At 40.9% G+C, this 121896-nt stretch overlaps 1 protein-coding gene across 1 annotated transcript; it reads left to right on the forward strand.

Annotated features, from left to right (window-relative positions):
• Nucleotides 1–19893: 19893 nt before the first annotated feature.
• On the forward strand, nucleotides 19894–121128 carry RASEF (RAS and EF-hand domain containing). The gene is made up of 17 exons (XM_049896888.1): nucleotides 19894–20409; nucleotides 64202–64348; nucleotides 68676–68766; nucleotides 72974–73069; nucleotides 77267–77344; nucleotides 84120–84235; nucleotides 86943–87011; nucleotides 88981–89065; nucleotides 90292–90380; nucleotides 93066–93300; nucleotides 93963–94085; nucleotides 94197–94341; nucleotides 95783–95864; nucleotides 97232–97346; nucleotides 102920–103039; nucleotides 104700–104776; nucleotides 118777–121128. Exons 1-17 carry the CDS (start codon nucleotides 19979–19981, stop codon nucleotides 118880–118882), a joined length of 2205 nt encoding a protein of 734 aa, XP_049752845.1. The 5' UTR covers nucleotides 19894–19978; the 3' UTR covers nucleotides 118883–121128.
• The last annotated feature ends 768 nt before the right edge of the window (nucleotides 121129–121896 follow it).

Here is a 121896-nt window from a genome sequence, read left to right on the forward strand (position 1 = left end):
TGCTCATTATGGAAGCACTCGATACAAAACTGTTCACACACTGTGGAGGAATTGTGAGGTTTTTATGTTATCATCTAAGTTCAAGCTAGAAGTAAACAGGAACAGTTATTTAAAAAAAAAAAAAGCGAAGTTCTGTCTTCTCATTTACTGTTAGGCTATCAGAAATGAAGGAGACCCTGGGTGGTGCAAACCACTAAATGCTCAATTACTCAGTTGTCTGAACCCACTCAGAGGCACCTGGCAATCTGCTTTCAAAAGGTCACAGTCCTGAAAACCCTTTGGACCACAGTTTTACTCTGACACACATGAGGTTGCCATGAGTCAGAATCAGCTTGATGGCAACTGGTTTGGTTTTGAGTTTATCAGGAATGAGAGGCAGATAACCTTTTTTGTGAAGCAGTAAGGTTTCTAATTAAAACCTTCAGGAAAAGATTCATTCCATTCTTGCACAAGCAGTCTGAAAGAATCATTTTCCCTTCTTTAATTTGAGAAGCAAATTTATTTGTTGTTCAGGCTCAAGCCCAATTACCTGGTCCAAACACCAGCTCTTTTATTAGCTGTGTGACCTTGAGTAAGTCACTTAAAGTTCTCTGTGCCTCAGTTTTCTCATCAGTAACATGGAGGAAAAAAAAAAAAACAACAGTGCCATGGAATTTATTCTAACTCATGGCGACCCCCTGCATGTTAGAGTACAACGTGTTCCGTAGGGTTTTTAATGGCTGATTTTTCAGAAAATTTTTTTTTTTTTTTTAGGTCACCAGGCCTTTCTTCTGAAGTGCCTCTGAGTGGCCTTGAATCACCACCCAGGGACTCTTTGGTAATATGAGGATGAGAATAATTGCACCTGTCTCACAGGATCATAGTGGGAATTAAACAAGTTAAGATAGGAAAGGATATAGAGGTCTGGGACATAGAAAACCCTCTATAAATATTGGGCATTATAATTTGTTAATAGTATTTAATTTTTCTTTATTCCAAAGAATATGTATTATTCATTGTACATAAACTCATGCTACCAATTTAAGGAAAGGTGGTTATTTCTTCTTTCAATAAGCATGTTTCAAATAAGAAAGCAAAAACTATCACTCAGTTTGTAGAATTTTGAATTTTTCTGATGATAACAGGGACGATTTATTATGGTCCCAGTGGAATGACCCCAATGAGCTATGAGAACTTTGGTATTTACGAGCACCACGAAATGTAAAGTACCTCTAATTGTTCTGCATTATTAACTAGAAAATGGAGAAAATGTACATTTTAAAGGTTGAAACAGAAATGAGAGTTTTGTGTATGCACAGTGTTTCTTAGAAGTATAATTTGTTTAAGTTAGTAGAATCTTTCAGTATGATTCTCTGGTATCCATTGTTTTTTGTTTTGTTTTTTATTTTTTATCCTGATGTCTTGGGACAATCTGATATGCCGCCCAGTTTAGAAACCATTGTTTGAAGTCAACGATTCTCAAGTTTCACACAACAGAATCTCTGGGAGGGTTTGTTAAAACACAGAGGGGCGAACACCAGAGTTTGATTCCGCAGGTCAAAGGTGAAGTACTTAAATTGTTAACATTTACCAGGTGATGCTGATGCTGCTGGTCCCCCAACCATTCTTTGAGAAGTAGTAAAGAAATCATTTACATTGGAAGGGGCCTTTTGCTCTTGAGATCTAGGTAAATATTTGCTTACGATTAACAAAATTCTAGGCCCAAGACTTTGACAAATTCTGGGGAGGGACTTATGTGCCCATGTCCCTTCTGTCCTCTCTTGCCTCCTGGGCTTCAGCTCTCTCCCACACAATGGCTGCTAATTTAGATGCTTCTGATTCATTTGTGAGAAACATAGCCTTCAGTAAAAATGTTTCGAAGTGCCTTGGGAAGGGCTTACATCACACCAAAGAAAACCTTTGCCTAAGTCCTTCACCTGTCTTTTTACCACCTGTCTGTCACTTTGTCATCCTGTGGTGGCTTGTGTGTTGCTATGATACTGGAAACTATGCCACTGGTGTTTGAAATGCCAGCAGGATCACCCATGATGAATAGGTTTCAGTGGAGCTTCCAGACTGAGACAGATAGGAAGAAAGGATGCATGATCTACTTCTGAAAATTAGCCAATGAAAACTATGGATCATAACAGGATATTGTCCAATATCGTGCTAAAAAAGGAGCCCACTAGGTTGAAAGACACTCAAAATACATGGTTGCTGCAACAATGGTCTTAAACATACCAATGATTGTGAAGATGGTTCAGGACTAGGCAATGTTTCCTCTGTTGTATGTTGGGTCAGCATGAGTCAGAAAACATGGGATAACAGCTCACAATGACAATCACGTGTTTCAGCAATAGCCATTCACCTCAATGGCCCCAGCCTCTCTCCGTTTCTCAGTCTTCTCTCTCCCGCCTCTCCTCTGTCTTCTTCACTCACTCACAGGAGGAAGAAAAAATTCATCACAGTCCATGAAAGTTGTCCATGAAAAGTGGCATAACTCTCCCATGCTGCTCCACAGATTCTTTTCTTCTATAAGAAGAACTATCAAGCTATTAACCCAAGCAAAGACACTTCCCTCCCAGGAGTAATTCTCGTGCCAGATGTTAAGGTCATAATTACTTTCACCTCATTACTATTAGATGTACATGAAGATAATAATAATAATTACCATTTTTCTCAGAATCTCCAAATACAACTCTAACATCCTTAGATCTTTGCCTCTGACATTGTTACTTTTTTGCTTGATTTTTATGGTCTGGAAATTTATTAGGTGTGTTCACCACTTGTATTTCTTTTAGGAAGTTCCAATGGCATTCTCAGACCTATGAGGAGGGGACAAGTCAGCAAGTGAAGAGGGATGGGATTAGTGGATATGCTAGGGGCCAAGATAAATTTGAGGGTCGAATAATGTTTGTTGTGCTACCATCACCATTATCCATTTCTGACTTTTTCTGAAGGGTTGAATAATTTGTGAGGACCATTTGTAAAAAGCACAATTAATTCCCTATTCTAATAGCATTTTCTTCCTTTTTCTCCTTTCCAGAGCTTGTTCATTGGCTAATTATTGTCACATTAGTTTGGAATGTGTGAAACTCAGTTTCAGCAAAAATGTCACCCTGGATGTGACTCAGAAACTTTGCAAAAACTGTAGGCAGGAAGAGAACTTTGATTTTGCCCCCTTGTGTCTTGTTCGGTCTTAAACGGCATCAAAAAATGAAGAGGAAACCTCATGTCAGCTTGCATTGGTTCGTGTTTTTTTATAAGCGCTTTCTGTTGTTTCCATTTTATTGACACAGAGTTCTAGCAGTCACTGAGTATTTCCCAGAAAATATCTTCTGGTAATTTCATTAAGGCTAAACTAAGTTTTCATGACCTTTCAAAAGCAGAAAATACATGAATTTCTTTGTACTTTATAAAAAAAAATTCAAAGAAAGAATATTCGGAAAAACTTAAAATGAAATATCTCCTACCCAGGTTGAGATATTTCATTTTGTCTTTGGAATACCATTCACTAGAATTATACAACAAGCTGGGAAGAAAAATCATTTCAGGAGTTACCACAACTGAAGTTACCATTTCAAGTGCCCTGTATTTCAAATCGGAATCGGCTCGATGGCAACGGGTTTGGTTTTTTTGTTTTATATTTCGATAATTATTTGATTAGTCTTAGTGCACTCTGTAAAAACTGGGCTTTTTTTTTTTTTTTTTTCCCATATTGCAGAAAGATTTATTGAAGAACTCCTTTCAATAGCAAGAGTATTTAGCTCATTTAACAACTGACTTGGCCTTTTAAAAGAATTTTTAATTACAGAAGTAATATATGAATACATTTTTTCCTTTTTTTTTAATTGTACTTTAGATGAAGTTTACAGAACTAGTTTCTCATTAAACAGTTAGTACACATACTGTTTTATGACATTGGTTAACAACCCCACAACATGTCAACACTCTCCCTTCTCAACCTTGGGTTCTCTATTACCAACTTTCTTGTTCCCTCCTGCCTTCTAGTCCTTGCTCTTGGGCTGGTGCGCTCCTTTAGTCTCATTTTGTTTTATGGGTCTGTCCAATCTTTGGCTGAAGAATGAACCTCAGGAGTGACTTCATTGCTGAGCTGAAAGGGTGTCTGGGGGCCATACTCTCAGGGTTTCTCCAGTCTCTGTCAGCCCAGAAAGTCTGGTCTTACTTTTTGAGTTAGAATTTTTTTCTACATTATTCTCCAACTCTGCCCAGGATCCTCTACTGTGATCCCTGTCAAAGCAGTCAGTGGTGGTAGCCAGGCACTATCTAGTTTTACCAGACTCAGCCTGATGGAGGCCATGGTAGATGTGGTCCATTAGTCCTTTGAACTAATCTTTCCCTTGTATCTTTAGTTTTCTTCATTCTTTGTTGCTCCCGAAGGGGTGACACCAGTGGAGTATCCTAGATGGCCACTCACAGGCTTTTAAGACTCCAAAACAGGGCTTTTTGAATGAAAGCTGAGATTTTTTTGTATTGAATTCTCTCATGAATTGGAGGCTCCATAGAATTAATAGCTCTATATTAAAAGCTCTGGACTTTTTATGATTTAAAACAAAATAATGGAAGATTTTGAGAAAATTTGGTTTGTCAGTTGTAAATATCTTTGAAAAAGTAAAAGCAGTTGCCAGAGGCCAGGAGTAGGGGAGAATGGGACTTTAAAAAAAAAAAAAACAGCAAAATATCAAACATTTGTTAAAATATGTACGCTTATGGACAGTACTGAAAACAGCATTCAAAAGGGGAAACTTATGCTGATCTTAGACTTCTGGAGCATGGGTGATGTTGTATAGATATTTTTGAATGTTTTGTACAGTTATTTTTCCTATAAAAGGATATATAATGTACAGCTAGTGCCACATTTCGTTGGGAGTAAAAAAAGGTAATTAAGAGTTTGTTTATTACTGGTAAATACGAATTGAGAATTTGAAAGGAAATGAAATCTATATTGTTCTAAAAACATTATCTCTAAAGGCATGGCATTCTCAGTAAATGGTTTAGTGGGCAAAGAGTTGTTTTCTTCCACCATCTCTTTGTATAGTGTTAATGTGATCTCTGTTTTCTTTTCTTTTTTTTTGAAGCTAGATTTCCATTCTATTCACCTATTTTGTATAACATTAACCAACCAGTTGCTGTTGAGCTGACTCCAACTCATGGCGACCCCATGTGTGTCAGATTAGAACTGTGCTCCATAACGATTTCAATGGCTGGTTTTTTGGAAGTAGATCGCCAGACCTTTTTTCCAAGGTGCCTCTGGGTGTACTCAAACCTCCAACCTTTTGGTAATAGCCGAGAGCATTAACTGTTTGCACTACCCTGCGACTTCTGTATAACACTAATGTTGTTCGATGCCATCGAGTCGGTTCTGACTCATAGCAACCCCATGTACAACAGAACAAAACAGTGCCAAGTCCTAAGCCATCCTGAGAATCGTTGCTATGTTTGAGCCCATTGTTGCAGCCACTGTGTCAATCCATCTTGTTGAGGGTCTTCCTCTTTTTCGATGACCCTGTACTTTACCAAGCATGATGTCCTTCTCCAGAGACTGGTCCTTCCTAATAACATGTCCAAAGTATGTGAGACAAAGTCTCACCATCCTTGCTTCTAAGAAGCATTTTGGCTGTATTTTTTCCGAGATAGATTTATTTGTTCTTCTGACAGTCCATGGTATATTCATTATTCTTCACCAACACCATAATTCAAAGGCATCAATTCCATCAATTGTCCAGCTTTTGCATACATATGAGGTGATTGAAAATGTCATGGTGTGGGTCAGGCGCACCTTAGTCCTCAAAGGGACATCTTTACTTTTTAACACTTTAAAGAGGTCTTTTGCAGTCAACTTGCGCATTGCAATATATGTCATTTGATCTCCTAACTGCAGCTTCCGTGGACATTGACTGTGGATCAAAGTAAAATGAAATCCTTGACAATTTCAATATTGAAAGACTTCAACATTTAAAGACATGCAAATTAGGACATACATGTAATGTCGTTTGAAATCCTGCTTCTGTATTCCCAAATACTACATTGGGTTATAAAATTTAGTGACCTAGTTCATTGCAAAACCACCACTCTAGAGTATTGATGAAAAGAGCCTTATGTTAATATCTGATCCTTTGAATGAATATGATGCTTTCTGGAGGAATAGGAATGGCTGTAGAATTGTAGGGATCTCTTTCTGACTGATCTGGTTCATCTCATTTTGCTCCCCTGGGAACTGGCGCTTTAATTATTTTTTAGTCTTCCAAACATAGATTAATATTTTAACAACTCCTTATATTGTAGAATCAGGAACAACGTTCATGACACATAGAAATGTACATTTCTGCATTAATTTGGACGAGTATAACCGTATCTCTGATCTGACAATGTACAGATTGCATTCCCTGGAACTAGAAGTAATTTTTGAGTGTTTGAGATCCAGTTCATAGGTTTCCCTGGAAAGAAATCCATTTATTATCACAGACCATGGTTTGTCTGCTTGTAGAATACAAGCTTGGGGAAAAAGTTGAGAAGGTCCTAAGCGGCTCTAAAATAATTAGTAAAATAATAACTAGGCAATATTGACCTAATTATCATTCAGATGTTACTAAACTATTAAAATGAACATAATTACATAACAATTGTTTATATTTGTTTATAATTTATCTCCTGCCTGCCTTCAAAAAGACTTGGGGAATTTTAAAATTTTTAAAACACACATGTAGACACATACAGAAAAGCAATTCAAAATTATACAAAAAAAAAAAATTTCTTTTTATCAGAATCATGTAGAGAAAAGAGTGAAAATGGAATCTAGGCAAGCTGAGGACTGCAGCGTAACACTAAATTCAGGCTGTGATTTCCTACCCAGGAAGACAACATGGGAAACACAATTGACTTCATGGTCCTTTTTGGCTCCTGAAAGGAGGCATGCCAATTCTTTGCAAAAGGCAAAATCCATGTTTTCTAAGAATTTATACTAGACTCTTTCTATAATACTGAGAAACCATGTAACTTAACAGCCAGACTGCACATGATTCTACATTTGCCGGCTGGTCAGAGCTTTCTTATTTGTAAGAATGTTAAACACGCTAGCATTAATAGAATTTCTACAGTCTTCCTTTGTTCTGCTACCATTTCCTTGTAACAGTTCATTTATTTCCTTGAAAGTTCAATTACTATGCTTTTTTTTTTTTTTTAATTAAGGTTTGAAGACTTTTTAGAGGCACTGAAGGTAGAGGACTGGTTTGAAAATGTGGTTTCTTGCCAATGTAGATGAGCCCTGGTGACACAGTGGCTAAGCCCTTAGCTACTAGCTGAAAACTCAGCAGTTCTGCTCCACCAGCTGCTCTACAGGAGAAAGATACGGCAGTATTCCTCCGTAAAGATTTACAGCCTTGAAAACCCTATGGGGCAGTTTTATTCTGTCCAATAGGGTCACTATAAGTCAGAATCAACTCACTGGCAATAGGTTTGTTTTGTTGGTTTTTTTGCCAATGCACAAAGGTAACTCGTGCTATGAGAGTAAGTGAAACATTCCCTTTCTTCACTCCGTTCTGTAGACCAGAGGTCGGCAAATTTTTTCTCTAAAGAGCCAGAAAGTCAGTATTTTCATCTTTACCAGACACATGGTTTCTGTTGAGACTACTCCACTCTGCCGAAAGCCAAAGGGCATGACTGTGTTCCAATAAAAATTTGTTTATGGACACTGAAATTTGAATTTCATATAATTTTCACATGCTGTCATTGATGGAATTGTGTCCCCCAAAAATATGTGTCAACTTGGTTAGGCCATGATTCCCAGTATTCTGTGGTTGTCCTCCATTTTGTGATTGTAATTTTATGTTCAAGAGGATTAGGGTGGAATTGTAATACCACCCTTACTCAGATCCAATGTAAAGGCAGTTTCCCTGGGGTATGGCCTGCATCACCTTTTATCTTTCAAGAGATAAAAGGAAAGGGAAGCAAGCAGAGAGTTAGGGACCTGATACCACCAAGAAAGCAGCACCAGGAGCAGAGCCCGTCCTTTGGACACGGGGTCCCTGCGCCTGAGAAGCTCCTCAATTAGGGGAAGATTGAAGACACGGACCTTCCTCCAGAGCCGACAGAGAGAGTAAAAGCTTTCCCCTGAAGCTGACACCCTGAATTTGGACTTGTAAACTACTAGACTGTAAGAAAATAAATTTCTCTTTGTTAAAGCCATCCACTTGTGGTATTTCTATTATGGCAGCACTAGATAACTAAGACACATACCCCAAAATGCCATCCTGCTTTTGATTTTTTTCCAATCATTTATAAATATATAAATCATTTTAGCTCATGAGCCTTAAAAAAAAAGGCAGTTGGCTGGATTTGCTGACCTCTGCTTTAGAGTATCTCTCTCAAGAAAAAAACAAGGATATCTCTTCTTACCACTCCAATTCTACCTTGTACTAGAAGTCCAAACCAGTGCAATAAGGCAAGAAAAAGAAATAAAAGGCATTTGCACTGGAAATTAGTAAGTAAAATTATCTTTTTTTTTTTCCCACAGATGATATGATTGTGTATGGAAAAAATCCTCAGAATTCTATTAAACACTCACAAAAATGAGTCAGAATCGACTCGACAGCAGTGGTTTGGAAACTCTGGTGGCGTAGTGGTTAAGTGCTATGGCTGCTAACCAAGAAGTTGGCAGTTCAAATCCGCCAGGCACTCGTTGGAAACTCTATTGGGCAGTTCTACTCTGTCCTATAGGGTCGCTGTGAGTCGGAATTGACTCGATGGCAGTGGGCCTTTGGTTTTTTAGAAATAATAAGTGAGTTTAACAAAGTCTCAGGATATAAGGTAATCATTATACAAAATGATTTACTAGTCCCATTATACAAAAATTAACTAAATCTTAATATTCTATCAATAAACAATTGAAAATTGAACTTAAAAGTACAATGCCTTTTACAAAGCTTTAGAAAACTAGGGTATGCTTAGAGATACATTTAACAAAATATGTGGAAAACCTGTGAACTGTAACCTATATAATATTGTTGAAAGAAATTTAAGAACACTTAAGTAAACAGAGAAACATATATTCACTGATTGTCAGACTCAATATTGTTAGGATATTAATTCTCCAGAAATTGATCTATGAGTTCAACACAATCCCAATGTCAGCAGGATATATTTTTCAATAAATTGAGAAGCTGATCCTAATATTTATATGGAAATACGTAGGGCCCAAAATATCCAAAACAATTTTAAAAAAGAAAAGCAAAGTTGAGGATTTACACTACTTGATTTTAAGACTTATTATTATGCTATGTAATCAAGACTTTATGATATTGATGAAAAGATATATGCAAATCAGTGCAATAGACTAGAAAGTCCAAAAATAGACCCAAGCAAATATGGTCATTTGATTTTTGACAAAGATGATTCAGTGGTGTTGTGGATTGAATTGTGTCCCCCCAAAATGTGTTTCAACTTGGCTAGGCCATGATTCCCAGTATTGCATGGTTTCCCACAGTCCTAAGATCTGATGGGATTATCCTATGTGCTGTAAATCCTAATCTCTGCTTGTGCTTACTGAGGCAAGATCAGGTTATGTTAAAGACCATTAGAGTGCGGTGCAACACCCTTACTTAGGTCATAGCCATGATCCAGTGTAAGGGGAGTTTCACTGAGGTGTGGTCTGCATCACATTTTATCTTATAAGAAATAAAAGGAGAAAGAAGCAAGCAGAGAGTGGGCCTTCATACCACCAAGAAAGAAGTCCTGGGAGCAAAGTGTGTCCTTTGGAACTGGAGTAACTGCTCTGAGAAGCTCCTAGACCAGGGAAGATTGATGACTAGGACCTTTCCCCAGAACTGACACAGAGAGAAAGACTTCCCCCAGGAGATAGCACCCTGAATTCAGACTTCTAGCCTCCTAGACTGGGAGAGAATCGATTTATCATTATTAAAGCCGTCCACTTGTGGTATTTCCACTACAGCAGCACTAGATAGAGACTACAGCCTTCAATATGAATTACACCTCAACATAAAGAAAACAAAAATCCTCCCAACTGGATCAATAAGCAATGTCATGATAAATGGAGAAAAGATGGCCATTGTCAAGGATTTTATTTTTCTTGGATCCACAATCAATGCCCACGGAAGCAGCAGTCAGGAAATCAAATGATGTATTAATCTGCTGCAAAATACCTCTTCAAAATGTTGAAAAGCAACGATGTCACATTGGGGATCCCACAGGTCATGGTCTCCAGACCTTCTGTTAGCCCAAGACAGGAACCGATCCCAAAGCCAACTCTTCAGACAGGGATTGGACTGGACTATGGGATAGAAACTGATACTGGTGAAGACTGAGCTTCTTGGATCAAGTAGACAAATGAGACTATGTGGGCAGCTGCTGTCTGGAGGAGAGAAGAGAGGGCAGAGGCGGTCAGAAGCTGGCCGAATGGACACAAAAATAGACAGTGGAGGGAAGGAGTGTGCTGTCTCATTAGGAGGAGAGCAACTAGGAGTAAATAGCAAGGTGTATATAAATTTTTGTATGAGACTGACTGGATTTGTACACTTTCACTTAAAGCACAATAAAAATTAAAAAAAAAAAAAGATGTCACATTGAGGACTAAAGTGTGCCTGACCCAAGACATGATATTTTCAGTCACCTCATATGCATATGAAAACTGGATAATGAATAAAGAATACTGAAGAAGAATGGATGCCTTTGAATTACGGTGTTCGTGAAGAATATTAAATATACCATGGACTACTGGAAGAACGAACAAATCTGTCTTGGAAGAAATGCAGCCAGAGTGCTCCTTGGAATTGAGGATAGTGAGACTTTGTCTCACATGCTTTGGAGATGTTATGAGGAGGGACCAGTCCCTGGAAAAGGATATCAACTAAAAAGAGGAAGACCCTCAATGAGGTGGACTGACACAGTGGCAGCAACAATGGGCTCAAGCATAACAATGATTGTGAGGATGGCTCAGGACCAGGTAGTGTTTCATTCCTTTACACATAGGGTCGCTGTGAGTTGGAACTGACTCTACAGCACCTAACAACTACAGATAACTAAGACAAACAGAGAGAGGATAGTTTTTTTAAAAAAGATAATGCTGGAACAAGTGAATATCTATATTAAAAAAAATAATTTTAACTCACCCAATACACAAAAATTAACGCTAAATGACCACAGACACAATATTACATTAAATCTGTAATATTTCTAGAAGAAAACTTGTAGATCGATTTGTGTCCCTCCAAAATATCTGTCAATTTAGCTGGGCTGTGATTCTCAGTATCGTGTGATTGTCCACCATTTTATGTGATTTTCCTATATGCTGTAAATCCTATCATTATGACATAATAAGGTGGATTAGCAGGATTTATATTGATGAGGTCTACAAGATTAGGTAGTGTCTTAAGCCAATATCTTTTGAGATATAAAAGAGAGAAGTGAGCAAAGAGACATAGGAACCTCATACCACTAAGAAAGCTGTGCCAGGAGCAGACCGAGTCCTTTGGGCCTGAGGTTCCTGTGCTGAGATGCTCCGAGACCAAGGGAAAATTCATGACACAGACCTTCCTCCAGAGCCGACAGAGAAAGCCTTCCCCTGGAGCTGATGCCCTGAATTTGGACTCACAGCCTACTAGACTGTGAGAGAATAAGTTTCTCTTTGTTAAAGCCATCCACTTGAGGTATTTCTGTTAGAGCAGCAGTAGGTGACTAAGACAGATATCTTTGAAAGCCTGGATAAATGAAGGCTTCTTAATGAGACACAAAATACAAACCATAAAAGAATATATTAATAAACTGGATTTCACCAAATTTAGAACTATCTACTCTTTAAAAAACCTTTAAGAAAATGAAAAGCAAAGTGTAGAATGGGAGTTTTTAAAATTTTTTTTTTAATTGTGCTTTAGGTGAAAGTATACAGCTCATGTTAGTTTCTTATTCAAAAATTTATACACAATTGTTTTGTGACATTGATTGCAATCCCTACGTGACAGAACTCTCCCCGTTTCCACGCTGGGTTCCCTGCATTCATTTGTCCAGTTTTCCTGTCCATTCCTGCCTTCTTGTCTTGCTTTCAGGCAAGCGTTGCCTATTTGGTCTTGTATATTTGATTGAACTAAAAAGCACATTCCACACACCCGTTATTGTTTGTTTAATAGGGCTGTCTAATCTTTGAAAAGTAGACTTCGGGAGTGATTTCAGTTCTGAGTTATCGGAGTGTCTGAGAACCATAGTCTTGGGGGTTCCTCTAGTCCAGAGCAAAGAAGAATGAAGAAAACCAAAGACACAAGGAAAATATTAACCCAAAGGACTAAAGGACCACATGAACCAGAGCCTCCACCAGCCTGAGCCCCAAAAAACTAGATGGTGTACACTTACTACTACTGATTGCTCTGACAGGGATCACAAAACAGTGTCCTGGACAGAGTGGAAGGGAAATGTAGAACAAAATTCAAATTCAGGAAAAAAGACCAGACTTACTGGTCTGACAGAATGGGACCTTTTTAAGTGTGTGTGTGTGTGTGTGTGTGTGTGTATAAATATACATATATATATATTTGATTTCTTGACTCCTGCTTCCATGGGTGTTGATTGTGGATCCAAGTAAAATGAAATCCTTGACAACTTGAATCTTTTCTCTGTTTATCATGATGTTCCTTATTCGCCCAGTTGTGAGGATTTTTGTTTCTTTATGTTGACGTGTAATCCATACTGAAGGCTGTGGTCTTTGATCTTCATCAATAAGTGTCTCAAATCGTCTTCACTTTCACTAAGCAAGGTTGTGTCATCTGCATAACTCAGGTTGTTAGTGAGTCTTCCTCCAATCCTGATACCCCATTCTTCTTTATACAGTCCAGCTTCTCAGATTATTTGCTTAGCATACCCACCCTTGATAACCACTAAAAATCTATGGTTTCTATGTATTTGTTTATTTCATATAAGTGAAATTGAACAGCATATGTCCTTTTGCAGCTGACTTGTTTTACTCAATATAATGTTTTCAGGGTTCATCCATGTTGTGGCATGCATCAGGACTTCATTTCTCTCTGTGGTTGAGTTATGATGGAATCTTATATGTCATAATTTAATCACAGGAGTGACTATTCTATGACTATCCTGACACAAGTCTCACTCACTCTCAAGAGGAGAGGATTATACAGAGTGTACATACCAACAGACTTTAATTTGGGGTCATTTTAGAAGTCTGCTCACCAGAGTTTGCTTATTTTTTTTTTACTGTCCAAAAGTTGAACTGAGATGAATATATTTCCACTGGGTTCCATTTCTCTCTTTCTCTCTACTCCTGAATATAGAACATAGAATGCAAACTTTTGTCTCAGCTGACAGGAACAAGATGTGTGAGACATACAGTTTGCTGAGGACACATAAGCTTTGTCTGGTTACTATATAATGGGATCAGAAGTTTGAAACTTAACTCTTCTTATCGAGTTCTAGTACTGAATGCCTCCTCTGATCTGGCTAGAAATATGAAATGGGATTTGATATTGTTTGGAGCATTATTTAAAAAAAACAGTTGCCATTGAATAGATTCCAACTCTGAAAGTTAATTTATTATAAAGAAAGATGGACCAAAATCTCTCCTGACCCTCCCTCCCCTTCTCCCACAACAAAGTTATAGATTGGTTATAGAAATGATATGAAATCAAAGGAGAAGTTCAATCAAGCCTATAATGCTTTAGTTTTAAAAAATGATAAAATGTTTCCATTTCCTAATTCTGGGTGGGGGTATATGGGTGTTATATATAGAAAGATTTTTTTATTTTTCATCTTTTACACAAAGGTTAAGTAGATCAATATGATGTAAGTTTGCTGACACATTCCTCTTTTTTTTTAAGCCTTCAAATTGTTTCCTTTCACATCCTTAGGAATAATAAGTCATGAGTAGATATTCAGGAGAAAACTAAGTCTCAAGCCCTTGCAGGGTTACTTATGTTTGAGAGCATTCCTGAACCTACTAATTGCTCCCTCATTGGTATGCCATTATGCGGATATCTAGTTCTATCTTAACTGGTCTATAGGATCTCTCTGGGGCACAGAGTGTGAAGTCATTCTCAGAGGAAGGCTCTTGTATCTGAAGGAAATCCTACACGTTAGATTACAATAGACTCCCATTGAAAGCCTCTTCCACTTACTGGTGGAAAGGTAGAAGGGGTGGTGCCCGTTCCACCTTATAAGAAGTTGAGCCAATTTATGATGTAGTGGCAACGGGTAGATTCTCACGACTCACCACCCTTGTCATGGTCTAAAAGTTTCCCAGAGTATGTGCTCAAGAGCACTAACTCTGGAAAAGCTCATATTAACTGAAATAAAAAAAAAAATAAAAACAACGTAACAAAACCCCAGAGCTTCCGTAGTCATATACATTTAGGAAATACTAGGTTAAATAAATATGAACAGCTCTTTTCCAAATTTATTTGAGTTTTACAAATGTATTTGATCACAAAAGTCTTTCTTTCCAAGAATTTCTTTTCACTGCTTTGAGAAACATGCTCTAACAAGATTATCTCTGATTTTTAAAATCCTTGAGCAGTCACAGAGCAAGCTGATCTTTCTAAAAGTCCTGCTGATAACTATAGGCAGGCTCTCCTTACCCGCCGATTCATTGGCTCTCAAAGGCTGCTCTGTTAACTCAAATTCCTGGCTAGCTGCTTCTAGATGCTAAAATAGAAAAGAAGTGCCTCCTATTTCTTTCTTTTCCTTTCTTTCCTGGAAAAAAAAAAAAAAATAGAGCCTTCCCTTGAGCATACTGCTGGGGCTATTCAAAAGCATCCCTGAAGCCTGATAGTTGAGCTGGCTCAATGTATGCCAAGTAATGCCCTGTAAGTGTTGGTCACAACAAAACTGTAGACACTTCGGTAGAATATTGGCCTCCAACTCTCCCACCAAGGCTAGGAAATGGTTTGATTAGGCAGAAGAGAGAGAAGGCTAAAGTATCTGTTTGATATTTACATTTTTCCAAGGCAATAAGGAGCTATTAAATCAACCATGTAATGAAGTATGGCATGTCTGGAGGGGAGCACGAACTAAAGGGATATATAAGGTGGGACCAGATTTCAGAGGGCTCTCAGTGCTCAAATGAAGAGTTTGCTCCTGGTTTTTATCATGGATTGAACTGTGTCCCTAAAAAAACACTTGTCAACTTGGTTAGCCATGATTCCCAGTATTGTGTGTTTGTCCTCCATTTCACGGTAGTAATTTTATGTTAAAGAGGATTAGGGTGGGATTCTATCACCCTTATCCAGATCACATCCCTGATTCAATGCAAAGGGAGTTTCCCTGAGGTGTGGCCTGCACCACCTTTTTTCTCTCGAAATATAAAAAGGAAAGGGGAGCTAGCAGAGAAGGTAGACCTCATACCATCAAGAAAGCAGTGCTGGGAGCAAAGTGAGTCCTTTGGACCTGGGGTCCCTGTGTGTAGAATCTCCTAGACCAGGGCAAGACTAATGAGAAGGCCAACAGAGAGAGAAAGCTTTCCCATGGAGCTTACACTCTGAATTTGGACTTTTAGCCTACTTTACTGTGAAGAAATAAATTTCTCTTGTAAAGCAATCTACTTGTGGTATTTCTGTTATGGCAGCACTAGATGCCTAAGCCAGTTCTCTTTTCATTGGGGGACCACTAGGGCTTTCTGAGCTAGAATGCAGGCTTTCTATGTCTTGGCACTATTAAAATTTTGGGACAGATCATTTTTTGTTGTTGGGGACTGTCCTGTGCATTGTAGGATATTTAGCAGCATCCCTGACCTCTACCCACTAGATGCCAGTAGCATCTCCACCTTTCCAAGTTGTGACAACCAAACATGTCTTCAGATATTGCCAAATGCTCCCTGGGGGACAAAATTACCACTGGTTGAGAGCCATTGAGCAAGAGAATGACCAAATAATTGATGTTTAGCTGTGGCTGTGTAGAATGAACAGGAAGAAGGAAGGACAGGAGACCTGGGAGAATGTATTAGAGGCTGTGTGCTAGGTGTGGCATATTGTTAGAGTAAGGGCGCCTAGTGAAGTACACCTCCCTTTATCCCTCCCACGTTGACTTAGGGCTTCCATGTGACTTGCTTTGGTCAATGGAACATCTGCAAATGTGACACAAGCTGAAGCTTGAAAAGCACTTGTGCAGTGGGGTTTTCCCTCTTGGAACACTGCCATCGTGTGACAAAGCCTTGGCTGCCTCCTGGAGACAACATGACTCAGCCAAGAGCACCAAGTAACAAATATTTGAGGCCATCTAAGACCACCCAGCCTCAATCAAGCAGCCATGACTATAGTCATCTGAGAGATCCCAGGCAAACAAGCAGAAGAACTACCTAGCTGAGCCCTGTCAAATTGAAGACCACGGAATTATGAAGAAATAAAGTAGTTGCTGTTTTAAATCAGTAAGTGTTGGGTTGGTGTGTTGTACAGTCAGAAATTGTCTAAATTCATGAAGGATAAGAATCAGGATCAGCATGAAGCTGGTTCCTATGAGGCAAAAAACCAAACCCACTGCCGTCGAGTCAATTCCAACTCATAGAGACCCTTTAGGACTGAGTAGAATTGCCCCATAGAGTTTTCAAGGAGCACCTGGTGGATTCGAATTGCTGACCTTTTGGTTAGCAGCCAGTAGCACTTAACCACTACACCACCAGGGTTTCCCCATGAGGCACAGATCTGTTATATATCCGCCTCCCCAGTTCTCCACAATTTCTGACACCAACCATTCCTACCACAACATTCTGTACTTCTCTGCAGGGTTTGATAATTCGCTGCAACAGCCACACAGGACTCACAGACCATACTCACACTTACCTGGTTTATTACGGAAATAACAAGCTACGACTCAGGATTAGGATCAACTTGGGAGTAACAGAAAAAACTGGAAATCAGGAACAGGAAGCACATAGGGAAGGTCTGGAAGGCTCCTCCAAAGTGGAGAGCACGTCCCTCCCCTTTTCAGCGCAAGACAGCTTCCAACCAGGACAGCTCTCTCAGCTGCTCTCTGCCATCAGTCTTCTCTGCCATTGGCCCCTCTGCTGCTAATTGGCCTAGCTCATAGCCATTGTACAGCCCTCTCTCAGCAGGGCAGGACTTCTCTTAGCTGTGCTGGCTCTGCCAGTGGACCCCTTCCAGGACTCTTGCCATCTTCAGTCTTACAGCCCTTGACCCATATTATAGTTCTTTTAAGATATTCACAAAGGAGCCCCTGGTTCAAACTGCTTTGCTCCAGGCTCTTATTCGTCTTGAGGTTTCTTCATCTTTCTCTCTAAACATCTGTGGGATTGGCGCCTTATATAATCAAACTTCTTGTCAATTTCAAGCTTGGCCTTCCCAGCAGGACCACAAACTGACCAATCTCCTTGGTGGATTGCAAGTTGCTAAATCCTACTGGGCGTTTTAAGCCCCACCTTTCTGACTAGTAAGCCCACCAACCCCTGCAAGGTGAGTAAAATAGGCCAATCACCAGGCAGACTGTGGCGCAACCAGTCATTTTTTGTCAGAATTACAAACCCAGGGTGAGAAAGGCCTTATATAAGAGAAATCCATTGTACTGCAGTTGAGTTGCTATACAAGATAAAAAAAAAAATAGATAACTAATATTATAGGTCTGGAATAGATTAGTGTCAGTGGGAATGGAAAGATGAATGCTCAAGACATTTTGAAGAATACATTTTTTTAAAATCACTCTTCAACGAAGGGGCTCAGGGACAGGGAGAAGGAGGTCAAAGAATATAAAAATTGAGAAATAACGACCACAAAGGTCAGAGTGGACTCAGTAATGAAATTGCATGAATAGTCTTCAAGAAAGCAAGTCTAAGCCATTCAGAAATATTACTAACACATCTATTTTGAAAACCACAAATAATTATTATTGTCAATGGTGTAGTGAAAATAATATTTCAAAGTTTCAATAAGTATATTTGTAATAACGTAAAGGTATTACCAACCTAGTCGTTTTTTACTTTATGTGGGAAAAAAAAGTCTTTAGAATAAGCTGGAAAGCACAAAAACTCAAAATCAACTCAAAAACACTTTATATTGCACTCAGGATATAATTCATTTCAATTGTGTGGAACGATATTCACTTCCAGTCAGAAAGCTGAAAAGGTTAGGTTGCTAAGACCAGTACTTCTACTGGAACGCCTCTCATAATTCGCCAGTTAAATTTAAGGTTGGGGAGTATCAGTAGTATTTACAGTCAAGGAAACCCAGGTGGCGTAGTGGTTAAGTGCTACAGCCGGTAACCAAAACGTTTGGCAGTTGGGATACACCACGCATTCCTTGGAAACTCTATGGGGCAGTTCTACTCTGTCCTAAAGAGTAGTTATGAGTCAGAATCAACTTGATGGCAATGGGTATTTACAGTCAATGGATGCTGTGGGTTTTGATCAGGCTTAGGGTACTACTGAAGAAGAAATAGTTCCTCAGATGTGTAGCACTTGACTTTATGTTTAAGAACACTGCCCGGAGAAGATGTGTCAGTTAAATCCCCCACTTAATTTTTATCATTAAAAAAAAAAAATCAAAGTAACAATAAGGAGACTTGGGATGAGATAAAGAGAAATATCAAGTCATAACAAAACGAAATGGTGGTAAATGAAAAAGTCTAAAAAGTAGAGGGGATGGATAATGTGAATAAAGTAAAAACACAGACGCATTTTCACAGGCTACGCGAATCACCTAAGGGAACAAACATAAGCCTCTCCTAGTAATGGGAAAACAAGATTGTTAAAAAATATTAAGCAGATGCCTGGTGGCGCACCAGTTAAGCGATTAGCTGGGATTGGCTGCTAACCAAAGGTGGACAGCTGGAACCCACCAGTCGCCCTTTGGAAACCCAATGGAGGAATTCTACTCTGTCCTATAGGGTCACTATGGGCTGGAATCTACTAGATGGCAACGGGTTTGGTCTGCTTTTTGGTACCCATTAAGCAGCCAATGTTAACGAACCATTAGCACTTTTCTGAGTCAGTGTTTTAAATCTCAAAGGGATCTCATTCGGATAGAGAATTTCACTAAGGTTTATTTAAAGAAAAAACAACGAATTACCCCAGACTTTGATTCAAGAAAGCTGCCTGCCAAGCCATTTTGGTTATTCATTTTCTCTCAGGTTGGGGGTGGGGGGGACTAAGAAAAGTTTGGTTTGGGGAATCTGGAGAACTATGGGACTTCTAATGTGTATTATTAACTAGTTCGACATTAACATGGGACGACAATGGGTTAATTATCCAGCAACATCAGAGAATGGGCTCTTGTAGTAAACCCTACACAGTACTTCAGTTTGTGAGAAAACTTGTATATACAGAAGTTTACCAATTTTCCGGAATTAAATACACAAAACATTAGGCAATTCGTAATCCTAACCCTACTCTTCCTTCCTGTCCAGTTAACTTCCCACACGCATGCCAGCACCACACCTGGAAGGAGCCCAGCGCTTGGCTCCAACGGAGCCAACTCTAACTGTGGAAGGGCCTGGCAAGGCTACCGCTGCAGCCCTAGCTCCTGCCGGGCTCCCAACTCCACCAGCCCCAAACTCAGGTTCTGGCCAGAACCCAGCACGGAAAGCACAGCCCGGCTCCTGGAGGCGTGGGAACCACGGCTAGGCGCCTCTCCTCTTTCTGGGCGGAGCCGTCCCCCTTCCTCCCCGACCCCCGCCCCCAGGAAAGTGGCGAGTGCTGCCGAACTGGGCGCTCAGCCGTTAGGTGCCCCTGCTGAGAGGTGTTCCGAGTCCGGGGCGCAAACGCAGTGCTCCGGGGCTTGCAGAGGACCGAGGGATCCGGGCGCTGGACGAACGTCGGAGCGCGCCGCCAGGCCTCCTCTGACCCGCCCAGACGTCTCGGCCCCGCCCGGACATTCCCGCAAGTGGCCAAACCAGCCGGACGAGCCGAATCCGCCGCAGCGCCCGGCAGCAGCAGCAGGTGGCCCCGGACTTCCCTCTGTTGCTGCAGCCCGGACGGGCAGGCGCTCCACGCGCTCCGCAGCTCTCTCGATCGCCGGGCGGCATGGAGGCAGATGGGGACCAAGAGGAGCTGGCCCGGCTGCGCTCAGTCTTCGCAGCCTGCGACGCGAACCGCTCGGGGCGCCTAGAGCGCGAGGAGTTCAGCGCACTGTGCGCGGAGCTGCGCGTGCGGCCGGCAGAGGCCGAGGCGGTGTTCCAGCGGCTGGACTCCAACCGCGACGGCGCCATCACCTTCCAGGAGTTCGCGCGCGGCTTCCGCGGGGCCCGCCGCGGGGAGCGGCGCCGGCCTTGGGGGCCGCGGGAGCCAGTGTCCGCCGCGGCGGAGGCGGGACCCGGCCTCGGAGACAGAAAGGAGGACGCAGACGACCAGGACGCAGCGGCCGCTCTGGCTGCCCCGTGGGACCCCGCAGGCCCGGGAAGAGCTTGGCAGGACTTCCAGGCGCGACTCGGGGACGAAGCCAAGTTCATCCCCAGGTGTGTTTGTATGTGTGCGCGTGTGTGTGCGCGCGCTCGCGCGCGCGTGTGGGAAGACGGGGGATGATGGTGACATTTCTTGTCTTTCCTGATGCCCTGCCATCTGTTCCTCAAACCTGCGCTGCTCTTGTCTGTGATTTGCTTTTTCAGTATTCACCCATCCGCTTTAACTTTCCCAGGCAGGAGTTAAAGGTAAAGGGATGCGTTCAGTGAGTCAGGGTTTTGGGAGAAAGTTTCGCTTGCTGAATTGTGCGCTCTGCAAAGGGCAAGTTGTTTATTTCCTCCGGGACAGAGGAAAATTCGCAGTGTGCAGAGATTCTTTCTCCGCTCCGGTTTAGGCGAGTTCCCAGGTCTCACGGCGAACCGGTCACATCATCATCTCCCCAAGCCTCCAGGCTGCGCCCTGAGGCTGGAGATCGGGCTGTTTGCTACCTCCGGTAGTTTTTGTATTTGTCGTTTTCCTAAGACTGCGTAGAAAAGCAAACGTTGGTGGGCATTTATACTGCTGGGCATAAATTTGCATTTTGCTGATTTCACTCCTTCAATGCTCAGAACAAACCTGGAGGTAAGCTTTATTAACAACTCTCATTAGTGCGGAAACTTAGACTCTGAAATTTAGACCTACAGATATTAAAGGACTTGCCCAGTTAATGAAGGAGGAGGGGTTTGATCCCAGATGTGAACTGCGAAACTCTTGATTTTTCTACAACAGAATAAAATGATAAATCATACACTATATTCCTTGCTCCTAAGGCTCAGAGATAGCCTAATACCAGGTTAGTAACTTAATACTGAAGGAGAAAGGGATGCTGGCAGGAGGGGCTTCAGGGCATGGAGAAGAGAGGCTCCGATTTTATTCTTTGAGATTCCTTTGCATCTGTCTATGCATGACGTCATGGCGTGTTGCTAGCTGCCGTTTGCAGTCCTTCCTCAGGGAATACAAATCTTTCAATGCTAGAAAATGCTTTTCTGGTTTCTGTTTGGATTTTAGCTGAAATGACAGTAAGCCTGGCCACAATTTTTATGAAGGTTTGAAAGACATTCATTTTGGTTGGCAGTTGGCATTATCTGAGATCTAAGACTTAGAAAAGGAAGTCATTTTGGAAGGCTTCTGTGGCCTGGCTCACCTGTTCAGTTTAGACCTGCAGGGCCAAAAGTCATTACTTCCTCCTCCGCCCAACTTCTCCCTCTAGTTTGGAAAGTAAAGGAGAACCTTGGGCAGGGACAGTGACTCACCACAGTATAGGAGGGATTATGTGGAGAAAGTGGGTGTGACAACGATCTTTTTTCTCTTATTTGCAAATGAGTTAATAAAATGCAGTGTCTCCACTGGGCAAGTAGAAAAATTTAAACATTGCTATAAACTCTACTCTTCCTTTCAGTCATCTTTCATCCCTAACTTGGTTTGGGTCCAGCTAATTTTAAAACGTAACACTTTTAGAAATGAGCAGGGTGCGCTCCCATTATATTAGAGGTTATCTGCATGTATGCACGTGACCTACTTTTCACAGCTATCAAGTCTCAGCAGCAAATATTTGACGCTTAACCTTTAAAAGATTAAAATAACCTTTTTAGGATCCGCGTACAAACCAGGACTTAATATTATTGGTGATATTATTGTTGTCATCATGCCTTTCCAAACACTTCAAAGATTATTAAATTTAGTTGGTCCCAGTGTTAGTTGGTGGACTTGTGTCCTAAGCCCCACCCCCTTCTGATATGCGATTAACAAGGACAATATTTGCCTTCCTGTCCTTGTTCAAGTGGAAAAGAGCTAAACTGAGGTACTGCATTTGATTGTTACCATGGCAACCATTAGCTGTTTGGGTAAATTGAGTTGCTTCTACTCCGCTTCCCCATATACCTGTTCGCCTTCCCTTCTGCCCATCTAAATTTGATTAAAAAACTTTTGTTACTGATAATGCCGTTGACATTACTTCAGGCAGATTTATGCCCCAAGCATTACTGGAATGACTTCTGTGTGCCAGATGCTGTCCTACGTACTGTCTGAGGTTCCAGGGACAAAGAGAAGGGTGAGATGTGGTCCTGGCTTCAAGAAGTACATAGCCTGGGAGAAAAAAAAAAAAAAAAAAAAAGAGCTCTCAAAATTTCATCAAAGAACACTTAAAGGCAAGAACGTTGTTGGTAGGAGGCTCCATGTGCTGTGGACATCGCCCAGGAGGAACTTAACGCTGCAAACAGGAACTTTCTTTGAAGTCTTGTTTTTTTGTTTTTATCTTTAATAAAAAAAAAATTCATGTATTCGTTCATTTTACGCCACAATATATTGGCGCCTGCTTCAATATAACATATTTCCTTCTAAGGGGGAAGATTGTCTCTGTAGGAAGGTGTGCCGTTTCATCTTGTGACTGTGTTTCCCATCTGGTGCCTCGTCTCGTCCTCTGTGCCATCCCCTGACCCATGCCCATCCTGGGGGCTTGTATGTCTAGCTTGAGAAGAACAGGTACTAGATATAAGAATTTTTGGTTCTGGCAGAAGCAAAACATGTTAGTGCTGACAAGATTTCTGTTTCAAATATCACTCAGGCTTTCTGGTGAAAATTTTAAGTCATTTTGGGTTAAACCCTCCAGCTATCAATAGTTGTGATGTTACTGTTTGTTGATATTGAATCAGCTCTGACTCATGTATGATGGAATGAAACATTGACTGGTTCTGTGCTATCTTCATGATTTTTGGTAATTGGACAATATTCTATTGTGACTCGTAGGGTTTCCACTGGCTAGTTTCCAGAAGTAGATTGCCAGGCCTTTCTTCCTAGTCTGTCTTAGTCTGAGAACTGTCTACCACAGGTGACCCTGCTGGTATTTGAAATACTGATGGCATAGCTATTAGCATCATAGCAACACACAAGCCACCAGAGCCTAACAAACTGACCATGGTGGGATAGTTGTGATGTTAGAAAGAAAATGATACTGCATTGTAAAAGGATGAACATGGCCTCTGAGATGTGTGTCAATACATTCTTAAGTTTGCATTCGCTTAGACAATTGAAGGACCCTGTTACAGTCTGGGAGGGGCGTGTCCTGAGGACTTGATGACCTATTAACGTGAGCACAGCTCTTATGAGTGGTCTGTAAAGTCAGGATGGACAGCACCACTTCCTGGTAAGCTGGAATTGGGTCAGCCAGTAAATGAAACCAGAATGGGCAAGGCGATGTGGTTATGTAAGGGAATTCAAGGAAGAAGATGGTAGTAGGCCAGGAAGAGTCTAGTAAGTGGGGAGAGAGTGTGGAGGATGGGGAGAGAAAGAGAGCAGCCTAGCCAGTTTGTATGGGGGCAGTGGTGGTTCAGTGGCAGAATTCTCACCTCCAGGAGAACTGGATTTGACTCCCAGCCAGTGCACCTCAGGTGCAGCCACAGTGGAAGCTTGCATGTTGCTGAGCAGGCTTTTGCAGAGCTTCCAGACAAAAATGAACGAGGAAGAAAGGCCTGGTGATCTCCTTATGAAAATCAGCCCGTGAAAACCCTATGGATCACAATGGCCCAATCGGCGACCAGAGGATGGCAGCATTACTTTCCCGTTGCGCATGGGGTTGCCATGAGTCAGGGGCCGACTTGATTGCTGCTAATAACAGGCCAATTTGTGGTTTCAGGGTTATTATCTTGGTGAAAGAAGTTTCATACCCAGTTTGTTCTCAGTAAATGTTTGCAGAATGAATCAAATAAACCCGTTTCATCAATTCCTTGGTTCATGTGTCTGCACTACAAGAGCGCAGTTAGTCCATGCTGTTTGCATTCTCTTCCTTTCTTTTTGCAAATTCCTTCACTATTGTTTCAAGTTGCAAAAGTTCACCTGTCCCAAATGCACCAAAGAAGAACAAAGGTGACATTTTGGTGTGAGCTGGTTGTGGTGTAGAGAGATTGCCGGAGAGAGAGGGATATAGGGGACGTGTATGCGTTCAGCATTGTTAGGGATGGGAGGGCTTGGAGGCTCACCTTTCTCCTCTAGACAAAGCTGAAAGTTTCCAGAGTAGCTTCATTTGTAGTGATTTGGGGTGTTAGGGTTAGGGAATTTATTCCCACCAATAAACTAACTTGGTACCCCACATTCTCACAGACAGAACCATGAGGGTCCAGCTGACACTGGTGCCATAAGGGATTTGTGAACTGGTCCAGGTACCACAACAATGGTCACATCAGGGACAGACCCAGGCCCTGTAACAGGTGTCAGTCTGCCTGGTGACCTGCAAGTCAAAGCTAGGGCGGGATTTGTTCAGACACCGAAATCTGTCCCACGTAGTCAGCTGTTTCATGTGGTCACTGATGTGTCTTTCCCACACAGCGTTGAAGGGGAGTCTTTGACTTAACGATCTAGAAACAAGACATTTAATTGGAAGAACCAAAACTATCCTTCTATGAACTGTATACTGAGCGACAAAACCGTTTCCCAGTTGCCCAGACAACAATGATGATAAAAATTGAGGGAGGAGAATCCGCAGTTGAACACTAAGCCCACTGCACTAGGACGTTTTAAAAACAGGTAGCTACAAGTAGCCAGAGGCAAAGTTTCCTGGTCAAAGGTTTCTTTACATTTCCCCTTCTGGGGTTCCACCTTAGCCCTTTTCTGTTTAATTATCTTCTTTGTTACAGTGTAGTTGTATCACATTCTCTCTTAACTTTTACATGATGTAGTGCTTGGTTCTTCCAAGATGGGAAAAGGAGAAATGGAGGCAAAGAAAGAGAGAAACACAGAGAGTGCGACAGAACATGAGAGAGTGCAAGGGTGAGAGGGAGAGGGAGAGGGAGAGGGGCCAACAGACAGATGGAGAGGAAGGGAGAGAGGCTGACTGATTGATTAGACGTTACGTCATTTTTCCCGGTCTTCCCACTCTATGAGCTGGTGGTTTTGAGACACTTTGAGGTGGGAGAGGTGACTCAGCTCTTCCCTCTTTAAGTATCCTCAAAATGTGTGTGAGTATTTTGGTACTTTGGAGTGTGATTGTAGTGTATAAATAGTATATACAGATACATGTACACATACATGCATACATGTACATATATAGATATCTACATAGATAGATATAATCATTGCACATGACCAGTAACAAACCATTTACTTTATCAGGTGCTTATCCAAGCAGATAGAGATTTGTTCCAACCTTGAAGCATGATGGTGGGTTGGACCCCAATCCTAGAAGGTTCAAGGGTGTTTTGATTCTGTGTGATGCTTACCTTTGGCCCTGGCAATGGGACCCATTGGAGCATTAGCCACAGGATTTCTGGAGATTTCTCTGCTTTTTTAAAATTCAGAATATATATTTTATATATATATATATACACAAACATATATATATACACACACAGGCACATACACGGTTGGCCCTCCATATCTGCGAGTTCTGCATCCGCGGATTCAACCAACCATGGATCGAAAATATTTGGGAAAAGAAAAAGTAACTTCCCAAAAGCAAAACTTGAATTTGCCTCCTGCCGAGCAATAAGCTGAATCCATGCAAATGAAGTGCTGTGTGGGCACACCCTGACGTAGCCCCCCACCATTTCACAGATCCTCAGTCTCTCCAGCACTCCTTGTTCTGAGCATTGGTCACCTCACCTCTTGTCATTCTTTCCTGAACAATACAGGATAACAACTATTTACGTAGCATTTACATTGCATTAGGTGTTACAAGTAATGTAAAGATGATTTAAAGTATACAGGAGGGTGTGCATAGGTTACATGCAAATACAACACCATTTTGTGTAAGGAACTTGAGCATCCAGGGTTTAGGTATCCACAGGAGGGTGGTGGAACCAGTCTGTCCAGGATTCTGAGGGACAACTATGTATATAAACCATTGCTTTCTAGTCTGTTCTGAATCATGGCAACCCTATGTGTTACAGGGTAGAATTGCTTCGTAGGATTTTCTTGGCTATAATCTTTATGGAAGCAGATTGCCAGGCCTTTCTTCCCTGGTGCTGCTCGGTGGGTTCAAACTGCCAACCTTTACATTAGCACCCATGCACTTAACAGTTGCTCCACTAGGGCTCCATACCCAGGGGGATATATATATATTATATATATCTTTATTTTCTAAATATTGCTGGGTTGTTGCTTTTTTAAAAATTTTTTTTTTATTTTGTATTGTGCTTTAGGTGAAAGTTTACAGTTCAAGTTAGTTTCTCATACAAAAATTTGGTTGCAATCCCTGTAACGGGACAGCACATTCCCCCTTCCCACCCCGGGGTTCCTGTGTCCATTCACCCAGCTCCTATCCCTTTCTGCCTTCTCATCCCACCTCTGGACAGGAGCTGCCCATTTAGTCTCCTGTATGGTGGCTTTTTTTTTTTTTTTTTATGGTGGCAGTCCAGCACCATCTAGCTCTTCCGGTCTCAGGCTGATGGAGTCTCTGGTTTATGTGGCCCTTTCTGTCTCTTGGGCTCATATTTTCCTTGTGTCTTTAGTGTTCTTCATTCTCCTTTGCTCCAGGTATGCTGAGACCAACTGATACATCTTAGATGGCCGCACACTAGCTTTAAAGACCCCAGGCGCCACTCACCAAAGTGGGATGCAAAACATTTTCTTAATAAACTTTGTTATGCCAGTTGACCTAGTTGTCCCCCAACACCATGGTTCCCAGGCCTCCACCCCTGTTACTCTGTCCCTCGAAGTGTTTGGTTGTGTTCAGGAAACTTCTTAGCTTTTGGTTTAGTCCAGTTGTGCTGACTTCCCCTGTATTGTGTGTTGTCCTTCCCTTCACCTAAGATAATTCTTGTCTACTATCTAGTTAGTGAATACCCCCTCTCTCTCTGCCCACCCTTGTAACCATCAAAGAATGTTTTCTTCTGTGTTTAAACATTTTCTTGAGTTCTTGTATTAGTGGTCTCATACTATATTTGTCTTTTTGTGACTAATTTCATTCAGCATAATATCTGCCAGATTCATTCATGTTGTGAGGTGTTTTGTGGATCCATCATTGTTCTTTATCGTTGCATAGTATTCCATTGTGTGAATATACCATAATTTCTTTACCCATTCGTCCGTTGATGAGCACCTGAGTTGTTTCCATCTTTTTGCTATTGTAAACACTACTGCAGTAAACATGGGTGTGCGTATATCTATTTGTATGAAGGGTCTTATTTCTCTCAGGTGTGTACCAAGGAGTGGTATTGCTGGCTCATATGATACTTCTATTTCTAGCTTTTTAAGGAAGCCCTATATTGATTTCAAAGTGGTTGTTATACCATTTTACATTCCCACCAGCAGTGTCTAAGTGTTCCAGTCTCTCCACAACCTTTCCAGCGTTTATTATTTTGTGTTTTTTGGATTAATGCTAGCCTTGTTGGGGTGAGATGGTATCTGATTGTAGTTTTGATTTGCATTTCTCTAATGGCCGCTGATTCTGAGCATTTTCTCATGTATCTGTTAGCCACCTGAATGTCTTCTTTGGTGTAGTGCCTGTTCATATCCTTTGCCCATTTTTTAATGGGGTTATTTGTCTATTTCGTGGGTGAAGTTTTGCAGTATCTTGTAGATTTTAGAGATTAGACCCTTATCAGATATGTCCTAGCCAAAATTTTTTTCCCTGTCCGTAGGTTGTCTTTTTACTCTTTTGGTGAAGTGTTTTGATGAGCCGAAGTGTTTGATTTTTAGGAGTTCCCAGCTACCTACCTAGTTCCTCTTCTGGTGTTGTGCATTGTTAGTTATGTTTTGTGTTCTGTTTATGCCATGTATTAGGGCTCCTAGCATTGTCCCTATTTTTTCTTCCATGATCTTTATTATTTTAGATTTTATATTTAGGTCTTTGATCCATTTTGAGTTAGTTTTTGTGCATGGTGTGAGGTATGGGTCTTGTTTCCTTTTTTTGCAGATAGATATCTAGTTATGCCAGCATCATTTGTTAAAGAGACTGTCTTTTTTCCCATTTAACGCACTTTGGGCCTTTGTCAAATATCAGCTGCTTATAGGTGCAGGATTCGATGACTGGATTCTCAATTCTGTTCCGTTGGTGTGTGTATCTGTTGTTGTACCAGTACCAGGCTGTTTTGACTACCGTGATGACATAGTAGGTTCTAAAATCAGGTAATATGAAGCCTCCCACTTTGTTCTTCTTCAGTAATGCTTTACTTATCTGGGGCTTCTTCCTTTTCCATATGAAGTTGAGTTTTTGCTTTTTGTTTTTGTTTTTCTCTCTTCAATGTATCCTCTATCACAATTGGAATCTATGGGTGCAGCTAACGTTTAATGAGCTTAGCTGCTAACCGGAAAGTTGGAGGTTCAAGTCCATATAGAGGTGCTTCAGAAGAAAAGCCTTGTGATCTACTTCTAAAAAACCAGCATTGAAAACCCCGTGGCATGCAATTCTACCCTGATACGCATGGGCTTGCCATGAGTTGGAACTGACTGGGCAACAACTGTTTATTTCTATCACAATTGTGTATCATTAGTCTGCTGAGTGGAAGAAGCCTGTCTGGCTGAATTTTTATGCACTGTCCTTGTGTATGGTGGTCATTCTGGCTCTGATACTTGACTATAATCTCAAGGGTGTAATTTCTGTTTTGCCCTTCTGGTCTGTGCTGTGGCATATGGAATCACCTAAATTCCTGAGGGATAAGAGTCAAGATCAGCACAAAACTGGTTCCTATGTTCTGGATATCAGGCATACCTCTACTCTCCAACTTCTTCACCATTTCTGACACCAGCCATTCCCCCCATGGCACTCTGTACTACTCTGTCGGGTTTATTAATCCATTGCAGTGGCCATACAGAACTCACAGACCATACTCAAAGTAATGTGGCTTACTAGGAAAGTAACAGGAGCAACTCAGGATCAGGAAGCTCATAGGCAAGATTTGCAAGGCTCCCCTGAAGTGGAGAGCCCATCCTTCCCTTGCTCAGTTCAGGACAGCTTCCAACCAGGAGAACTCTCAGCTGCTCTCTGCTGTGCTAGCAGACCCCTCCTAGCCCTGCACACCCCCTGTTAGCTGTGTAGGCCTCTCTGTTGCTAGCTGGCCCAGCTCACAGCCAGAGTACCAGTCTAGGAGCTTGCTCAGCTCTCTTAGCTGCTTTCCTAGCAGCAGCTTTCTGTTGTCATCCCAGGCTGTGCTGCTGGGCCCCTGCTGGGCTCCTAGCCGTCTTCAGTGTTGTAGTCCTTGATCCATATTTCAGTTCTTCTAGGAGGTTCCCCTTACAGGAACCCTGGGTCCAAACTGCTCCACTCCAGGCTCTTTTTGGTCCTGAGTTTCCCTCCCTCCCTCCCTCTTTGAAAACTGTGCTTTGGCCACTTATGTAAATAAACTGTCAGTTTCCGCAAACCAGCTAATCCCCTCAGTGGACCACAAGTCACTCAGTCTTATTGGCTGGATTTTCAAGCCACTGCTTAAATAGTAAATGAACCAATCCCTCACAAGATTGTGGCCCTGATAATCAGTTTGGGAGAGGCATGAGTACATGACATGTCAGTCAATTCAGGTCTTGTACAAAAATAACATTTTCTGGTGGCAGAAACTGGCTTCTTCCCTGGGCAAAAATAATCACCCTCCAAAGTAGAAAGCAACTTGGGAAGTCCCCCAAGTAGTTTTTCCAAAGAATTAGGGCAAAGGTAGCAACTCCTCAGACCTTGTTGGTTGTTCAGAGTTTTGCTTCCAGAAGTTGGCATGAGAATATCTATTCTGCCCTTATGGTTTGAGCAAAAGAAAAGGCTTAAGATGAAGTGTCATGTGGAAGACTGTACCCCAAGAACCAAAGACTACTACTCTCTAGCTTGTCTTTTAACCTGAAAGTTTCTTGTCGTCTTATCCCAGATTACTGTTCAAATTTGTGGTCATACAACTCCTGTCACTTTTTATTTTAAAAATCTTTTTTTTTGTTTCTTGATTTCTGTCTGGGTTATATAGTCTTTTTTCACTTGTGAAATGGAACCCATTTATCTTGCAATCTTCCTTGAATGGAAGTTTTTTGGAGGCTGACAAAAGAATACTTTCAGTTGGTGGGAACAGTTGCAATGTCATGGTGACTTAATATGTGGGTTGTTGTCATTGTTCCTCCTAAGAGGGTGTATACGTTCTTCCTTTGTGTAGACCTTGTTACAGTTTAGGTAGCACTTGAGGTAGTAGCTGTAAGGAATAAATGGGAAGAGATTATCTTGGGTGTTCAGGCTGCTTCTCTTTGACTATATCAGTCTCCTATCAGGTTGTAAACTGGGAAGTAAACACGGTTGTAATGGTGGAATTTATCTATGACCCATATTATTTTCTTGGAATTATTTCCTGAAACAAGTTCATTGTCCAACTTGTAAATATTTGGGGTCTTCTAAATTATAATTGCTTTTTTCAGAGTAGTTAAAAGAAGAGATAAGTGAATTTTAACCCTTAAGACTTCCATCTATAAAAAAAAATGTTTCATAAAAACAAAGGACACAGATGCACTAAAAACAAATCAGTTGCCGTCAAGTTAAATCCAACACACACAGCAGCCTCATGAGCTTCAAAGTAGACCCCTGCTCCGTTGGGTTTCCAGTGGCTGATTTTTTGAAAGTAGATCACCAGGCTTTTCTTCTGAAGAGTCTTTGGATGAATTTGAACTGCCAGCCTCTTGGTTCGTAGCTGAGCACTTAACCATTTGCGCCACCCAGGGACACCCACACAGAGGTACTAGGCTTAAATATATTTCTTTAATTCTTTGTTGAATTCATTCAATATTGATGTGCCTGCCAGAGTAGTAGGCACTGTGAGACTTACGGACCCAATCCGCACTTTCAAGGAGCTTATTGTTTTACTTTCTTGAAGATCCAGGAGTTTCTGACATCTCTAGGATCTGGAATGCAGTATAACGAATGGAAAAATCACTCCTGGTAGGCCAGAAAACCCACATCCCAGATGATGGATATTCCATATCAAGAAATGTTTTCCAAGTTGGGAACCACGGACCCTTCGTGTTTTTACATGCACATTTGGCAGTCTTGGGAGACTAAATATTTTTGTTTTCATTTTGAAGGTAAGATGGAAAAAAAAACATTTGAGTACATTCAGAATCATTTAGATAACTCCTAAATTACACATTTGTCTCTATAATTTTAAAACCTTTGTGTTTGTGTTTAAGAGTGTGTTGGTATCCTGTAGCACTATGTGGACTGGTGTGGTTAACGAGGAAGGTGGAGCCCCTGAGTGGCACAGATGGCTAAGGCCCTGGGCTACTAACTGAAAGGTTGGAGGATGGAGTCCTTGGAAAAAAGGCTTGGTGATCTAAATCTGGTCTTTCTGTTTGTGTGTGTGTGTGTGTGTGTTCGAATTTTGTTCTATATTTTTTTCCAGCTCTCTCCGGGAAGTTCCATTTTGATCCCTATGAGAGCAATCAGTGGTGGTAGCCCTGCGACATCTAGTTGTGCTGGACTAAGCCTAGTGGAAGCTGTGGTAGTTGTGGTCCCTTAGTCCTTTGGACTAATCTTTCCCTCATGTCTTTGTTTTTCGTTCATTCTCCCTTACTCCAGACGGGGTGAGGCCATTGGAGTATCTTCGACGGCTGCTCACAGGCTTTTAAGACCCCAGACACTACTCATCAAAGTAGAATATAGAACATTTCTTTATAAACTATGTTATGCCAGTTGAGCTAGATGTTTCTTGGGACCATGGACCCCAGAGCCCTCAGCCCAGTAGTTCGGTCCCTTCGGTGTCTATAGAGTTTCCATGACCTTGCCTTACGCTTATGGTCAACTTATGCTCGCTTCCCCAGTATCGTGTACTGCCTTACCCTTCACCAAAGTTTCCCTTTACTTATCTGTGGTCCAGTTAGTGTTTTTCTCCTCCCACTCTTCCCCCCCTCGTAACTATCAAAGATTGTTTCTTTCTGTGTGTAAACCTTTTAATGAGATTTTACAGTAGTACTCTCATACAATATTTGTCATTTTGTGACTGACTTATTTTATTCAGCATAATGCCCTCCAGATTCATCCATGTTGTGAGATGCATCCAGATTCATCATTTTTGTTTATCATTGCATATATACCCTAGTTTGTCCATTCATCTGTTGATGGGCACCTAAGTTGTTCCCATCTTTTTCCTGTTGTGAACAATGCTGCAGTGAACATGGGTGTGCATATGTCTATTCGTGTGACGGCTCTTATTTCTCTGGGATATATTCCTAGGGGTGGGGTTGCTGGATCATATGGTATTTCTATTTCTAGCTTTTTAAGGAAGCACCGTATTGTTTTCCAACATTGCTGTACCATTTTACATTCCCACTAACACTGCATAAAAGTTCCAGTCTCCCTACAGCTCCTCTAACATTTTTTTTTTCTGTTTTTTTTTTTTATTAGCACCAGTAATATCGGGGTGAGATGATATCTTATTGTGGTTTTGATTTGCATTTCAATAATGGCTAGAGATCACAAGCATTTCGTTGGGTATCTGTTAGCCACTGGAATGTCTTCTTTGGTGAAGTGTCTGTTCATATCCTTTGCCCATTTATTAGTTGGGTTATTTTGTTGTAGAGGTGTTGAATTTTCCTGTAGATTTTAAGAGATTAAACCTTTTTCGGATTTGTCATAGCCAGAACTTTTCTGTCTGTAGGTTCTCTTTTTACTGTTTTGGTGAAGTCTTTTGATGAACATAACTTTAATTTTTAGAAGATCGCAGTTATTTAGATTATCTTCTGGTGTTTGTGTATTGTTAGTCATGGTTTGTATCCTGTTAATGCCGTGTATTAGCACTTCTAGGGTTGACCCTAATTTTTCTTCTACGATTGATGTTTATAGTTTTTGGTTTTATATTTAGGTCTTTAATCCATGTTGAATTAGTTTTTGTGTATGGTGTGAAGTATGAGTCCTGTTTAATTTTTTTGCAGATGAACATCCAGTTTTGCCAGCACCATTTGTTAAAAAGACTGTCTTTTCCCCATTTGATGGAATTTGGACTTTGTCGAAGATCAGGTGACCTTAGGTGGGATGGATTTACATCAGAATTCTCAATTCTGTTCCATTGGTCAATGTGTGTGTCGTTGTACCGGTACCAGGCTCTTTTGACTACCTTAGCTGTATAGTAGGTTCTGATGTCATGTGGTGGGAGTCTTCGTACTTTATTATTCTTCAGTAGTGCTTTACTTATCCAGCGCCTCTTACTTTTCCATTTAAAGTTGATTAGTTTTTCTATCTTGTCAAAGAATGCTGTTGGTATTTGGATCAGGATTGCATCGTATTTGTAGATTGCTTTGGATAGAATTGACATTTTCACAACGTTAAGGCTACCTATCCATGAGCATGGTATGTTTTTCCATTTATGTAGATCTCTTTTGGTTTCTTGCAGTAGTGTTTTATAGTCTGTTTTGTATAGGCCTTTTACATCCCTGGTTAGATTTATTCCAAGTATTTTTTTTTTTTTTAGGGGCTATTATAAATAGTATTGTTTTCCTGATTCCTTTTCATCATTCTCTTTATTGGGGTATAGGAATCCAACTGATTTTTGTATGTTTATCCTGCTACTCAGCTGAATCTATTAGTTCCAGTAGTTTTCTTGTGGAGTCCTTTGAGTTCTCTTTGTATAGTATCGTATCATCTGCAAATAGGGACAGTTTTACATCTTCCTTACCAATTTGGATGCCCTTTGTTTCTTTTTCTTGCCTTATTGCTCTAGCTAAGACTTGTAGCACAATATTAAATAGGAGTGGTGATAAATGGCATCCTTGTCTTGTTCCTGTTCTCAAGGGGAATGTTTTCAGCCTATCTCCATTAAGAATGATGTTGGCTGTTCATTTTGTATAAAATACGGATGCCCTTTATTACGTTGAGGGATTTCCTTTCTATACCTATTTTATTGAGAGTTTTGATCAGGAATGGGGGTTGGACTTTGTCTTGTTATGGGTCTGTTCAGGTTTTCAACTTCAGTTTGTGTTAGTTTCGGTAGATAGTTATGTTTCTAGAAATTTGTCCATTTCCTCTAGGTTTTCAAATTTATAGTTTTTCATAATACTCTGTTATGATCCTTTTTATTTCATTTGGGTCTGTTGTAATGCCCCCAATTTCATTTGGGTTTTTTGTGTCCTCTCGTATTTTTCTTTTGTTAATTTGGCCAGTGTTTTGTTGATTTTGTTGATCCTCTTGTAGAACCAACTTTTGGTTTCGTCGATTCTTTCTGTTGTTTTTGTGTTCTTTATTTCATTTATTTCTTCTCAGATCATTATTATTTCCTTTCTACTGGTGGCTGTAGGCTTCTTTTGCTCTTCTCTCTTTGTTCAAGTTGTGTAGCTAATGTTTTGATTGTGTCCCATTCTTTTTTGATGTGCGCATCTATCGTCATAAATTGACCCCTGAGCATGACCTTTGCTGTGTCCCAAAGATTTTGGTATGATGTGTTTTCATTTGCATTTGATACTAGGAATTTTTTTATTCCATCTTCTATTACTTCTCTTACCCAGTGGTTTTTAAGTGGGGTATTATTCATTCCATATATTATGCAATTCTTTTTTACTTGCACTTCCTGTTATTAATTTCCATTTTGATGGTATTTTGATCTGTGAATATACTTTGTATTATCTCAGTGTTTTGGATTTTGTTGAAGGTTGCTTTGGGGCCTAAGATGTGGTTTCTTCTGGAGAATGTTCCATGAACGTTGGAAAAGAATGTGTATTTTGCTGCTCTTGGGAGGAGTGTTCTGTATATGTCTGTGAGGTCCAGTTGGTTGATTGTGACCTTTAGATCTTCTGTATCTTGAGTTTTTTGCTAGATGTTTTGTCCTTTACTGAGTGTGGTGTGTTGACGTCTCCTACTATTAATTGTGGAACTGTCAATTTCTCTTTTCAGTACTGTTAGAGTTTGTTTTCGGTGTTTCAGAGCCCTGTTATTGGGTGTGTAGATATTTATTATGGTTATGTCCTCATGGCAGATTGTCCTTTTCATCATTATATAATGCCCTTCTTTGTCTTTTATGGTGGATTTTGTTTTTAAAGTCTATTTTATCTGAGATTAGTATTGCCACTCCTGTTCTTTTTTGGTAGCTGTTTGCTTGGTATATTATTTCCGTCCTTTGATTTTTAATAAATTTATGTCTTTGTTTCTAAGGTGTGTTTCTTGTAGATACCATATTTGATGGATCCTGTTTTTTATCCATTGTGTCACACTCTTGTCTCTTTATGGGTGCATTTAAGCCATTTGCCTTCAGTGTGATTATTGATAGGTGTGAGTTTATTGCTGTAATTTTTGTACTGCCTTTTTTTTATGGTGCTGACATTTTCTCTGTTCCTCTTACTCTCCTGTGCTGAATTCCTTCTGTTTGTCGATTTTTCATTTCTTTCATTTTTGTAGACTTTGTGTTTACTGAGACTTTATGCTTTTCTTCTTTATTTTGATGAATAGGTTTGTTAACTTTCTTTGTGGTTACCTTGAAATTTACCCCGATCTTCCTAAGTTTAAATCAGTATTTTATTACTTGGTAATGCCTTGACTTCCTCTCTATTTGAAAGTTCTACACCTACACTGTTTATTCCCTCTTTTATTGTTCTCATTTACAGATTGACTTCTCTGGTTCCCTGCTGGAAATTTTTTAATTTTGGTTTATCCTTGAGAGTTCATTAGGTAGGTTGGAATCTGGCTGATGCTGTCTTATGTGCTAGATTCAGGTTGTTGTTTGATGTTGTTTCTCTGACTGAAAGACTCCTTTTAATAATTCTTGTAAGCTTAATTTGGTTTTTACAAATTCCCTTAATTTTTGTTTGTCTGGAAATTTCCTAATTTAACCATCATTATTGAGTGAGATTTTGTACGATATATTATCCTTGGTTGGCAGGTTTTTTTCTTTTAAGATTTTATATATGTCATCCCAGTGCCTTCTTGCCTGCACGGTTTCTACCAAATAATCAGGGCTTAGTCTTATTGTTTCCTGTCTGTATGTGATTTGTTTTTCTCAAGCCGCTCTTAGGAGTCTTTCTTTGCCTTTGGTTTTAGCAAGTGTGATTATGATATGTCTTGGTGTTTTTCTTTAGGGGTCTCTCTTATCTGGGGTTCTTTGAGCTCCTTGGATAGTTGGCTTTTCATCTTTCCTGATATTAGGGAAGTTTTCCGTCAGCAAATCTTCTTTGATCATCTCTGTGTTTTCTGTTTTCTCCCCCTGTTTTGGATTTCCAATTACATGCAAATTTTTGCTTTCTATTGTATCCCACATCCTTCTCAGTGTTTCTTCATTTTACTTTGTTCTTTTCTCTGATTTTTCCTCGAACGAAATGGTATCCAAGGGTTTTTCAGTTATACCAGTTCTGCCTTCCATTGTTCCAAATTTGTTTCTAAAACCTTTTATTGCACTATTTCTGAAATCTTATGTTGTTTATTGTTTGCATTTCTTATCACTGTATTTGTATTTCTAGTTGTTTGTTTATTTTGACATTTTGCCCCTATATTATTTTCTTGATTTCTTCCATTGTTTTATCTGTCTTTTCCATGATTTTGTCTGTATTCTTACCATGATATTTTTCCTTATTTTTGTCTGCGTTTTCTTCCTCTCTTGGAGAACCCTGAATATTAGAGTTCTGAAGTCCCTATCAGGTCAGGGTCCAGGGGACCACGTCAGTACCACTCAGGGCATGGCACCCGGCGCACAGTGTAGATAAGCAGGAGGGAAAGGGGAGGATGTGATGTGCAGAGCTAAGTGTGTGCATGGAAGAAGAGAAAGGAGAGAGAAACAAAGACAAAAAAAAAAGTTTTAAAAAATGAAGTTAAAAAAATTTTTTTAATTAAATAAAATGGAAGTGCAGTAGGTTTGGGCAAGTTTGGGTGGGGCAAACCTGTTGAGGCCATGTGCTGGTGGCTCTCCAGCCAAGCAGTGTTGCTCAGCCTGTCGAGAACTGGCATGGGTAGTGCATGGGGCTGGGTGGGTGGGAGAAAGGAAAGAGGGAAAGAGAGAGAGAAGAAACCAACAACCAAACAAGTCAATAATAAGAAGCAGCAGCAACAACAACAAAAAATATGGTGGAGGGGGCTCTGGCCATTGGAGGCAGGGCAGAATTGGGGTGGCGGCGAGCTGGTGTCTCTCTCGCTGGGTGGCATGGCATGGCCTGTCAGGAAGGGGCAGAGGCAGCAGAGGGTCTGTGTGGGAGAAGGGAAAGTTAAATAAAAATAAAAATACACCACTGAGGAAGCTGGCCTGTGGGACGACACAGACCCAGGAAGACTATGTTCCAGAGGCTCTCCAGCTGAGAGTTCAGTACACTCCACCAAGAAGTTGAGAGTGGTGCACGGGGCTGGGTGGATGGGAGAAAGGAAAAAAGGAAGGGAGAGAGAGGGGAAAGAAATAATAGCAAAAAGAAAAGACAAACAATAAATAAACAAAATAGTTCTGAGGGAGCTGGTCAGTGACAGTGGCGCAGACCTGGGGAGGCCGCCTGCAGTGACTTTCCAACCAAAATGTGCAGTATGGGCCCTCCAGAAGGCGTGGTGGTGGTGCCCAGGGCTGCTTGGGTGGGAGAAACTAAAGGAGAAAGAGAGAGAAGAAAGAGATAAAAAGAAGAAAAGAAAAGAAAAAGAACAAAGTAAACAAAACAAAAAAAATACAGCCTGTCAAAAAGGGGAGGGAATGGCACATGGGGCTAGCTGGGCAGGAAAAAGAAAAGGAAGGAAGGGAGGGAGAGAGAGAAAAGCAAAAGAAAAGCCAAAAATGCAATATCGATAAACAAACAACTAACAAAAAAAGAACAAAGCAAACAAACCAAAAAATCACAGACGATCAACAAGGGGAGGGGATGGCACATGGGGCTAGCTGGGCAGGAGAATTAAAAGGAAGGAAGGGAGAGAGAGAATAGCAACAAAAAGCAAAAAAAAAAAAAAAAAAACCAGAAAACAAACAGAAAAATGGCACTGAAGGAATTGGCTGGTGTCAGTGGGACAGTCCTTGGCGGCAGTGCGCTGGTGTCTTTCTGGCCTACCAACTGTGGCCCATTACCAAGCAGGGGAGGCAGCATAGAGGGAAGAAGAATGGCGGGGTGGCAGGGGGGAAGCATGTATCCCTAGTTACTGGGTGCCCTGTGTCCTGTTGGGAGCTCCATGGAGTTGCCTTCCCATATACCCTGTCAGCAATCCTTGATGGCTGCAGTCCAAGATGGCAAATCTGGGCAGCAGTGAGCTAGTATCTTTCCGGCCAAGTGACCCTAGCCTGTTGGCAAGTGGAGGAGGCCTCATACAGGGAAGAAGGGTGTGGGGTGAGAAAGCATGTATCCCTGGTTACTGGGTGCTCTATCTCTTGGTGGCAGCTCTATGAAGTTGTCTTCCCATACTCCCTGTGTGAGTTCTTTGGTGGCTACAGCCCAAGATGGCAAATCCAGTCACATTAGCTGGCATGGGACCTCCACGCCATAGCTCTCCCCGTTCTCTGATCTCTGTCAGTTTCTTATTACCATTCGGTGTTTGATTGAGTTCTTTATTCCTTCATTTGGTACTTAGGGTTCCAGAATTGATGTTTGTATCTGTTTTACTTACTTTTTGGGTCTTTGCAAATCCTTGGCTGTCACAGTTTTCAACACATGTGAAAAAAAAAATCATTTGGGATTTTAAAATACAGGAATTACTGAGAGGTCATATTTTCTGGTACTGCTGTGGTATTTTCTTTCATTGTTGAATTACTTTGTTCTCAGTCCAAAAAAAATTACAAGGATAAGAAATTAGAACAAATACAAAAAATATGTGTCTTGTTTTTGGGAGAGTAATCCCAAATATGTGTTCTGTCAAGCTTTGTTCCTTAACTACACTCAACATTTGTCAGGCCTTGTTTTCCATTTTTAGGGGACTTAGCAGAAATACGATACTGACATATTCTGAGAGGGTCCACTTTCCCTAAGTACAACCATGCTCCTCAGTTTTTTAAAATTTAGTTTGGGGATATTTTATGAGAATGCTTGTCCACAAGACCCCTTCGTGATCATTTAAACTATCAAATTATGAATCGTGTTCAAGTGGCCATTTGGTTGTAATGCCATCTTTGACCAAGAATGTTTTTAATATGTGTGGGTATAAGGTAAAAGAGTGCAAAATGAGTTATTAATTCTAAAATCCAAAAGATGTGGTGAAAATATCACATACTGTTGGCTGTCTTCAGTTACCTGGTCCAAAGGTAGATGTGTTTGTGGGAAGTTGTAGGCAGCATTGACTGATTTGTCACCCATCTGCTTAGACATGACAGATTGTACCATTTCTTCCCATGATGTGACCAGTCACCTTGTCATTTTTGCTTCTATAGACCGGCGTTACAATCTGCTCTGGGCTGAGGTGGAAGACTTCCTGAGAAGAGCAAAACAATGTTTGCTTAGAAAATCCATTTCTTAGGCTGTTCATATATCCTGTTCTTAGGGATGTGCCATGAAGTAGTGTTAGTGTTTGTGCTGTGAAATACTTTTTCTCTTCCTCTTTGGGCATCTGTTGGCATAGCACATCCTTCAGTCTGGTAGGTGTGGTTAGCTTGGGGTGTTAAGGAATGAGCTGTAGTACAGGCATGTCTGTTCCACCACAGTTTCTGCGTTCCTGAAAAACAATGTTCTGCAAACACACACAGGAGATATGAAAACAAAAAAGTTGGGTTGGACAGACCGCTCATTGTCTTTGCAGCTTCGCAACCAAGATATTCCCTCAGACTAGTAACAATCCTAATAAAATACGAGCACACACACAAAAAGACATATTAGATTCTTAATAGTCATAGCAGTATAACAATCTGGAACACTGAATTGTTGTTAGCTGCCATCAAGTTGGCTCCGACTCCTCACAACTCCATGTGCAGCAGAACAAAATGTTGTCCAGTCCTTCACCATCTTTACAGTCATTATTGTGCTTGAGTCCATTGTTGTAGCCACAGTGTATTTCGAGTGCCTTCCAACCTAGGGGGCTCATATTCCAGCAGTATTTCGAACAGCATTCATTTGTGATCCATGGGGTTTTCGTTGGCTGATTTTTGGAAGTAGATCACCAGGTCTTTCTTCCTAGTCTCTCCTAGTTTGAAAGCTCTGCTGAAACCTGTTCAGCATCACGGCAACACACAAGCCTCCACTGACGTGCAGGGTGGTGGCTGTGCAGGAGGTGCCTTGACCTGGATTGAATTGAACCTGGGTCTCCAGCATGAAAGGTGAGAATTCTACCACTGAACCACCACTGGACATGCGCTAGCTCTGCTTAATAGAGTTGACAGCTGCTGAATAAGAGCCTTAATTTCAAATATCATCCAACAAAATAGGTCACTTTTCAAGGCCCCAAATGCACTGTTAGACCGTAATATTTTAATTCTAGTCAGGGGTCATTATACCTGGAACAACTGGACAAGTAGATTTGTGGACTTTCTGGATAGTTTTTTTTTTTCCCATAACCTGAAGTCAGTTTAATCACTGTTACTCTATTAGGAAAGAGATGATGCACTGTCCTTTCAAGCCAGCTGTCACCAAGTCATTTTGGACTCATGGCAACCCCATGTGGTCAGAGTAGACCTGTGCTCCAGAGGGTTTTCAGTGGCTGGTTTTTCAGAAGTAGATCTCCACCATCTACTGGGCAGCACTACAGTCCAATCTGTAGCCCATCACGGGGATGGTGCAGGACCAGGACCGGCAGTGTTTCGTTCCATTGTGCATGGGGTTGCCATGAACTGGGGACTACAGGATGCCAGCTACCAACAATAAGTATATGTCTGCTGAGAAGATGGACATATACCTTTCTTTTTTTTTTTAATGTGGAATTAGCCCCAATAAAGGTGCAATTATTTAAGCACTAAGAAACTTTCCCAGATATTTTCAGAGAGTTTTAGAGATTCCCTAAGTTGTGGAAAGTCCCTGGATGGTGCAAGTGGTTAACGCTAACTGAAAGGTTGGAGGTTCGTATCCACACAAAGGTGCCTCACAAGAAAAGCCTGGCAACCTACTTCTGAAAAATCAGCCATTGAAAACCCTGTGCAACACAGTTCTACTCTGACACACGTGGGGTCTGCATGAGTCAGAGTTGACACAACTTTTCTTTTTTTAATGTGTGGGAATCAGGTTTAAAAATCAGAGAGCACTTTCGAATCCTTCCAGCTTATAAAATATCTGAAAAATGTCAAATATTTATTTAAATCAGAAAAAAATTCCTCAATTCCTACCATATATTTTATTCTTTCTGACCTCCGTCCAAATGCCGAAACCCCCCAAAACAACATACTAAAATTTTGAGAGACTTTAAAGTTATCAAAAATTTTTCTATCTGCCAAGAAAATGTTTGCTGTGTATCTATTTATGGCTCTGAAATACCCGCCCCCCCCCACCCCAGCCCTGCCCCTAGGATAAGAGGGCTTATTCCTTACCCTGGTCTCCACTCCTTCATCCTTACCCCACAAGCTCTCACTCTTATTAGAATCCCCACAACCTCAGATTGGATGCTTCTAAGAGTGGACGCCTTGGATTTCAGCAGCCTTAGCCACCAGGCAAAGCCTACCAACATTTTAACTTGCTGGACTTTCCCAGGCAGACTAACTGCTTCTTTGTTTATTCCTTCCCACCCTCCTCCCTCACTTCCTCTCTGCCTTTTTCAAGCATCAGGCGCACACGTGCTATGTGAGAGGCATTGTGCCAACAAGTCCAAAGGCCGAGTGTTTTAATGAGAAACAGTAAGAAATCCCGTAGAGTAGAAATGGGCTTTTAATCTGCTGTCCTCAACTGTGAGTTTTTATTCCTACACTGAGTTAAAAAAAAAAAAAAAAAAAACTTGCCATTGAGTCAACTCCAACTCATGGAGACCCTGTGTGTGTCAGAGTAGAACTGTTTATAGGGTTTGTCAATGGCTGATTTTTTGGAAGCAGATTGTCAGCCTCTCCTCTGAGGCAACTGTGAGTGGACTTGAACCTCAAACCTTTCACTTAGCAGTCAGGCACGTCAACCATTTGAACCACCCAGGGACTCCAAGTTGATAGTTGTGAACAACTACTGCTGCCCTCTATTTCTAAGTTAGCTTTGTAGAAACGAGACCATTTACAGAGAGAAGCATAAAACCGTGAGTTATATTGCATGAATACATGTAAGAGGGAGGCATCTAGCCCAGAAGGGTGTGGGCTTCCACTGAGGTGAGCCCATGAGAGTACGGCAAGATAGGTGTTTGCACCTGTGTCTTGGGCCCGAGGTTGGCCACTGAAGTTATTTAAAATTTTTTTTTCTCTTTTTTTGAGCCTTGGGGAAATGCTATAAACTCTGTACATGGACGTAAACAAATACTACTGTTTGGTGGATTCTTCTGGTTCACTCAAGCAAGATTATTGTACTAACATTATTACAGCTCCCTCTTTCGTACTTGGGTTTAAAGTAACAATTAAGCATTTATTTCCATGTAGCTTTGGGGCCAATTGTACTACCCAAAGGAGTCCCTGGGTGGTACAGAAAGTTAATGCGCTTGGTTGATAACAGAAAATTTGGAGGTTTGAGTCTACTCAGAGGGGACCTCAGAAGAAAGGCCACGTGAAGTACTCCTGAGAAATCAGCCACTAACAACCCTGTGGAGCACAGTTCTACTCTGACACACATGGGGTCGCCATGAGTCAGAGCCGCCCCTACAGCAGGTGGTTACTGGCATTGCCTGGTGAGGATATGAACCAAGCAGGTGAGGGAGGAGTCCAGCTCACAGCGCACAGAACTGGAAACCAAAGGGATGTTAAAATTTAGGATGTAAAATATCAACTGAGAACATAGCTCAGTGAAAGTGCTTTTTCCTTATCTGATGATCCTGTGAGTGGAGATGACGACTCAATTAAGCAAAGACTAGTATTTCTTTTCTTGGCTCTCCTGAGGGGTTGAGGTTAGATTCCCTCAGGAGATAGTGTTTACAGATCTGAGGGTTGTTGGCTCTTGTAGCGAGCTGTGGTGCTGGCAGCTCTCAAGAGGACTAGTTTTCAGGACAACTGATCCTTCAATATTGTGAAAAGGGCAGATTTTAATAGGATTTTTGGTTACCTTCTTTTTTCATTACATTCCAGAAAATCACCCTCTGGTTTTTCAGGAAATCAAATGAAAGGTAATTAAACTTTCCAGCAGGATGCTGGGAAAGCAGTGAAGCTTTGGAGTCTTTCTCAGCAGCTACCTTGCAGAAAATACGCCCCAGGCACCATTGAAGGAGGCCAAAGGCCTCTCGAAGGGTCTTAACTGTTGAAAGGCCAAATTAAAGATGTCAACACCATTTTATTTCAAAGGGGGAGTGTGCTCAAGAACATTGTAAGGCAAATCTCTACAACTAATTTTGCTTTAGTGTGATATTTTTGGTCCATCTCTTTGTCTAAAACAGCAACTGGAAAACAGTTATTGATTTCTCTTTGATGGTTACATAGCAAGGTAGATAAAAATCAAGGACATTTAAAATTTAAAGTAGACATTAAAAAATTCTTTCTATGTAAAAAAAAATGTGTACAGTAATTAAACAAACTACCATGTATTCAAGAAGTTTTAATTTAGGATAATTCAAAGGTGTGATCATAGAATAGATATTTTCTTTTAATTACATCATCTTTCACAGGGAACTGATCTATTCTTTGAGACAGTTTTTTTTAAAAGACCAGAACAGGTTGTATACAATCTGGCAAATTTTCGTGCCAGTATCTATTCTCAAGAGTAAGGACGGTATTTAACTGATGAAGAAAATATGGCTGTAGCTTAGGTATCAAACAGTTATCCCTCCATAATACCAATAATAATTTAGAGCTAAATGTCAACCATTCAATAATTAGAAGTAGGTGTTCACTACATGTTATTGTTATTAGGTGCTGTCGAGTTGGTCCCAACTCATAGCGACCCTGTGTACAACAGAAGGAAACACTGGCCGGTCTTACTCCATTCTCAAAATTGTTGCTATGTTTGAGTCCATTGTTGCAGCCACTGTCAGTCCATCTCGTTGAGGGTCTTCCTTTTTTTCGATGACGCTCTACTTTACCAAGCATCATGCCCTTCACCAGGGACTGGCCCTCCTGATAACATGTATATGAGACAAAATCTTGCCATCCTTGCTTCTGAGGAACATTCTGACTGTACTTCTTCCAAGACAGATTTGTTCATTCTTCTGGCAGTCTGTGGTATCTTCAGTATTCTTTGCCAACACCATAATTGAAAAGCATCAAGTTTTCTTCAGCCTTCCTTGTTCATTGTTGAGCTTTTGCATGCATTTGAGGTGATTAAAAATACCATGGCCTGGATCAGGCACACTTCAGTCCTCAAAGTGACATCTTTGCTTTTAAATACTTTAAAGAGTTCTTTTGCAGATTTGCCCAGTACAAGATGGAATTAAACTTCTTCACTGTTGCTTCCATGGGTGTTGATTGTCTATCCAAGTAAAGTGAAGTCCTTGACAACTTCAGTATTTTTCTTGTTTATCGTGATGTTGCTTATTGGTTCAGTTGTGAGGATTTTTTTTTAATATTAAGCTATAATCCATACTGGAGGCTATAGTCTTTGATCAGCAAGTGTTTCAAGTCCTCTTCACTTTCAGGAAGAAAAGTTGTATCATCTGCGTGTCGCAAGTTGTTCTCAAGTCTTCCTCCAGCCCTGATGCTGCGTTCTTCTTTGTATAGTCTAGCTTCTTGGATTATTTGCTCAGCGTACAGATTGAATAAGTATGGTGAAAGGATACAACCCTGACGCACACCTTTCATGACTTTAAAGCATGCAGTATCCCCTTGTTCTGTTCCAATGACTGCCTCTTGGTCTGTGTACAGGTTCTCCATGGCAAAATCAATCGTTCTGGAATTCCCATTCTTGGCAATGTTATCCATAATTTCTCATGATCCACACAGTAGAATACCTTTGCATAGTCAATAAAACACAGGTAGACATCTTTCTGATATTCTTTGCTTTCTGCAAATATCCTTCTGAAATCAGTAGTGATATCCCTGGTTCCACTTCCTCTTCTGGATCCGGCTTGAATTTCCGACAGTTCCCACTGGATGTACTATTGCAACCACTTTTGAATTATCTTCAGCAATATTTTATTTGCATGTGATATTAATGATACTGTTCAATAATTTCTGCATTCTGTTGGATCACCTTCTTTGGAGTGGGCACAAATATGGATCTCTTCCAGTCGGTAGCTGTCTTCCAAATTTCTTGGCATAGAGAGTGCGCTTCCAGTGTTGTATCCATTTGTTGAAACATCTCAATTGGTATTCCCTCAATTCCTGAAGTCCTTTTTTCCACCAGTGCTTTCAGTGCAGCTTGGAATTTTTTATTCAGTGTCATTGGTTCTTGATCACATGCTAGGTCTGAAATGGTTCAAAGTCAACCGATTCTTTTTTGTTACAGTAACTCTATATTCCTTCCATCTTAGTTTGATGTTTCCTTAGTCATCAATTATATATATGTTCAATACATGATATATACTAGTTCAGGATATATGTTTGCTGTTGAGTAAAAAAAGTAGAATACATTTATAGCCTAGAGTATAGCTATTTTTAGCATAGAAAATGTACTGTCTACTGGTACTCATTTCTTAATATCACTTGGAGGTTCTAGAAAGACAAAGAAGCAAATCCTTCCCCTTTCTAGGAGCTGGTTGTGGGTTGTCTGTGTAATCCAATATTTTAAGTTTGTGTTGATTCATATGCAATCATTTAATTTGTGTTTTTGCAACTTGTGTAAACTATAATATTATAAACTTAAATATTCTCAAAAGAGGGTACAAGTTCATCCATGTTTATTGCTAAGGAAATACATTCAGGATTTAAAATTTTGACTTAGCCATTCAGCTAGTGTTCCGATTTCAGCAACCTCAACCCATAATGTGCTTATACGTATGATATGATTTAATACCAGAGATAAAACAAAACAAAAAACCCATTGCCGTCGAGTCAATTCTGACTCATAGCGACCCTATAGGACAGGGTAAAACTGCCGCATAGAGCTTCCAAGGAGCACCTGGTAGATTCAAACTGCCAACCTTTTGGTTAGTAGCCATAGCACTTAACCACTATGCCACCAGGGTTTCCAATATCAGAGATACTTGCTACATATTTTTGCAGAAAAATGGGTTTTTGAGTTGAAAGTTCTTGACTCTTTTCAGCTTTCTGAATGTAGGTTACGTGGTAAATATTAGGCACCTCCTTCATTGGAAATGATGTGGAAGGAGAAAAAGGAAACATAAATCAAGGAGAATGCAGCCAGCAGGTTGATGAATAGTGTATGCTCTCATGTGTAGAGTTCAGATGTGATCTAGTATGCACAGGAAAGCTCTCTAGCATCTCCTTTCTTGCTGTGTTCACAAGGGGGTTGACTGTCTTTAGCTGGCGACCCACCAGTTGCCATCCAGTTGATTCTGACTCATATCAACTCCACGTGTGTCGGAGTAGAACTACACTCCCTAGGGTTTTTCAGTGACTGATTTTTCACAAGTAGATCACCAGGCCTTTCTTCCAAGGTGCCTCTGGGTGGATCCAAACCTCCAGGCTTTTGTCTGAGTGTATGAACCATTTGCGCCATCCAGGGCTTCTGCTTGGCAGTCAGATTTCCCTTAGTTTGTCTCTGCCCTGACCCTGTGTTTCAGCAAGGATCGTCTGCTTATTCCTTCTCACCAGTCCTCTCTTAGCTGCTGCAGACCAGCTCAGAACTACCCCTTCTTCCCTTAAGTTCACACTTGAGTTCCTTCCCAGGCTCCTGCGTCATTCATTCACTAATGCAGGAAACCAGACCAATGGGTGCTGGGTCCTGCGAGAGATATGGAGGCTGACAGGGTACTGGGAAAGTGCAGTGGGGATGTACACAGCTTCAGAGGAAGCGCAGCAGGGGGTCGGAGCAGTTGGGAGAACAGGACAGGCTTTACGGCGGAGGCAACTTTCAGGGGAGCCTTGACAGATGCGAAGGGTTTGATTTTCCATAAATGAAAGATAAAAGGCTTTGAATTTGATTAGACACTAATATTATACTGTGACTGTGGAGGGATAAAGCTGTTTCCCAATCTTTTTTGCCTCAAAAATTGAAACAGTAGTTCAATAGTTCAGTTGATGTGAAATTGACCAAGATAACATGTTTGAGCCAAGCATAGTCTCTTTTTTTGGAAATTTATGTACTGTGTGTCAAGCACGGCAAGATAATTGAGGATGTTGAGCACTGACAGGCATCTAGAAGGTGGAAGAAGGGTGAAGGCAATGAGGTAAGAAAGTAGGGTGGCCACAGAATTGATTCTCCAAGCCAGAACTTTTTTGAGAATAAAAGAGGGGACTAATATACTTTTTTTTAATATGCTTAAAATTTTATAATTTTATTGAAATATTTAATTGTCTAGCACATTTATTTTGTTGTATAGGTGGTTTTTTAGAAATATTCCTATCAAAAATTTTTAAATAACTATTTCTAAAAATATTTAAAATTATGTACATTAAAGCAACTATAACCCAAACCCAGTATGAACATTAAAAAGCAGAATAGTTGGGCTTGGCACATATTCACGTATTTTAATCAGTTAATTACCCGTATCTGTCTCTAATGACATAGTCACTGGTACTTTTCTGAAGAATTTTTTTTCTCAGTGGTCTTGCTGTTTTTTATTTCATATAATTGCCTGTAATCGTTAGAGATATTTTATGATTATTACATTGAAAATTGTTGACACCAGCAACTGAATCTTCTCTGTAGATTATAATGTTTTTAATGAAGAAAATACTCTCTCTCCAAGTACTGAGAGTTCTGTGCAAATTCTGGTAAGTGGAGGATTTTCTCGATTCTTTTTTTTTTGGTATTGACACGTGTAAATGTGGACATATTTCAGCCCATTATTTTCACAGGTACTGTGTTTTTGCCTCCCTTCAAAGTACTCATTTTGACAAGTTTCTTTCATTTTGATAAGACATGTCAAGTCAGTTATTTCCACTTGTGGTTCTTTTGAATGCTTTGCCATATTTAGATGCTTCAAAATTGTAGGCCTTTTCAATTTTAGTCCATTCTGGCACAGACTATAAGCAATCAATTAAGCACGAGGTGCTTCAAAAGATTTTTCCTATAAATTCCGCATTAGAAATCATAATTATGGAATTTGGGATTAAATTCGTGCATTCAGGCGCTCATCACCCTTTAATTCCTCAGCATCTTCTTTTTTCTCAAGCTTAGTTTTCAGTGAATTTCACTCTGCTAGAAGCAGATTTATAGATCCAATTGTTGAATAAGCTGATTAAGATTTTTCAACTGAAATGTTCAAAATGTAGTGAACAATTAGTGGACTAATTTACAAAGAAACATAGGCTATTTGGGATGATTGACTAAGGAATTCTTCAAAGGTTCAAATATTGCTATGACCTGAATGATGATAAACAGCAAAGAAAGTGTCCGTCACAGAAATGTTTAGCTTAGATACTCTGTGTGCATAAACATATTTGAAATTTTAATATCCACAGCTTCTATTTCATTTGGCAGAATATCACAGCTTATTCGGTTACAATTATGTACATCACCACTATCAGTTCCAGGTGCATTTATACTCTCTTAGTTAAAATATAATTTTGCTAGAATGCTCTACTCTCTTATTTTTAATTAAATGTGTAATACCCATTGTGGTAGAGTTGATTCCGACTCGTAGCGATCCCATAGGACAGAGTAGAACTGCCCCATAAGGTTTCCAAGGAGCGGTTGGTGGATTCGAACTGCTGCTCTCTTGGTTAGCAGCCATAACTCTTAATCACTATGCCACCAGGGTTTCCAAAGTTATAATAGCATTCATAATAAGATCAGATGTTTTGCCATCAACAGAATGAACTTCCAAAAGCTTGGGTTCTATGATTCAGATAAAATAATTAAACCATTATTAGAATTCACTGATTTTTTTGAAGCATCTGATATCACTGATATGAAACTAGCTCCATGTTCCTTTGTGAAGTTCTTTTTCTGCCAGTGGAGACAGCGTAAACAGCAATTGCTTCACTCTTTGCATTTACCCAAGAAAATTGGGGATAAAAAACACACAGAATTAATTTAGAAGAACAGTCATTTGATCCAAGTGAACAGTCATGCATCACAGTATGATGTGTAAATGAACCTTCTGCAGCTGTAGCCTTTGAGCAGTTTTCTTAAAAGAAATAAACTGATTCTTCTTCAAGATATATGTGTCATCTGGTTTTCACGTGGTTGGTTAACCGTATCTAGCTCATGGGAGTTGGTAAATATTGAGAAAAAGTTTTTTAAAATAAATTCTGTTTTTAGAGTGGCATTAAATTTACAGAAAAATTTCAAAGACAATGGAGAGTTTAGATATAACCTGTACCCAGTTTTCCTATTATTAACGTCGTATGTTAATATGGTGCATTTGTTATAATTAATGACCTGATATTATTAGCTAAAGTACATACTTAATTTATCCTTAGTTTTTTTTTTTTTTAATTGTACTTCAGATGAAGGTTTACAGAACAAATTAGCTTCTCATTAAATAGTACACATATTGTTTTATAACATTGGTTAACAACCGCACAACATGTCAACACTCTCCCTTCTCAACCTTGGGTCCCCTATTACCAGCTTTCCTGTCCCCTCCTGCCTTATAGTCCTTGCCCCGGGCTGGTGTGCCCCCTTAGTCTGGTTTTGTTTTATGGGCCTGTCTAATCTTTGGATGAAGGGTAAACCTCAGGAGTAACTTCATTACTGAGCTAAAAGGGTGTCCGGGAGCCGTACTCTCTAGGTTTCTCCAGTCTCTGTCAGGCCAGGAAGTCTGGTAGCTTTCCTTAGTTTTTACATAGTATCTTTGTTTTTCGTTCCAGGATCCCATCAAGAACACCACATTACATGTAGCCATCATGCTTCCTTAGGCTGCTCTTGGCTATGAAAGTTAAAAAACATTTTGAGCAAGTTACATGTTTATCATTAGCTTTCTCAAGGAAAGGAAATTTAGTACTCAGTTTTTTATTAAACATGCACTTCTTTTGGTTTGGATTTGTTTAGGTCATTGTTGTCAAAAGGTTTTGTTGCAAACTATAAAAGCATTATCATTCAATAAAATAAGTTATACATTTAAACCATACTAAAAATGGTTAAATTACTATAGCAAAAAACATTCCAGTTACTATCATTCTGTGGGAGGACTGGTCAACTTCTGTTTTCTTTACCTAGTCTATGTACATTGTTCCTATAATTTTCCAGCTCCCCACTGATTTCACCAGATGAGCACCTGGTGACATTGCACATCTTGCAGGTAGAGGCACACCTGAATGGTTCTCCAGGTGGCTGCAGAGACAACCTCTTCCAGTCTTTCTGTACCACCATCTGAGACCTGAAGCAGTTATCTGTCTCTGGTGTCTCTTGTCTAGGCTTAATTTGTTTTATCAGGGAGTGTTCTGTTTCCTACTAGTGAAAGGAAAGTTTTAGTTATATTGTATCTGGAAAGGGTCAGGAAAGGAGAGACGGGTTTATCATTGATTGCCTATATGATTTAGCCAGATATTAATGAGAAGTCTTTTCACTGTGCTGATATCGCCCACACCACTAGATGAAATCATGGAAGATGCTGGAAGTAAAAAGGGGAGTTTTCTGAATGCATTCTGGCTTAATTTAATGCAGCTGTTAATAATAATATTGGATAAAAAGTGAAAATCCTGCACAAATGCTAACAGGGACAGGGTATAGGACAACAAGCATAACTTGGGATTGTCCCAGGCAAACCTGTGAAGGGGACAGAGCTCATCTATAGGGAAATTTTGCATAAAAGCTGATATAATGCTGTTTATTTTTCCCCTTGGCCCCTATCTGTCTTGCCAAAATAGAAAAGAACTATGTTTGGCCAATTGTTTGATGCTAATATTGTAAGATTATACCTGCATTTAATTTAAGGTACATTGATATGAGAGAAATAATGCAAGTAAGTGTGCATGTAAGATAAGTACTCGTAGGTAAAGAGGTCCACACTCATGCACGAACACATACATATAGGCTGTTAACAATGTGATTTCCACCTATGAACAAAAAATAATATGGACCTAGGGGCAGGGTGTGAGCTCAGACCTCTTTTCCTGGGTAGAACGGTTACGATCGTTATCCCTATCTCAGGGCCTTATGGTAATAGGGCATATTGGGAGTCGCCAGAATAAAGCCCATTTGGCTCTCCACCCGTTTGTGTAAATACAGTTTTAGTGGAGCACAGGAAGGCTCATTCATTTATAAAATATCTAGGGAGACCCTGGGTGGTGGAAATGGCTCAGCTGCTAACCAGATGGTTGGCCATTTGAGTCTACCCAGAGGTTCCTTGGAAGAAAGGCCTGACACTCTACTTCCAAAATATCAGCCATCGAAATCCCTGTGGAGCAGAGTTTCACTCTGACACACATGGGGACACCGTGAGTCAGAGTCAGCTCGATGGCCACTGTTTATGGCTGCTTTCACGCAGCAATGGCTGAGCTAAGTATTTGCAACAGAGATTGTATGGCCTCCAAAGCCAAAAATATTTTTTATCTGGTGCTTTACGGAAAAAGTTTACCAGCCTTTAAATATAAGCTTTATAGAATGACCTCAATCATGACCCAGCTGTCACTTGTCAGTGCCCCCAGGACTGGCACAGGTGAGATGACATTTCTGTCTATGGGGTTTCTATACGACACCACTTTCTTTCCCTTAGCCCTTTCCCAAAACACAACACAGAGACATGGAGAGTAGCCAACTATCTACTGTCTAACTCAGCTGGGGAGAAGAGTCAAGTGTAATAACAAATCATAACAATAAATTTAAGTGTTTCTTGATTACCGACAATGAGCTGGGTACTGTTGTGTGTGCTTTATAGAAGTTAATCCTCAGAACAACACTATGTGCTAGGTGCTGTTATTACACACACTTTAGATAGAAGTTGACACTCGAGACGTTATATATTTTGTCCTGGGTCACAAAGCTAGGATGTGGTGAACTACTTGAACTCAGCCTGGACACCATTCATGACCTCAGCAGAACCTCAGCTGTTCTGAGCCTGTGTCTTCTCTAATCCTTCCACACAATGCCTCCTGCTGTTTCCACCTCTGTCTCTCCACTGGCAAACTCCCAGTAAGTAAATGTCAGTGATTTCAAATAGGAAGCGATTTGCAGTCTGAATTGTTTCTAGACTTTGAATGAATCTGCTTAACGCTCTTATCTGTCAGGAACTTTACATTTTCACCTCTTTTGGGACTGTTACCCAAATAAGGACCCATGTAAGGAAAAGTATTTTCCAGGGCAACAAGGATCTGGGAAAAATTTTACCTGTGGGAGATATGTTTGGGCCGGAGCCCTGGATGAGGCCTTGGTGGTTTCACACCTGGATGAGATCAGCCTCTGACCAAGTGGCACCGAAACAGAGGCCAGGAGATTTCAGGCTGCCAGATTGGTGGTCTTTCCAAGTGTGCCACCTGGTGAGACCATGCTGATCAGACTATTTATTGTTTTTCTCTAGAAGGGACGGCCATTCTGACCGAGTTAATGAACAAGCGAGCCCTATTGTGTGAACACAGTCATCAGCAGCCACCGAAAGGCTGTTTATCAGTGGGCAGAGCTGCATCCTGTCTAGAAAGAAAGACTTGAACTTCAGAAGGAGAACCAAGTTGTCCCGTTCTGGCAGCATGCTGGGTTTGGTGCCGGAATTTATGGTCTAGTTAATTGGGATTTATTCTGAAAATATGTATATGGTCAGCATTTTGAAATCAGTAATTTTTTACTTAATTCCTATGAGGAATAATTAATATTTCAGACATTCAGGACAAGCTTTTCCATTTCTAAACTAAATGGCAATATGGTTTGTTCCAGACATCTAAAAAGAGCAACTGGGTATCATATGTAGTGGGGATATACTTATTCTGGCTTTAAAAGGGAAATACTCTACAGTCATTTTAACTGTTTATAATTCTGTAGATTCCAAAGTAAAGGAAAGGAGAAGCCAGTGAAAACCCCTAAAATCCTGTATTTCTGGATTAAGTTACAACGGCCTTAGATTTACCCTCATCTCTGCAAAACTTGTCCCTTCTTCCTTTGCTTAATTCTTTAGTTCACCCAAAGTGTTGTGAGAATGTGGATAGTGAAGATGGAAAGTTGGTCATGCCAGCTCTTCCTTTACACCTACCAGTGGCTTCGCGTCCACTCAGAGCAAATCCCAGGATCTTTAATATGCTTTCGGGTGGTGCCAACTTCTCCAGCCTTACCTGCTGCCACTGCTCCCTCCCCCAGTCTCCACTCTCCAGCGTCACCAGCCCTTACCCTGCCTCCCCACCTCCCACCTCTGCCTTGAGGCTTTGCACAGGCCATCAAGGTTACTGACACCTGAGAAGCCCTCCTCTACTTCTTGCCTAGTTGGCCTGCACTCCTCCTTCAGGTCCTACTGGTAATCCTCCCACACCAGAATATGTCCACCTATTCTATGTTCTCAGGGCATCTTGTACTTAATCTTCACAGGGCTTTTCAGTCATGTGTGACAATTCTTGGGCTCCCTAACTAAGCCTAAGAGGGAAAGACTGAGTCTGCTTCTTAGCATTTTGTTTCCTGGATCTAACATCGTACTCCTTGGAAGGAGTGGATGTTTTAATTTTCCACCCTCAGATGTTAATGATCATAATGTCCATTTTCTTGTGGCAGCTTCTAGCTTAGAATAATGTAGTCATTGGAATTTAATACATGTTTGATTTTGTTTACAAAACCTGCTTTGGAGGTTAGATCTACGGAACATATCATTTAAATAAGTAGGTTAGCTAACTAGTTTAATGCTTGGAATACTAAGACTTGTAATCTAAGGGCTAATTTCCCCAACAACTCTACTGGGTGACTGTGTTCTTTAACTTGGACTGATCTTGTTTGCACTTGGCCATTTCCCAGGGTGTACTGAGACCAGAAGTGGCCAAGTATTCTGACTGCTAGATCTACTACTTACAAAAACAAAAACCATTAAGTCGATTTCAACTTGTAGCAACCCCATAGGACAGAGTAGAACTGCCCCATAGGGTTTCCAAGGAGCGGCTAGTGGATTTGCGCTGCCAACCTTTTGGTTGGCAGCCAAGCTCTTAACCACTGAACATAGACCTATGTGTGTTCTTCAAAATCAAACCCTTAACCTTATTAAAATGTATGACCTGTAAGCATTTTTACACATACTTCGTATACCCTGGTGGCGCAGTGGTTAAGAGATATGGTTGCTAACCAAAAGGTCGGCAGTTCGAATCCAGTAGCTGCTCCTTGGAAAACCTGCGGGGCAGGTCTCCTCTGTTCTATAGGGTCGCTATGATTCAGAATCAACTCAACAGCAGCAGGTTTAGTATACCTGTTTTTTCTTCTAAGTATATAATCTTCCCCTTAGATTCAGAGAGAATATTTGCAATTTAAAATGCCTGTTTCCAAGGGATCATGTAAAAATGTTAAACTGTGAGTTTTGCAGCAGTAACTAGCCATCACCACTCCCTTTTATACAAATCACCTAATAATTTATCAAACAAGAAAATGAATAAGCTCAGATTTTAAACATCTAAACCGGGATGGTCATTCAGGGTGCATTTTTCTCTGAGTTTCATTTGATCGCTTTTCTTCAGCTTTTTTAAGTGTTAATTGCTCACCTGGAACACAATTTTTTTTTTTTTTTTTTTTGTCTTGACTGACTCATGCATTTCACTTGACACTTAATCATTACCTAGTATTTGTCAAGTACACTTGTGAACAGGTCGATATTGTTGGTGAACCTAAGTGTAATTGCCCTAGATGAGGCCCTGGGACTAAATGAATTAAAAGTGCTTTTGAGCCCTGTCACCACTGGGCACCCTTCTCAGCACTCATATGCACCACGGCTGGTTCCGGCTCAGAAGAAAACAGCCCTGTGTGTGCAGCCATTGTGTAGTCTCTGCTTGTTCAACCTTTGACGTCAGGAGCAGGGACGCCAGAAGGGGTCAGTGGAGTGGAACAAAAAATTGTCTTGGCTCCAAGGAATGGCACAAAGTCTGCTGAGTTAAAGAATCCACGTATGTTTATCTGCCTGTGCAAAACGCAGCATTTAAATCTTACATAGAGGGACCAGGTATTAGCTCTTGCTATGATAAAATGTTGTTTTTTTTTTTTCCATCAGGAGTGAAAATTGCCAAATGCATTATGTTGAAGTCCTTCTGCATAATCTAGATGGTTCTCCAGTTTCATAAATGCAGATCAAATGAAGCATAAAAGCAGAAAGATTTGGGAGAGGGTAGAAGGTGGGGAGCGTGCCTTACTATGTATAATAGTGCTTTCTCCAAATAGCTTTAAGGAAACCGAATTTCCTAAGGTTATCTTATTTTAATCTCAGTCTGCCTTCATTCTTTTAAAGGGTCCTTTTGCAGTATAGATAATCCTTTTAACGATAATAAAACCAGTTGCCCTTGAGTTAATTCTGACTTAGGGCAACCCCATGTTTGTCAGAGTAGAACTGTCTGCTCCATAGGGTTTTCAGTGTTTGGTTTTTCAGAAGTAGATCACCAGGATTGCCTTCCAGAACACCTCTGGGTGGACTCGAACCCACCAGCCTTTTGGTTAACAACTGGTTCATTTCACCACTCAGGGACTACCTTTAGCGGTAATACATACCCCTCTTTAACATCTTGGTACATCGGATTTCCTTAAATTGAGGCATGTACTTGGGACCCCTGAAAGCCAATTCAGCACTTACTTTTGGCTTGAAAAGTTAGTTCCTCCCAGGAGAACTGGACTCTGGAGCCAGATGGACTGAGTTGGAATCCTAATACTGCTGCAGTTCTCTCCTGTAATGGATTGAATTATGTCCCCCACAAAAATTTGTCATCTTGGTTAGGCCATGTGTGCTTGCCCTCCATTTTGTGATTTTCCTGTGTTATCATAATCTCTGCCTGTGGCTTAAGAGGATTAGGGTGAGATGTAACACCTTTGCTCAGGTCACATCCCTGATCCAATATAAAGGGAGTGTCCCTGGGGCGTGGCCTGCATCACCTTTTATCTTACAAGAGATAAAACGAAAGGGAAGCAGACAGAGAGCTGGAGACCTCATACCACCAAGAAAACAGTGCCAGGAGCACAGCACGTCCTTTGGACCTGGGGTTCCTGCACAGAGAAGTTCCTAGTCCAGGGGAAGATTGACAACAAGGACCTTTCTCCAGAGCCAACAGAGAGAGAAAGCTTTCCTTGGAGCTGACACCCTAAATTTGGACTTCTAGCCTACTAGACTGTGAGAGAATAAATTTCTCTTTGTTAAAGCCATCCACTTGTATTTCTGTTATACCAAAAACCAAAACCAAACCCAGTGCCGTCAAGTCGATTCTGACTCATAGCAACCCTATAGGACAGAGCAGAACTGCCCCATTGAGTTTCCAAGGAACGGCTGAGAGATTCGAACTGCCGACCCTTGGGTTAGCAGCCGTAGCACTTAACCACTACACCACCAGGGTTTCCATTTCTGTTATAGCTGCATTATATAGTAGGAGAATAACTTCATTCTTAAGAGAATAACTTCATTCTAAGGTAGTTGTGAGGCTTAAGTGAGGTAACACTGGTCAGTGCTTAAATCAGTGCCCAGGCAACACATCTAGGGCGCTCAGTAAGTGTTGCTTTAGTATGCTAACCAGTACCAGTTACCGTTGAGCGGGCCCTGACTCGGGGTGACCCCATGTGTGTCCATGGGGGTTTCAGTGGCTGATTTTTCGGAAGTAGATCTCTAGGTTAACCATTTGCACCACCCAGGGATTCCTAAGTATGCTAATACTTCAGAACAGTCTTTTGTTCCTTTCTGAAGAGAGTAGGTGGTGGGGGTAAAGACTTAACCCTGATGCAGAAGTCTCGCTACCTAGTTAATATGAAACTGTCAAGTAAGGATGTGAAGAACTATTTTAATCTGGAAGAGGATGACAAAAAACCAACTGGAAACTGTAATGTCAACTTTCTAGGCACAAGCTGACTTTAACAAAGAACTTATGAACTTCAGTGGCTTTACAGAACACAAATTTGTTTCTCCCTCCTGCCACAGCTGGCTGTGGTCAGGCAGCTCTCTTAAGTAGTTCCCCTCCATGTAGTAATTCAGGGATCCAAGCACATTTTATCACGTGGCTTTGCCAGATGGGAGTTCTTCACTTAAGCTAGGAGGGTGAAAGAGAGAGAGAGAGAGGGAGGGAAAGGGAGGCGGGAGGAAGGGAGGGAAGAAGAGAGAGAAACAGAGAAATATGAATGAGCTGAGGATCTTGTGAAGGATTGATTTTAGGGGCCAGGCTTAGAACTAACCAAAAAACCAAACCCATTTCCATCAAGTTGATTCTGACTCATAGCGACCCTAAAGGACAGACTAGAACTGCCCCATAGGGTTTCGAAAGAGCAGCTGGTGGTTTTGAACCGCTGACCTTGTGGTTAGCAGCTGAGCTCTTAACCACTGCATCACCAAGGCTCCAAACACAATTTGTGCTCCCATTCCATTGGCCAGAACTAGTCACATGGCTTCAGTCTACCTGCTGAGGGTTCTGGGAAATCAAGTCTCCCTGTGCGCCCTGCAAGAGGAAACATGATAGGCGAGCATTCAGGCAGTCTCTGGCGCAGCAACTAACCATATATTTTCTGCTAGGGGCAGTCGTTTTAATAGTTACATAGTCTATTTGTGCTCTTCACTGCAGAGTATTCCTGAAATTTTTTGTAATGCCAGGGCCAGCAGAGGACCCAACAGAATTTCTGAACCATTATGTTTCTTTCTGGAGACCCTGGTGGTATAGTGGTTAAGTGCTATGGCTGCTAACCAAAAGGTCGACAGTTTGAATCTACCAGGCGCTCCTTGGAAACTCTGTGGGGCAGTTCTACTCTGTCCTATGGGGTCGCTATGAGTCGGAATCGACTCAATGGCAACGCGTTTGGTTGGGGTTGTTATGTGTCGTTCTTACCTTAGAAATTTGCTGAAAGTCATGGAATCCATCCAGACATCCACGTCTGTGCACGTAGTGCGCTTAGCCAATAAATAAGGACTGGAGGTGACAGCATCTTAAAGGCCACCTCTGACTGGCAGGTTCCTTTGAAGGAGCAAGTTTTTAATGCTTTGCCAGTCAGTAAATGGCAAAAGGCAGAAATGTTAATGATTCTGTGCACTGAAATTAAGTAGGACAACCTAGAATATAGATTTTTTTTTTAATTGCTCTCTAATAAACATGGCTCAAAATTGCAATTGGTATTTCCACTCCGCCCTTATGGGTGGGATGATGGTCTTATATCACCAAGTGAAGCGATTTACTCCAGCAGAGTTTATTAATAGTCTTTCACTTGCGCAGATTTTTTGAATCAGAGTTGTCCCCTATACAAGTCAATATATACCTCATGTTTTGAAATATTTCATGGTTACTCTGGATTGATTTTCAGTGCCCCTCTTTTTCAGCCAGAGTTCAGATGTTTAACATGATTTGGAAGCAATATAATGTTGTGGTTGATTATCTGGTCCCCAGCATCAGACTGGGTTTGAATCCCAACTCTGTCAATTAATGACTGTTTTTTTTTTTATGGATTGAATAGCGTCCTCCAAAAATGCATATCAGTTTGGCTAGGCCATGATTCCCAGTATTGTGTGACTGCCCACCATTGTCATCTGATGTGATTTTCCTGTGTGTTATAAATTCTACCTCTGTGATGTTAATGAGGCAGGATTAGAGGCAGTTATGTTAAAGAGCAGGACTCAGGCTACAAGATTATGTTGTGTCTTAAGTCAATCTCTTTTGAAATATAAAAGAGAGAAGCAAGCAGAGAAACATGGGGGACCTCATACCACCAAGAAACAAGAGTCAGGAGAATAACGCGTTCTACGGACCTGGGGTCCCTGCTCGAGAAGCTCCTCAACCAGGGAAGATTGATGACAAGGACCTTCCCCCAGAGAAAACGTGCCCTTGGAGTTGGCACCCTGAATTCAGACTTCTGCCCTCCTAGACTGAGAGAATAAACTTCTCTTTGTTAAAGCCATCCACTTGTGATATTTCTGTTATAGCAGCACTAGATAATGAAGACGATCACCACGTGACTTGGGGCTCTTAACCCTGCCTGATCTGCAAAATGGGTTTGGGAAAGTACTTACTCATAAGAGTGTTGTAAACATTCAAAGACAGGATGCACACATACTGCTTAGCACAAAACCTGGTACATGGTAGTGAATCTAACCTAACCAGTTGCCGTCAAGTTGACTGTGACTCATGGCAACCCCATGTGTGTTGGAATAGAACAGTGCTCCATAGGATTTTAAATGGCTGATTTTTTTTTTGGAAGTAGATCACGAGGCCCTTCTTCTGAGGGGCTTCTAAACCAAAAAAAAACCCCATTGCCATCAAGCCAATTACGACTCCTAGTGATCCTGTAGGAAAGAGTAGAACTGCCCCATATGGTTTCCAAGGAGTGCCTGGTGGATTCGAACTGCTAACCTTTTAGTTAGCAGCTGTAGCTCTTAACCATTACACCAACAGGCGGCCTCAAACCTCCTTTCAGTTAACAGCCAAGCACTTAACTGCACCACCCAGGGTTGTCAGTGCATAGTCAGCACTCACTAAGTAGAACTATTGTTATTACAATCGTAAATCTTACCGTATTTAATTGCATCATCTAGCCCAGTTGGGGGTTGACTATATGCACAGCCTTTTAATTAATGAAGTCTGAGGTTATCTTTATCTGTCTTATGCCCCATAGCATAATTACCTGACCTCAACAGAGTAAGAGGCCCATAGAATGTTGATCGAGCGGATGGGTGTGGATTTTGTACAAATGATTTTCCAGTGCTTGTCTGTAGCTATGGCGTCATTAGGTATCATAGATGGCAGTGGAGTGCCTCAGGCATCCTGGTTCCTGCAGTGACCTGCACAAAAGCTTTGCCAGAGCTGGATTAGCACCCAGAGAGGAGGAATCTGTCCATGTTAGGGGCAGAGGACAGAAGGACTTCACAGTGTCAGGGGTGTTGTTGTTAGGTGCCATTCAGTTGGTTCCAGCTCACAGTGACCCTGTGCACAACAGAGCAATCACTGCCTGGTTCTGCACCATCCTCACAATTGTTGCTGCGTTTGAGCCCATTGTTGCTGCCACTGTCTCAATCCATCTCATTGAAGGTCTTCCTCTTTTTCGATGACCCTCTACTTTACCAAGCGTGATGTCCTTCTCTAGGGACTGCTCCCTACTAATAACATGCCCAAAGTATGTAAGACGCAGTTTTGCCATCCTTGCTTCTAAGGAGCATACTGGTTGTACTTCTTCTGAGACAGATTTGTCCGTTCTTTTAGCAGTCCACAATATAGTCAATATTTTTTACCAACACCGCAATTCAAAGGCATCAAGCCTTCTTCGGTCTTCCTTATTCGTTGTCCAGCTTTCACATGCATATGAGGCCATTGAAAATACCATGGCTTGGGTCAGGTGCATCTTAGTCCTCAAGGTGACATCTTTGCTGTTCAACATTTTAAAGAGGTCTTTTGCAGCCGATTTGCCCAATGCAATGCGTCTTTTGATTTCTTGACTGCTGCTTCCATGGGTGTTGATTGTGGATCCAAGTAACATGAAATCCTTGAAACCTCAATCTTTTCTCTATTTATCATGATGTTGCTTATTGGTCCAGTTTTGAGGATTTTTGTTTTCTTTATGTTGAGGTGCAATCCATACTGAAGGCTGTGGTCTTTGATCTTCATTAGTAAGTGCTTCAAGTCCTCTTCACTTTCAGCAGGCAAGGTTGTGTCATCTGCATAACGCAGGTTATTAATGAGCCTTCCTCCAATTCTGGTGCCCTGTTCTTCATATAGTTCAGCTTCTCTGTTTATTTGTTCAGCGTACAGATTGAATAGGTATGTTGAAAGGATACAACCCTGACGCACGTCTTTCCTGACTTTAAACCATGCAGTATCCCTTTGTTCTATTCAAATGACTGCCTCCTGATACATGTACAGATTCCTCATGAGCACAATTAAGTGTTCCTGAATTCCCATTCTCCTCAATGTTATCCATAATTTGTTATCCACAGTCAAATGCTTTTGCGTAGCCAATAAAACAGAGGTAAACATCCTTCTGGTATTCTCTGCTTTCAGCCAGGATCCATTTGACATCAGCAATGATATCTCTCGTTCCACATCCTCTTCTGAATCTGGCCTGAATTTCTGGCTGTTCCCTGTCAATGTACCGCTGCAGCCGCTTTTGAATGATCTTCAGCAACGTTTTGCTTGCCTGTGATATAAATGATGCTGTTCTATAATTTCCACATTCAGTTGGATCACCTTTCCTGGAAATAGGCATAAATATGGATCTCTTCCAGTCAGTTGGCCAGGTAGCTTTGTTCCAAATTTCTTAGCATAGAGAAGTGAGCACCTCAACCGCTGCATCTGTTTGTTGGAACATCTCAATGGGTATTCCATCAATTCCCTGAGCCTTGTTTTTCACCAATGCCTTCAGTGCAGCTTAGACCTCTTCCTTCAGTACCATTGGTTCCTGATCGTATGTTACCTTCTGAAATGGTTGAACATCCATTCTTTTTGGTATAGTGGCTCTGTGTATTCCTTTCACCTTTTTTTTTTTTCTTTAATCCTTTATTCATTTTTATTGTGTTTTATGTGAAAGTTTACAAGTCAAGTCAGTTTCTCATATAAAAACTTGCACACACATTGTTCTGTGACCCTAGTTGCTCTCCCTACAATGTGACAGCACACTCCTCTCCACCCTGTGTTTCCCATGTCCATTCAACCAGCTCCTGTCCCTCTCTGCCTTCTCATCTTACCCCCAGAAAGGAGCTGCCTACTTAGTCTCATGTGTCTACTTGAGCCAAGAAGCACACTCCTCACCAGTATCATTTTATGTCTTATAGTCCAGTCTAATCTTTGTCTGAAGAGTTGGCTTTGGGAATGGTTTTAGTTTTGGGCTAACAGAGTTTGGGGCCCATTTCCTCTGGGGTCGCACCAGTCTCAGTCAGACCATTACGTCTGATGTTTTTACTGGAATTTGAGGTCTGCACCCCACTTTTCTCCTGCTCCATCAGGGACTCTCTGTTGTGTTCCCTGTCAGGGCAGTCATTGGTGGTAGCCGGGCACCATCTAGTTTTTCTGGTCTTAGGCTGATGGAGTTTATGGTTTATATGACCCTTTTCAGTATCTTGGGCTCATGTTTTCTTTCTGTCTTCGTTTTCTTTTGCTCCAGGTGGGTTGGGACCAATTGATGCATCTTAAATGGCCGCTTGCTAGCTTTTAAGACCCCAGATGCTACTCACCAAAGTGGGATGCAGAACATTTTCTTAATAAACTTGTTATGCCATTTGACCTAGAAGTCCCCTGAAACCATGGTTCCCAGACCCATGCCCCTGCTGCTGTGTCCGTCAAAGTGTTTGGTTATATTCAGGGAACTTCTTAGAGTGCAGTTGTGCTGACTTCCCCTGTATTGTGTGCTGTCCTTCCCTTCACCTAAGATAATAATCCTTGTCTACTATCTAGTTAGTGAATACCTCACTCACTCCCTCCCCACCCTCGTAACCATCAAAGAATGTTTTCTTCTGTGTTTAAACCTTTTCTTGAGTTCTTATAATAGTGGTCTCATACAATATTTGTCCTTTTGTGACTAATTTCCCTTCCATCTTCTTTTATGCTTCCTGCATCGTTTAATATTTTCCCTGTAGAATCCTTCAGTATTGCAACTCGAGGCTTGAATTTTTTCTTCAGTTCTTTCAGCTTGAGAAATGGTTAGCGTGTTCTTCCCTGTTGTCAGGGGAGTAGCTGTAAAATCATAGCAGTCGATCACTGAACATAAAGGAGTAGCCAAGCCACTGGAGATGCTTTTTAAATAATGCAGTGTTAGCTTTACTGTAATTATTGGCTATCTCAAAGATTTCTAAACTTTGTGGGAATTGGTAAAGTTTTATGATGCTGGTGTTAAGGTAAGTTGTCATGGTAGGCCCAAAAAATTGCAAACAAACAAACAAAAAAAAAACAAACCTTTTGCCATCAAGTTGATTCTGACTCATAGCGACCCGATAGGACAGAGTGGAACTGCACCACAGGGTTTCCAAGGCTGTAATCTCTACAGAAGCAGACTATGACATCTTGGCTGGTGGGTTTGAACTGCCAACCTTTCAGTTAGCAGCCGAGCGCTTAGCCACTGTGCCACTAGGGCTCTTTCAAAGAATTGCATATCGCCTAAATTCCTGGCATTTCTTCTTTCAACTTGTATAAATTAATATTCTTTGTTTTTACAAAGTGTTGCCAATTTTTCTTTTGAAATGTCTTTGAACATTTTTGTATTTTAATACCCAAACCCACTGCCTTCGAGTCGATTCCGACTTATAGTGACCCTGTAGGACAGAGTAGACCTGCCCCATAGAGTTTTCAAGGCTGTAAATCTTTACAGAAGCAGACTACCACATCCTTCTCCCGTGAAGCGGCTGGTGGGTTCAAACCACAGACCTTCAGTTGTCAGCCAAGTGTTTAACTACTGTGCCACCGGGGCTCCTGTATTTTAATAATATTTTAATTCAATAAGGAGTATGAGGATGGTAACATATAAATACTTAGAAATATGAATTTGTATGAAGTAATTTTGACTGAATATAAATGAATGTAAAATAATAGGTATATCCACTCTTACAAACATAAAGGCTAGAACACATTAGACGTTGGAGGAACATGGAATTAAGTAAATGGTTTAAATGATACCAGTTCTTTTTCCTCTAAATTTATTTACCTTTTTATTAAAACAGTGTTGACAGAGAAAGAGTCCTTCCCTATCGATCCCTCTCTGTCCTTTTCTGCTGCCTTCATGGACTTCCATCTCCCGATACGGAGAATAATGCGACAGCATCTCTGACTTCCGTCTTTCCCTTCATTCTAGGTCATTCCATCATTGCTGCTTCTTCCCTTTTGGGTTCTTATGTCTCTTCCTTAAAAGTGTTCTGTATGTTTGCCTTTTTATTTCTTTATTGATTTGACTAAGTTAATTTTTTTTTTCTTTTTTTGGCAGACAAGAGCAAGTTGGTACTCTGTATCAAAACATCAACCTCGTGGAGCCAAGACTACTTCAGCCGTATGAGCATGTTATAAAGAACTTTATCCGCGAGATCAGACTACAGAGCACAGAAATGGAGAACCTGGCTATCGCAGTGAAGAGGTATTGATATCATTCCTTCCTCAGTGGACCATGTTGTTGTTAGCCGCTGTGAGGTGACTCAGATTCATGGCGACCTTATGTACAACAGCACAAAATGTTGCCTGGTCCTGCGTCATCCTCAGTCATCATCAGCATGTTCGAGTCCATCATAGCTTTTGTGCCAATCCATCTCACCAAGGGTCTCTCTCATCCTCGTTGACCTTCTACTTCTGTCCCCTTCCAGCAGTTGATCCCTCCTGATGACATGTCCAAAGCACATGAGCTGGACGATGTTCTGTTGTGATCCATAAAGTTTTCATTGGTTGATTTGCAGAAATAGATTGCCAGGCATTTCTTCCTAGTCTGTCTCAGTCTGGAAGCTCTATGAAAACCTGTCTACCATGGCTAACCCTGCTGTTATTTGAAATACCAGTGGCATAGCTTCCAGCATCACAGCAACACCCAAGCCACCACAGTAGGAGAGAGTGACAGGCAGATGGTGGAAGTTGTACGTACACAGGATCCTTTAACTTGCCGCCTTACCCATGTGGCAAATGGACTCGCCTGCATTATCACTTTATAGGACGTCATTTTTGTTGTTGTTGGGTGCCGTTGGAGTGGTCCCAACTCACAGCAGCCCTAGGGACACTAGAACTGCCCCATAGGATTTCCTAGGCTGTAATCTTTATGGAAGCAGATCACCAGGTCTTTCTCCCGCAGAGCCAGTGGATGGGTGGGAACCATCAACCTTTTGGTTAACAGCTGAGCGCTTAACTGTTATACCACCAGGGATCCTCTTACTGATAGGGACTTATTAAATCTCAGGAATCTAGAGCTTTCTAAACAAAGCCAGCCTGAGGGAAGTTGAGTTAGGCAGTAATTCGTAGTTCAGCCAGAGACCAATCAGTAAGTCACTGCCACCCTGTTATAGGAACTCTCCAAGGCCAATGACTAGATACAGAACGATTTAGAGAGATCTGTTACGTGACATCCAGCCACGTGAACCACACAGGCAGGCTTCTATCCACAGAGGTAGGCAGAACTCTGTTTGAACCTTAGGTTTGTCACTGACCGGTGTGTGGCCCTTGCCAGCTTTCTCAATCTCCCTGAGCCTTATCTGCGAAATGAGGATGAAAATATTCACCTTATCAGTCTGCTAAGATTTAGCAGATGACATCCTGGGTGAGCCCTTCACGCAGCACTTGTCACGTAGTCGGGTTCAGCAATGATTCTTTCCCTCTCCGTAACCCTCCTCACCTTACCTTCTCACCTCAACTGAAATTCAGAAACACTATTCAAGTCTCCAGTAACACAGTTTATGTAAGTCATAACCGGCTTACATAGGACACCTCGTTGGTTTTAACAGCAGCCTCATGCAACCCAAAACCCAGTGCCATCGAGTAGCGTTTATATTTGTTGCAGTCTGGACGGCAGGCAGCCTCTCTCCTCTCTGCACCCCGGAAGGACCGAATTATTTTAGCATGTGTTGGGTAAGAAGGGGCATTTTGTCTGTGGTACTGCTGCTTGGATGTTCTGCCCCACAGGCGCTTCTTGCTGTCATGGGCTCCTCCCCACATCTCCCGGCCTGCACACATCATGCTGGCCTCCACAACTTTTTGGGTAGGACGCTGTCCCTTCTGCGTGGGGGGCAGGTAAAAACTGTCGACCCCACTTTTCTTCAGCTCCTCTGTCTCTTTTTTTTTCCCCTTAGCATGATGATTGTCTTAGTCATCTAGTGCTGCTATAACAGAAATACCGCAAGTGGGTGGCTTTAACAAAGAGAAATTTATTCTCTCACAGTCTAGTAGGTTACAAGTCCAAATTCAGGGTGTCAGCTCCAGGGGACGTTTTTCTCTCCCTTTCAGCTCTGGAGGAAGGTTCCTTGTCATCAGTCTACCCCTGGTCGAGAAGCTTCTCAGGCGCAGGGACCCTGAGTCCAAAGGACGCACTTTGCTCCTGGTGCTGCTTTCTTGGTGGATGAGGTCCCCATTCTCTGCTTGCTTCCCTTTCCTTTTATCTCTTGAGAGATAAAAGGTGGTGCAGGCCACACCCCAGGGAAACTCCCTTTACACTGGATCAGGAATGTGACCTGGGTAAGGGTAGTGTTACAATCCCACCCTAATCATCTTTAACATAAAATTACAATCACAGAATGGAGGACAACCACAGAATACTGGGAATTGTGGCCTAACCAAGTTGACACATATTTTGGGGGGGACACATTTCAATCCATGACAATGATAAAGCTATAAATTGATCATTTGGAGTGACTGAAGAGAACTAAAATGTAGAAGGTAAAATGTTTAAAAATTTAATACTAAATAGGACCAACCTTATAGTCCTAGAGACATGCAGCATTTGAACTCTTCACAGCACGTTTCTTCAGAACATTGTCAGCTCCAGACGTTGATCTTTCTCCTCAAGTTTGCCTTCTAGAGGCTTCCAATAGGATAATAAACGGTGGTCCTCAGATTTCCAGACATTTTATGAAGGATTAGGAAATGCTGGGACAAATACAGTGTCATGATGGCTCCCTGATTAACACAAGAAAAAACGAGAGTTGCTCAGAGAGAGCAAGGAGGGCAGTGAGAAGTATTCAGGAGAAGCCCCAGATGTTTGCAACTATTGTTTAGAAGGTAAGGCCATAAAAGAAACGTTCACCGCAAAGTGAAAAAGGACACATGACTCAGCTATTTACAGTCACAGAGTTGACCAAAAAAAAAGTTTTTATGGAGATGTGTAATTCCTAGACTTTCAATAGCAGATATTTGTAAGCAGAAACTAGCTGACTTTCCAAGCCTGACTAACCTGACCTGGGAAGGCTATAAGGAGAGGAGGAAGTAAAGGCAAGAAGAAAACAATGACGAATTACTCAGAATTTTACTTTGGACTCCCTCCCATACCCAGGTTTGTTTGGAGTTTTGTGTAGACCTTCAGCTACCGCATGCACAGCTGCGTTATAAGGAAGTAAATGAGTCAGAAACAGGTAGGATGGTGTAGCAGAAGCCCATCAGACTGCAGGATGGGAGGACCTGCTCTCTCCCTGTGGCTAACAGCATGCCATTGGTCCAAGTGAATTGACTCTTGAAACCTTATGATTTCCGCTTTCAGGTAGCTTGTAATTTAGTTGGATAGACAAGGAATATGTATGCAAAAAGTTAAATAATTGCACATGTAGCTGAGAAAGAATTTTAAAAGCTTTTTTTTTCTTTTTAGGTTCATTCTGAAACCTCAACCATTGTAATATGACAAATATCCCCATGCTAGCCAATTGCAAAATAAAATGACTCTGGAACCCTTCTCACCTCAAGTTTCCCATTTGTGACATTCTAGAAGTCAGTGTGCTCTGCCTCCAAGGAGGTGTGATTTAATTCTCTGAGTTAATTAAAAAAAAATCAGAACTTTTAAAAAAGGTAACTTTATCTAAGGAGCCCCAGATGGTGCTCGGTTAACGTGCTAGGCTGCTAACTGAAAATTTGGTGGTTCAGGTCCCCCCAGAGATGCCTCAGAAGAAAGGCCTGCAACCTACTTCTGAAAAATCAGCCATTGAAAACCCTGTGGAGCACAATTCTATCCTGATGTATATGGCTGGGTTGCCATTAGTCAGAATTGACGCTATAGCAAGTAGTTAACCTTATCTATATTCTAGAACTTCGGGGGACCTATTAGAAATACGTGTTGTTTAAATCTTTTTTTTTCTTCTAACGTTAGCATATGACATTGTCAGTTTGCTAAAATAAAATTTCAAAATTATATTTAACCCTCTCTTTGCCTTGGAGTTCTTTTATGTTCATGGTTATAACACAGTTTTGGCAGCAAATAGGATTTTCAGAATATATTGACAGCCTCCCAGCAATTTGATCTCTTTATCTCTCCTTTGTCATAATCTAGTTTAGTATTGTTTTATCTACTTCATTTTATTTATTTAATGTATACTTTTAAGATCACTTTATTCTCAAATGGTTGAATCGCCGATCTCATTTTATTTTGTAAAATAATGGGGAATATTACTATGACTAGTGTTTCTCCTCATCTGTATAATGTGGAGGAGTCCCTGGGTGATGCAAATGATTAAGTGCTCAACTATTAACCGAAAGGTTGGCAACTCGAACCCACCCAGAGGCACCTCAGAAGAAAAGCCTGGCGACCTGCTTCCGAGAGGTCACAGCCATGAAAACCCTGTGGGGCATAGTTCTACTGTAACACATGGAGTTGCCGTGAGCCAGAATCCAAGTGATAGCAACTGGTTAGTGTGATGTGGGGCTTGAAATAGATGAGCTCTAGGTGTTGTCTTCATGTTACAAGCCTAAGAGTATAATGAAAAAGCACACATCTGGTTGAATTTCAGAGCCCAGGACAAGGCAGCCATGCAGCTGAGTGAGCTGGAGGAGGAAATGGATCAGAGGATTCAAGCTGCAGAGCACAAGACGCGGAAAGACGTGAGTTTCTGGGATGGGCCCATTCACTCAATACGTTTCGTGGAGCACTTTTTAGGTGTTGGGCACTGCTCACGGTGCAGGGGCATGGATGCAGGGAGTAGAGGCTTTCACGGAGGCCCTCAGTGAAAGCATTTTTTAGTGGTGGTGGTCTTTTTGTTTTTGTTTTTTGGAGTAGGGTAAGGAGACAGATAATAAACCCATAAATAAATACAGCAGATGATTTCAGATGGTGATGAGTGCGGTGGTGGGAATAAAGCAGCGTGTGTAATAGTCAGTGGCTAGGGTGGAGGCTGCTTTAGGTTGGGAGGTCAGAGGCCTCTTTGAAATGGTTACATAAGAGCTGAGTCCTGAAGGAGAAGGCAGAGCCAGGCTTTGGTGGAGAAGGCAACTTGGCTTTTACACATTGTCTCATTGCCTGTATACACACCAACTTTCAACCTAGTTTACAGTGAAATTACAATCCTATATCACACTTTGGTGTTTTTAGAATGTAGCTTTTCCCTCACTATGTTGTTGTTAGCTGCCGTTGACTCGGTCCCTGACTCATGCTGATCCGCCGTGTCCAGGAGAGCGAAATGCTGCCTGGTCGGCTTAGCTGTTCACGGCTGTGCTGCTTCTGCTCCAGCTGTTTCCTTTGCCTTGGTGATGGTGGGCCCTCTCCTTTCCACTCTCCTAAATTCTGCCCAGCTCAGAGAAAGTGTCACCTTCTCCTCGATGCCTGCCACTGGTCCTTCAGCTGCATTCGCCTCTTCCAGACTTCAAGGTCACAGCCTGGAGAACCCTATGGAGTAGTTTTACTCTGCACGCGTGGGGTTGCCGTGCGTCAGAATTAACTCGATAGCAACTTGCAACACCAGCATTTAATTTCATGCATTACTTAATTTTCATGAGTAATATATATAACGTAACTTACATGGATTATTTAATTCACACAGATGATTTAATTTAGTTCTTGGAATTATCCGGTAAGAAAATGGAGGCATCGATAGATGAAGTAACTTGCCCAGGCTAGATAGCCGTAAGTGGGCAGAAAGACCTTTGAAGGCAGGCAGATGTTCAGGTGTGGGATCATGATGTCTCTTCAGAGAGGCCTACTAATGCCCCTGTGTAACTGGCTTACTGCTGTATCTCTCTGCTTTAACCTGCTTCTTAGCATCACATCCTGCAGTTACCTTTATTTTTTCTAGTTTCCCTTCACGGGAATACATGAGAGCATCACTTTGTCCTTATTGCTCCCTGCTATGTGCATAGTGCCTGGATCCATTCATAGGCTATCAGTGCATATTTATACAACGAACTGAACTGTTCATTAACATAAAACTTTATTTTAGTGCTGAGCATAGACTTTTTTTATAGACTGTAAAATCACAGAATTTGGTAATAGAAAAAGGAAACTTCAAGATGTATCTACTCACAGGAGCTTCTGAAGGCTGCTGAAGGGCAACCCCTGACCTCCTGGGGCTCCCTTTGGTCATTCTCTCCTCCAGGAGAACATGAAGGGACACCTGTGAGAAGTACCTACCTATAGGGAAGCAGGGTGCATACAAATCTGCAGGTGGTATGATTTGAATTCAGGTAAGTTGTAAGCTCTAGGTGAAAGGGTGAACCCACCTTGCAGTCCTGAGGGCTTGATGACATGACAGCATCCAGGTAGGCCCTAGGAAAAAATGAATCACTTAGCAAAACTACCATCTAGAAAACTGCTGAAAATGTGAGACCCAAATAAACACCAAAACCTGAGGCAGTGGTTCATCACATATAAAATCTTTTCATAATCATTTAATAAAGTGTTTTAATGGGTTTTGAGCTGTAATCGAACTTTCCTGGGTATGAATTTTCCTGTATTCTTTTGATGCTGCTCCCCTTCCTTTGTTTTAAGCGGGAATTAAGTAGATACTTGCTTAATCTGTGTACCTGAGTGACACTAACAGTTAAGTGCTCGGCTCCTAACTGAAAGGTTGGAGGTTCAAACTCTGAGGAAAGGCTGGTGATCTGCTTCTGAAAGGTCACAGTCTTGAAAACTCCAGAAACTATTGCCCTGAGATAAACTTTAAATCTTAAACCAAAAATATCCCCTAAAGTCTTCTTAAACTCAAATAATAATTTAGCTTAACTAGTAAAGAATTTCTGCCTTGATCATTGTGCCCTTTTAAGATCAACTATATGATATCGCATTGACAACGGCAACTCGAAAGATTAGATAGGAACCTCACAGGGCAGTGAGTTTATATTAACGGGAGTGGAACAACTCAGGAAAGGAGGGTGAAAATGGTTGCACAGCTTGAAGAATATAATCAATGTCACTGAATTGTACATGTAGAAATTGCTGAATTGGTGTGTGTTCTACAACAACAGCAAAAATAAATTATATATTAAAAAAAAAAAACCCTATGGAGTGCAGTTTTACTCTACAACACATGGGGTTGCCATGAGTCAGAATCTACTCAACCACCTGTTCTGTTGTTGCATTCTTTTTTTGTTTTTGTTTTGCTTAGTAGAGAATCTTTGCTTTGGCGGATAATCTTAGGCATGTCTCACCCAGCTTTGGAAGTAGTAGGTGGTTCTGTTCTAATCCATGCCACGGTGACCCCTGCATACAGTGGTCCTTTCCTTCTTGATGGTTACTGAGTGGGAAAGGCTCTTTGCTGGGCCATACAGATTAAAACCCTTTCAAGACCCAATTATTTTCTGCTTTGATTTTTTTTTTTTTTTTGATATCATGTGTTTCATTAATGGAAGCCTGCCTAGTCATGGAGTGTGTTTAAATTTTTGGTTGGTAATATGCATTTTGAGAAATATTATCTGGTACTAGATGGTTACCACAGAGCTTCCAAGCTTTTCGAACCCATAATTAGCAGGTGTCTCTGTACCACTCGACCTTGGTTGCTGACATTTATGTGGTTGCCTTCCATTAGGTTACATGAGGAACCTCTGCTTTTCCAAATATGACACAACAAAACAAACAAAGCCCACCAAGCTCTCTAACCATCACACAAGAAACCATAAATGTGTTTACAAGGCTTATCTAGGGGTGCAAAAGCCCGAAGAGACAATATTTTTACCCAGTCACACTTCCTGATTGCACTACCTTACTTGCAAGCCTCACACCCCAGCTATTTTGCCTCAGCTAACATTTCTTTCACCTTTCGCTGTTACACAAGTTCTCACTAAAAGCCAAAAACCCGTTGTCGTTGAGTCAATTCCGACTCATAGTGACCCTATAGGACAGAGTAGAACTGTCCCATAGAGTTTCCAGGGAGTGGCTGGTGGATTCAAACTGCTGACCTTTTGGTTAGCAGCCGAGCTCGTAGCCACTGCGGAACTGGAAGGCAGCAGATGCTTTCAGTGGTAAAAGTAGACTACCAAAGAACTTGAGAGCCAGAAAAAGTGAGTGGTACACCATATACACCACGGACCAGGAATTAAAACCAAAACCAAACCAGTTGCTGTGGAGTCCATTCCAACCATAGCAACCCTATAGGACAGGATAGAACTGCCCTGTAAGGCTTCCAAGTCTGTAGTCTTTACAGAAGCAGACTACCACATCTTCCTTCTGCAGAGCAGCTGGTGGATTTGAACCACCAACCTTTTGGTTAACAGCCAGTGCTTAATCACTGCACCATCAGGCCTCCTTCCATGTTTAAAGAAGAACATTCCCTCCTGGAAGAGAGCACTTTTAAGCACTGGGAAACTGCTCAAGTCTTCCAAGCACTCTGCTTATTTCCACCTTTAGTTCTGCTCTTTCTGGCCTGGAAATTTCGTCTCTTTCTCAGGACTTGAATCAGATCGTACTAATTAAGAATCAGTCTGAATCTCATAGCTCTTATGAAACCATCCCTGCTAACCACCTGGAGTCATATCTTTTAATTAATTATAATGATAGTTAATTGACTGATTAGTTAGTGTGTTGTGGACCTCTATCACAATGTGAGTAATAGTCTTAGATATGTCACCCCAGGGCCACGTGCATATGTAGGTTATGGGATGCTGCAGTTCTTCCACTTTTGTCAGTTTCAATTTCAGAACTGTTGCACATCTAAAGTTATTTGGTTTATTTCTGCCATCCCTTCTCCTCTTCGCCGAGTAGACTTGGGCCAGCCTTAGTTTGACACAAAAGATTTCTCACCTGTGGGGTTTATTTTAAGGGATGGAGCCTATTGAAATCAACCCTGTAAGCATGCCACAAAATCTTTTTTCCCCTCCCCAGGAAAAACGCAAAGCCGAAGAAGCCCTTAGTGACCTCCGACGTCAGTATGAAACAGAAGTAGGAGATCTGCACGTGACGATAAAAAAACTCAAAAAGGTAGGTATGTGGCAGCTGGACATTTAGGAAGAGCCTCAGTATCTCAAGGTGTCTTTAAGTTATTTAGAAGTAAACATATTTGGAACCATAAATAAACAGCAGTTGAAATCACATAGCAGAGTCAAGTTGGACTCCTTGGAAAGACTTTTTTTTTTTTCACCAAGGGCCCTGAGTTCCTTTCCTAGCTGCAGGGCTACCTACTGTGATATTCCTGACTGTTTGAACAGTGCCCATCGAATCCCAGTTTGCTTTGCGCAGTCATCACCAGCCAAGCACCCTCAAGTCCCACGTGTGCAATGGACTGTCTGCTTCAGGACAGCGGGCCACTGTCTTTCTTGGTCACAGCTGTATCCCAACCCCTACCTTAGTACCAGGTATACGGCAGGTATTCAGTGAATATTTATCGAATGCAATGAATATTCCTCTTTTATGAAGAAGGTTCTGAATGTAGAGGACCCCTGATCAGCAAGAAGAGGGAGAGAACTTGTTGAAGGATGAGCAAAGCTGTGGTTGGGTTTTGGCCTTTGCTCTAAGTGGTTTCTAACTAGCAAGGTACAGTTCACTCAGTGTCGTGCTAGTAGATGTTTAACAACTAGCTCTTGGCGGGATGGGAGGAGAAGCCCCAATTTGTGACATTTGCCAGGTTCCATGGTGTAAATACTCCACCATTACCAATTTCAAGCTACCAAGTTGACATCACTGATTACAGAGGTAGGAAGAAATGATTAAAATAGGCTGTCACCAGCCAGTATACTCAGGTTTTAGTTCTTGTGTGTGTGTTGTCTCCATAATTAATGGAAATATCTTAGCTAAAATGAAGATGAATAATTAGAAAAAAGTCATCTCTGAAAGTAGCATTTTGACCTTGGGCACATCACTTTGGTTTTCTGGTTTTTCACCTGATAACTTTTAATGCCCTTTCTAGTGTTTATTGCCATTGAGATTAAGTGACAAATAGCTTTATTTTCTGTGTTATTGCAACTTAAATTTCTAGAATTAGTAAGAATTCGTCACAATAGCCTTCTTGGAAATCATGATCAGTGTTAACTTTACATCTAATTTTCAAACATCGCTAGACCATACAGACTATGTTTGTTTTACAGAGTTTGAATTGATCAATTCTGTATTTATGTCAGGGTGATAGACTCTCGTAATCACTGTCTCCACTTATTTCTGGCTTCCCAGAACTGTAGACCAAGGAGCGCATGCAAAGACAGACACCATGTGTCTCATCTTGATAGAGCATGTGATGAAGACCAAATAAGCATTGTTTTAATGTCTTAGGGCTGCCATGACAAAGTATCCCAAAATAGATGGCTTAAAACAAGAGAAATTTATTCTCTCACAGATCTGGAGGCTAGAAGTCTGAAGTCAAGGTGTTGACAGGGTTGGTTCCTTCTGGAGGGCTCTGAGAGTGAGTCTGTTTCATGTCTCTCTCCAATTTCCAATGGTTTCCTGCAATCCTTGGTGTACCTTGGCTTGTAGATGCATCACGCCTCCGTTGTCACATGGTGTTTTTTCCTGTCTGTGTCTTTCTCTTCTACTCCTACAAGGACACCAGTCATATTGGATTAGGGGCTACCCTACTCCAGTATGACCTCATGGTAACTCATCACATCTGCAGAGACACTACGATATTTCCAAGTAAGGACACATTCATAGGTACTGGGGGTTAGACCTTTAACAGGTTTTTGAGGGGCACGAATCAACCCATTAATAGGCACAGAAGAGAAAAGGAGCCTGTGTCAGGAGTAATGAGACCTGAGTCCTTAGGTAGACTGTGCTACTCTCTGCCTATAACACCTGGGGTAGTTGGCTTCATCCTTTAGATCTTCAGTTTCTTATCTGTAGAATAAGATTCACGATAACTGTCCTGCCGAATCACAATAGCTGCTATTTTATTGACTTTATTAAGCTCTTTTTCATAATTAAAAGATAAAGTTTTCAAACTTTCTCTGAGGTATGTATAAATATCCTACCTTTACAGATAATGACACTGAGTTCCAGAGAGGTTAACTAACTTGTTCAAGGTCACACAGCCAATAAGTGAAGGTCTTGTCTTACTACCCAATCTGTGCTTTTTTTAATTTACACCAGATTTCCTAACTGCCTAATAGGGTTTTTACAAAAGACAAATAAGAGATGATTTATGTGAGAGTATGCTAAGGCTATAAAGAATTATAGAAAAAGTTGCACATTTTATAATTGCCATCATCCTGTATCATCGATTCTTAGAAACTCATTTGTTCCCACAATTTATCCTCTCTGAAGTCGGACTGCATCTTAGAATCAATGACTCTCCATAGTCACAGCCAGCCAGGCAGCAGTCATGACATAGCTCTGTGCAAAGCTTCAGTTGGTACCATCTGGCAAGAGGAAGAAAGCCTAGCATCAAAGTACTTAGACTTGATGAAATGTGGGTCTAAAAATCAATTCATTTCTGTTCCGTTCCGTTCAGTTCAGTTCTGTTTAGTTCAGTTCTGATCCTAACCACTTGGACTTCGGTCAGATTTTACATGTTAAAGGGCATAGTCCTATAGACTGCCAAGTCTGCCCAACATGTCGTATACCAGGGCAAGTGTCTTATGGACCCCTGCATGTCTGATCCGTTGGCTACCAATTTGGGGGTTCCCACTACATCCTCAGGACACCAGCCATGAGCTCAGAGGCCCCTAGGACAACCATACTTCTCACCTGCTGGGTGTAAATTCAGGGATTCCCATTACCCTCTTTGGTTTAGAAATTCACTAGAACAACTCACAGAATTCAGAAGAGCACTGTACTTAAGATTACAGTTTATTTATACAAAAAGGATACAAATCAGAACCAGCATGAAGAAGAGACGCCATTGCTCAGGGGACACTGGGGTTCTGTTAACAATGGTGGAACATTGGAGATGAATAGTGGTGATGGCTGCACGACATGACGAATGTGATCAATGTCACTGAGTTGTATGTGTAAAAATTGTTGAATTGGTAAATATTGCATTATATATAGTTTTACTGCAATGAAGCAATTAAAAAACAAACAAAATAATAATAACAAAACTGGAGCCCACAAGGGGAAAAAAAGAAGAAATGAATAAGGCGAGGTCTGGGGAGGTCCCCAATGCAGAGTTTCTGTGTCTCCAGGATGTGTTACCCTCCCAGTGCATCCATGTCTGTCATCAGCCAGGAAGTTCTCCTGAACTTCAGGGTCAGAATGTCTATTGGGGTTTCATTATGTAGACATGATGGAATGAATTATTGCCCACCTGGTTGAAGTTGATCTCCAGCCCACTCCTTTCCCTAGAGGTCAGACTGATATCATTGGGTGGATGCTCTGAACCCCACAGCCCAAGTTACCTTATCAAGGTGAGCTGTCAGGTATGCTCTGTAGTCCTTCGTGAATACCAAAGACACTAATTACTCAGGAAACTCCAAGCGTTTAGAGGTTACCTCCCTGGACCCAAGGACAAAGACCAAATTCTCTGGGTAAAGTAATTCTTTGCCCCAAATGGGATACGTTTTGATCAATACATTAATACTTAATAAGTAATAAAAGTGCCACCTACAATTCCCTAAGAATGTAAGCTGTTTTTAGAATTCTTTTTCTCCTTGTTACAGATGCCACTGAGTCAGTGTAGTCTGCTGATACTAATGAGGCATCCAGAGAGCAAAGCTCATATACGTATTTATACAGTTTTATATGTGTATTTCTGTATCTTCATAGCATGCCTAAATTTTATTTATTTCAGTCATTTATTAAGTGTTTTATGAAGTCCCGGTCAAAGTGACATTAGTTGTGCCCCACAAAGCTTAGGCTCTATTAGGAGAGATGAGACATTTATAAATAACTATAACACAGAATAGTAAGGGCTAGGTGCAGATCAAGTTCTAGGGGAATGTAAATATCTAGACTCATCTGCAACATAAAAGAAAAATCAAGGTTTGGGTTGCTTCATAGTTGGATGGCTTCCAAACAGGACTTTTCTACTGTTTTGAAGAAAGTAAATTTAAAAATAAAACCCCTTTTACAAATGTTTAAATTACTTAAAACAAATTTTCAAATCCTTATGGATTTTTTGTAGTTTAATGATTTCTAATGTTGTATAAAGTTGAAAATTCAAGACTTAAAGAATTCCTGCAACTTAGGATATTCCTAAGCTTAACCAGATCAATTCAAAGTGGACTTATCAACTTTTATTTGCTCTTTCAGCTGGAAGAACAATCAAAACACATAAGTCAAAAAGAAGATGTGGCTGCGTTAAAAAAACAAATTTTTGATTTATCAATGGTGAGAATCACGCTTTCATTTACTGAGATACATTTCCTGTTAGACTGCTGTTTTCTAAACATAATCAGGCTATTTTTTCAGTGTTCCAGGAATAGAAACTTAAAAGAAATTGATACTCTAGTTAGAGCCTTTACAACGCCTTTGAGCTAAGGTATTGTTTATGCAGGCTTTACCCTTTAATGATTGCCACACATATTATGAATGTGTTTATTTATTTCTTTAATCAAAGTAATAATGACATAGAAGAAATAAAACCATAGAAAACAGCACTTGGACTATAAAGAATAGAAATTTGTTGTCTCACAGTTTTGGAGGCTGGAAGTCTGAATTCAGGGTATCCGCCATATTGATTCCTTCTGAGGGCTCTGAGAGAGGAACTATTTCATTCCTCTCTTCTAGCTTCTGGTGGCGCAGTGGTTAAGAGTGAGGCTGCTAACCAAAAGTCCGGCAGTTCGAGTCCACCAGCCTCTCCTTAGAACCCGTATGGGACAGTTCTCTGTCCTGTAGGGTTGCTATGAATTGGAATCCACTCAACCACAACACGTTTTTGGTTTTCTAGCTTCTAGTGGCTGCCAGCAATCCTTGGTGTTCCTTTGCTATTTGTAGATGCTTCTTCACAGGGCACTTCACATGCCCTGTTTTCTCTGTGTCTGTGTCTGTTTTCCGCTTTTATAAAACAGGAATCAGCTGAAGGGCAGAGGGTTTGGTTTTGGTTTGGGGATGGGATTAGGACGCACCCTTTTGAGGTATGACCTGTAGTTAACTGATAACACTTCAAAGAAAGAACCTATTCCCAAACAAGGTCACATTCATAGGTACAGGGTTTAGGATTTCAATATATGTTTTTTTGAGGGGGTAAGATTCAGTCTATAACAAATACTATCTGTTGACTTCCTCTTATGATGGATAGGCATTTATCTTGCTATCTCCGTCTTCCAATTTTTGATGTTTAAGTAACCAGTTTCACTTTCTCTATTGAGTGCCCTTGGACCTCTCCCTTCAGTACCATCGTTTCCTGATCATATGCTACCTCCTGAAATGGATGAACACTGACCATTTCTTTTGGTACAGTGACTCTGTGTATTCCTCCCATCTTCTTTTGATGCTTCCTGCATCATTTAGTATTTTTTCCGTAGAGCCCTTCAATATTGCAACCCAGGGCTTGAGTTTTTCTTCAGTTCTTTCAGCTTGAGAAATGCCAAGTGTATTCTTCCCTTTTGGTTTTCTAACTCTAGGTCTTTGCATGTTTCATTAAAATATTTTACTTTGTCTTCTGGAGCCACCCTTTGAAATATTCTGTTCAGCTCTTTTACTTCATCATTTACATTCAAGTTTCAGAGCCTCTTCTGACATCCATTTTGGTCTTTTCTTTATTTACTGTCTTTTTAATGACCTCTTATATTCTTCATATATGATGGCCTTGATGTCATTCCACAATTCGTCTGGTCTTCTGTCATTAGTATTTAACGCATCAAATCTATCCTCCAGGTGGTCTCAAAATTCAGGTGTGATGTGCTGAAGGTCATACTGTGGCTCTCACGGACTTGTTTTAACATTCTTCAGCTTCAGCTTAACTTGTGTATGAGAAGTTGATGATCTGTTCTCCAGTTAGCCCCTGGCCTTCTTCTGACTGATGATATTGAGCTTTTCCATAGTCTCTTTCCACAGAGGTAGTCGATTTGATTCCTGAGTATTACACCCAGCGAGATTCACATGTATAGTCACTGTTTATATTGTTGAAAAGAGGTATTTGCAAAAAAGAAGTCGCTGGTCTTGCAAAATTCTTTCATGCAGTCTTCAGCATCTTTTCTATCACCAAGATAATATTTTCCAACTACCGATCCTTTTTCTTTGCATCCAACTTTTGCATTCCAATCACCAGTAATTATCAAATACGTCCTGATTGTACGTTCCATCAACTTCAGATTGCAGAAGTTGGTAAAAATCTTCAATTTCTTCATCTTTGACCTTAGTGATTGGTGCCTAAATTTGAGTAATAGTCGTATTAACTGGTCTCCCTTGTAGGTGTGTGAATATTATCCTATCACTAACAGCATTGTACTTCAGGATCGATCTTGAAATGTTCTTTTCGACGGTGAACGCCATTCCTCTTCAGTTCCTCATTCCCGGCATAGTAGACCATTTGCTTGTCCAATTCACAAGTCCAATACCAGTCCATTTCAGCTCACTATTGCCTAGGATAGTGATGTTCATGCTTTCCACTTCATTTTTTGACAATTTCCAATTTTTCTGGACTCCTACTTTGTTCATTCCACGTTCTGGTTATGAATGGATGTTTGCAGCTGTTTCTTCTCATTTTAAGTCATGCCGCATCAGCAGATGAAGGTCCCGAAAGCTTGACTTCATCCACATCATTAGGGCCGACTCAACTTTGGGGAGGCAGCTCTTCCCCAGTTGTATTTTGAGTGCCTTCCAACCTGAGGGGATCATCTTTTGGCTCTACTGTCAGATGATGTCCCGCTGCTATTCATAAGGTTTTCACTGGCTAATTCTTTTCAGAAGTAGTCCACCAGTTTCTTATTCTTAATCTGTCTTAGTCTGGAAGTTCAACTGAAACCTGTCCACCATGGCTGACCTTGCTGGTGTTTGAATACCAGTGGCATAGCTTCTAGCATCACAGGAACACGCAAGCCTCCGCAGTACAACAAACTGACAGATGTGTGGGAAGAGGTCCCAGCTGCACAGAAGACATTGGCAAAAAACAAGGCTCCAGGAATTGACAGAATACCAGTTGCAGTGTGTCAACAAATGGGTGCAGTGCTAGAAGTGCTCACTTGTCTTTGCCAAGAAATTTGGAAGACAGCTACCTGGCCAACCGACTAGAAGACATCTGTATTTATAACTATTCCAAATAAAGGTGATCAAACTGAATGCAGAAATTATCAAACAATATCATTAATTTCACACGTAAGTAAAATTTTGCTGAAGATCATTCAGAAGCAGGTACACCAGTACATCAACAGAGAACTGCCAGAAATTCAAGCCAAATTCAGAAGAGGACGTGGAACCAGGATTATTGCTGATGTCAGATGAATCCTGGCTGAAAGCAGAGAATGCCAGAAAGATGTTTACCTGTGTTTATGAATAACATCGTGAAGAACTGGAATTCCAGAACACTTAATTGTGTTCATGAGGAACACGTACATAGATCAAGAGGTAGTCATTCTAACAGAACAAGGGGATACTACATGGTTCAAAGTCAGGAAAGGTGTGCGTCAGAGTTGTATCCTTTCACCATACTTACTCAATCTATATGTTGAGCAAATAATCTGAGAAGCTGGACTGCATGAAGAAGAACAGGGCATCAGAATTAGGGAAGACCCGTTAACAACCTGTGTTATGCAGATGACACAGTTTTGCTTGCTGAAAGCAAAGAGAACTTGTAGCACTTACTGATTACGATATTACCCCTCAACATAAAACAAAAATCCTCACAAATCCAATAAGCAGCATCGTGATAAATGGAGAAAAGATTGAAGTTGTTAAGGATTTCATTTTACTTGTATCCGCGATCAACACCCATGGAAGCCACAGTCAAGAAATCAAAGGATGCATTGCATTGAGCAAATCTGCTGCAAAAGACCTCTTTAAAGTGTTAAAAAAGCAAAGATGTTACTCTAAGGACTGAGGTGCACCCAACCCAAGCCATGGTGTTTCAGTCACCTCATATGCATGTGAAAGGTGGACAATGAATAAGGAAGACTAAAGAAGAATTGATGCCTTTGAATTGTGGTGTTGGCAAAGAATATTGAATATACCATGGACTGCCAAAAGAACAAACAAATCTATCTTGGAAGAAGTACAGCCAGCATGCTCCTTAGAAGCAAGAATGGTGAGACTTCATCTCACATACTTTGGACATGTTATCAGGAGGGATCAGCCCCTGGAGAAGGACATCATGCTTGGTAAAGTAGAGGATCAGCGAAAGAGAGGAAGACCCTCAACGAGGTGGATTGACACAGTGGCTGCAACAATGGGCTGAAGCATCACAGTGATTGTGAGGATGGCGCAGGACCAGGCATTGTTTCGTTCTGTTGTATATAAGGTCGCTATGAGTCGGAATAGACTCAATGGCGCCTAGCAACACAATGACAACATTCGATTTCCCTAAACTTTACACAGTTAACTGCATTCTCGTAACATCAACTCTGGTCTGTATCGTTGGCTTTGTAAACTGAGGATGTAATTGCCCCGCCTTTCTCCAGCTGCCCTCTTTCTGTTCCTTTCCCATTCTTTTTCAACCATATTTTTACTTTTTTATTGCTAAAATTGATAACATCTAGATCTGTTCTGTTATTGCTAAATTTTCTTCATTATGCCTTCACATGGATATATAGATAGCTGACATTGAGTCAGCTCCGACTCATGACCTCAGGTACAATGTAACAAAACATTACCCAGTTCTACATTATCCTCACAATCAATGGCATGTTTGAGTCTACCACTGCAACTACTGTACCAACCCAGTTCATCAGATGTCTCACTTGCCCTCGCTGGTCGTCTACTTCACCAAACATCATATTCTCCTCTAGCAAGTGATCCTCCTGATGAGGTGTCCAAAACGAGCAAGTCAGATACTGTTCTATTTTGATCCATAATCCAAAATCCTTGTGGATATTGCCTTTAGGTTGACTCTAAAAGTTGAAAGCCATTAAAGATTGTTTCTTTTATTATGACTCTAAATACTTTAACTGCAGAACCAAGAAGAGAGCTTGGATGACATTTCCTTCTCCTCAGTTGTTACCCTCCAGCCACCCAAAATAGAAGCTTCCCAGCTTCATGGTCACTTCCAAATTTTGTCACATCTTAGTTGGCTCTCTATTTGGATCATGATTGGATCCCTTATAGAGTTTCTTGTTTTTCTTGGATTTTCTGACTGAGGTTTTGGTGTCTTGTATTAAGAAACTCTACCATCTTTAAAATATCAGTAATACAACTTCTTTCTTATTCTCCCCAATGCATGGGAGTTATTTCATGTTCTCCTTGAAGATATTAATTTTGGAGTGCACTAAGTTTCAATTTCTTCTTGGAATGATTACTTTTTAAACTTGCTACCCATATGTCATCCTGGACTTCCTTTTCATGGAATTCGTGGTTTAATTGCACCATTTTGCATATTATAATTTTCTTCTTCTTGGGTTTTAATCCTTATTTTGTGATAGTACATCCTCAAGGAACTTATTCAAAAAGGATATGTGGGAGATAAGTTTTCTCAGTCTTTGCCTATGTTCCCCTCACAATTTATTGAACGTTTGCCTAGCCAAATAAGCTTTTCTAGCACACCTCTGGGATTTACTTATTTTGACCATTCTAGCTGCTTTTGATTTTTCCATATACCTGGCAATTCTTGGTATCCTGTTCATATTTTAAATTGAAGGGTAAACTTGAGCATTTTGGGTAGCTGGTGTAGGATTCCTGTGCTGCTAGGTAAATAGATATGTTTATCTTAGGCCTCACCTCTTTGACAGTGTCTTCCTAGGAGCTCTGTGTATGAAGGTATCTGTCAGACTGTGGGACCCAATTACCAGAATGAGTTAAAAAAAAAAAAATGCTGTTGAGCCAAATCCATTTCATGGCGACCTTATGTGTGTCAGAGTAGAACTGTACTCCATAGGGTGTTCAATGGCTGGAATCTTTCAGAAGTAGGTTGCCAGGGCTGAGGTGCCTCTGGGTGTATTCAAACCACCAACCTCTCAGTTAGTAGACAAACGCTTAACCATTTGCTTAACCATTTGCATTAAGGTCCTATTCTGGGAATACCAGAATGAGTGGGACATGGTTATTTACAGAGAAGCTTTAGCTTTACTTAATGTTCTCATTCATTTGTACTTACAAAGAGAAGCTCTCTCTTGTTGCCTTTACAGTTGACTCTGTCTGCAATTCTTTGCTGGGGTAAGAGAGACGAAAGGCTTGGGAGCATGCCTTAATAAACAGAACACTTTTAATCTCTATTTTCAGCCCATTCTCATTCCCGCAATCTGGGATTCTACCTGGCCAATTGCCTCTTTCTTTGCTCCACAGCAGAGCCTTTAACCACCTCTTCTGGCTCTTCCTTTCCCCACTCTTTTCCCTCTGTGATCACATTTCTACTCAATTTCCATTTTCCAGAAATGTTCAACATAGAACTCCCTTTATTGCTGGTGGTCTCCTGTTGCATTCTTTTAACTGTTATTGTTTAATGTCTTTTGGTATTTCATATTAATGGATCCCAGGAGGGAAAAAAGACAAATTCATGTGCTCAGTCCACCATTTTGAACCAGAACTTTCCAATGATAGTGTTTTTTTTAAGAAAAATACAAAAATGCCCTCACCTCAGTGGTTTGTTTTTAGTGTAAAACTTAGAAATGTTTGGTGATAGGACTCATCGTAATACCTAGTCATTCTACTTGGTGCATGTTTATTAATAGTTTTATAGCAATCATTACGTTAAACAGGTGTTTGAATGTTTGAGCTGAGTTATTTTGCCAATAACGTGTTAAAGTCCATCTTGATGAACTCTTGACTATTGTAGTTTGGTTCAAATATCAAGTATTAAAAAAACAAACAGCTTTGAGGGCTTAGATTTTTGACACTTTAATAATTTATGGTAATCTCAAATTACATTGAATTCACAACTTATTCCTGGGACACCAGGATTGAAAGAGTTGTGGAGGAAGGAGCAGTGAAGTATATAGGAAGGTTACCCTGCACTTTACTTCATTTCTTCACAAGGAAGAAGTTTTGATCTAATGACCACACTGTTTTTTTTCTCTAGGAAAATCAGAAAGTTAAGAAAGACCTTCTAGAAGCACAGACAAGCATAGCCTTTCTCCAGAGTGAATTAGATGCTTTGAAAAGTGATTACGCTGATCAGAGCCTGAACTCTGAAAGGTACGAAACTTTGATCGTTTAGTTTGAGCAGAGCGATTACTTACAGGTGATCAGCTATGCAAATGATAGTATAGGGTGATTTATTAACTTTGCTAATATGTTCTTACTTCTTAAAGATTTTACTTTCACTGTCAGATTTCCTGGGTTTTTTTTTGCATTCAAAATGTTCTTTAAACAAGTTATTGGATGCTTAGCACAGTGCACGGCTTAGTAAATGTTTGAAGTAACTGGGGGCAGAAGAATATACGTAAGGTATTAAGAGTCAGTGCTAATACGAGTGCTTTGATGGTAAGAATCCTGGCCATATAACATAAGAAAAAAAAAAGTAGACCTCTTAGTCTAATAATTTTATTTTCCCGTGTTTTAGTTTTACAATATGATGTTAATAACATAAGACCTAACGCGCGCGAAAACACCTGTACATTGGTATGTGTGTAGATAAGGTATATATTCATGGATATTTATATTGTTGTTGCTGTTAGGTGCCGTCAAGTCAGTTTTGGCTCATATCTACATACATAGCTCTGTGTGTGTGTGGTCTTATTAACACCATATTGTAAAACTAAAACGTGGGATATTTATGTAGGGATATGCAAAAGATGTATATAGTATATATATCATATATATATATGCATTTATCTGTGTATGTGTACACACTTGGCAAAATATCTTTTTTATTGTTTGTTTGCAAACTTTAATCAGAGTTAAGGTCCTATAGTGGAAAGCAGTGAAAATGTATCAAGTACTTACTATTTGCCGGTCTCTGAGCTAGATGAGTTATGAATGTAGAGTATGTAAAACAGAAAAGATCCAGTCCCTGCTCTTTGAGAATTTCAAGTTCAGTTGGAAAGAAAGTAAAATTGCCCCAGAGTTAAACCACATAAAGGTTGAATTACCACGAGCAGTGCCCCAGGTCATGATCATAGATAAAAATGTTCTTTTAGCTCAGCAGAGATGAAGAATTTTATAAAAGCAGAGACACTTGAGCTGAGGTGGGTGCAGAAGTGGGTTTGGGTACGGAAAAGTGAAAAGAGACAACACTGACAATAACAACGTCAGCAACTACAACGGGTAGCACTTCCACCTGCCAGGCGCTGTCCTTGTCACTGTACTTGTATTAAGGCATTTAATTCACCTAACATCTCTGAGCTAGGGACTTGCATTACCCTAGCTTGTCCTGCATGTAGGAAAAAGAGAGTCTCAGAGATGTTCCAGGTAGGACAGTAACCACAGCAAGGGCAAGAATGTGCAGAAGGGTAAGACAGTTTGCAGGACGGAAAACAGAAAGATGTTTCGAATAGAAAAGCATAAGTGAGGAACAGGAAAAAAAAAGTTAAAAGCTACAATGTGAGAGCCTCAATTTTTGGCTAAAACTTGAATTCCTATACTCAGTTGTGAACCTTTTAGCTTTATTGTTGAGCCAAGGTCTGAGTTTACCAAAAAAGACACAACTCACACAGGCACTGGTTGGAATAGCACTTTACTTATACAGAGAAGAGACAGAAAATGATCAGTTCTATATGTGGGTGTCAGTCCCCTGTGGCTAGCAGGTCTCATCTCACAATTGGCACAGTGCTGGTAGTCTTCACACACCCCTCTTGTGTGCTGCAGGCAAAGGACCTCTTCTTCCTCGCCCCCGGCAGGGACTGAAATAGTGCAGGGTGCCATATGACACACACACTTAAGCAGTAAGCGGTACAGAGAAGGTTTACTCTGTACCCAGAACAGGGAAGGTGTTTCCCTGATAAGCAAGAAGAAGAAGAAACTGCGTCAGAGGGAGGCTCAGTACCCAGCCTCCATTATCAGGGGGTGTTCCAGGCCCAAGGCTCTGATTAGGCAGTCCAGGTGAGTGTTGGAAGGCCCTGGATAGACGACTTCTCCAGCATGTATCATTAGAAGAGTAGATGTGGACAGGTTGTTCTGGACAGAACCCAGTATCCTAGGAGCTTTTGGAAGCCAAGTAAGAACTTTGTGTGCATAGCAGTGGGGCTCAGGTGGCATTGAGGCTGGCGGAGAAAGTGGAAACTCTTCTCAGTAGACATTTTGAGGAGGAAGCCAGGGCTTGAGTAATAAAACAGCAGAAGGATTACTGAGTATGAGTGGATACTGAGGCAAGAAAGCCTGATTCTGTGGATTCCTTTGCAGTTTAGGGAGGAGGGGGAACGAGAGCAGAAATGGGGCAAGATGGGGAAAGGTGAGGGAACCACAAGGAAGGAGAATGTAGATAGGGTTGGATTATGTAAAGCTTGGCATTAGCAGAGACCTTGGCATTAGGGTGAGAGAGTGTATTGGATTGAAGGGACTGGTTACTGTGAGCGCGTGGGGATCAGTGACTTAGGAGAAGGTCTTGGGGTTTTAGTCACTGGAAGTGGGAATGAAAGAGCTGGGGGTCCTGAGATAGCGGCTGACAATGAAAAGCGTCATGTTGCAGGTGTCAGAGGTGAGGCAAAACCTTGCCCGAGGAAGCACCAGGTGTGGCTGTGTGTAAGGTCCTGGAAGCGGAGGAATGTTCTGCCAGACTGCAGTGCAGTACCTCGGGGAGGCTGCCAACAGCCCAGAGGAGCGGAGCAGGGCAAGCGTGAAATAGAAAGCCGCAGTCGAGGGTACATGTCTTTGAAAGAGGTGGAAAAGGGCCTGGGAGGGTAGCTATAGATGAGACAGGACTGAACGCCTAATTTTCATTCAAGCATGAAATATGGTCTTACAGGGATCTGGAAATAATCCGCGAGTACACGGAAGATCGAAGTAGTCTCGAGAGGCAGATTGAAATCCTCCAGTAAGTTTGCATATAAAGTGCTCATTGCATTTACATTTTACTTTATATTTTTAGCTAATAAAATAGGTGCCACGTATAACGCAGGTTGCTATTTTCTAAGGACCGAGTCACGGTTCAGGGTGTGTCTCTTCTCACTGTGGGGCATCCAGCACATCTGCTTAGCTTTTTGATGCTTCTAATCCTAAATAAAAGATGTGGATCCAGGGAAGAGAGTATAAGCCTGTACAGGTCCTCACACGTCCAGTGACACGGCCAGCGTGTCTTCGTCACATCTCTGTGAAGAATCACAGCCGTGACCTCATCAGGACTCTCTGCAGCTCTGCACAGTAAACTTGGCAGGCCTCTCCCCTGAGTGTATGTCGCAGGGCTGTGTGTACAAATCCATTCGTTCTCAACTTACTGTGCTTGGGTAGATGTGTATTTTTGTTAGTTCCCCCCCCCCCCCGCAAATAGAAATATTATACCTGCAGTGTCACCTTTGAAGACCCTGGAAGGGGCAGACAGGTAAAATACTCTACTGCTAACCAAAAGGTTGGAGGTTCAGGTCCACCCAGAGGTATCTCGGAAGAAAGGCCTGGCAGTCTACTTCCAAAAAATGAGCCATTGAAAACGCTGTGGAGCCCAGTTCTACTCTGACACACATGGGGCCGCCATGAGTCAGAACTGACTCAGTGGCAACTGTTTGGCATCAGCTTCACATCCTTTGAGGGCCTTCCCAACAACACCTCCACCTCACACCCCCTTTGTCATCTGGACCCTCACAGTATTTTCTCCTGCTAAGTGTAAGTGTATACTCCCCCAAATGAAGTAAGGTTAGCTAGACAGATTACTTTCACTGGTTTTGAAGGTTTTGTAAGTCTCACATCTGGCAATTGTAGAGTTTATTCTTACATTAGTCATATTGATTCATTTATGACTCAGTAGATTTTCCCTCAGCACCATTTATGGGTCAAGTATGTCAGGAGCTGAGTAAAGAGGGGCAAGTAGGACAAAAAAAAAAGATATCCTTATGGGGTAGTCTAGGGGAAGAAGACAGAAATGGTCAACAGTTATAGAAATGAATGTAAAATGCCAAATGAGAGAGGGAAGACAAAGGAAAGGTTCACGTTCTAACTAGGAAGGTTGGGGGGTTGTTCCCGGAGGAAGTGGCGATTGAGCCAAGAGATGAAGGACAGGTAGACATTAGAGAGGGGCGCTGTTGTTTTTCTCACTTTATAGAACAGGGAGCTGATTTTCAGAGGTGCAAACAGTTAACGTACTCAGCTGCTAACTGAAAGGTTGGAGGATTGAGTTCACCCAGAGGTGCCTCGAAAGAAAAGCCTGGTGATCTACTTCCAAAAAATCAGCCATTTAAAATCTTACGGAGCCCAGTTCTACTCTGACACATGTAGGGTTGCCATGAGTGAGAATCAACTCCATAGCAACTTTCTTTTTTTTTTTTTTTAAGACTTGTCTAAATCACATGGAAAATGAGCACCTGAGCTGGGAATTGAACCCAGAGGTCTGAGGTCAACATCTGAGTCATTTACTGGTAAATGATGGTGCCTGATAGGACAGCACCAGGTCATGAGTAGAATGCAGGAGTAGCCAGGAGAAAGAGGCATGATATAGCCCAGTGTATTCGCACGGCCGCTGGCCATGTGAAGAGGGGGTCAGAGAGCAGCACGTGGTGCTGATGGCTGGGTCTGACATTTAGGGCACAGAGACCTGCGTAAAACCTGTTCAAACACCAGAACTACATGAGGGAAGAGATAGTTCCACCATATAACTGATTCATTCATAAAATGCCCGTACACCTTTAAAGAGAAGATGTGTTGATTAACATGTTACACTTCTGGTTATAAATTATCTCCATGTATGAGGTTCAAAGGGAAGGGGTAGAAGGTTGCACAAGGTGGTAATTCCACATCCTGAACCATTCCTCCATCTATCTATCTATCTATCTATTACTTATTTCTTTATTCTGTAGAACAGCTAACCGGAAACTGCACGACAGTAACGACGGCCTAAGAAGTGCCCTAGAAAACAGTTATAGCAAGCTCAACAGATCTTTGGTATGCAATAACATTTTATTATAGCTTTTGTTCTTTCTAGTGGTAGAGTGTTTTGTAGGTGATGAAAATCATGTATTTTCTTAGAAGAGAGCATCATACAGACCTTTAAATAAGGAGAAGCTATTTCCATATAATAAGAGGAGGAGCATTTTTTTGAAATTAAAGAAAAATCTGCTACCCTTCTGCAGAAATGCCTAGATGTTAACCAGTTCTTGTTAGATGTTGTAGGAAACTAGAGAAAGACATGAAGGATGTGACCTTTGCCCTGGAAGACGTTATAGTGTTCTAGGGACTTAAGATGTGCACAGATAGCAATGCGTCTACTCCTCACTTACCGACTATCTCGTTATCAGACCGTTTACATTTGTGACAGTAGTACAAACTCTGCTGTCCAACTATTTTGTGCATTAATGATGTACATCTGGCAGTAATGAATGCCAGGGTGTGAGGCCAGAGTGATGCTGGCTGTAATAAGTAAGGTTATATGTCATCTTAGCTGGGCCATAGTTTGGCAGTTCTATAATGATGTAATTCGGCAGTTATGTAATGATGTAGTCATCCTCCATTTTGTGGTCTGACATGGTCATCCATTTTTGTGTAAAGTTGATTTTTGCATAACAACCTGGCCTTTGGAACCTAGCCATACCAGTAAGTGAGGAGTGGGTGTAGTACAAGAAAAGGTGCAAGGTCCCATGGAGGCAAAAATTAATATTGTTCCTGATGAGAGAAGGACAGAGTGTTTTGGCATGTTGAATATTCCTTATCTTAGTTAGAGTATCAGAGTTGGACTTGGATTTTAAACCCTCTTAGAGAAACAAGCTGAGCTCCCATTTGAAATTTTGAGGACCCTCCCCAGACTGAATTTGCCTTAAAGCCAAAGCCTCTTCACCCATCTTTGGGCATCAGCTGCAACATCACTAAGCCCAATTATGGTGGGAGAAGAGACAAATCTGAGGAATTTGGTATTGCAGGGTCCTGGCAAATCTGGGGAACAAGAGTTCTCCTTTATGTAATATGCAGGAGGGTTTGAACTTAAGATACAATGAAGAGAGAATGCTTATGTTTAGTTATCTCATTGCACCTTTTTCCTTGATTTCCATGCTCACATTTGCTCATATGGGATACCAAGTTTTTAGTTATGTTTGAAGAAGTTAAATAGTGTGCTGCAGTTAAAACAATATTTGGAAAATGTTACATGGAATAACAAGATTATTTATATATTACAGCGCATAAGTAACATCTCTCCAGGGAATACAATTTCTAGAAGCAGTCCCAAACTTAATGGCCATTGTCCTCAACCCCTGGGCTATGACAGGTATGTTAACACTTACCTTCTTTTTGTTTGAATTCTGAATCCAATATAAAAGGAAAATAAATCTTCTTAGAGATGAAATCAAAATGTAGTTTGGGCCCCAATTTCTTTCTATTTTCTGTTATCTTACTTAAAATTCTGAAGCATGAAATGTAAATATCAAAAGTAAGAATGTTTTAGAGAGGGCAAAGGTTTTTCCTTAAGATGTTGTCATGACTTGGTTTTATTATGCTCACCCTTACCTCATCTCTAATCATTTCTTAGAAATGGGCTCAGTAAGAGGTGTTTCAGGGAAACTAGTGAAATCACCAAAAAAAGCCTCAAAACCAAACCAGTTGTCATTGAGTCAGTTCCAACTCATGGTGACTCCATGTGTGTCAGAGTAGAACTGCGCTTCTAGGGTTTTCAGCGGCTATGATCTTGGAGAAGTAAATTGCCAGGCCTTTCTTCTGCAGTCCTCTGGGTAAATTCAAACTGCCAACTTTTCAGTTAGTAGCCAAGCACTTAACCATTTGTGCCACCCGGGGACTCTGTGGAATCACAGGTATTGGGGGAAAAGAAAAAAAAATGATGTATTCAGGTAGAATACTATGTTTAATTAATTACTGTGGTATACAGGTTGAGACTATCTAGCGTCATCTGTAAGTGTTTAATAGCTTAGCATAATATGATGAAAACTATGTTGGAGAAAAAAAAACTTTCAAAACAGAAGTATCGCTGGTAGATGTTTATGAGGTATTGTATTAAAGGAGTGCCTGAAGCTGACCAGAAAGGGAGCATTTAGCTCTGTTTTTAATCAAGTGAAGTGAAATATTGGCACTATTATTACTTGGAACTTAGTAATAAAACCCTAAAGATTGCATTGTATAAGTATGTATATGTACATATATGTATAGTGTTGCTAGTTAAAAGGTTAATTTGGGGGTATGTCAAAGTGTGTGGCCTGGACTGATGATCCTTTCCGGGAGGGTCATTCGTTTGATATCCAAAGTTAAACTTTTTTCTTTTTTTATTTAATGCAAATCTAAAAACTTAATAAAAGCGTGTTGTGTGTTTAATTTTGTATCTTTTGTGGCTTTATTTGATGTTAACTGGTAAATTTATTTTGCTTTTGTGTTTTTTGTAAGAGCACTAACAAAAATATAACTTGTTTTATATTTTTACATATTGAACTGTAATGAAAAATGTTCTTAGGACGTGTATTCCACTTCTTTTTCCTCCCTATAAAAAAATCTAAGTAGGTTAAAAAAAAAAAAAAGTCCTAACCACTACTGACAACATGGAGCTGAAGTAGTTTGGACCATATTGTAGTGAGAATGGTTTCTTTATGTTCCTTGCAGATTGACCTGAAATGAGTTATAGAAGAGTTTCACAAATGTTTAATCAACAACAACAACAAAAATAATACATACACACACACACACAAACACATGCACACACAGGTAGCTGGATTGAGTTATGGTATGAAGCTTCCTACCTTAGGATCATGACTTTATAGTTGAGCAGCATATTTCCAGAAGGTGTTTAAGTGGTTAAATCTCCCTTGCAAATAGTTTTAAACGCTTGCACAAAAACATTTTTGATTTCTGAGATTTTCATGGCTTATCCTTATTTACATTGAGATCATCCTTTCAGTTGTAAGCATGTCCATTTCTTATCACTTCTCATATCTGGAGACTCTGTACACTGCCCGATCTTCCTTTCCAAGGAGACCAGGTATGCAGAGTCCCTAGAATGATATCCAGGTGCTCAGTAAGTCACAGCCGTTGTCATTTCAGTATAGGCTTAGGGTATAATGAAAATCAAATGGAAGCACAAAACTAAGTAGTGAGGGAAATACGCACACAGTTTCTTTTAGTGTTTTTGTTTGATGTTAATTTCTCCCTCATTTGTAAAATCTTAGAGTTTCATAAATGGAAAGACCCAGGAAAGTCAGGGTTTCTAGCCTTTACCTAAGACATCTCCCTATGTAACATTTCCTTATAGGACTCTTTACAGATGATATGTCAAAGCATTACTGGCAGAAAACTCATGTCATATATCAAACTGTTTCTCTATCGTACGTTTCTAGATGCCTTCCATTTTTCACCATGCTTATGAAGAACTTGACTCCCAGAGGAGTTTGTCAGTTTGCCCTTATTTTGTCTTGTGTAACCAAGACAATGTATTATTTTTCTTCATGTGTCAGCTCTTCAGGTGTTGAAGAGAGAAAGCATTGAAACCATTCCTCACATGGGAGGGTTCCGAGTCTCACGTCATCATAGTTGTTTCTCCCATCGGTGTTTCAGAATCTCTTTTAAGTAGAGATGTTATCCAGAAATACATACACTCTTTGATTATGGCTGGACCATACTGGAGTACAAGAGTTCCTTTGTTCTACTTGTATCTTCATTAATGCAACTTGAGATTGCTTTAACATCTAATTCTTTTTGTATCAAGAAATCAAAAAGATAATTAAAGATAGTGTTGCTTGTTTAATGTTTGATTTGAGTGTCTTTATCTGAATCGATTGTTGCATAGAATGGACTGATAACACTTTGAACATTTCATTTCCCCTGATGACTAATCATGGAATACATTGTGACTCTTGGCAAAAGTGAGAATGTAGGTGTTGATTCCATCGCTGTCTTACTGTGCATTTCTCAGCATGTCAGCCTTCAGGTTAAGCAGCTTCCCCTTTATTTCCAGGTCGTCCCGCTCGTCCTATGTGGATGAGGACTGTGACTCTCTGGCCCTCTGTGACCCTATGCAGAGGATGAATTGTGAAGTCGACAGCCTGCCTGAGAGCTGCTTTGACAGCGGCTTGTCCACCCTGAGAGATTCCAACGAGTACGACTCTGAAGTGGAATATAAGCAGCAGAGGGGCTTTCAGAGGTCACAGTGCACGCAGGAGAACTTTGGGGGTGATGCTTCAGATACAGACGTAAGCCCCAGAAATCACTGCTCTCCTAGGTCTCATCTTTGATTAAATTCTACCACCCTATCTGACTTTTGAGGAGCCCTGGTGATGCAGTGGTTAAGTTCTCAGCTGCTAACTGAAAGGTTGATGGTTTGAACCCAGCTTCCTCTCTGTGGGAAAAAGATGCAGCAGTCTGCTTCTGTAAGATTACATCTTTGGAAACCCTCTGGAGCAGTTCTACTCTGTCCTATAGGGTTGGTTTTGAGTCAGATAGAATCAGCTCGAAGGCAACAGATTAGAGGCTTTTAGTTTGCTTATTTCTCTGACTTTTATCTGTCATGGAATCCATTTTAAATGTTATAAAAGATGAGAAATAACCAGTGGAATGTTCTTTTCTACACCAAGTTAAGGAGAAGTTCTCATAAACTGTCATTTATAACAACTGTTCCATAGCAGTGTCAACTATAGATTCAGCTATATATTTTTGTTTCTTTTTAATTCATAATGGATGTGGTCCCAAGACAAACAGCCATGAAAACCCTGGGAGCAGTTCTACTCTGCAACACATGGGGTCACCATGAGCCAGAAATGACTTAATGGCAACAGGTTTGGTGTTTTCGGTTTTGATACGTGTGTAGTGAGATACTTTGGTTTTTAACTGTTAATTTTTTTTTTTTTTTAAATAGGTTCCTGAGATAAGGGATGAAGAGACGTATGGTTCAGTCTTAGACTGGAAACCTCAAGGGTCTGTGAGTGAAGGCAGCTTTGTAACTTCTTCAAGAAAGCCGATTTCAGTACTTTCTCCCCAGGTAGATAGTTTCTGAGGCACTTTTATTCACGAATTGTGTTAATTTTCTCTGCCATGTTACTAGGCAGAAGCCTAGCCCTGTCTTTGTCGCCCGCTGTGATTTTCCCCCTAGACAGACACAGCAGATGACAGCCCGAAGTCTTGCTCGCAGAAGGCTTACAAGATTGTGCTTGCGGGGGATGCCGCAGTGGGGAAGTCTAGTTTCCTCGTGAGACTTTGCAAGAACGAATTTCGGGGAAACACAAGTGCCACCCTGGGTATGGTCTGTATTTCAGTTGATAATGGGAGAATGGCTTTTGTTCTGTTTCCTTTTATTTTTCTTCAGGGAGTACATACTCAGACCTACAACAGTTATCTCTCTGTCTCTCTGCATGTATGTACATATGTATGCACATGTGTACACGTGTCCACATGTATGTATATATATCCTTATCTATAGAATGGACCTCCTCCACTTTGGCCAACTTCAGGTAAGGAAGACGGACAGAGGACAGAGCTACCCACTTAGCCAGTCATATCAACCAAACCGCATTTAGAGCCTGAGGGGATAGATTGATTTATTCAGCAAATATTTTCTGAGTTTCTCCCATGAGGCAGGTACTGTTAAAGGCACTAAGAAACAAAGCAAGCAAAATCCCACCCTCTAGGAACTTAGCAATGGAGGGAAATGTGCAAAAACCAACAAGCAAAAAAATGAGGCTTGAGGCGAGGTAGTTTTACACAGGGCAGTCAGGTCAGGGAAAGCCTTTCTGATAAAGTATCATTTGATATTGATCAAGGGACAGATACAGGGAGCAGTTTGTCATTAGGGTCAAAATCAGCCAACTGTATGCTCCCCTGCCCTCCTTCACAACAGAATACGTGAGTAATACCTCTCAGAACACGGAAAGATGCAATGTCCTGGTTTGTTCCATCCAGTTTGCATAACAATCAGTGAAATGAGTTGAAAATATGCAAATTATCATTTATTTTTCTTTTTCATCTGAAGAGTTCCTATTCTGATAACCAGGAATGCTAGAACACATTGATTACACTCTTCACAATGGGCTTCTTTGTAAATTTATGGTTTTCTGATACACTCTTCAAGATAATGCAGCCAAACATTCATTTAAATTTGGTTCAGTTGTTAAAAGAGCATAACACATATGCATATACATACACGTACACGTATACTTACACAGACACGTATACCATTGAGTCAGTTCCAACTCATGCTGACCCCGTGTATGTCAAAGTATGACTGTGCTCCATAGGGCTTTCTATTGCTGGTTTTTCAGAAGTAAATCACCAGGCCTTTCTTTCAAGTTACCTCTTGGGGGGACTTGAACCTCCAACTTCTCAGCAGCTGAGCACGTTAACTATTTGTACCACCCAGGTACTCAACATCTACACATGCATGCACACACACACACACACGCACACGCACAGCTAGTTAGCTGGGCGTGTGGAACATAGATTTTCCCTTTGTGGATTAAATCCTCACCCACGTCAGCCAGCCTGCAGATGGTGTACCTGCTCACATGTGTGGTCTGACATGTAATTAGTCTGTGAATGTCACTCTCCTTGAAGGTAGTGCTCATTCTTCTCCCCCTCACTGAGCTTTGGGTAATTGGCTTTTGTCACATCTAAAGAGGGTTTGAAAGTAAAAACCAATGGGATGGTTCATGTCCTGTTTTCCATTCTTGTATTCCTTTTCAGGAGTTGACTTCCAAATGAAAACTCTTGTCGTAGACGGAGAGCGAACTGTCCTGCAGCTCTGGGACACAGCTGGTCAGGAGAGGCAAGTGCTCTTCATCATGTCTGGGGCTCTGCTTAGGGTTGTGTAGACAAGGCTTGTAGGACGTTTGGTGTTTTTTACGTTCCTGTTAAAATTTCAAGAACACTTGAAATTTTCTACATCCCAGGATTTCTTTCTTCATTTATGTATCAGTTGTGGTAAGAGGAAAGACCTTTTAAGCTTTCGTTGAGCTGGTATTTTCTTGGGAAAAAGTGAGTGCCCATTCCTAACTAGAGAATTTAGGTGACTCAACACTCTTGAATGCAGTGATGTTGTAAGAAGCCATTTGGCAGTGGAAAAACAGGAGAAGGAGACTTGTCAGCTCCCCTTGACTCATGGTTCGAAGCACGAGCTACTTAGCAGACTGACATCTCATGGGAGTACCTTATTTTGCGTTCATGACCAATGACCGGAAGCATTAAGCATAGGTTTTAATCTTGTCTAACTCTTTGGGAACAGAATCCATTCAGTTGTTCTACAAATATGTATTGGGTGCCAGTCTCTGTACCATTCAGAATGCTAAGATTTATCTGTAAACAAACAGAAATAGGCATCCCCATGGAGTTTATATTTTCCATATCCTGGGAGTTTCCACATTTTAAAAATGGCTGTGGTTAAAATGACCTTGTTTAAAAGTACTTACAAAATATTGTACTTGGTTTTAGAGTTAGGACGTATATGTTGAGACATGCTCTTTCCCCATGAAACCCACCCATCCGCCGTGTACGTAAAGTTTCTAGCGCATGTTGGTGTCCAACAAATAGTCGTTTTTCTTCTATCTACCCTTAATACTCCTTACCTACTATGTTGTTGTTCGTTGCTGTCAAGTTGGTTCTGACTCGTGGCGACCCCATGTTCTGTAGGGTTTTCAAGGCTATGACCTTTCGGAAAGAGATCACCAGGCTTCTCCTCCAAGATGTCTCTGGATGGGTTTGAGCCACCAACCTTTTGGCTAGTAATCGAGTGCTTAACTGTTTGCACCACCGAGGGACTCCTTCCTCCCTTCCATACCCCTCCAAAATAATTTTTCTAGAATGTGCGTCTCCTTTCAGCCACCTCTGTGTCCCACCCATGGGTTCCAGTACCTTATTGCTAAGGTTGGAGTTTCAAGACATTCTTGGGATTGTGTGGTGGAGAAAATGATTGGCTTTTCTACATCAGTAGCCCAAAACTCATCCTGTTAACTTCCATTGGGCCTGCTGGGGCCTTGGAGATGCTATTACATAGTAATATGTTGCTATTGTATTTTCTCAAATGGGATTTAACTTTCAGAAGATGAGAAAAAAGCGAGCATAAAAGAGACAAAAACAAGGCAGCACCAAACTGACTGATTAGAAAAATTACTTATTATTTGCTTTTCTCTTTTCCAGATTCAGAAGTATTGCCAAGTCTTACTTCAGAAGGGCAGATGGTGTTTTGCTGCTATATGATGTTACATGTGAGAAAAGCTTTCTCAACGTGCGAGAATGGGTGGATATGATTGAGGTAAGAAGTCAAAACAGAGAAACAGAAAATTACACAGAGGAATTGTAGGCCATCTTCAAAAGTGTTGCAGCTCTTCTTTGTCTCAGTGAACTTGATTAGAAGCCATTGGTCCCAGCTATCAGGAAGACCTGGATGTGAGAGGCAGCATTTCCAATGGCACTTGGAAGCCTTGGTCTCTTCCTCAGGAGCTGTGTAGGTCCCATGAAGCCAAGGACACTACTAAAGGGAGCTTCTGAAATAAAACTTCTCAGTTTTCTTACAAATACGATCAGAAGCCCATTGGAAGCAAGTAAAAACGCAGGTGATCTAAAACAGAAGTAGCTCTCACAATCAAGGAACGGCACAGTTGGGTGTGTAGCCTTGTGGTTCCGTAGTTGGATGTGTATAGAAGCTTCCATGCATGTAGAAGTAAGGTGAAATGCTACCCAGTTACAAGCATGTGCTGAGGTCTAAAGTCTGTAGGAGCTAGTTCTCGGCGTTCCTCTGGTCATAATTTAGGATCTGTAGACATCCCCGAGTACCACTGAAATACTGATTGGTATTTTAAACCTGTGTGGTAACATCTGTGCTTTGTTTTGCTTCTATGAGATGGTGCCTTTCATTAAAGTTATCATATCCTTTATTTCCATAGGAAATAATTTTTTTTATTGTAGTAAAATATACATAACATAAAACCTAACATTTTAACCATTTATAAGTGTACAAATCTGTGGCACTAAGTACACTCAACAATGTTGTGTAACTATCACCACTATTTCCAGAACTTTTCTGTCACCTCTGGCATGGATTGAATTGTGTCCCCCCAAAATGTGTGTATCAGTTTGGCTGGGCCATGATTCCCAGTGTTGTGTGATTACCCACCATTTTGTCATCTGAAGTGGTTTTCCTACATGTTGTAAATCCTGCCTCTACGATGGTAATGAGGGAGGATGGGCAGCCATTGTATTGATGAGGCAGGACTCAATCAATGGGATTGGAGTGTGTCTTGAGCCAGTTTCTTTTGGGATATAAAAGAGAGAAGCAAGCAGAGAGACAGGGGGACCTCATACCATCAAGAAAGCAGTGCCGGCAGCAAAGCGCATCCTTTGGACCTGGAGTTCCTGAGCAGAGAAGCTCCTAGTCTAGGGGAGGATTGAAGAGAAGGACCTTCCTCCAGATCTGACAAAGAGAGAAAGCCTCCTCCTGAAGCTGACACCCTGAATTTGGACTCCTAGCCTACTTTACTGTGAGGAAATAAATTTCTCTTGGTTAAAGCCATCCACTTGTGGTATTTCTGTTACAGCAGCACTGGATAACTAAGACAACCCCAAACAGAAACCCAGTAAACAATAACTACCTATTCCTTGTTTCCACCAGCTCCTGGTAACTATTCTAATTTCCGTGTCTATGAATTAGTCTATTCTAGATACTTCATATATACCAATATTTGTCCTTTATGTACATGGCTTATTTCATAGTATACGTTTTCAAGTTTTATCCACACTGTGGCATGTATTAGAACTTCATTCCTTTCCTGTAGGTGAATAATATTCCATGGTATGTATATAGTACCTTTCGTTTATCCATTCTTCTGTTGGTGGACATTTGGGTTGTTTCTACCTTTTGGCTACTGTGGATAATGTTGCTATAAAAACTGATGTACAAGAATCTGTTTAAGTCCCTGTTTCCAGTCCTTTTCGTATATACCTAGGAGTGGAGTTGCTAGGTCGTATGATGATTCAATGTTTAACTTTTTGAGGAACCGGCAGGCTGTTTTCCACAGCAGCTGCACCATTTTACATTCCCACCAGCAATGGGTGAAGGTTCCAATTTCTCCACATTTTTTCCAACGCTTGCTATTTTACTTTTTTTGATAGTAGCCATTTTTGTGAATGGTTTTTTATAAGTGGGAAATGATTTTGACTACATTTAGTGTGCTTCAAAAAGTTATTAATCAACATAATACTAAATTTCAAACTATGGTGCAGCATTCTCTCTTTAAAAAAAAAACTACTGGCTAATATAATTTTTCAAGTGACTGTGACATCTTTAATTTTTAATAGGCATTAAAGTACTGTAGTGACTAAACAGAGAACTGATGGCTGTTTGATCTCAAGTAAGCCTCTGGATTCTGCCATTGGGCCTATTTCATACCCCATAAAAAGTAGAATCAATAATCTCTTTCTAACTAAAAAAGTAATGTGAGACATGACTGATTGCAATTGGCAATAAGACATAGAAAATGACAAATAAATATGCATTTTGTTCTACGGAAGCATCATGGCTTAAAATTATTATAAACACAAAGTGTGTTTAAAGTTTTATGACAGTTTTATTTCACAAAATTTTCCTTTTATGATATCCATCCTTGCAAAAGAAGTAAGAAATGCATTGTTAGTCTCATTTGTTTTTATGAGAAGCCTGAGGTATACAAAGTATATGATACTTGATTATAGTTATTTACTGGTCAGGGGTAGAGCTGGGGCTAGAATTGGACTTGCTGATTCAGTACCAGTAGCTCCTTTTATAAAGCTCCAGGCTGAGCAGCAGATTATTAAAGCAGCTCTAATGTCAGGGAAGGAATTACAGTGTCCAGTTAGTGCATGGAGAGAGACATCTACCCAAGGGAATCAGTGACACTCCTCCTGGGATAGAGCAGTGGGTCCAGAGAATAATCTATGGCTAAGCTCTTTTTATTGTTAAACATTTTGGACTTAGTCTTCATTTTAAGTCTTTGAATTATGGTCTGATTGCTCCAAAAAAAGAGGCAGAAAAGGCAGTCAGCTACAGTGTTGAAACAGCCCTTACATAGAGTGACCAGCCATCCAAAATTGCTAAACATCTGCACGCAGTAAGTAATCTTATCAGCTGTTGGTATCATTTCATAGAGTCTGAAAAGGAAGGATGCTTGAATTTGTCATGGAGGGAAAAATTGGATACCACTTGATATTTGACAGAAACCCTGGTGGTGTAGTGGTTGAGAGCTACGACTGCTAACCAAAAGATCAGCAGTTCGAATCCACCAGGCGCTTCTTGGAAACCCCACGGAGTAGTTCTACTCTGTCCTGTAGGGTCGCTATGAGTCAGAATCAACTCGACAGCAATGGGTTTGGTTTGGTTGATACTTGACTTTCCCATTAGAAAAATAATGAACCTAGTAAACCATCCCCATGGCTCAGCCTTACCTATTTGAGGAAAATCTATAGGGGCAATTTTTATGACCCCAATACAAGTGAGTACTAATTAGTGGTGTGATCATTGGCATAGGGCAGGCGGTTACAACATCTTTAATAAAATTATGGATATCTCCTGTTGTGGCCATTTGTTGAGCTGTCATGAATAACTTACTGATCAAATATTTGGGTAAAGGCTGAATGGAGAAACTTGAGATGTGAGATTCTTCTCAACTTTTACACATGCAGAAATATTTTCTGAGTACCTGTTATATGCATGTACTGTTCTAGATGCTTGGCATAGATCCCTTAATAAAACAGAGCCTGATGCTTATGGAGCTTGTGTTCCACTAGGGGGAGACAGACAACAAACATGAAGAAAATTAGTAGTATGATACAAACTCAAAAACCCAGTGCTGTCAAGTCGATTCCGACTAGTAGGCTAGAAAGTGATAAATGTTGTGAGGAGAGAGAGAGAGAGCCAAGTGAGTAGGCTCACGATGGTGGGAGTGGGCTGCAAATGTAATTAGCACAGTCAACAAAGCCTCGCTGAGAGAAGGTGACATTGAAGTCAAGACTTGAAGGAGGTGCCAGTCATTCAGTCTTTCCTACCCTTGACCTCCTGAAGTGGATGTTTGATTAATGGTTTCCTATTGGTGCCCCCTTTAGCCCTGAGATCACCAAAGTACACACTTAGCACATTAATGGGCGGAACCCTTTGCAGGCGAGGGGGGTGGTGGGGAGTCATTTTCTAGTTTTGGGGAAGGCCTTTCATTCTCTTCTCTCTTTTCCTTTTACTACCTTCTGGTGCCCTCCTTCATGAGTCCCTGGGTGGTGCAAGTGGTTAAGCGCTCTACTCCTAACCAAAAGATTGGTGGTTCTAGTCCAACCCAGAGGTGCCTGGGAAAAAAGACCTGATGATCTGTTTCCGAAAGGTCACAGCCATTGAAAACCCTATGAAGCGCTATTCTATTCCGAAACACATGGGGTCACCCGCAAGTTGGAATGGACTTGATGGCAACTGGTTTGGTTTGGGTTTGTTTTGGTGCCCTCTGTCAAAGGAAAATTGTTTGAAGAGAACTAAAACCAAACCCGTTGCAAATTGATTCCGACTCATAGCAACCCCAGGTCCAATATAATTTCATTACTTTTAAGGCCAATTTCTCAGCCCCATGTAGGACCTTACTGAACGAACACCTGATGTCTTTAGACACCACGAAGAGTAATTTCCAGATATCTTTGTCAGGGACACTACTTCTCTTGTCTAGAAATGGAAGCCTGGTTTTCTGTGCTAGTCAGGTTATCTTCTTTTATTCTGGTCATGTCTTGATGACGCTAATAAGGAATATGCCCTTGTTAACCCTTTCATTTTACAGATAGGGAAATTGAGGCAGAAGTGTGAAGAGACACAGCCAGCCAGTGGGTGGACCAGTGGTGGGAGGGGCAGGGTTTCACATTTAGATCTGCCACTCACATCTTACACAGGGGTGCTGGGAAAGTGTAAATGATTGCATATGCAGATTTGGGAGCATCATCCTTGGAAGTTATTTCTTTGAATGATTGGTAATTGACTCTCCATAAGAAAAAACGTTGGGCTTTAAGACCTTCCCGTTTTTCTTTTGTTGTAAACCAGATAGCAGTGTGCTTGGAGCTTTCAAACCCTGTTTTCGTCCTGATATATTTACAGAATTACTATGTTTTATACCTGGGATAATGAAGTCACCTCGTAATCACCGTTGTCTGAAGTGAAAGCAGTAGAAAATGATGTGAGCCCCACAGCCAAATATAATTCTGTGGTGACATGTCTTGAGCTTGTATTGGCTTGTAGTATTCTGGAAACCCTGGTGGTGTAGTGGTTAAGAGCTACGGCTGCTAACCAAAAGGTCGGCAGTTTGAATCCATCAGACACTCCTTGGAAACCCTGTGGGGCAATTCCACTCTGTCCTATAGGGTCGCTATGAGTTGGAATCCACTCAACAGCAATGGGTTTTTTTTTTTTTTTTGTAGTGTTCAGTGTGCTGGAAATAGGAAATTAGAAGACACATGTTTCCTTTACCCTGAACAGGATTCATCCTGATGCCTTTTATCTTTCTCATTAGCCTAAGGAGGAAGCATTGAATTATGTAAAGGGCTGTGGAGTCAGGGAGAATCAGGTTTGGCTATGGAGTCAGGGAGAACCAGGTTTGGACCCTAGCCCTGACACTTAAACTATTTAACCTTTCTGAATTTTGGTTTTCTTATTTGCAAATGGGAAAAAAATATAGTTATTTTAGGGATATTTTGAAGTTAAAGATATTTATATACAGCATGTGGCACAACATGCATTTGGAAAACAATAGCCGCTGCTGCCATTGTTCTTAACGTCGTCATCTTAAGTCCAATGGCTGATGTATGCACATTTCTTTTCTTTTTTTGTGGTAGGATGCAACCCATGAGAGTATTCCTATCATGTTGATAGGAAACAAGGCTGATCTTCGTGACGCTGCTGCTGCAGAGGGCCAAAAATGTGTCCCAGGATACATGGGAGAAAAGCTGTCCATGGTAAGGTTAAAAAAAAGGGCGGGTCCAAATTGGAAGAGACCTTAAGGAATTCTCTGGCTTTGGAGTCAGTGCCTTTCATTATTGTCTACCTTTTCTTAAGATGTCCTTAGAGTAAACCTCCATCCTGTTTGATGGGGCTTCTGTCCCTCTTACACAGGCAGAACTCTCAATGACCCTGCTCCCATTCATGAGTGAAATTAACCCACAGATTAGACCCTTTATAAAGGTAAAATGATCACTTGATCATTGTTTCTCCATTAAACATCATTGACAAAGAGGAGTCAAAATTACCATCTTCCTCCTCACTCTCGCCTAGTTCCTGGAATCCTATAGTCATGGAATTCAAGTAAAGAAAAATGAATGAGTGTCCTGTTTTGAAAAGAAAGATTTAATGCCATAGGGTTACTATGCAGAGATGGTGCAGTGTCTCACCAGGGTAGACGGGACTAGGGAGACATCTTTCTTTTTCTCCAAGATTTGTGCTTAGTTGCAATAGCCTAAAATGATTTTTGGTTATGCATTTGTATAGTGGGTGATATTCATTACTGTCCAGATTTTATCCTGGGCAATGTTTATTCTTCCATTATTATCATCATGTTATAATGCTATCTGACCTTTTTATGAGTTGTCTTACCTGTACGTGGATCCAGATGTACTTTGGATCAAATGAGAAGTTAATACAATAACAGTCTGATTTGTTATTGGTATCATTGTTGTCTGTTGTCAGCCCCATGAAAGGACTACTTTGTTCTATCTGCCTACCTCTCTATCTATCATCTATCTATTTATCTATCTATATGGAGTTTTTCTCCAGTCCCTGGAGAAGGACATCATGCTTAGTAAAGTAAGGGTCAGTGAGAAAAAAGAAGACCCTTGATGAGATAGATTGATGCAGTGGCTGTAACAGTGGGCTCAAATAACGATTATAAGGGTGGCGCAGAACAGGACAGTGTTTCGTTCTGTTGTACGTGGAGTTGCTATGAGTTGGAACAACAACAACGAATGGAGTTTTTGAATGGTACAAACAGTTAATGGCACAGCTGCTAACTAAAAGGTTGGAGGTTAGAGTCCACCCAGAGGCACCTTGGAAGAAAGTCTTGATGGTCTACTGAAAAATCGGCCTTTGAAAACCCTATGGGGCACAGTTCTACTCTGACATATGTGCGGGTGCCGTGAGTTGGCATTGACTCAATGGCAGCTGATTGGTTGATTGGGAAATATCTATTAGTTTTAGCAACATTAGAGGTTGCTAGATCCTGATAGGAAAAGATGATCGTGTGCAGGTGGGTGTGTGTTAGCTGCTGGCCTAAAGGACACATACTTTTGATGGAAATTTAATCCTTGGGTGGGTATCTTATTTGATAGAACAGCTTGATAGCATAGATATGAATGTTAGAAATAAGAACCTTAAAACATGAAATTTTTGTTTTGTGTTTTTTTTCTTTTAATGCCAAATAAAAATCCTCTTGCTAGAAATTATTCCTGGAATGACTAAGAGCTTTTATTGTTTTTGTCTTTTAAGTATTGAAATTGAATCAAATTTCTCAGCTGTTAGTCACACTTAGTATGCTCAACAGGAAAATACTTTTATTAATTTTAAAAGAAAAGATAACAGGAAACCCAACTAAAGCCTTTAATTGTGTGTATTTCTTTTCTACAGACCTATGGGGCATTATTCTGTGAAACAAGTGCAAAAGATGGTTCGAATATACTGGAAGCTGTTTTGCACCTTGCTCGGTAAAGTTTTGCATTATATTTAGAAAACGACATTGGATTGAATTTTCATTTAGTTGATACATATGTCAGATTTCTTGACCATAACATGCAGTTTTAATATACGTTTAAAAACACTGCCTTTCATTAATGTTAGTGGTGGTGTTAGCTGCCATCGAGTTGGCTATGATTCCTGGCAACCCCATGTACAACACAACAGAACATTGCCCGGGTCAAAGCCGTTTTCATGATTGTTGGCATGTTTGAGTCCATTGTTAACGGCTTTTATCTAGTGCCTTCCAACCTAGGGGGCTCATTTTCCAGCGCCATATCAGGCAATATTCTGTCGTGCTCCACATTGGCTAATCTTTGGAAGTAGATCACTAGGCCTTTCTTAGTCTGGAAGCTCCACTGAAACCTGTATACCATGAGTGACCCTGATAGTATTCAAAAAACCAGTGGCATAGCTTCCAGCATCATAGCAACATGCAACCCATCACATCATGACAAAATGAGAGCCAAGTGGTGGGACAGAGTAGAACTGCTTCCTAAGATTTCCAAGGCTGTGATCTTTACAGAAGCAGACTGCCACGTCTTTCTCCAGCAGAGTGTCTGGTGGGCTTGAACTGCCATCCTTTTGGTTAGCAAGATAAGCATCACCAGGGCTTCTCTCTTTAGTGGTAGTAGTAGCAAATAAACAGATTTTATAAAAATGTGTAATGCTGCTTACTCATTGTGAACATTGGCAGAATACCTTTACTGCCAAACAAAGCAGGTGCATCTGAGGTGCCATTGACATTTCTGCAAAATGTCACCACAAAGCTAACAGTTGACTTGTAGGGATCATTTCCAGGAACCAGATTTCAAATACAAGAGACTATTATGAATACAATTGTCTATTATGACATCTTCCAGAATAAAGGGGGAAAAAAAAAAACAGCAAAGCAAATTGTGTATCATGCCAGTTGGAAACACTTTTTCAAATTATTACCTAGGTAATTATTAAGCTAAAGCAATGTTGTTAATAATACATAACATTTTGGGATGTAAATTAGGGTGAAAATTGCATCATTAAGGAACCTGGATTGTAAATGTGAGTATGGTAATTCCTTGGAGTATTCTGAGAAGATAACATCTGTTAGCTTTATATCTTCTGCTCAGTTTTCTGCCAGAAATTGAAAGGTCGATCCTAACTGACCTAACGGGATTAAATACACACACACACACACACACACAAATACACATTAACAAAAACCAAGCCAATGATCTTTAATTACAAAGCAAAAACATCATTTTAGGCATGTAATTCTTCTGCTAATTATTTGTGAGACTTTATAAGAATCTTAACTTTAGTAGGATAATCAGCCTCTTCTGCTAATATGCACTGAGAATTAAAATGCTTTGCAGTATTTTTAAATGCCACTTTTCTATCAGTGATCTAGGGTTTGTAGTGATTAATAAAATAGAGTTCTATTAATAGAATAATTGAACTAGGGCCTTGGAATAATTGTTGCTGTCCCTTCAGAGAGATCAGGAAGGAGATCACAAGGAGGTCGTCAGCTAGACATTATTTTTGTTGTTGTTATTAGCTGCCATCGAATTGGTTCCCAATTCATGGTGACCCCACATATAATGGAATGAAATTCTGCCCAGTCCTCTGCCATCCTCATGGTTGGTTTTTAGATCAGACCTTTGTGATCCATAGTGTTTTCATGGACTAGTTTTCAGGAGGTGATCTCCAGGCCTTTCTTCCTAGCCTTTCTTAGTCTGGAAGCTCCCCTGAAGGCTGTTTGCTTCCTAGCAATACACAAGCTTCCACTGACAGACAGGTGGTGGCTGCACGTGAGGTGCAGTGGGTGAAATCTAACCTGGGTCTCCTACATGGCAGGTGAGAGTTCTACCACTGACTCCTGTCTTACTTGAGGCATCCCTAATCTGTAAAATGAAGAAGGGAGCCGAATACAATTACCTTTAAGCTCCTTTGATTCTCATTTTCTATGATTCTGTGTGTAATCGCCTGAGCGCCACTGAACAACATAACATAATAGTCTTTAATGCTGAATTATTGTATAGGGTCATAGCGAAGTGAAGTGCCTGTAAAGTGCCCTGGACACTCCCTGAGAGCAGAATCAATTCTCTTTATTGTATCATAAAGGTGGGGGAGGCCGTGAGCTGCTGGTGCCGGTCTCCCCATCTGCTGCAGTGTGACAGGCAGGGTCAGCTCATGCGTGGGCACAGTTTACAGTGTAGCTTAGACACAGACTGTGTGTGTTTACTTAGCACAGCTGGTGTGCAAAGGCATCTTGATAACTCGGGCACTTCACCTGTGACACAGACAAGTAGTCGTTTCCCTTTTTTAAGCTTTAAACAATTAAAGGCAAGCTTTTTGTGAATCACTTATCAAGGGTTGTTATTATTTCTGTTGCATTATGGCCTAAATTGAGGCCTCTAGCTTAGTTTTTACAGCCCTGCTGGTGAAATGGTTAAGAGGTCAGGCTGTTAATTAAAAGGTCAACAGTTTGAATCCACCAGCCACTTCTTGGAAACCCTACAGGGCAGCTCTGTGCTGTCCTGTGGGGTCACTATGAGTTGCAATCAGCTAGACAGCAGCGAGTTTGAGTTTTTTGGTTAGCTTAATTTTATTAGTGAAGTGTTAAATATAAAAATTGTAAGTAAGGAAAATATGCAAAGCCTTTAATTTGCTTTATACTCTGCCTTCGGATTTGCTTGTCAAAGTACCTAAGTTTTAAAATGGGAATATTAAAGTCTTCATGGGTAAAATGAACATTTTTAGAAGTTTTACAGCCTCTAGAAAGTTACATGTAATGCAAAATGAAGTTCTTGGTTTAGTTCCCATAACATGATCCAAACATGTTCCCTCCCCACCACCATGTAATGTCATAAAACGGGAACTGGGGGAGCCTACGAGTTTGCTCTGTCGGAACTGAACTCAGATTTGAAAGGAGGCCATGGATGGTCGGCTAACAACCTGAATTAGTCTGGTTTTTCTTGGAAAACATCTCAATCCCAGGAAAACTTTCTCCTAGAAATGCCATTTCCCTATTGTGTTAATGGGACGGCTTTCACAACCATTGTCCCGTTGGTAAGTACATTTGCCATTACCAGAACCATAGGCTTTCAACATTTTGCAATAGATTTAAGATCATCCAGCATTTACTTGATCAATGCCCTCAAATTTGACAAAAAAAAAAAAACGCTCGGGCCAATATATCGGTTCAGCCCAACAGCCGGGCTCATGGCGTGTAAACTTGTCCATAAGACTGAGTCATTTAAAATGCAGTCTTTAAGCATATGGTAGTTTTTGGTTAGGTAACTTAGTTTTCCCAGACTTAAGCCTGCTTTAGTTGTTTAGAACTGTATCTATTGGATCTCCTTAACATGGGCATGCTTGCATTTTGGGTGGATTAAAGAAACTGAAGGCTAGATGAAAGATGTGGGTATAGCATTACCCCTCTCAGTATTTGCTTTCAGATTCAACAATGCCTGTATTATTATGAGTGTTCAGTACACGCACAGCCCTGGACTAGGCTCAGCACAGGTGTCAAGGAAGTGTAAATTGTATTTTTACATTAGAGGAAAAAAAGAAGGTAGAAAACATAGGACCAGGTGCCATATGATATGCACCTGACAGAGGCCATCGGAGTTCCCAGAAAGAAGAGATACAAGTTGTTGGTGAAGGCTCGGTGCTGGACCTAGCAATTAAATTGAGTCTCAGGAGAAGACTGAGTTTGAATTAGTACAGAAGAGCAGGGAAGGCTATTCTAGGCCAGCCCAGAATAAAGGCCTAGAAATAAGTAATAAAATAACAAGTAATTAACAGCAACTAATGTTTTATGTGGAGCCTTGCTGGCACAGTGGTAAAGAGCTCAGCTGCTAATCAGAAGGTCGGCGGTTTGAATCCACCAGCTGCTTCTTGGAAACGCTAGGGGGCAGGCCTAGTCTCTCCCATAGGGACTAAGATTCGGAACTGACTCTCTGGCAGTGAGTTTGGTTTTTTGGTTCCTTCTTTGGAATGTTTTATGTAAGGATCCCTGGTAAGGCAATGGTTTAGCGTTCAGCTGTTTACCTAAAGGCTGGTGGTTTAAACCCACCCAGCAGCTCTTCACAAGGAAGACCTGTTGATCTATTCCCATAAAGATTACAGCCTAAAAAACCCTATGGGGCAGTTTTCCTCTGTCATATGGGGTTGCTATGAGTCAAAATCGATTTGACAGCGGCTAACAACAACACAGCAATGTTTTACACAGAGTTTGCTATGTTAGGCTCATATGAAGTGATTTCTTTATGTTATCCCATTTCATCTTCACAATAATCTTGTGAGGGTGCTATGATTATTATACCCATTTTACAGGTGAGAAAATTGAGTTAGAACACTGAATCAACTTGTTTAAAGTGACACAGCTAGTAAGGCTTTTTACTACTAATCTGAATCACAGGATTTGCTGCTTAAATGTTGATATTTCTCAGTATTCCATTCTGCACTCATTCTTTGTTTTCTCAGACTCCGAGCCCTGGTGGCACAGTGGCTAAGAGCTCAGCTGCTAACCAAAAGGTCTGCAGTTCAAATCCACCAGCTGCTCCTTTAAACCCTATGGGGCAGCTCTGTTCTGTCCTATAGAGTCGCTATGAGTTGGAATCGACTCAGCTGCAACGGGTTTGGTTTTTTCAGGTTCGTCTCAGACTCAGTCTCAGTCTCTCTTTCTCTCTCCCCCTCTCTCTCTATCCCTCTAATATCCTCCATCCCCATGGCTTCTGGAACCATTTATAGCTGATGGCATCATTTCTGCATTTTAACTCCCACCTCTTTTTAAAATTCCTAACCATATTTCAGACCACCAACCTCTGGAAGTTTCGTAGATTCAACATTTCTAAATCCTGATGTGTTAACTTTTTCTTTAAAACCGTTACTCATTCTGTATTCTCTTTCTCAGGAAACAGTACGAAGTTATGATTAAAAAATAGCAACTTGGCGTCAGTCTTAACTCCTTCCTCACTTACCTCTAGTAGGTTTTGAGGACCTGTTGATTACCTGTATCCCTCTTTAGTCAATCATTTCTCTCTCTTTGCTTTGGTTCAAGCCTTAAAATTTCTTGCCTGATTTAGTGCAGAGGGCACCTAAGTTTCTGCCTCAGAGTTTCCCCACCATCAGTTCAGCCCCACCCTGTAATCAGGGTAATCATTATCAATTGAAATTCAATTAATATTTACTTTCTTGCTTGCAACTCCACATTGGTGTCCTATGTACAACAAACAGTCCAAGCTCCTTAGTGTGTAGCTAACAGTCCTTCACAACCTGACCTCACTACCTTTCTGGTTGTCTCTCATCTTTTTCCCCAAATGAATGATAATTTGTAGATATAGCAATTTTCTTTTTTTTCCCCAATCCTGGCCATTCTCTTTTATGCCTCTTTTATGTTTGTGCGAGCTGTTCCCTGCACCTGGAATGAAGTGCTCCTTTCCTCATTAACTAAATTCCTGTTCTTTCAAGAAGTCCCTCCGACGTCAGTCTTCACGAAGTACAGCCTGCATGAAGCCTTACCTGTAACCCCAGAATGGTTATGGTGCGTTTTCTGTTTTCCTGCAACACATCATGCATGTCTGCTAGCAGCTCTCTTGGGATCTCGTAATTATTTATTTCGACATCTGTGTCTCATTTAAGCACTCACTAGTCAAGAGCCTCAAAACCATATAAAACCAAACCCATTGCCGTCAAGTCAGTTCCAACTCATAGCGACCCTATAGGACAAAGTAGAACTGCCCCATAGGGCATCCAAGGAACAGCTGGTGGATTCAAACTGCCATCCTTCTGGTTAGCAGCCAAGCTGTTAACCAGTAGGCCACCAGGGCTCCAAGAGCCTGGCATAAAGTGGACATTTGCTTAGTGACTAAATGGCCAATATTTGTCTTTTGAAAATTGCGTTTGTTTTCTATTGCTGCTTTAAAAGGTCACCACAGACTTAGCAACTTAAATAACACAATTTTATTATCTCACAGTTCTGTAGACCAGAAGTTGGACATGGTCTTTGGGGCTAAAATCAAGGTGTTGGCAGGGCTGCATTCCTTTCTGGAAGCTCTAGGGGAGAATCTCTTTTCTTGCCTTTTCCAGCTTCTTGTGGTCACCCACATTCCTTGGCTAGTACCCACCCCCCTTCTCCATCTCTAAAGCCAGCAATGGCAGGTCTGTGTGACTCACAGAATCCCTCAGACTTCTCAGCAGAAATAAAGAAGAGCTCTAATCCAGGAAGCTCTAACCTGGATTGACTGGCTGCAAATTATGTAGGCGTAGGAATGCACCCCTGCCTACCCCATCCTCACCCCCCACCCCCGTACAAACAAATGCCTGTGCCATGTTGGGACCCTTGACTGCTCTGTGCCTAGACTGCACAATGAGATTGCACCAGGTCTCCTCTAGGTTGTTGTTAACTGAAATTCAGCTGGTATTTAATGAGTGTTTGCTTTGTGCCAGACACTGTGCTAGGATACAGAAGATAAGCCACAGTGCTCCTTTGGGGAGCTTATATGTTAGAGCTAAAGTTGTATAATTGTTTATCTGGAGTGATGTATCATCTTTCTTTTCCTGAGTCTTTGTTTCCTCATCTGTGAAATGAGGATGATAATACTCATTAGCCCTCAGGTAGGGGTGTGTGTGTGTGTAAAATTTTAAAAATGTGAAAACATGTAGCACAGCAAACTACTTGGCCTTCAGCAAGAATTAGTTTCCCTTTTTTCTTTTTTTCCTGCTGAGATGCCTTCTTTCCAACTCACAGTGCAGTGGTTTTAAAGAACTTAGACATATTAGTACCTTCTGCAGGTATGCTGCCCAATTTGGGTAGCCACTAGCCCCTGGTAGCTAATCCAATTTGAGATGTGCTGTGTGTATTAAATATACACTGAATTTCAAAGACTTAGTATAAAAGGAGTTTTTACTTATTTATTAGTAAGATAATTTCTTTTTAATTTTATTTAATGTCTTATTGATAATAATAATACCAGTTGCTTTCGAGTTGATTCCCACTCATGGGATGACCCGTGTGTGTCAGATCAGAACTGTGCTCCCCATGGGGTTGTCAGTGACTGGTTTTTCAGAAGTAAATCACCAGGCCCTTCTTTCAAGGTGCTTTTGGGTGGACTCAAACCTCCAACTTTTCAGTTAACAGCTGAGCAGGTGACTAAAACAACCACCATTTTGTTATATCTCACAATTACCCGAGTTAGCTGGATCTTAGCTGGAAAGTTCCTTTACTGCCTTTGCTGGGATTTCTCCTGCTGTTGCAGTCAGATGGACACCGCGGCTAAGGCCGGATGTCTGAAACTAGCATCGCCCCTTATGGCCACTCTTCACGTGTCATCTCATCCTCCAAGGCCACCAGGCTGGCCTCCCCAGTGATGAACTTTGGAAATGGGGGTTCAAGGCTCCAAGGTGGGAAGGAAGCTGAAGCCACAAGGCTTCTTAACACTCAGGCTTGGAAGTCCCAGAACGTTATTTCCTCTGCATTCTATTGGCCAAAGGAGTCACAGGTCCAGCCTGAATCAAGAGGAGAGGGGGTAGGCTCCACCTCTTTTTTATTTTTATTTTTTCCTTTTATTACTATGCTTTGGATGAAGGATTATAGAGCAAATCAGTTTCTCATTAAACAATTAATACACATATTGTTTTGTGACACTGGTTGCCAACCCCATGATGCATCAACACTCTCCCCTTCTTGACCTTGGGTTCCCTATTACCAGCTTTCCTGTCCCCTCCTGCCTTCTCATCCTTGCCCCTGGACCGGTGTGTCCATTTAGTCTCATTTTGTTTTATGGGCCTGTCTAATCTTTGGCTGAAGGGTGAACCTCAGGAGTGACTTCATTACTGAGCTAAAAGAGTGTCCGGGGACCATAATCTCAGGGTTTCTCCAGTCTCTGTCAGACCAGTAGTCTAGTCCTTTTTTGTGAGTTAGAATTTTGTTCTACATTTTTCTCCAGCTCTGTCCAGAACCTTCTATTGTGATCCCTGTCAGAGCAGTTGGTGATGGTAACTGGGCACCATCTAGTTTTACTGGCCTCAGTTTGATGGAGACTGTGGTAGTTGTGGCCTATTAGTCCTTTGGACTAATCTTTCCCTTGTGTCTTTTGTTTTCTTCATCCTTCCTTGCTTCCAAAGGGATGAGACCGATGGACTGTCTTAGATGGCAGCTCACAGCTTTTAAGACCTCAGATGCTACTCGCCAAAGTAGAATGTAGAACATTTTCTTCGTAAATTATGTTACACCAGTTGAGCTAGATGTCCCATGAGACCATGGTCCCCAGCCCTCAGCCCAGTAATTCGGTCCCTCAGGGAGTTTGGGTGGTTCTATGAAGCTTCCATGACCTTGCCTTGGTCAAGTTGTGCTGACTTTCCTAGAACTGTGTACTGTCTTACCCTTTACCAAAGTTACCACTTATCTACTGCCTAGCTATTGTGTTTTCCTCTCCACCCCTCCCCCTGCTCATAACCATCAAAGATTGTTTCTTTTTGTGTGTAAACCTTTTCATGAGTTTTTATAATAGTGGTCTCATGCAGTATTTGTCCTTTTGTTATTGACTTATTACACTCAGCATAATGCCCTCCAGATTCATCCATGTTGAGATGCTTAGCAGATTCATCATTTTTCTTTATTGTTGCATAGTATTCCATTGTGTGTATGTCCCGTAGTTTGTTTATCCATTCATCTGTTGATGGGCACTTAGATTGTTTCATCTTTTTGCTATAGTGAATAATGCTGCAGTGAACGTGGGTGTCTATATGTCTATTTGTGTGATGACTCTGATTTCTCTAGGATATATCTCTAGGAATGGGTTTGCTGGATCATATGGTACTTCTATTTCTAGCTTTTTAAGGAAATGCCATATCGGTTTCCAAAATGGTTATACCATTTTGCATGCCCACCAGTAGTGCGTAAGAGTTCCTATCTCCCCACAGCCTCTCTAACATTTGTTATTTTTTGTTTTTTTGATTCATGCCAGTAATGTCAGGGTGATATGGTATCTCATTGTAGTTCTAATTTGCATTTCTCTAATGGCTGGTGATCTCGAGCATTTCCTCATGCGTCTGTTAAACCCCTGAATGTCTTCTTTGGTGAAGTGTCTGTTCATATCCTTTGCCTGTTTTTTAATTGGATTATTTGTCATCCTGTTGTAGAGGTATTGGATTTTCCTGCAGATTTTAGAGATTATACCTTTGTTGGATTTGTCATAGCCAAAAGTTTTTTTCCCAGTTTGTAGGTTCTCTTTTTATTCTTTTAAAGTCCTTTGATGAGCCTAAGTGTTTAATTTTTAGAAGATCCCAGTTATCTAGCTTATCTTCTGGTGTTTATGGTTTATATCCTGTTCATGCCATGTATTAGGGCCTCTAGCATTGACCCTGTTTTCTCTTGTGGTTTTATAGTTTTGGGTTCATCTTTAGGTCTTCGATCCATTTTGAATGAGTTTTTGTGTATGGTATGTATCCTCGTGCAGATGGACATCCAGTTTTGCCAGCACCATTTGTTAAAAAGGCTATTTTTTCCCCCTTTTAATGGACTTTGAGCCTTTATTGAAGATCAGGTGACAATAGGTGGATGGATTTACATCTGGGTTCTCAATTCTGTCCCATTGGTCAATGTGTGTGTCACTGTACCAGTACAAGGTTTTTTGACTACCTTAGCTGTATAGTAGTTTCTGAGATTAGATAGTTCAAGTCTTCCTACTTTATTCTTCTTCTTCAGTAGTGCTTTACTTATCCAGGGATTCTTCCCTCTCCATATGAAGTTAATGACTAGTTTTTCCAGTTCTTTAAAGAATGCTGTTGGTATTTGGATGGGGATTGCATTGTATTTGTAGATTGCTTTGGGTAGAATTGACATTTTCACGATGTTGAGTCTACCTATCCCTAAACGTGGTATGTTTTTCCATTTATGTAGGTTTCATTTGGTTTTCTTCAGTAGTGTTTTGTAGTTTTCTTTGGATAGGTCTTTTACATCCCTAGTCAGATTTATTCCTGGGTATTTTATTTTTTTTAGGGGCCATAATGTTTCTCTTGTAACCTGCTACTCTGTTGAATCTATTGGTTCCAACAGTTTTCTTGTGGAGTCTTCTGGGTTCTCCATGTATAGTATCATATTATCTGAAATAGGGATAGTTTTATTTCTTCCTTACCAACGTGCATGTCCCTATTACTTTTTATTGTGTTACTGCTTTAGCTAGCACTTCCAGCACAATGTTAAATAGGAGTGGTGACAAAGGGCATCCGTGTCTTGTTCCTGTTCTCAAGGGGAATGTTTTCAGCCTCTCTCCATTAAGAATGATGTTGGCTCTTAGTTATGCATAACCAAAAAAAGCCAAACCCAGTGCCATCAAGTCGATTCTGACTCATAGCAACCCTATAAGACAGAGTAGAACTGCCCCATAGAGTTTCCAAGGAGCACATGGCGGATTCAAACTGCCGACCCTTTGGTTAGCAGCCGTAGCACTTAACCACTCTGCCACCAGGGTTTCCTAGTTTTATATAGATATCCTTTATTATGTTGAGGAATTTCCCTTATATACCTATTTTATGGAGAGTTTTTATCAGGAATACTTGTTGGGCTTTGTTGAATGCCTTTTCTGTGGTGATTGAGACAATCTTGTGATTCTTTTGTTTATGTGGTGGATTCCATTGATTGATTTTCTGATCCTTGCATACCTAGTATGAATCTCACTTGGTGGTGAGGTATTATTTTTTTGATAATGATGCTGAATTCTATCGGCCAGAATTTTGTTGAGAGTTTTTGCATCTATATTCATGAGGGATATTGGTCTGTAATTTTCTTTTTTATGATGTCTTTGCCTGATTTTGGTATCAGGGTTATACTGGCTTCATAGATTGAATTCAGAAGTTTCCCTTCCATTTCTGTGTTCTGAAATAGTTTGAGTAGTACTGGTGCAGCTCTTCTCTGAATGTTTGGTAGAATTCTCCGGTGAAGCCATCCGGGCTAGGGGTTTTTTTTTTTTATTATTGGGAGTTTTTCTTCATTACCTTTTCAGTCTCCTCTCTTTTTATGGGTCTGTTCAGATTTCTGACTTCAGTTTATGATAGTTTAGGTAGGTAGTGTGTTTCTAAAAATGTGTCCATTTCATGTAGGTTTTCAAATTTGTTGGAGTATAGTTGTTCATACTACTCTGTTATGATCCTTTTTATTTTAGTTGGGTCTTTTGTAATGCCCTCCATTTTGTTTCTTATTTGGATTATTTGCGTCTTCTCCTGTTTTTCTTTTGTCATTTTGGCCAGTAGTTTGTTAATTTTGTCAATCCTTTCAAAGATCCAGCTTTTGGTTTTATACATTCTCTTGTTTCTCTGTTCTCTATTTCATTTATTTCAGCTCTGATCTTTGTTATTTCCTTTCTTCTAGTGGCTGTGGGCTTCTTTTGCTGTTCTCTTTCTATTTGTTCGAGTTGTGTAGCTAATGTTTTTATTTTGTCCCTTCTTTTTTGATGTGTGCATCTAGTGCTATAAATTGACCTCCGAGCACTGCCTTTACTGTGTCCCAAAGATTTTGGTATGATGCATTTTCACTCTCATTTGATGGTAGAAATTTTTTATTCCACCTTCGATTTCTTCTGTTACTCAGTGCTTTTTAAGCAGGGTGTTATTCAGTTTCCATGTATATGATTTTTTTTTTCCCTTGCTCTTCTTGGTATTAATTTCTACTTTTATAACTTTTCAATCAGAGATGATGCTTTGTATTATCTCAGTGTTTTCAATTTTGTTGAGGGTTGCTTTGTGACCTAAGATATGGTCGATTCTGGAGAACATTCTATATGCATTGGAAAAGAACATGTACTTTGCTGCTATTGGATAGAGTGTTCTATATATGTCTATGAAGTCAAGTTGGCTGATTGTGGCCTTTATCTTTGTTGAGTTTCTTTCCGGATGTTCTGTTCTTCACCAAGAGTGTTGTGTTGAAGTCTCCTACTCTTATCGTAGAGCTGTCAGTATCTCTTTTCAGTGCTGGTCGAGTTTGTGTATTTTGGAGGCTCCACCTCTTGTTGGGGGAGCTCTGTGCACTGACAGGGTAGGGCAGAATCATTTGGAGCCATCATGAGGACCAGCTGTCACACTTGTCCCACTCACAGTTTGTCATTCCATTTACCTAAGCTGGGGCTTCAGGTTCTGCATATTTCACAACCATCCCAGGGGCTGCACCCTGAAGGACACTTCTCTGGGGAACTTTCATCAGATAATGGAGAGTAAGACTTGGTTTTTTGTTTTGTTTTTGTTTTTTGGTCAGTGTTGTCTCTAGTAGTTCACTGTAAAAGAAATCCAGGAAGGGGCAAAGGAAAATGTTACTTTTCCCCTGGATTTTAAGCATCCATTGTTATCATCGTTGTTTTTGTTAAGGTCAACAACACTAGTTGGTGATAGGGCCAGGGTCCATAGTGTTAAGGAGCTAACAGGTGGGAAAGAAGAGGCTTCTGGTAGTACCTTCTCCTAGGGAGAACTGACACTTCCTACACTCAGCTGAGAGCACAGGCCCAGCCTTCCCTTCCTAGGCCCCTCATTGAGCAGGCTGTGGCTTGGCAGTTAGCTCATAGGTTGCCTGGGAAAAGTTTACAGAGCTGAGGCTGCAGGCGAATGTACAGAATCCTTATCTGGGCTCTGAGCAAAGCTTCCTAACCTCAGAGGACAAATGTCTGGGAAGGGGAGGCAAGCTGGGAGGCCGCTACCAGATGCAGGAATATCTGGTGTTGGGGTGAAGGTGGGGCGGGGGCAGATATCCAGTGAGAAGGCCCTCTAGATCACTTGGTGTTCTCTTGCTTTTCCCTGGAACCTCGGGTTGTGTCTTGAAACCCTGCCCCCCACATACTCACACCCATTGTTCTTTATCACTCTCTCCTATTGACCTTCTTCAGAGTAATGTATAATCATACGTTTATTTATTTGTTCATTTATTTATTGTTGGGCTCCGCACTGGACTGTGAACCCCACAAGGGTCAGGGCTGCATTCGTTTTATCTTACAGTATGTCTGCAGTGCCTAGAGAGGGCAAGGCACAAGTCTGGCATAGAGTAAATGAGTCAGCTTTATCACAACAGAGTAGGAACATTTGTCCACATGTTCTTTCCTCCAGCAAATATTGACTGAGAATTTGCTCTGCCTAGATGCTGGGGATACATCAATGAATAAAATAGACAAAGTCCCTGACCTTTTGTCCTAGACAGTAAACAAAACAAATAAATAAATTGAACCATAAATGTGATTCATGCTGTGGAAAAAAATAGAGCAGAAAAGAGGGGAGGCCATGCTGGCCGAGGTGACTTGAAATAAGATTGTCAAAGAAAGCCCGAGTGAGAAGGAAAGACTTGAAGCCAAGAAAGCAGTATGTTAATAAGCATGTGTGGACCTATTAGCAGTGATGGGTTTATAGACCCATGCTGAGCTGTGCTTGTGATCGATTGTAAAGCCTCCAGAAAAAACAGGAGAGGGCAGCATATGTGTATATGTGTGCACGTGAGTATGCACTTATGCATGTGCGTATTGTGTGTGTACATGTGAGCATGAACGTGTGTCTGCATGTCTGTGTGTGGTGTGTGTGTACTTATATGTTGTGTATACGTGTGTGCATGCTGTGTGTATGAGTATGTGCCTTTCTGGGTGTGTGCATATATGTGCACACAGTATGTGTATGCATGCACGTGCATGTGTGTGTGTGTGCGTGTGTATGCGCGTGTGTGTGTGTAGCCTGGTGCTCAGAACATAGGCCCTGGAACTAGCTTTCCTAGTTTGAATCTGAGCTCTGCCACGTCTCTGGCTGTGCAACCAAAGAGAAATTTCCCAGCCTCTTTGTGCCTCCGTTTCCTCATCTGTAAAATGGGGTTCAACAAACTCATATGGTTCTTGTGAGATTAAATGAGTCCACACCTATAAAGCATTTACCACAAGCACTCAGCATCACTATTTGTATCTCTGCAGAGGCATGTGGCGTTTACTTTTGATACTTCAGTAATCCTCTCTCTCCCTCTTTTCAGGGAAGTGAAAAAAAGAACTGATGAGGACGACAGCAAATCCATTACCAACTTGACTGGGACCAATTCCAAAAAGTCAGCACAGGCGAAGAATTGTTGTAATGGTTAAGCCTACAGCCCCGTTGCCTTCTGAAACCTTCCTCTTCAGCATGCTGAATTGGTGTGACTCCTGTGTGTGGCTTTTACATACCGTGGTGCATCCTTCGGCCACTGTCACCTGGAGAGTTACAGTGTGGAAAGTCCAGAGCCTCCCGCATGTCTCACTGAGCTACTGGACCCTCTGGTTAGATGTAGTTGTCCTGCCCTTAGTCTAAAAAGATAAAGTGTAAATGTTTTTAAAGTGGTAAAAAAAAAAAAAATCACATGCTCTAATAAAACTTACAGAGGAAACTTGCTGCCATAAGTAGATTCGTGTGGTAGCTGACTTTGTTAGGTAGCCCATGACAATATTTATTTAAAATATTTGATGCTAGTTAAAGGGTGTCTCATATTACCTTGGCCGTTAACTAGCCTTGTGGTCTTGGACAGGTCACCAGTCCACAATAGATTTGTTCCTTCCTCTGGAAAATGAAAACGACTTGGCCCTGAAGGCCTGCCATCCTTGACACCTCCCACATCCCATAAGGCTTTACTAGCAGGAAGGAGAGCACGAGGGCCCACACTTAATGCGGATTTTGGTTACTGGTGATTTTTTAATGTTGGTGTATTGATTTTTCCTACTTCTGAAATAAGAGCAGAATTTAGTTCAAAAAAATGGTAATGGTCTAGACTCCAGTGGAAATAGAAAAATCTATTTTTCTATGTATAATGAAAGCATTTTGAGATAAAAAATAGTTATATATATAAAAGGGTATCTTATAATATCGGAATACTAAAAAATCCATGTTTTAGCAAAGTGTGCAAAGCTATGCAATACTGAAAGTTGTCACTCTTCACTTAAAAAGATACCTTGATGACACCGTGGTTAAAGCACTCAGCTGCTAAGTTAAAGTTGATGGTTTGAACCCATCAGCCTCTCCAAGGGAGAAAGATGCAGTGGTCTGCTTCCATAAAGATTTACAACCTTGGAAACCCTATGGGAAGTTCTACTCTATGCTGTAGGGTCGTTTTGGTTTTATGGGTTGCCAGGGGCTGGGGGAAGAAGGGAGTGGGGAGTGACTGCTAACGGGTACAGGATTTCTTTCTGGGTTGATGGAAATGTTCTGGAATTAGATAGTAGCGATGGTTGCACAACTTTGTAAACATCTTAAAAACCACTGAATTGTACACATTAAAACGGTGGATTTTATGGTCCGTAAATTGTATCTCATTAAAAAAAATACACTAGCACTTAAAACAGTTTAACATTTTGCCAAAGCAAAACACTGGTGCTGATTTCAAACCTTCAAACAAGGTTTAAGAACACAGTCCCCAATATTACGCAAATCCCCTGACTTCCCAGTTGTTGGCATTAGCTCCCACACATAATAAACAAAGAAAGGTTATGCTTGGTGTTTTGAAAATTATTTCTTTAAAATGGAATTGCCATTAAGAAAGGAAAGCCAGAGCCCTTTGTTTAAAGTGATGAGTGACCCATTGTCACTAAGGACCTGGGGGGTCTTGCTCTTATTTTAGAAACTGCAGAGCCTCCCAGACCTCCCCCCTGGAATATCTCTAACAGCCAAAGGAGTCAATGCCTGTCCTCAGTGGGACAGTTACTGGGTTTCAGTGGCCTGAACCAATTAAATTATTCACAGCAGGAGATTCATTTGCCTTCATTCACAGAGGTTCAGGCTCCAAGTAGCTTGTTGAAGAAGCTTGAATATTATCCCTTACTTATACTGTGTTATTGTTGTTGCCCAGTTGATTGTGACTCACGGCGACCCATGTGTGTCAGAGTAGAATTACACGCCACAGGGTTTTCAATGGCTGGTTTTTCAGAAGTAGATCTCCAGGCCTGCCTTTTGGGGTGCCGCTCAGTAGATTTGCCAAACTTTCAGCTAGTACTTGAGCACTTAACTATTTATGCCACCCAGGGACTCCTATTTATTGTATTAGATAAGCTAAAAATATTCTTTTTGTTGAATTAAAACAGTTGTACGGCGTGATCATTTTATTTATGATTTTTATGATCAAACCTTAAGTTCTCCAAGCTTCACTTTTTATAATGAAACTTGACGAAACACGTTACACAAAAAACATTGTAAATAGCCACAGCATCATTGAGCTTTTCTCTGTTTTGAGGAGATCTAGAATTTTTTTTACTGGAATTTGGGTCTGTTCTTAGCAGTTCCACCGTGAATACCTGGTGTGTAGAAGAAAAGAGTGATTTTCTTGGTCCTGGAAAAAAAGATTGCTTTTTTTTTTTTTTTTTTTACCAAAAAGGCCGACTTACGAGGGATGAATTGTCAAAATAAACAGGGGGCTAAGGGACTGTTAAAAAAAAAAAGAAAAAAAATCTATTTTTTTTAAGGGACTGTAATTTTTGTGGCATGGTGAGACAGCGTTTTGCCACTGCAGATGCCCTCAATAGTGTCCCCTGAGCCCAGGTGAAAGTGGAGCTGACATGTAATGTGTGTTGACCTGTGGGACACGTGTTAGCTGTTTGGTGCAATTGCACAAAACTGTCTTAGTATACATGTTGCCTTGTTACCTTTATTTATTTCCCCCCACCGTGTCTCTCTATATTTGTTTTACAATCTGTAAATAAGAGCGTATGTTGGATTCAGAAGTATTATCTTGGTCCTTGCCTCTGGATTGGGCCAGCACACCCAAATTTGTTGGAGATTACATAGGTGCCTTTGGTGGACAAAGCAACCATCTTGAAGTATTTGAACCTGGGTAAATATTTTGGCAACATGGCACCATAATCCAAATTAGAAACTGATGTTCCTGGTTAGCTCGTATTTAAAGAAAAGCTACTTAAAGCTCTTTCAGCTACAAGGCTGGGAGATCATTATTAACATTTTGATTTTATGATATTCTCAAATTTAGAATGTAGTTTTGGCAAGAACAAAAGTATTGCCTGCTTTTAATTTAGGCTTACCTTTACATAATTTGCATAGTCCTATGCAAGTAACTCACCTGGCCTCTATTTCTCTTTGAGAGCTTCCAAGACCACAAGTGTCCTGCACTCCTGTTTTA

This window comes from Elephas maximus, chromosome 9 (genome assembly GCF_024166365.1).
Source record: "Elephas maximus indicus isolate mEleMax1 chromosome 9, mEleMax1 primary haplotype, whole genome shotgun sequence".
NCBI lineage: Eukaryota > Metazoa > Chordata > Mammalia > Proboscidea > Elephantidae > Elephas > Elephas maximus.

Bases quoted from the DNA above. Each gene is read 5' to 3' on its own strand.
- RASEF (XM_049896888.1), top strand. From the start codon at position 19,979: ATGGAGGCAGATGGGGACCAAGAGGAGCTGGCCCGGCTGCGCTCAGTC. The intron at 94,086-94,196 runs GTAGATAGTTTC...TTTTCCCCCTAG, and splicing joins TTTCAGTACTTTCTCCCCAG to ACAGACACAGCAGATGACAG. The intron at 95,865-97,231 runs GCAAGTGCTCTT...TCTCTTTTCCAG, and splicing joins GACACAGCTGGTCAGGAGAG to ATTCAGAAGTATTGCCAAGT.